This window comes from Aptenodytes patagonicus, chromosome 9, assembly GCF_965638725.1.
Source record: "Aptenodytes patagonicus chromosome 9, bAptPat1.pri.cur, whole genome shotgun sequence".
NCBI lineage: Eukaryota > Metazoa > Chordata > Aves > Sphenisciformes > Spheniscidae > Aptenodytes > Aptenodytes patagonicus.
In genome coordinates this window covers 1,533,701-1,676,893 of record NC_134957.1, presented here as the reverse complement: position 1 = coordinate 1,676,893, position 143,193 = coordinate 1,533,701, and the positions used below count along the sequence as shown (strand labels likewise).

The window sequence follows — 143,193 nt, the reverse complement described above, 5'->3', positions numbered from 1 at the left end:
AATGCAAGAGTCATGCTGCAGGCAGGGGGGATATCTGCTGCCAGATCCCCCATGGAGTCATTCTGCCTCTAGAGCCAAAGCAGCATCAGGCCCCCGAGCATGCTCCATTTGGCATACAGGCTGCTGGAGTTTTGTCTGATACCTGATTTGGAAGGCAGTTTGCAAAGACATGGAGGGCTGCTCCTACCTGGCACAGTGCTCGCGTGGCGATGCTGGCATCAGGAGAATGGGTGCTGCTGCAGCGCAGTAAATCCTGCAAGGGATCCTGTAAATCCTGGGATAAGGCAACATGGCAACACTCTGTGAGTCCTTCGGATGCCTTATGTTAATAACCACATTTTTATCAACTGCTGTCATTAATGTTAGGAAAATTATTGTAAATGCATAGTTGAAATCCTAGCAAACACTCTTGCAGCCATCTGAGACTCTAGATCTCCCAAAAAATGTTGCAGAACTTAACAGATGCCCATCCATGGTATGCTTTCAGGCAATTGTCAGTGGTAAATCCACCGTCTTTCCTCAGCACAGGGCGTATGAGAGAAGGCCTTAGCACTGGTGTCCTACAGTAGGACAGAGTCATGTAAATGGATTAACTCCTGTGAGTTCAAGGCAATTCCCTGTAACCAAAGGACATCTGTACATTGTTGTAATTGAGACCGGGGTGCACAAAAAGACCAAGTAACCTCTGTCGTGTGGAAAATCACATTCATCATGGTTTTTATCTCTCTCTGTCAAATGCTTCTCTGCAAGATGTTGTTTTTCTATTGCTTCTCAGGTGGCGCAGCCATTGCTGCTTTTAGATGTAAAACCTTGCAGCATAAGTGTGATGGATGAAAGATCATGGAGCAATGCTCCAACCGTGCCGTTCAGCAGGGTAAGCCACACACCCATCTCTGCCTGTGCTGGCCTGGATCTGGCAGCTGCTGCAGGCAGGGACCCTGCTTCACCCACACTGCTCCCTCTGGCCGTTGGGGCCACCACCTCCAATACCGTCCTGCTCTTTCAGTGCAGGCTGTGCATGCCCCACATGGTGCTTGGAAACACAAGATGGGATCCTCCTGCCTTGCAGATTTTAACCCCTCATTTGGTTTTACAACAGCAAAATGAGCAGCTAATTCTACAAAGCCCATAAAGAAAGACTTGCCCTTTCTGGGACCGAGTATGCATCCCCAGGCAGGTAAGCTCCATGCATGCAGCCCAAAGAAATATGTCAAGGAACAGAAGAAAACACTTTAAGAGATAATATCTGTGTATAAAAAGCCCAATGAGTAACTACTAGTATGAACCTTGAAACAAAGGAGCCAGACTCTTCCCAGAGGAGCTGCGGCTGGATTGGGGGGGGGGGGAGGGCAGCTCAGCAGTGCCGACTGCCTCCTCCCCAGGGCACGAGGTCTCAGAAAGCCTCTTCTGGGGGCTCAGAAACACTGGCTGGCAGCTGAGCTCATGCAGTTTGCAGTGCTATTCAGCAATAAGCGTGAGGTGCCCTGCCAGCTTGCAGTAAAAGCAAATATTGACATTTTGGTGAGGAGGGAAGAGAAACTTGTAAATAGCATCTGGGATAAAACTTTATTTAAGCAGACAGAACCTTTACGCTCACAAGCAATGCGAAATCCAGCAAAGACCAAATGTCAGACCGTAGCCTTTAAAGAACAAGACCAATGACCACAGTAAAGGACACATTACAATAAGTAAAGCTGAAATCGTCAGCAGCCCTTAAAGCACTTGGAGGAAAACAGAGGCTGCTTCTGCAGAGCCCCCATGCCAGCATCCCCCCTGTCATGACGCGAGGTGCAGTACGTGGAGCAGAAGCCAATTTCCAGCTCATGCTACTGAGGATGACCCTGAACCAAAGGCAGATGATTTCTCCTTTTCCAGTGCACAGCAATGTTGGCAATGTGCTGCTTCGCGGCACAGAGCAGCTGCACCAGGGGGATTTTCCATTGAGCTGTTCCAAGGCAGAAGAGCAGTGTTTGCCCAGGGGCAAAACTATGGAGCTCACATGCCAGCACCCCAATGCTGAACACAGCGATGTTCCCCCTGGCACTGGTGAAGCAAGACAGGCACCCACCGACCCAAGAGAGATCTGGACTGGAAGGAGCTTCTCTGTGCGAAAAAGGCACCGCAGAGCATACTCTAAATGAAAAGGGGCAAAGCTGAGCAGGGCTGCGTAACAGTGCTGAGGCTTGTGGCATTCTTCGCGCCCAGGCGGTGCAGGTCCCGGCTGGATGCGCTGGCAGGGCAGGGAAACATGCTCTGCGCTTTGCCAGCCATTCGCTTGTGCCTCTAGCTAGCACTAAAAATAGTTCACTTTCATCAACCTCAAGTTCATCACCAAAAGAGAGCAAACAGATTTAATTCGTTTGAACAGAGCTTCGCCTAGTCTTCAAGAGGAAAATTCAAGCCTGGCGTATTGCATTTATTATTTATACAGGATGGAAACCTTCGGGGTGCAGTGGCAGGGCCAGGTGGGGACTTCTGATGGCAACTGTGACAGTCTGTCCTTATTCCTGCTAACGAGGGTCGGGCCAGATCCAGTCCTGTCTGTGGCAGCAGTTCTGCTGAACCCGGGGATTACACCAATGCTCAGATTACTTCCCATTAGTCAAGGACTGAATAAAGCAAGCTCAGTGGGGCTTAAAGCCCATGCAAAACCCCAGCACAGCACACCAAGCTCTGCACACTCACATGCAGAAATGACTTGTTCACCTCTGCATAGGTGACGGCTGTGCAAGAGACTTTCACAGGGGTGGCTATCACAGAGCCGTGGTCTCAGGGACGCAGCAGAAAGCGTAGCTCAGTCTGTGTTTTGAAGCGTTTAACTCAGACGAGTGCTGGGAAGAGCAGCTTGTTAGGAAACACAATGTTTGTACTTTTGGTGGATGCATCTGGCCCACAGCATACTGAAATTTAGACTCCAGTGTCATCTCAGCCACTTGCATTTGATTTACTCCTCAGCCAGGAATGATATCTGTATTTCTGCCCATTCATTAGATCTAAAGAATAACCATATTGCTTCAACCGAGGACTCATCCTATTTTTTATTCTGATGTACACTGACACAAAACCAGTCAGGAATGTGAAACTATGGCAATATTTGCTTCAAGCCCACTAATCTGAAGTACTCTGGGACCAAACTGTGCCTGGATGCCCACCCCAGGGCTCTCCGGTGCAGCAGTGCTGCGCTGTGCTGTGCTGAGCACAGGCACTCCTCTTACAGCACCACGGTCCTAATCAAAGGGAACATCGGGGCCATGGCTCAGGGACTGACTGCTGCTCTGATGCAGATAACACCACAGTCCTGGCTCACAAGGAGACTATTGTAGGAAAATGCTAATGTGACTTTTGCTGCTTATTTGCTGTGGGCCAACACCAGTAATAAGAAACCACAAATTATACCTGGCTGTAGAAAAGACAAAGGCAACTGTGCAGTGACTTCAGAACTCAAGGAACATGACCCACAGACTTTCTGTAACGTAACAGTGTACAGATGTACCAGTACCCTCTTCCAAATGTCCTTCCAAATGTCCTAGAGAGCTGACACCAGTCCGTCCCCACTGCCGCCATACCCTGGGCTGCACCGTCCATCAGAAAAGCTCAAGCCCCAGTTTGCACCTTCAGCCTGAGCAGCCTCCTGGGAGCCGAGAGCTGTCTCAGGACATGATGCTCGGGCAGCTCTTTGTTCAGCAAAGCTCAGTAGTGATGGGGAGAGCCCTGGGGAGAGGCCAGCAGCTTGATATATTATTGTGCCCCGGATCAGGTCACTATGCACGTATCATGCCTTTGTAAAATGGAAAAGTAAAGAAGAAAGAAGAGTAAACTGGGAAATGCCAAAATATTTCAGCACTGTGCTGGGACTGCCTGCCCTGCCATGATGCCCAGGGAAGCATCATGTAAGGACTCAACTCCCAACCTCTCCTAGGGTGCCTCAGCCATCGGCCACTCTAAAAGTATATCCTTGCTCCATAGATATGGCTGGCTGTTTGCTCAGTGTGTCACATACCTGCTCATGCTCGTGGAGAGGCAGTTCAGGGCCTCCTGCCTGCATCCTCCTGATGGGAGACAGCCCCTGGCTGGGGTCAGGACCACCCTTCTCTTGACACGATGGTGGCTCAGCCGGAGGGAGGATGGAAAAGGTTTTGACTTGATACCACAGAATGGCAGGCATCAGACCTTGAAGAGCTGGCTCAAACTGAAATATTTCATTTCTTAGTGAGAAAGAAGTGTTTCAGCACAGTCAAAATGTTCCAGTGGAAAACACTGAGTTAGTAGATACCACATTATCTTCTAAGAAAGTTCAACTAGAAAATTTGGAGCTGAAACCTGCTGGTAATGCGCAGACACAGTGGCTTTCCAAGGCTTTTTCAGAGCAAAGTTGCACCATCTTCTCACATGCACGTAGATTTGTTTTGTGCTCTCTCGGTTACACCTTTTAAGATCAAGCAAAAAAATCAACACTATGGGGGAAAAAAAAAAAAAAAATCCTGTCTGCCCGGTAGTTGGAAGCTGCTGCTCTGGAGGGGAGTGACTCATCTTTATCTACAGAGCAACAGCTTGCTCCAGTGCTCGCCGTGGGGATTACAGATGCCCCGGTGATGCTGAGGGTGAATTAAACTGCCCTTCAGGGGTGGCTGGTGTGTGCCAGGAGTGGGTCAGCCCTGGGCACTGGAGCCTTCCTCCCAGTTTGGCCCCGGTGGCAATCCTCACACCACTGGCTGCAAGGCTCCAGAGAGGCTCTCAGGCACCACCACCAGCCCTTACACCATTTTTTCCCACCCACAGCAAGGAGCAGACCTGACCTTAGACCACAGCCATGTCAGGGGTCTGCGGTGCCCACCCCACAGGGCTTGGGGCGGGGAAAACCCAGGGCCAAGCTGCTTTCCCCAAGCCCCAAAAAACCCAGCAGCCAAGAGCAGCAGGCGGCATTGCTGCAGGGAAGACCTTGCATGCTGCTGCCTGAAACCTCCCATTCCCAGGGGTAACACTGGTGCTGATAAAAGACAATTTCCCACACATTCTGCAGTTTACACAGTGATTAGCTGCTATGCTAATTCCCGGGGGGGTAGCTGAATTATAATTGGATATATGACGTAGCAAGGGTGTAACTTAACTCCTCAGAAGCCTTTTCTGAAGCAGATGGGTATCTTGATTATGCTGTCTGCATTTCTAGTCAAATGTTTGTTGAACAAGGCATATTTGTTATCTTGATCCAATGCACTCCCCTCCTGCACCCGGGTGCTGAGGCAGCAGGTCTGAGCTGATGGGAGAAACCACCTAGGTGCAGGTGGCTTCAGGAGCGGCGCGTCTGCCCCGGCACGACAGCCCCAGGCATGCTCCTTGCGGACACGGGGCAGTACACAGGGACGTGCACGGGCCCAGCTCCACTCCTTGCTTCTCGGTCACAAGCATTGGGGTTTGACATATTGACAGATTTTTTTTAATGTGTTCTTCTAAAAACCTTATATAATAGCTGGGTTTTTTTTAAACTGACATTTTTCTGATTACCTTATCAAGTAACTGAAATTTTTTTGAAACCATGTACAATTTCAATTGCCCTCTGCATATGTTCTGAAAGAAAAAAATATAGGGAAGAGAGAAGGGGAAAAAGCTGAGGTTCACTCTCCTGGCTGGCAGCTGTGGAGCTGTTTGGCTGACACACACCAACAGTGAGTGATGTTGGGGCCACAACTGGTGGGCAGACACGATGTGAAGGAGGGCTGGGAATATCCCTGTAACTCTCCTGGCCTGAACTGGCTTCCTTCAGGCACAAGAAGACCTGGAAGGGCACCCCAGACAGCTCATCCCCATCCAGAGGAGACACCTCTCAAAACAAAACCCAGGGAAGGCAGTGTTGTGGCTCTGCTCAAAGCACGGCTCCGCCTGCCCAGACCGTTTAGGGCAGCATCTCCCTGCAATCGGGGAGAGATTAATGTTGAATGGAGCACTGAACTGCGGTGTCGAACTCGAGCAGCAGTTTCAAAGTGCCAGGTTACATGATAAAAGCTTTAATCATTGAAGAAAACAGGGAGGGATAAAAACAGCACTGAATGCACGTAACACACTGTGGCACATCTGGTTACATGAGTCACTTCTAAGCACAGAAATTTTTTTGAAGGAGTGGGGCCCTCTGATGTTACGTTTGTGAAACTTTAGCAGACAGGCTTAATAGCAGGGGAAACAACTAGAAAATCATCTGAATACAAGTAGGCACAAGGAACTATATATATGCTACAGATATATATCTATTTTGGCAGCAGAGATTTAAGGGAATATCATCCACATCTGATTTCCAAAGAATCACTAAGTACTTATTTTTGTCAGCCAGTTTCTCCTTAGGGAAACTTCAAGGGAAAAACATCCCAGGGGCAGCAAAGTAGTATCTCAGCAAACTCCTGAAAAGACAAGCTGTGATTTTAAAGGTAGAGGAAGCATTTAAAAAGGCACAATAAGTACCTGCCAAGTGCTCAGATGTGGCTGGATTTGCACGGGTCTGTTTTCCCTTTGCTCCCTTGGGAATGTCTCCCCAGTGAGTGGCTTCACACCGACCAGGAGGCTCGGACATGTCCAACCCAGAGCGGCCACACACAACAAGAGCTGCGATGAACAGCAGAGCTGGGGTGTTATCTGACCAGTGCTGGCAATAGCTACCCCTGATTTTCCCAGCATTTAGAGGCTCTTAAACGATTTATTGTTGCTGGCCTCTTGGAGGTGTCAGCATGTCTAGTGCTGAATGTGAGACTGGTCTCCCCAAAGACGTGGACTCCTTTTGCTTTGAATTAAGCTTAAATAAACAGAATAAAAGAGCATCTACCTGAGACATTGCAGGGGAGCAATCCAGCAGAGAAAACAAAAGCAAGGTGGTAATGTTAGTGACAGCTTTTGAGCAGAAAGGCCCTGGAGATTGTGTCTTTGTCCTAATTTTACACTATTGGTTTCATACCTTTCCTTGTATCCTGAGGAATGTTATTACAAGATATAAATAGCTGTGACTGAGAACAGAGCGATAGCTTTGTCTCTTCTACAGCAGAGACAATAACTACGGAGCATTAAGCAAGCAAAACTGCCTTGAAATAATAAGCAAAACTGATGAGATTCATTCATGCTTGTAAACACAATTACATTCTGTGATGGTATGTGTATGTTCAAATGAATCTCAATCCAAGGCTGATAGGAGGATGAAAAGGGACTGCTCCTCCCTGCAGCTCCCTGTGAGCCCCAGGCAGACTCCCAAAGCAGTCAGAACCCAGCCCCAGCGATGCCCCATCCTCCTTGAAGAGGGGCAGCTGCTTTGAACAGAGAGTTGGGAGGATGTGAGAGTCACACAAAGCACTTCAAATTGATGCAAAAAACCAGTATGGATGCAGCTCAGTGCTGCTGGACGGCTGCAGCGAGGGAGCACGTTAATGCCTGTGGCCATTGGCACAACCATGCCTGACACAAGCGGGACAGAGGTAGCAGCAGCATGTTTCAGTGAGGCCAAGGTGTATTTCAGAGCAGAAGCTCAAGGCTGGCACACTGCACCCATGTTTCTGCCTGCGTTCACCTCCTGTAGCCTTCTCCCTGCTTCTGTTGGCCACGTCTGTTCCATTTGTTGGACTATGCACTTTATCTCCATTTTCTTTAAAAAAATGCAAGGAATTCCTATTTCCATTACCCCAAAAGCTGCAGCTATGGCATAGAAAGTAAAAAGCTTTTGTAGAAATAATTTTAAGTGTCCTTTTACAGTTCAAGGCTACTACAGAAGTAGCAGCAGCAAGAGTGATGCCTGGTGGAGGCCTTAGTGTAGTCTGTAAAGTTTCTCGATGGTTAACCAGCAGCAGCAGGTAACCAGATCTCAGTGGAAACCATCTCTGCTCGCCTTTTCTCAGACCCACATCTCCCTCCGAAGGAGTTCACTGGTAGAGGCAGTGGTCTGCACTGCACTGGGCATCACCTCTGCGTGCGTATAATCAACCTGCATTTTCTCTCCACGTGTTACCTTGCCTGCCATTTCAACATCTCTTTTCTGACCTTCAGTGCTTTTTGTTGTAGATCCCATTGCTCAATAGCCTCCAGAAGCTGTCACAGGACAGCAGTTGACCTCTATCAGCTGCATTTGTGTATCTCTTTCTAAAGATTTCCTTTTCCCAGCTAGTCATGTTTTCTCCCCTATCATGAGGTCTCTTTTCATTTCTTACTTTACAGCTTTTCCAGCAAGATACAGTATTGCAGAAAGCAGCATTTTGCAGTTCTCCAGCACTCAAGTGCAGGTAGTAACAACTCTTCTGTGGGGATGCTTTTCTTGGCTGAATTTTAGTGTCAGTTGTTACTCCTGTGGCTTGCAAATGCTCACAAGGGCCAAAGGCAACGTGCAGGATGCTGACACGTGTCCCCAGGACAGCACAGCTCAGACTTCTGGGGTCCCCTAAGGTCCAAAATGGCTCCTGTGGGTAGGGGGAGCCTGGATTCACTCGTCCTCGGCTCCCACCAAACAGAGCAGGCGCTGGGAGCCCTTCGGGATGATTAACACAAATGCTTCAGTTTGCTCTACAGTGTCCAGTGCCTTTGCATTTTTGCTTTGTGCATTTATTACCCTCCATATTAATTGCTGCAATTAAATGCTGCTCTACCGTTATTAAAGATTTATAAAATTCAGCCTGTTTTATGTTGGGGCTCTCGGGGAGGAGCTGGGGCTTTCCCGGCTGCACCCCGTTTCTCTTCACGGCATTCCCACCCCGACCTTGGAGATGCTCTGTGCTGCGGCCCCTCCACGGAGCTGGGGTGAGCTGGGACCTCGTCCAAACCTCGTCCTGCTATTGCTGCTCACAGTGACCCCCCTGAGCACCCGAGAGGTGTGGGAGTGAGCTCAGGCCAGCCTCCAGACGCTGCCTCAGGAGGGTGAGCAATTTCTACCCCAATGCCACTGGCTGGAAGTGGCAGAAAGGCTTAAATCCCTCCTCACCACCTCAAGGAGCGGAGCCAGCCATGAGGCAGCTGGCGCTGCCGTGGTACAAGGCTCCTCGGTGGCCTTTCATTTCTTAGGAGTATTATTTTTTGCTTTTACACAAATAATATTTATATTCTACATCACAGGCATTTCAAGGGATTGGCGTGTGGACCCTTGTTTGTTCATCTCTTCCATGCACGTTAAATGACTCATAAAATATACAAAATGAATTATGAAATAACTTTGTGGAGGTTGCTGGATAGGATCCCTGGAGCTAAGCTGGGAAAATGGTTCCTCTTCCAACGGTGAAGCGGGACATACTAAGGAAGTTTTGCTCTTTAATGTAAAGTTGCTTCTTATACCGTTACGACTTTCTTTAAAGCAAGTCCCCCCCGAAGAAACAGGAAAAACAGAAAAATGGCTAGAAAATGCTTAGCAGTGGCACTCCTGGAGCTGCGGTGGTTTGAGAATGGAAGTGGGACAAGCTTCGTGAAGACACAGTTTCTTTTGCGACATTGATAGAGCTGGAAAAACCAACACACTTTTGCACATACAACCCACACTTCAGGTCTGAAATAGCAGGCACAGTCTTCAAATGCAAGTGGAGAAGAAGTGCCCTGGGATTAACTGATGGTGTGGGGCAGTTAAACTGTCTGGAAAAAAAAAAGGTCAGTCCCCACGGAGCAGCAGTGATGCGTTGCACAGGACGCGACACGGGCAGCTGTGCTGCACTGCGATGTTGCACCTGTGCTTGCAATTTCATGTGGACAAGTAACATAAACAAGGGCTGGCTGGGGGGGGACATTCCTGCTCTGCAGATGGTTTCAAAGCTTTGGGAAAAAACCTCAACCTTTTCCATAGGGAAAACGTGACAGTTCCTTCCAGGCGCTGCCTCTGCAGCGAGCAGAGCTGCCAGAGCCCTTCCTCCTCCTTCTTGCCTGCCCCGGCAAGCAGCTGGGAGTGCAGGAGAGAGGCCCTCTTCTCTCGCTGTGGCTCATGGGGATGGGGACGGAGCGGAGTCAGACGTGGTGCAGAGACTGCAATACTTCCCTTATGGGAAGCAGCTTCTGCAAAACCCAAATGTCTCCTGTTGCTCCTGGCAAGAAGCAGGTTCACATCAGCTGGGAAGCATGATGTGAACCTCTCCTCTCAAATGCTAGAGAAATCTCTTCTGGCAAGAGGATGCTCTCCTTTTGAAAAAAAAAAAGCTGGAGACTATTTTTAGCATTTTGATTTCAGAGGTCGATATATTCAAATATTTATTGGATCTCCAGTCTTGCAAGGGTGTGTCCATTTATAGCTGCTCCGTGTTTCTGATTGTGGTTTTTCTTGTTCTTTTGTTGAGTTCCAGCTAAAACAGCAGCTTTTACAATCCTCCTCTGCACATTTTCCATGTTCATGCTACACGTAGAATAACTGAGAACAATAGCACTCACGGTGAGAACTAAATCGTGCCTAGAAAAGAAGCAGAGCAGGTGCAGTTGCTGTAGCAATTGCCGCTCAGGAGGGGCCAGAGCCTCCGCTGACCACCACGGTCACCACCGCCGGCACCTCTCACGCATCAGCAAGGTGTCAGGGATGCTCCGGGGATCGGGCATCCCAGCTGCTCTTGTTTCTGGGGTGCTGCGTGCCCAAAAACTCCAGGCATCGGGATGAGTGTATTGAATACCTTTTTGTTTCTGACACCTATTTTGTATTTTGCAGCACCAGGATGGGGTCATGCTGCAAAACTCAGGCAGGATGAATTAAGTGGGCCAACATATGTTAAAATTAAATAAATTTGCAGCTGCCATTGAATCATATTCAAAGAGCAATTGATTTGGGGAGCTACAATGTGCACAGTGACTCATATTTTTTTAGGTGGTCTGTGCTATTTATTTATTATGCTTTTTAGCATATATAATATTTATATTTTTGTTTGATTTCTGCAGGAGATTTCTGCAACCTCAGTGTGTATATGCATCTGTCTGTGGTCCACGCTTCCCGGCTACCTCAGCAGGAAGCCCAGAGGCTGCCTCCCATCTGCGGCACTGAGAAGGGAGCGGAGGGCTGTGGCTCCGTGAAAAAGCTTTTCTGCCAACACTTTGCAGCGGGACTGATGATACACGTCCCATGTTGCTGGCCAGACCCCTTCCCCTGGAGCGATGCTGATTGCTGTCCTGCTTTCACTAAGCAGGGGCTCCACACCGGTGGAGGCTTTTAGCTGGGAAGGGATGGGGTAGAGATGATTTCTTAGACTTCTTTAGCTAGAAAAAAAACCAGGCATGTTTTTGGCCCTTCTCTTCTGAAACAAAAGCAGTGAGCTGAAGTGCTTAAAACCTCCCACCTGGAGGTTGCTGTTCATTTAGACAACCTCCTCAGAGAGGTGTCTTTCTTTTAGATTCAGGTTACGCTGTCACAATCCCTCTTTATACTTAGGGATTATCTGTAAAACCTTGTCCTTACAGCACTCCTCATTAAAATATAGTTTACACAGAAAATACGTGTGGTCCAGCACTGTCAGCATCAGGCAGTGGTTTGAGCTGGTGTCACTGGGACGTGGTCCACGTCTCTGTGACCTGCCTGGGAAGTTGTACTAGGCTGCTGGCAGGGGCTCGCAGAGCCATGGGTGAAGAAGGAGACAATATATATAGAGAGAGATGATCAATTATTTCAGAGGTATGGTGGAACATCAACTTTACAGTGAAACACTGAAGTTTGATTTTAATGTCTTTCCACTTAGCTGCAGGCTACAATTCAATTAAAATTCAGATGCAGTGTATTAAAGCGCGATTCCTCACCGCCCCTCAGGAGCTGCATAATAAAAAGCAGACAGCATCCAGGACACCTGCCTGCATTTCTGAGCATCAGCAGCACCATGGGCAAGTATGAAGGATGCAGTGAGGCAGGAGCAGTAATTTCTCTTTTCAGGCTTCCTTGCCAATAATGTGGTGGGACCAGTGAAAGTTTCTGCTGTCAGAAATGTGTATTTTTAATGGTAAGTCTGTTGATGAAAAAAAGATTGCTGGAAGTACGTCAATGTCTTTTTTTCTCCTGAAAAGCCCAGGGACCCCCTGGGTGCACATCTGCCCACGCGAGGAAAACCGGCTGGCGTGCCCAGGGCGTGTGGATAGAAAGGAACAGCAAGAGCCCCTGCACTGGATAAGCGGCTAGCGTGCCAAGGAGGGGAGGGGAGGCAGAGGTTTGGTGTTAAATGGATGTGATACAATACACCCAGGCATGACAGCATGGTCAGCGTCCTTGGGAGGGCACCTGTGACATCAAGGGATCATGCTTGGCTGTGAAATGGCAAAGGACCATCAGCTGCATCCTTAAGCATGGACTAGACAGGGCTGCCTGCAAGGCACAGCCCGTGGACTGTGCACGTTGCAACCTCTGCTCCTGAAGGGAAATGTAAAAACAATTTTCTTTTCCCCTCTCTGCCCAGCCACCTGGATTAGAGCTTCCCTAAGGATCCCTCCCTGGTGCTGAAGGGATTGCTAGAGAGCAGACATCCTGGATGTCTGAAAGAAAACGCAGTATCTGCCTTATAAAGCCCCCAGAATTTCCAGCTGTGCAGGCTCCAATTGTCGCATAAAAAACACTGTCATGGAGCCCAGACAACAAAATGTTGGAGAAAAGACAATCAGGGCTCGCTTCTGCACCTTTGGTTTTAATGGCACAAAGAGGAGCACTAGCTGTGCTTGCTCACCAGGCACTTGCAACTATCTCCAGGAGCCTTTCAAGGATATTTTGAAAATGCTTGCTGTGTAGTTTAATGGAAATTATTTTCAATGATGTGTTCAACCAAATGAAGCGCGGCTTCACTGAACCAGATATCCTACATACTTATTTTACTTTTGATGCTGCATTTCACTGTTTTGTGTATGGGTTTGCCTCTGTACCCCATGGACAGATGTTCTGTGAGATCCCCGTCCCATTATTCAGGAGCGATGTTTACAGCCATCACAACCCTGCAGCTGGGGCCAGCAGTAAATGAGGAGTTTTGAAAGCAATTGGCCGGGTTCACCTCCAGTATTTATTGTGCTGCCGAGCACCTATAATTTCCCTGCCAATACTGATGACCTGTAATTTACAACCCCCACTTTATGCTAATCCATTTTGTCTCATTGAAGGGAGGATTGCACGCTGCTGAGAACTTCTGCAAAAACACAGAGAATCAAATTTTAAAATTAAAATAATATCTCCCCCCTGCCAACACAACAAGCAGGGTTTTACAGGTGCTGGGGCACAGCGAGGAGGGCTGGTATTGATCAAGATTTCTATCAGCATTGACCCTCTTTGCTGTGCCCCCTCTTTCTCATACATAAAAGTCAGGATGACCTATCAACGGATACAGAGATCATATACACCGGAGCTTTTGATCATGCAACCTCTACGTGGCAATGCACTGTATGGGAGATCAACTAGAGCTAGTGAAACCATGATACTACAGCCTGATTGCTGTTGTTTATGACCAAACGTGCCTCACTAAATGAACGCCATATTAGAAAGCTCATGGAGAGTAAATCTTGGTGGTCAGAACAGACATCCCTGGGCAGACCTTGCATAGCAATCAGTCTGTTCAGGAGCTGGGCTGTGAACCTTGCGAGGAGCTCAGCTTGTTTCTCTTCTGATGTGTGTTCTGTTGTTATTTTTGTTTGTGAGTTTTACCTTCTTTATGCCATTTACTCAGGCTCAGTGGGGGTCTCTCAAATTCGCCTCAGTCCTCTCTGGTCTCACAGATTTTGGTCTTAACAATTCAGTATACAAGTAACTGAAACATTCCCCTATTGCTAAAGTATTGGACTGAACGGCTTCTTTGTTCTCCCTCCACAGTCAATATCCTTGTGCTAGACAGAAAGATAAGGGCATGGACTTGTAGTGCAGTCACAACTCAAAACTGAGGATTTATACCCATACAGCTTCTGCAGTAAAATACCCTGTAATGAGGTAGCTGATTTCATTAGATTCTGCTGATACTGTGCACGCTGCAGTATCTCAGAGGTGCAAGCACATTTCACGATGATGTGTTTATCTCTGAAGAAATAACTTAGCAAATAAACCCTTCACTGTTGCTCCTGCAGTGCAGCTTAGACTTAGTAGATGTGCCTAAATCTGCCTCAGGGCAGGAGAGCACGTGTGCTCCCTTGCTTTCAGGAATATCATGATGAAGCACTACATTTTATCCTGTGGCAACTTGAAACTTGTTTTTGAAGCATTGCTTTTGGAAATGTCCACTGGATAGTCCCGTGCTGTTCCCCTGACCAGGTTTAGGAGTAGCTCAGAGAGCACTAAGATGCTTTACTACTGGGTCAGCTCAGCTGATGAATGGAGTGCTTCCACATCACTGACAGTTACTAAATTTGCTCCACTTGGAACCATTGAGCTGTTCTTGCTTGGGGACAGATTTGTTAATGTATTTTCTGACAGCAATCAATAATTTATTTTATATTCATTGTGATCTTTAATTGGGAGTGAAACTAAGGATGGATTGCTTGGATATAAGAACTATTGATTGCTGCAGAAAGCCCACTTAGCAGCTTGCATTCTGGAGAATAAGAGTATACAGTTGCTTGCACTGCTTTGTGGTGTTAGGGAAGCTAAGAGATAGCTCTTCTGCCAGGACATAGCTAGGTTGTGTCATAACCAACTTCGGTCAGATCTTAAGACTTTCACTTGGGCAGCGCTCCAGAAATCCATGAGTGTTTGCAAAAGACAAGCAAAATCTGGCTTTTAATAATTTTCTCACGATACTAAAAATCATATATGACAGAAGTTTGATCTTGTTTTGATATCGCAGTGATAAATGGTAATTTATTAAGACATACAGGGGTTGTTAGAGTTCTGAATTTTCTACCCTTAGTGCTAATTATAAAGAAACAGAGGTGCACTGCTTTCTTCTACATGGAAAGAAATGCCCAGATACCAAGCTAGCATATGGATTATGCCATGTGCCTTGAGCAAAAGAGCAGTGCAATGCTGTACCGCACTGCTGCATTGCCTCATCAAAAGCCACTGCTCTCCTTACTGCTCCAGGGAGAATTATATACATAAGCCCTCCATCTGGCACAGGCCACTTTTCCTGCATCCTGGTTGAACTGTGTTGGCTGGAGCAGTTTCCTCTGCTGGCACTTGTTCCTTGTCCATCCCCACCTGTGGGAACGGGAAGGAAGATGAAAGTGATCTTCTTCATCCTGCTGCACTCCTGGCAAGATGAGGAGTGCTGAGTTCCCCGTTTCCTTTGTGATAAGAAAGACCTGTATCACCTGTTTTAGGAGTTAAAAGCAAGGTGATTTTACTGAAGTTTGAGAAAAATAAAAAAAGATTTTTTTTTAAATTTCTGTCATGTTCTTAAAGCTGACCTGCAGTCATACGAGAGGAGTTAGTACCATTTGCCAGCGGGGAACAAAAGCACGTAAGTGTGCAACGATAAACTGTCTAGCCTGGAGAATATACAGTCTACAGAGTTGGAAGTAGTTATCTGCGGTGACTAGTAATCCTGTGCAAAAAGTGTTGTTCCAGTTATTGCCCAAACTAGAAGACAGCGAGGACTTGCAGAAGACATTGATTAACCCAGCATTTCTGTTAGCTGTTGGAACTTGTAAATGAGAACGTAATTATTTCATGAATCATAAAGCATCCCCATGCTAGCACATCAAAGCTCAATGCTGGCACATTCTGCTGTATAGACATTTAAAAAAAAAAAGAGATTGTTGGGAATGATATTAAAAGCCCTATTTTAGTGCATTTTGGAAATGTGTAGAGTTGAAGCTAAGTATTGTATTTTGCTTTTTTCCTCCAACATTTGTTGGAAGCATTTCCTTACTTGCACTACTTCACTTATTGCCTAACAGTGGAAAAGAATTGCATTTGGCTGTTTTTTTCCAATATAGTAAAAGCTAGAAGAAAAGCCAAACCTTGGAAAAGAGACGATGAAGATACAAAGCTGGCTTAAAAAACCCAGATAACTGAGACTTTGGACTTTCTGAAAATCTATGACTCAAATTCCCACCCCTCTCCTGACTGTTTCAAAACATGTATAAGAAACGAAGAAAAAGAGCAATGTCGAGAAATAGTATAACTAAAATATTAAGTTGCCCTGCTCCTCTTTATAAATACGTATCTCAAAGAGAGAAAGCAAGGCACGACTTTACAAGAAAATTCCTGTATGACTTACAAATGAAGCTTGTTGTGGAAGAACACCTGAATTGCCAAAGAAATGGCTTGGCTGAGTCCTGCACTGAGTTCTCGGGCACAACCTGCAGCCTTCCCCAGCTCCCCAAATGGCTCTCTGCCGCCACTAAGGAAAAGTACTCACTGGTCGTTTGACAGTGAGATTTTATTATAATATTTTATAGCATAAAGAAATCTATTTTAAAAATAGCTATTCCTCCAAATCTAAAATTCTGCTTCATTGAGATTATCTGGAGGATAAACATGATAAACTCCAAAATGTGTTTGGAGGAAATGACAAGTTCCACTGCTATTTATTTTCTTTGAGTGAAATCCTTTGAGGCAAGGGAAGACTTGGGGCTGGGACTGGCAGACTGCAGTTGGTAAAGGTTGTTATTTGTCAGTGCTTATGTGCCCAAGGAAGGATTCCAAAACAATTTAGTCAACTGAAGGTGAGGAAGTCCTTGTTACAAATGTAAATGTTGCAATCATACAAAAATTTGCAAGACAAAGTGGGTAAAACATTTTGTGTGTCCACCATGACAACTTATACTCTGGGCAATGGACCTCTGGCTATGAAAGGGAGTGATGGACTGTCTGATCCTCACTTCAACCATTTATACAAAGCTGACATGATACAGCAGGTAAGATCTACTGGTATTTCTTAAAAGGAATAACTCGATCAGCAATCTCATCATGTATGAGTTTAAAAAATAGGATTAAAATGTCAGTGTTACTTTTCTTTTAGTCCTTCATGTTCTCAAAGTATAGAGGTTATTGTAGCACTGGACAATGTAAGGATGTAAGTGGCATATTTAGGTCAGATACTGTCTTTGTAGCTGCTATGTTAAATTTTGCAACCACTCCAAATTCCTGAGGCACTTAAACCTCTGCTTGTACGGACTGTACTCCCTGCAGTAGCCTTCTCTGATTTCCCCATCTTTCCTTCCACTCCTTTCACATTTAATTTATCTTCCCAAGCTCCAAAGGTTTGTATCAATTGTACACTGAATGTTTTTTGCGTTTTTTCCCCACACATGATGAATTTTAATGCTCAGTGGCCAAAATAATTCCCCTTTCCTACGTATTTTAATATTTTGACTGCGTCTCTCGAGTGAGATGCTCCATTTACATTGGAAATGTTTCTCTGAGAGTAGCAGTGATGTTTATGCTGATTTCTTCCCTGTTCTGCTGTGTGTTTGCCTGGAAGAGAAGGGCAGGCTGTCAAAACAGCCTGTGATTCTTTGCTGCCCCAATAATTGTCATTTCCATGGTGGGAAACTGTATGGAGGACAAAGAGAGACGAGACATTTAAAGTGCTATCAACAAAAACTAGTCATTAGGTTGGTGTTTTACCCTTGTTTCTACATTTGTGGAAATGACTGGATGGTTGAAAATCAAGACTTGCACACGCAGGGTCTATCTGTATTATAATTGTAGTTCAGAATGCTAATGTGTGCCAGCACATGCCAGGCAGTTTTTTCCTCTTCCAAGCACAGGGAAAAATTCTGGTATCTGGTAGGTTTGTAATGTAAAAGCACTGACTCTGCAAGGAGAGACATTTCAAGTATCTTTTTCACCAAGCTTTGATAGACTTTTAGTGTCATTTTCTTTTGAGAGCTGCCTGCAGCTGTCTCGCATGGCTTGGTGAGGTTCAGCTGGCTCTCATCCTTGCAGCGCTGGGATGGTGACGAAGATAATACCTATTTCTCTGCCCTCAAGCATGAGGCTGGAAGCTGGCATTTCCATTTTCCACTGTGGGCAGCAAGGGTATCTGGTGCTTGCAGCTCTGGGCAGGGAGAGAGGCTGTGAGGCTGTCTTTCCTTGTAGGAAATATCTGGGAAATGGGAGAGGCTTTCCTTGCTGGTGTTCCTGGAAAGTGGCTGGTGCCTCCTGGGTGCTGCTGGAAGCGGAGATGGAGTAGGACAACGTGGTAGAGCACTGCTGGGAGAGTGAACCTCCCTCTAGGGATTTTTATTTCAGTAACCTCCTTGGGGAAATTTCCAGTTCACACCGTGGGAAAACAGCAAGAATAGGGCATAGGTACGCTCCGCTCTTAAAATATTTTTTTATGAGGCTCCACCAGCCTCGGCAAACATGATTTATTGCTGCTCAAATCCCTTTCTCCCTCTTGGAGGTTGGAATAATACTCATGGAGCCGCTCCAGATGGTTGGCTGCCGAGCAGCTTCCGTCTGCACATCCCGGCCTTCGGGACGGGATGCCAGCCTGCGGGAACAGCCGTGAACCAGCTGCCTGCACTCATCAGATGTTACTTTTTACTCCAGGTTAATAAAATGACTTGGAAAAACCAGCTCTGTAGGATTTGTTGTGCATTAGCGGGGACCAGGGTAGTCAGGGAACTTTGGAAATGCACCGTGTATGGCTGGAATCAAGCTGTCTATAGCTGTGGGTGAGGGGGAAAGTCGAGGGCTTTAAAAATACTTAAAATGAATGATTTTTTTATCACAAAATATTTTCAGTGTTTACTGCTTGACAAATATGCACCTCACCTCTCATTTTAGAATGATTTTAATTTTGTGAGGCTGTTACTGTGGCATGAATATGCAGATCTATCCGACAGAACATTTTCAGTATAGAGAAAGTATAAATTCTGAAAGTAACTGTTTTCTAAACTGCAGCATGCAAAAGGTAAGAGGAAATAAAAAGTGCTCATGCGGCGCATGAGTTCGCTTCAAGAGCTGGAAGCATCTCCGTCTACAGCATTGCACTTGGAGAAGGGGTCATGGATGGTACAGTTCACTTTGGTAGGTGGCGCAAGTCGAAACAGCTGGAGAAATGCTGCTGTAAATACACGTTTATGGGTACTCCCACTGCAACTCCTCACGTACTCAAATTAAGTTCACCAGTGAGTATCTGCAGAACTGCATATAGTGAATCTACCTCGTCACAAGCAATTGAAGCTTAATAGAGCTTAGTTCCTCTTCTACCCAAGTTCTGTGTTCGGCTTCATAATAGATTCTGTTATAATTTATGGCAAATGTTCAGAGTGAATTGCCTCTAGCTCAGGTGGTGGTGGGTATGCGTTATCTTTTCTTTTTATATAAAATCAAGTTGTACAATTTCTGAACAGGAAATACTGTTGCTTAATGGATATTGTTCTCTATATATAATCTGTAATATCAATGCAAAATGATTGCGAGGTGAATATAAACATGCTCTGTCTGAACTGGTAATTTTGTTCATTCTTTACACTGCTGTTAGATGCTGAGAACATATATTGCCACAGCAAATTTTGTTCAGTATAGTTATAAAATGTCAGATTTGTGGGCATAAATACTTAGAATGATGTTTTGAAAGGAACTATGCTGTAAGTAGACTTTAATAGGAAATGTTTGTGATTACAGTCTTGTGGTTAAGTTATCTATAAAGAACTTACCTTGTAAATTGCTTTATATTAGTAATTTTGTGTATTTCTCTTATGTCGTCTTTGTACTGTGAGATGCCCGTCAGAGTCTGCAGCAAATTTAAGATGGATTTCTTGCAGAGAAATACATAACAGACATCAAAGCTTTGTAGAAAAGTATGCTTAGAACAATTTTATTAACCACAAAATAACATTTGAACAGCCCTAGTACATGTATTTTCAGTAAGAAATCCTTAGTGACAAAGCCTAGGTCTGCTGAACAGAGCTTTCCAGCCTTCCCCTCCCCAGCTGGGCTGTCATCTCCTGGGGGCTGCCAGAGGCACGTCTATAGGTTTTGGTGCTGAGAGCCCTCAGGTGAAGCCTGGGAAAACTTGCCTGGTTTTCAAGGTGGAACCATTAGAGGAACACTGGAGCACTATTAGCACTTGATTCGTTTGCCAAGTCCTTAGCAAAAAAAGTGGGTATGTTCAACTGTGAAATGAGATGGAACCTGGGCTGTAAAAAAACCACTTTCTGCCATGTAAGTAAGCAAAGAGGGTCAGAAAGTTTCTGTGTGGTTAGAAGTGTGGGATCAATTTGAAACTTGGACAAGAGCCCATGTTAAATGCGCAATAGAGACATTATCTTGCCTTGGGAGTAAAAAGAGCTGCAAGAGCGTTATATCTAGAGGGGCATGTGTTTTATAGCTACAGTCTATTTAAATGGCAAATTTCACTTTCTTTCTAATGGAAATAAACACATAAAAAGGTAAAGAACTCACTATTACAACCTGCTTTTTGTAAACATTGTGAGTGAGCATGTTCCAAGACTCGAGTTATTCTGTTTGGGAACATTTGTGAAATATCCAGCGTTTCGCTATGTCCATGTCTCTTCTCAGCGGAGATGCGTTCCTCCCAAAGCTTTGCAAAGATAAGTTGAGATCGGTGCTGGCTCATGCAAGAGATCATTTTCAAGGACAGAAGTAGGAAAAATATACACAAAAAATGCTTTCTTCTGCAAATGAGGTACTGAATCTCTTGTCAGCTTGAGTGTAGTGATGAGTTGGTTCTCTGTGCCTGAATTTGCTTCAGTTGCTGTTAATGATGTGAAGAGAACAGGACTGAACCCGAAACTGCCCATAGCACAATCTGTTAGAGTTACTTAACCAGGATCTCTTTCGCTCTGAGATAGATGATGCACTGGCTTTGATAAGCCAATTTTTAAAACTTCTAGCTAAAAGACAGCTTTAAAAGCAAGCAGTGTTGGAGATACACAACTCTCAGATGGTGGGGTATGGTCTCAAAGGTTGTTTAACCTTTCCTTTAGGGTTAAAGCTGGCATCTTTCAAGCCAAGGGCATTTACCGAGCTGAAGTTACAGAGCTGCTATGAGGAGATGGTTGCAGTCTTGGCTGCAAGGCTACCTATGGTTTCATAATTAGTTTTGCATCAAGTTCTGCCCTGAATTGCATTGCTGAAATTCCTATAACTTCATTAGGGTTGACTGGGTTTAACTAAGGCATTATTTGCCCTAAGATTACCTACAGTCAAAAATTTGCTGAATGTCGGGGGTTCAGTAATTAAAGGTGTGTTTACAGGAAACAATACAGGCAGAACAACAGTTCCCAAATCAGAGCTGCAGCCACACGAAAGAGAGAAGGCGACTGTGAAGAAACTTCAGGGTTACCATCCAGCAGTGTTACAGGAGCAGGTGAAGCAATTCTGAGCTTTCCAGTAGGAAATGCTCTGGTCAGGAGAGCAACTTGGCATTGGCCTTTCACTTGGTGATGATGCTGGTCCCAGATTAATCCCCCGGAGAGTACTAGGAGATGTTTCTGTACATCTACCACTTGCATTCGCTAAGTCACCAGGGACTGTTGCTGCCTCTTGCTGTCCTTCCTGCTCTTCCAGCAGCTCTCCTGACGCACCGTGCTCCCGGAGACAGCCCCCGCCGGCAGTGGGGAGCCCCCCGTGGAGACAGCCGCTGTGCACCCCAGCCCCTCCATCCCCCCATCCCTCTGTCTGTCCACCCACCCACCCACCTACCTCGCCCCCCTCACCGCCCCGCGGGCACAGAGACCACGCCCCTTTCCTCTGGCCCCGCCCCTCACCGCCCCCGCCCCCGCCCCCAGGCACGCCCCCTCATCTAGCCCCGCTTGCCGCGCGCTGCCCCCCGCCGCTGCGCCTGGGCGCATGCGCACAGGCCCGGCGTCCCGCCATGTTGGCGCGGGCGGTGACGCGCGGTGCCGGGAGGCGGGGCCGGCCGGGCGGGCGCGGGGCCGCGCTCGGGACTTTAGGAACGGTCGGGAGCGGGGCCCGCGGCCGGGGCCGGGCGGGCAGCCGTAGCCCGCAGGTGAGAGGGGTGCGCGGGGGCGCTCTCCGGTTCCGTCCCCCTCGGGGTCCCGGTGGGGCCGGGGGCCCTGTCTCCCGCGGAGCCTGTGCGGCCGGGGGGTCGCGGGCCGGCCGGGGGCGGGAGCGGGGCTCCCTCTCTGCCGGGGAGGGCTGCCCTGAGGACGGGGGGAAGGGAGCGCCGTTTGCAACGGGGGGTGCCCTGCGTGCGGGAGGGGACGGGGGTGCCCCGGTTGCGCTTGGGGGGCTGGTAACCTCTGTGCCGGGGGAGGGCCAGCGTGTTGCGATGAGGGGAGACCCGGCTTGTGAGGGAGGAAAGGAGGGGGTGCCCTCCTTGCAGTCGGGAGTGCCCTGCGAGGGGGAAGAAGGAGGGGCGCACTGCGTGCGAGGGGGAGAGCAAAAGCGTGCCGTGCCTCCGGGGGGCCGCAGGGTGGTTGGGGAGGAGGAGGTTAGCGAGGGCGGGCACAGGGGTCTTGCGGGACGGGGGTCCTGGGTGGGAACGGCAGGAAACAAAGCGGGACTGACCCGGCGGGGGGTCATAGCCGGCGGTTTGCTTCGGGACCAGGCTGGCGTGCTTTGTGCCTCTCTGAAAAAGTGTCTTCAGCTCCCCTTTTCCGGGCACTGTTTTGCGGTCATTGTAATCGTTTTCTTCCTTCCCTCGACCCTTTCTGCTCATCAGCGTTTATTGTTCCCGGGTCTTTAAATAGGCTGGTTGAGGTCTGGGTGCAGAAAGGAGTTTTGGGGATTAGTTCTGAGATGCAGTCATTAGAAATGGGGATGTAACTGTAGGTTGTAATTAACTTGCCGGTTTCTGTTTCTCCCTCTTCGCATAAAATTTAGGCCAAGCTCTGTTTTTACTAGGCACTGTTCAGGACTTTTCGCCTTCCTATGAAAAGTGCGGTATTAACTTGAGAGCCCTTGGAGTCTTGGCTTGGGTCCTTTGTATAATTCAGGAGATGCAAGGTGCACATCTTTTTTAGTTTTATACAGCAAAGGGCTCTTTAGCTTGGATGTTCTGAGTGTTAATGAAACTGATGCTGACTTGGACCTGCTGTGAAGTCTGCATCAGAAATATCTCCCTTACCCGTTTAAATATGGCTCATACATTTGAATAGAATGCCACAGAGGAGTCTTCCTTATTCTTTCCCCAGTGAGCTACACACAGAGATAATGCTAATGAAAAACCTTCAGGGCACTCTCCCCACTTCTCTGATTTCATGGTAAAGCCTGTTCTGCAATCCCATTTAATACTAGAATACGCTGCAGAGTGGTGATAGTAAAAAAAAAAAAAAAAAAGAAAAAGTTTGGGTAGTAACTAGGATTAAATGCTATCCTGAATGCGCTTCTTGCGATCTCTTTGATTCTGTGATTTTCAAAATTGTGCTGCTAAACATTTTCCTTCACTTCTGAAGTTCAAAAAATTGTAGTGAGCTGCCAGCACAAATTAGCATGCTGCATTACTTCAAAGAATCAAGACTGTTTCTAGTGAGCCTTGGCTTGACACCAGGTGTCAAAAATGAATTAAAGTGACTTTGCCCCAGCCAGCATTTTTTTTTTTATTTTAAAGAGTTTCTTCTGCTCTTCTGTAAAAGATTCACTAAACTGAAAGTCATCTGAGGCCATAGTTCAGCTGTACCTAATCTGTAGCAGTAATGGTGGCTTGGGGAATTCCGTGACTTGCGGTGTCACTGGCACAGCTTTTGGTGATGCCAGGCGTGAAGCAGATCAGCAAAGTTACCCAGCTAGAAAAAAAGGGTCATGCACAGACTCCCTGATCCAGTTTGCAGTGCGGTCCCAGAAATGATAGGACAGGATGTCTGTGGGGAGATGGTGAGCTCTGGGATCATCTCAAACAGGCTGTGAGGGTTTGGCTCGCTCCAAGCAGGGCTGAGCGGGCTGAAGCAGAGAGGGAGTATGTTCAGCTGATGTCGCTACAGAGGCAGTGTGTGAGAGTGTGATGATGAATCCATCATTAAGCTCTAAGGGGGCTCAGAGGGGAAGTGAAATGTAGCTGCTGCAGAAAGGGCTCTTGTGCTGGCATGTGAACTGGCTAGAAGCACTGTGGGATTGAGCGTACAAAGTAAAGCCTTGCTTTTTCCCCCTGAATTCTGGTAACCTTAAATGTGTTTATTTCTTTGTTTTGCAACAAGCTGAGAAAAATGTTGGGAATTTCTTAAAAAATAAAAATCAACAAACTATCCGGTGTTGAGTGTATCTCAGTGTAATAGGATACTTGTGTGTGTTTCTTTGACAGTGGCGATCGAGCCCAGGATGTCTGGATCCAAAGGCATAACCTCTGCTGTCTGAATTAAAAGTTCCGATGAAGTTACCTCAAGGGCTATATGTTCTTAGTGTGGTCCAGCTATTAGAAAGGGGTAGTTAGTTCACACTACAAAGAAACATGTTGGTAGAGACTCCAAATGAATTTGCAATGTGTTCTGGTAGCACTACTATATCACCTCCACAAACACCACAAGCAAAGCTGTCAAAAATGCTCTGCTTCTTCACAGCTATTATATTGCTGAAGTAGTGTGATGCTTAGTATATGGCTTTTTTTTTTTCTTTACTCTTTTAGTTTATGTACCTGTGCTGGCAAAACTTTCTGAGAAACTGCACTTTGGCAAAAATTGAACAATTATGAAGCATTTGTTTTAAGAGCTAGCAGCCATAGAGAGAGAGTATTTGGTGTTTGGCTGTTTCACTGTATCAATAGTACAAAACTTTTCTAATGACTCTTAATAGCTTATGAAAGTTAACTTCGGTGGCCTTGGGCTAGGTTCACAGGGATAGATGCCTTTATCGCAGATCTGACAGTGTATATGGGTGTCAGTGTGAGTGGGAGGTACAAGCTTAAATAGATGGGGCAACATATGTTCTGCTTTCCTTTCAGGGTTCTCTACTTTCAGCTTTTTTAAATTCTCACAGCTGTATTGCATTGTCAGAATACTGGATGGAAACATTTTAATGGTTTTCTTTTTAACTATTTATGATGCAACAGGTTTCTTAAAATTGGGAGGTTAGAGCTTTATGGATAAATTAAAAACACTAGTGTGAAAGAAACTTTTCTTAGTATATTTGCTATCCCTAAGCAAAGTGTCTTTGAAAAACTAGGAAGTAATTAAGCAATGTTAGATAGTAGTCTTTGGAAGAAAAGGCATGCTTTCAGTGGGCATTCAGGGTAATTGATAAATTTGCCGGTTTCATCTGAATTATTTTCATAAAACTTTGTCTCTAAGGGTTTTACACAGTAGTAAGTGTTTTGGGGTGAAAGTGTGCATATGCCATATAGTGCAGATAGCCTGTATCCTGTGTCAGAAGGATCGGACAAGGGAACTAAGCTGTAAGTGCATTGAGATGGGAGATACAGAGAATTGCAATGTGTGACTTGGTATTGGTGACAGGAGTGTTTCACAAGTGGATTTCTTGAAGATATCTTTTGGATTATGAGGTAGGAAGGGATCTGTTTGAACCCAAGAGGAGCTTGCAACCTGGGAAAAAATTTATGCCCGAGTCCTTCATTTGGCCTGTGTGTTTCAGAAGATGTAACAGTAAGAAAATTCAAAAGACTTTCTATGTTCAGTGTCCTATAATGAATTTGATGTCTTCTATGCCTATTCTGAGAAGCTGTTTTTAAGTGAATCAGGTGTACTAATTTTTTTGAAGAACGCACCAACTACTGATTTGTGTTGTCAGTTTGTGCTTTAAACTTGCTGTGGGAAATATGTCATTTTGTTTCCTTTTGTGGAAACAGTGTTTTGTTGTAAATACTAATGACACTGGTCATGTGATTTCTTGGGGCTTTTGTTTTAACAACTTCTTTGTCATTGATGTAGCTGCTTGGTGGTGTGTTCTATAGTTGTGAAATGTGTGAGATTTGTTTGGCAATGCCAATGCACTCTCTGTTTTTAAGGCTCTTCTGCTTGGGTTCTTTAATATGAAATATTTAAAATATGAGAAAGCTTATGCACAGGTGAAAGTAGAAATGGCAATAGATTGTGAACAGAATTTTTGCTTTCAGAGAAGTTCTCGGAGCTTTTGCCCCAACTTGTAGTTGCTTAAATTTTGGGAAAAACTTAAAACCTTTTTCCATTTCCATATTAAAGAGCATCAGTCTTACCAGGTGCCCATGCCTACTTGAACTATCAGGCTATGTGTTCTGCCGTTCCTTTCCAAGGGACCCTGCTCTGGAGGGGTGCCCAGAGAGTGGTGCACATGGAAGGCAGGGCAAAACTGCTGGTGTCTTTTTGTGCAGGTGTGGATGGGACCAGAAGCAGAACTGGTTGTCATTAGTCAAAGCAGCGGGACTATTTACCCATGATGTCAGACACCTTCCTTTGGCTCCTTCTGCCTACTGGCATACGTACTTGTTTGTCCTGCCTCTTGGAAGTTTCTTTGTTTGCCTGAAGGTGGGAGGTATAAGCTGCTTTAGGATGGAGGTCCTGTCTAAGCTGTTCCACCTTGCTAGAAGAAAAACAGTTGGCACAAAGCATGTGGGAATGTGTTGCACAGGTCTCATGGTTAAAACCAGGGATGGGATGATTTGAATGCCTGTCCTAGCTCCGAGGACTTAAAAGTAAATGTTTTAACAGATATTGCAGTGCTGAGCATCTCAATGTGTTAGTCCCGTTATGAATGTAAATTTCCATCTTTGCAGGGAATTGAGGGAAGAACTTTATTCCTTTATTCTTGGTGACAAAAATAAACTGAGAGGGCCAATTTTGTCCATCTGTATCATTCAGAAATTGCAGACCAGGATTTAGCAACATGACAAATGAAAACCATGGTACGTTGTAAACGAGCTTGATTACACCTCCATCTGGTCAAGTGCAAACTGTTGTTATGAGGAAGGTGAGGTTCCATGTCATGAAAAAAATAAAGCAGGATTTTTGAGGTGTATGAGTGATAATGATTAGATATTAGAGAGAATCCTGTAGGTCGAAGAAAGCAAGGATGAACACCTGAACTTCAACCCAGTTCATTTTTCCTGATTGTTTTTTGGGATCTCTATGTGAGTGGTCTGTTCAAGTTTCAAGTTGAACGTGTTCCACGTGCATTTCATCTAGCATCGTGGGAACTTTGATTCTTTTGAATAACTGACCTTATCTGATAATGCCAATGTGAAATATCCAGCAGTATGTTAAGATGATGATCTGAAATATCCAGCAGGTTTTCACTGTACTGGCACAAAACTCAGCTCTGTGAAGCTCTGTTTCAGTTATACATTGTTGTAGTATATTTTCTAAATACTTAAATAATTCTGTAAGAAATAAATGTGAAACATTTCTTTAAAATTTAAAACTTCTTCATAAACCTGTTATGGATTGAAAATTAACCAGAAGATTCACACTTGGAGGGCAAAATCCGATGCTAGAGGCTTTGGAGGCAGTTTGGTGCTGAAGGTACCTCATCTGATGCATCTCTGGGTGGTCCTGCCTTGTGCTGCTGATCTCTGCAGCTCCCTTGGCAGAGCTAACACTTGTGCGACTGCAGGGTGATTTCTTTCATGCTGCTTATCTCATGGGAAACTAACCCAGTCAGTAATGTTTTTATCAGTTTGCTAACTCACCCCGTGGCTACACCTTGCTATTGCTCTCACAGGTAGAAGCAGGAATGATGCGGCTGGAGGTGAGTGGAGGGAAAGCAGGACTGCTTCTCCCAGCAGATGCTGGGGATGGAGCATCAAACTCAATGCAGCAGGACTGGGGCAGTGCTCCCACTTCAAACGAGTCATGTTTCCAGATGCCTTTAAAGAGATGTTCCTGAGACTTCTGTTCTTCAGCCAGCTTTCCACCTGTGTAGGAGCTGAATGATCCACATAAATTCATGCTTTCAGTAAAATCTTTATGTGAAGGCATGAATTCTACACTACAATAAGGTAGGGGGAAAGCTTCTTCCTCTGGAGGAATCAAAACACTGGCCTGTGTCCTGCTCGCAGATGTTATCTGGCTCTTGGAGGAAGCCAAGAGGTAAGAATGGGTTGCTTTTCTGCCTTGTCAACTTTTGGCTTCTCAGTGCCTGACTCTCAAGTAGTCTCGGTGTTACGAAACAGGCAAGGTTCTGGGCAAGTTTATGGCTGCCCACAGATTTTGAATAGAACAGGGGAAGTGAGTAGCACATCCGTTATTTAAAGAAAGCCGTGAGTGGCACTAGAATCCTACAGACGTTGGCATGTATTCTGTATATACATATTTTTTTAGAAGCTGATTATCCACCACAGTGCCAGAGTTGTAGAAGACTTGTATTAATAGTTTATCCCCGCCACCTCCCCTCCCTGATCATCTTTCTGCTCACTGCTAGTGAGTAACTTTTTAAGTAGTAGCAACTAGAATTTACAAAATACATATGTGGTTGTATTGCTGTCACTTATTAACAACTATATTTTATTGTCTGTTTATGTTGGAAGTTTTTAACAGGAACAGAATGTAACCAGTTTTGTTCTCTTTAATGTTGAATTTGTAATTTAGCAGTGGTGATGTTATATCTAGAAATTTAAGCTGGGCTCTTGTGTTTGCTGTTCTAAGCTTGTTTTTATACAGTGTAATTAAAGTATTTCCATCGGGGTATATGCCCTATGAGATATATTTTATATAAACTAAAGACTTTGCAAACTTACACATTCAGACTGGAAATTATGAATTAAACACTTGAGCTACAAAAGAATCAAAGGATAAATCCCATAATTCAGCAATATTGAATCTGAATTTACTAGATTGCTCAAGTTGCCTTACATTGCTCCCTCAGTGGCTATGCAAATCAGATCAGTCTCTTGTGGCTGCTCACATTTGTCACGGAGGAGTAACGGTAAATGTGTAAGCATTCACTGTCTCTGTTCTTCATTCGACTTGGGCAATATAAAACAATGACATCTTTAATGGTAGAAGGGCTAGTGTGGGGAGTTTTGTAATCCAGGTGAGACTTGGTACCGTATTTTCCCCCTGAGTCTGAAAATGTTGTCCTTAATGTCCAAACAGGGAGTTTTGTTATTTAAAAGAGAGCAGTAATGAGATGATCATGTTATCAGCTATCTTGGAGTTGGTGGAAGTGTCATTAACTCTTAGTTAAATCTTAGTGATGTTGGTGGTATCGCTTGCTGCGAGAGGGGCCTGGCCCATATCTCTGCAAGTAGGCTAATCTTTTTCAGGAGTGGTTTAGTTAGCTTATCTTAACGTAAGGTTGAATACATGGAGAAGTTTGCTGTGACGCTCTAAATGGACCATACTACAACTACCTTAGCATCTCCTTTTAGCAAGAAGATAGAGACCCTGACATTTTGTTTTCCTACCACAATTCCTTAATTTTAACTTTTTTTTCTTAATGCTCTTGCTGATCTGTATACCTGATGGCATTTAAGAGCCGCAGTGATGGACCAAGACCTTAGTATGACAGTGCTTCACATGCACGGAACAAAAAGGCAGTTTCTGTTCCTAAATCTTGTTATGCTACTGTAGTCTTTCTTCCACCTGTTATTTTTCTGGGGTTTATGTGTGGCGGTGGGTGGGGTGGGTACAACGGAATAAAAAAATGGTTAACATTCTTGTCAACATCTTAGTAAGCATGTAGTCTAACTTTAGCCTGTGGTCATAGCATTTTTCTCTTTCAATACTTGTAGCCTTAAGGCAACTTGATGGATTTTACCAGCATCTCTTGCCTTCCTTCAAGGACAGAGGCTTGCATGCTGTGTTACTATTGGTGCTCATGTGGCTGTCCCTGCTTCTGGAGCTCTGAGTTATGTCTTCTCTGAGAGCTAGGTGAAATTACTGCCCTGGAAAGGGCTGAGCAGACATAAGCAAGGCTTGCCCTTCTCTTAAAATTCATTCCTTGGGTGATGACGAGTGTGCCAACAGCCCTAGTTTCTTTTGGGATGCAAGCAGGGGTTTCTTGTCTCGTTTCACTGTTGGCCATCGTTCTCGGTTTGTAGAAGCAGAAAATGTTTCAATAAGGGGGCTGTAAACCTTACCTCTGGCAGCACAGACAATTAGAATGATAGAATCATAGAATAGTTTGGGCTGGAAGGGACCTCTGAAGGTCATCTAGTCCAACCCCCCTGCCGTGGGCAGGGACATCTTCCACTAGATCAGGTTGCTCAGAGCCCCGTCCAACCTGACCTGGAATGTTTCCAGGGATGGGGCATCCACCACCTCTCTGGGCAACCTGGGCCAGTGTTTCACCACCCTCAGCGGAAAAAATTTCTTCCTCATATCTAGTCTAAATCTACCCCCCTTTAGTTTAAAGCCATTCCCCCTTGTCCTGTTGCAACAGGCCCTGCTAAAAAGTTTGCCACCATCTTTCTTATAAGCTCCCTTTAAGTACTGACAGGCTGCAATAAGGTCTCCCCGAAGCCTTCTCTTCTCTAGGCTGAACAACCCCAACTCCCTCAGCCTTTCTTCACAGGAGAGGTGTTCCACCCCCCTGATCATTTCCATGGCCCTCTTCTGGACCCACTCCAACAGGTCCGTGTCTTTCTTATGCTGAGGGCTCCAGAGCTGGACACAGTACTCCAGGTGGGGTCTCCCCAGAGCGGAGTAGAGGGGCAGAATCACCTCCCTCGACCTGCTGGCCACGCTGCTTTGGATGCAGCCCAGGATACGATTGGCCTTCTGGGCTGCGAGCACACATTGCTGGCTCATGTCCAGCTTTTCATCCACCAGTACCCCCAAGTCCTTCTGGGCAGGGCTGCTCTCAATCCCTTCATCCCCCAGCCTGTCTTGATACCAGGGGTTGCCCCGACCCAGGTGCAGGACCTTGCACTTGGCCTTGTTGAACCTCAGGAGGTTCACACAGGCCCACTTCTCGAGCTTGTCCAGGTCCCTCTGGATGGCATCCCGTCCCTCTGGCGTGTCGACCGCACCACTCAGCTTGGTGTCATCTGCAAACTTGCTGAGGGTGCACTCGATCCCACTGCCTATGTCACTGATGAAGATATTAAACAGTACCGGTCCCAATACGGACCCCTGCGGGACGCCACTCGTCACCAATCTCCATCTGGACATTGAGCCATTGACCACTACCCTCTGGATGCGACCATCTAACCAGTTCCTCATCCACCAGACAGTCCACCCATCAAATCCATAGCTCTCCAGTTTAGAGAGAAGGATGTTGTGAGGGACCGTGTCAAAGGCCTTACAGAGATCCAGACAGACAACATCTGTAGCCCTTCCTTGTCCACTGATGTAGTCACTCCATCATAGAAGGCCATTAGGTTGGTCAGGCAGGACTTGCCCTTGGTGAAGCCATGCTGGCTGTCTCGAATCACCTCCCTGTCCTCCATGTGCCTTAGCATAGCTTCCAGGAGGATCTGTTCCATGATCTTCCCAGGCACAGAGGTGAGACTGACTGGCCTGTGGTTCCCCGGGTCTTCCTTTTTTCCCTTTTTAAAAATGGGGGTTATGTTTCCCCTTTTCCAGTCAGTGGGAACTTCACTGGACTGCCACGACTTCTCAAATATGATGGATAATGGCTTAGCAACTTCATCCGCCAGTTCCCTCAGGACCTGCAGGTGGATCTCATCGGGTCCCATGGACTTGGGCGCCTTCAGGTGCCTTAGAAGGTCTCGAACCTGATCTCCCACAGTGGGCGGCTCTTCATTCTCCCAGTACCCGCCTTTGCCTTCTGTGGCTTGGGTGGTGAGGCTCAAGCACTTGCCAGTGAAGACCAAGGCAAAAAAGTCATTGAGTACCTTCACCTTCTCCATGTCCTGGGTAACCAGGTCTCCCATTTCGTTCTGGAGAGGGCCCACATTTTCCCTTGTCTTCCTTTTATGCCTGACGTACCTATAGAAGCTTTTCTTGTTGCCCTTGATGTCCCTGGCCAGATTTAATTCTGTCAGGGCTTTAGCTTTCCTAACCCGATTCCTGGCTGCTCGGACAATTTCTCTGTATTCCTCCCAGGCTACCTGTCCTTGCTCCCACTGTCTGTAGGCTTCCTTTTTGTGTTTTAGTTTGTCCAGGAGCTCCTTGTTCATCCACGCAGGCCTCCTGGCGTTTTTGCCGGACTTCCTCTTTGTTGGGATGCATCGCTCCTGAGCTTGGAGGAGGTGATCCTTGAATATTACCCAGCTTTCTTGGGCCCCTCTTCCCTCCGGGGCTTTGTCCCATGGCAGTCTGCCAAGCAGATCCCTGAAGAGGCCAAAGTCCCCTCTCCTGAAGTCCAGGGTAGTGAGCTTGCTGTACGTCCTCCTCGGTGCCCTAAGGATCTTGAACTCCACCATTTCATGGTTGCTGCAGCCCAGGCTGCCCTTCAGCTTCACATTCCCCACCAGCCCCTCCTTGTTGGTGAGAACAAGGTCCAGCATACCACCTCTCCTTGTTGGCTCCTCTACCACTTGGAGGAGGAAGTTATCATCAACGCATTCCAGGAACCTCCTGGATTGCTTATGCCCTGACATGTTGTCCTTCCAGCAGATGTTGGGGTGGCTGAAGTCCCCCATGAGGACCAGGGGGTCCATTGTGAGCATGAGGCTGCTCCTGTCTGTCTATAGAGGGCCTCATAATTATGTGACCTCTTCTGCAGAATGCCAACCAAAATAAGCTGGAATGGTTTAAACAGCCTAAATAATCACTCTTCGTATCGGTTGATCCTGAGTAAATAGGTTAGAAAGTACTTCAAGAGCAGCTCACTTGGTAGCCTTCTGGCAGAGAGCAGGGACAAGCAGCTGAGGGTGCTGACCTCTTCCAAGGCACAGTTGTATCTAGCTGAGGAGATCCAAACCCAGGGCAGAGGTTCACAAGCTAAAAGGCTGCTCGACAGGCAGAAATGTGGCTTCTCTGCTGCAAATAACCCTGTGATTACGGGTGAAGTAAGAAAATCCCAGTTTATCATCCTCATAGGGAATGAGTGTATTTTCTGGTTAGGCTGTAGCGATCTGCTGGTGTGAAGTGGAAGAAGTAGTAGTTAAATTTAGACATGGTTTATGGGGATGCAGGAGGTGGCATTAGTGCTAGCGCTCAACTGATAGTGCTGCCAGGCTGGCGGGTGCTGTGGGATGTGGTGTGGGGTTGCTGCGCAACAGTGTCCTGTCTTCCCCATGTGCGTACGGAAAAGTCCACACTATGGTTATAACCAGCTCCCATTACTAGTTCAGATTGTTTATTCATTAGTAAAATTAATGGTAGGAGGGAGTTGGGCCCGAAAATGCGAATGTGCAAGAGAAGAGGTTGCATGGCAACACTTCACCGTCCCGAACATGGAGTCAAGAATAAATAATGGTGGAAAAAGAAATGGGAGGAGGAAAAAATGAGTGGGTTGGAGGAAAAAACGCTATCTTTGTATTGACTTTATTGTTTCAGTGCCATCCCAGATGTGTCTAACAAGTCTGACATTGTTCAAGATTTTCATTACTGGGAGCCTTTCACAAGGCCCTCCACTGTAATGCTTGTGTGTGTCACTGGGGTAGCCTGACACGGCTTTGCAGAGACGCAGGTTATGCAAAATGCTGTGATAGGGGATGGTGGGAAGCCTGGATCTTAATCCCAGTTTTAGAGGGCTGATTGCCACCAGAAACTACTTTCTAACTTCTTGTCTTTCTGGCTTTCTTCACCAAAATGACCTGTGTAAGAGGCTTCCTGATGAATTGTGTGTGTTGTTCCTGACACATTAATATTTTAATTCTGGAACATGGGTCTTTCTGATGGCTGCCATGCATAGATGTGCATATATAAAAAGCAAAATAATTTGATGCATTTCAAGGAGGAGTATCAAAAGGAAGAAAGCTTCATGAAAAAGACTGCAATTGCCTCTCTAATCTTCAGGTAACTCCTTTGTTTCGGTTAAGAAGTTTGAATGTCCCGTAGTGCTTCTCATCTGTTACTATTGGTTAACTTGCGGTTTCCTATGTGTTTTTGTTGTTAGTACTGTTTTATGTTTTAACTGGATGAATAGCTTCAGGTTGGCAAGGGCTTGTAATTGAAAAAATATTGTTCGTTCATTGAATTACAAAAGTGACCCTCACTTACTGGTGCTAACTGAACGTGAGAATATGAGTTGCCAACTGTAATGTTTCAATTTTTTTCTTTTCTGAGAGGAAATGCAGAGGAAGTGAAAGCCAGCAGCGTTGTTGCCAGTGTTTCCTCACTCTGCTTTATGTTAGAATGAATAAAAAAAAAAAAAAGATTGCCATTGCAAATGACAATACTGCCAATTGCTCTTTGCATTTTGGGGTAACTGGCTGCTTTTTTCCTTGTCAATTGGACGTGCTATCATTTCAGCATTAAAAAGAAAAGCAGTGTCTCCTCCCAAATCCTGCTCTCCAGTTGTTCATTCTGGCCAGTAAGATGACTTCCAAATGGCGGTGAAACCTTTCGCTGTAACTTTGTGCTATTTCAGCTCCGTTGTGACTGGTGCTCTTTCTGCAAACCCAGCCAGATAGTTTCTTGCTGTGATAGCAAATGTGGGGTGAATTTATGAAAAGCATGCTTGGCTTAGTATCATGATGCAGGGTATTACTTCTGTTAGGACTTCTATACCTCCTGTGATTTGTATGCATTTAGTGATTTACATAAAATGGTCGCTCTACTTCTGAGATACACAGAGAGACTGTCTGACTAGCTTGAAAGCAAAAATTAGCTCTGACTTTTTTTTTCTTCTGCACTATTGTTGAAATTGATTTTTATTTGAAGCCGTGGTCTTGCAGAATTGTGTATGAAATACTCTGTATACATGGAAAAGAGCAGGATGCCACAGATTTGTAGTGAGTTATGTGAACTTTCCCTCCAGGCAAGAAGTGGGGCTATCCAATTTTCCACTCACAGTGGAGATAGAGCTCAAAGAGCTGCATAAGCCAATAGTTAACTCTGCTGGAGATGCTGTACCCTGCAGTTCTTTAAAATAACATCTACAGTGAATAACAGTGTGCAAACGTGTGTGACTTCTTTTTTTTCTCTCTCTTCCTGAACTTTGTTCTAGATGTCAAAATTAACCTGGACTACTTGGGAATGGCGAAACATAGCCCTGGGATCCTGCCATGAACAGTAAGAAAATTGAGATGCTTTGTGTATGCAAATAACTATTTTTTTTAATGGCTAAACCCCAGTGAAAATGTTCCTGTTCAATTAACATAACTAGGCAACAGATTGTGTAGTTCAATGTGGATGTGCTCCCAGGTTTTCATGCAGCAAAGAGGCAGTACAGTAAGTCAGAGGGGAGGCTCAGTAGGGGAACGCTCTTGGGGAAACAATACTCGAGATGTCTCTGCAGCCAGGGTGACACTGGAGGTGGGAAGGCTACTATGGGTGGTGTGTTATGAAATTATTGAGGTGATAGCTGAAGGATGCTTTCCTGTAAAGTGTAATTATATTGTGAGACTCCATTGTTATCTAGTGTATAATTATATCGAGAGGCCATTGTCACGGGATATCTTGAATGCAAATTAGTTTGAAATGTCGTTAGACAAATTAGTGGAAGAAAAAAGTGAATTCTGGAGTGGTAAAGACTGCATTCTGGGTGCAGTTTGTGGGAGGAAATCCCTAGGACACTGGCTGAGGGAAGCTGTCAGTGCAGCGTCGTTTTACTCTCACTGCTCCTGAATCGACTGCTGTTAGAAAGGTAGCTTGGCTAAACAGGTCTTCGGCCTGACCTTTCATATCTGACTTCTGTGTGGTGCTTTCCTTATACGAAACTTAGCGTTTAGTAGATGTTGATTAAATGGTTCAAGAAGGCAGGCACCTTTAAAGATATTCTCGAGTGTTGATCAAAATATTCAGATATTTTTGTGTTGTTGGTAGCCTGAAACTTTCTAGCTTGAAGGATATATAAATAAATACTCATATATGAACGTGCTCTGTGTTCTTTATATAGCCTTTTCCAGATGTTGCAGTAGGCATCCTTAAATTGATGCATTGAAAATTATTCTGATGAATTTTCCCAGTACAAAATAGATGACTTATGAGAAACTATGTGGGTGAGTAGCATGCTTGTAAAGTGTAAATTTTCAGCAGATGCTGTTGATGCTATTTGTCAGCCTTTACTGGGACAGAAGTTAGAAGGCTTTTGTATTGTTAAATGTCGTGATTTGGATATAGTCAATTGGAAATGAACAGCTCTTGGAAATTCTTGTATCTAAACTCTTCACAGCACTTTAAATGCCTAACATGCAAATATTCAAATGAAAAATATTTCATTTTCTTTTGTAGAACTTTCTGACCATGTCATGTTTAATTCTTCCATGGGAGCAGTCTTTTACCCAGGGCTTTCAAAAGCCAGTTGATATACCTGAAATGTTAGGCATGTTAATATCTTGAAAATCTCAGAACTCTTCTTTGTTGAAAATACTGTAATTGTTAAATTGTTGTGGATCAAATTATGTAGCCTTAGGTCATTTATTAGAACAATTGATAAAGACACAGGAAGCTGTTCAGGTCTTTATACAAAGTAGTGTGTACAACACAAGGAGACACTGTTAAGACTGATTGCTTTCAGCTTTTCGAGAAGTTTGTTCAGCTTAGCTGAAAAAGACAAATGCATATATTTGTAGATTATTAAATGGCTTTGAAATCTTACCAGAATGCGGCTAAAGCTTCAGTTTACTTTTTCTGATCATGGATAGACTGAGCTAACAATTTTAAGCTGTGCTGCTCAGAGGTAAAACATTCGTTCATTTCAAACTGTCCTATTTAGCAAGCTTCACTGTTTGAAAGGTAAGCCAGGGAACTTCACTGTTCACAGGTTTGCTCTGACCAAAACCTTGTGATTTCTTGTGGAGTTGAGAACAAATGTACGTAATGTCAGAGAATAATCACACATGTACAGTGTAGTTAAGAGGAATTTTAAGGATGGAAATGATTCTTGGTACAAGTTGAGACATCTAGAATGATCTTGGGTTTTTTGTTCCCTGCCAGTCAGTTCTCTAGAAGTTGTGTGGCTTCTCCTCTGGCTCTTCTTTTGAGGTGGCAATTGGGGCCAAAAGAGCTGGACTGTTGTTGTACTGGTGTTCAAGGTCCTTGCCTTTGGGAGGTTCTTAATGTCCATTTCTGGGACAAGTAGCATTAGAAATCCAAATCTCATCTTTGCTATTAATCCTGTAGTGTTCGAAAATGTCCATGTGCTACTAAGTAATAAGCTAAATTACTAACATGTGAAACGCATCTTATTCAACTCTCATGTCATTTGTTTGGCTTATAATAAGCCAGTGAGTGCCGTGTGCTATGTTGTGCTCTGGATAGCCTTATGACCTAGTGTTTCCTGAATTATCAGTTCAGTGGTTGTGTCTTTTTAAGGGATGCTCAGAATAGCTGTTAGGAAATAAAGGAAAACTAATGCCTTTAAGTTGATCTGCAGTCTGGTGTTCCCTTAGCTTCCACCTTCACCTGTTAACAGCACTCCAGAATTAGTAAGCTTGCTGACGGTGTTTGAAATCATGCTGACTAACTTGGTTCAGAAGCATTTTTCCCAGGCCTTTATTTGCATATGTAGATTCCCCCCCCCCCCCCCCCCCAAGGATGTGGTTTAGTTGAAACCTGCAGGTAAAGGATGTGGCTGATGAAAGTAACAGCAGGTGGGAAGGCTCATAGTTTAGTGGAAAGTGATTCCAAGGTGGCTTGTCACGTGGATACTTGAATGGTAGCTTAAGGAAATACCATGGATTTGGTTTCTCAGTGAAGCAGGTGGCTCTGATACTCTGGTGTGTGATATAGGAGAGGGGCACCAAAAGGTTTTACAGCAAAAAATTGGAAAGTGGGCTTGAATGTTCTGAACTTTTTTGCTTTTATTGTCAGATAATGTATGCTGGCTATCCAAAAGTCACTTTTGAAGACTGGAAGATTTCGGTCTACAGAAGTGTGCATTATTTTACTAGGAAGTTTCACAGGATTTCACCTCCTGTTGTTATCACTTGTTTTCAGTCTGGTGTGAACTGGCCTTTTTATTAACCCTTCCAGAGCAGTATTTAGTTGATGCCTCTAAATCTGTGGCATACACTCCCCAGAATGGAGTTCCTGACAAACGGAAGCAATCCATGTAGGCTAAGAGTCATAACTCTGTACTTTCATGGCTCTTGAGAGAGAATGATTAAAAACCTTCCTCCAGTCATAAATATGGAGGCAGAAGCCCATGTTGCCTTTAATAGAGGAGTGGCATGGAAGATGCTTGCTTTATAGTCTGGACACCCACAAACAGGAATATGGGCATTGTCATCGGTAGGGACTGCTCCAGATTGTGGGTGTAGTGGCAGCAGTAGGACAGCAGCATTTTAGGCAGCTGCCACTGCCAGACCATCTGGGTGCTGTGCACAGCTCTGAACGATGCTTGGAGCTGCAGCTGTGGATGAAGAGATGGTGCAGATGTTTGGGCCAAGGGCAGAAGAGACAGAGCAGTGCTGCTGTCCAGGCAACAAAAGCCGGTGTGAACTCAGGAGAGTTACTAATCCATCAGGTCTGCATGGCTCTGTCAGGGAGCTGGCTTGTCTCACTTGTGCTGTCTGGGGTTTTGGAAAAACACTGGTCCCTGCTGCCTGATTGCCCCCTCCCTGTGCTGGCACCTTAAACTCCTTGTCACTGTGGTGTGTCATCTGCAGCCTCCTCCTTGTCCCCCTCTCCTTTGGTCCCAGGCTAGGATTGCTGTGTGCAGAGATGGTCTCATTAGGGCTCAACCTAATTGGAGAAAAGCCCATTCCCTGGGGTTTGATTATTCTATGCTGTAATTGCTAAGCTCCTGATTTTGAGAGCATAATATAGGGGCATCCAATATGGCATGACATTTTCCTGCTGCCTATGGTGCCATTTTAAACTGCAGGTGTTTTACTTGGATGCAATTTATAAGCAGCGTATTAATGGTTCAATCTTCTTCAGAGAACTATTTTCTCTTGCTATATGAGTGAAATACTATACTAATGAGAAGCTTGTTTTTTATACGTAAAATATTACTGCAGACTTCTAAGCTTGTGTGAACATGCTGAAGCTTGGTTTATTTTCAATTTATTCGACCTATTTTAGGAACACAACATATTTTTAAAGTACATTAACAAAGTACATTATGTAATGAGCATGGTAGCATTCCTTTTGGTGGGTAAAACTCCTTCACTTAATACAGTTACTAAATTTCCATTAGGATAAGATCTGTTCTGCTACCTGGAGTTGTATTTCAACAGTTTATTGGCTTCCTTTATGACACTGAGTTTTTTCAAAATGCAGTACCTGGTCGACTGAAGCAAATTGGTAGCTTCAGTTGTATCTTCTGTAGTCTAAGATACGGGGTTTCTTTTGTGCATGGACTTGATTTTTATTGAAAATGTTTAAATACTTCTAGTTTGTAGGTGGAAAATAGTAATGATTCTATTTGTTAATTATTGATTATCAGGTGATACTTGATATATGTTAATGCTGCTCTCAGGTAATGCAACTCTGATGCCTGTTATAAAAACTGGGAGGCTATGCTAATGTCCAGAAACGTGTACAAAGTTCACGCTGAAAATGCCTACATCAGGCTATTCTACATCCTACTTTTAAGAAAAAAAATGCCTTTTCAGGCATATACTTCTCTGTATTTAGAGAAAGCTTCTCTTATTATTACTTCTTATTTAGAGATTAAAGCAGTTCTTTTAAGGCTATAGTTCAATGTCAGATTTAATCAGCTGCTGCTAAAAGGGACAATGTTGCTTTCTTCTGCTCTTTGCACGGTTGTTCAGTGGGTGCTGGGGTTGTGTGGCTGCCACCAGGTGAGTGGGATCACCTTGCTTGTCTGATGGGAGGCAGTGTTCGCTGTGCTGGGCGCTGCTTGCCCTCCGACAGCCGTTTTCTGATGAATTGTGCAGCTGGTTGGTTTGTTACGTTCAGCACAAGATAGGCAAGTGGTAGTTAGGTCAGACTAAGTGTAATGTGGAACTGTGTCCTTCATTAATGTTCCCAGGCTAGAATTTAGCCTCTTGCTCCCTGTGAATTTAGTCAACAGTCTGTTTTTCAGCAGTGTTGTGGTTTAACCTCAGCCGGCAACTGAGCACTGCACAGCTGCTTGCTCACTCTCTGTCGTCCCCCGTCCCCTGGTGGGATGGGGGAGAGAAGCGGAAGAGTGAAAGTGAGAAAACTCGTGGGTTGAGATAAAGACAGTTTAATAATTGAAATAAAATAGTAATAATAATAATGATGATAAAAGAATATACAAAGCAAGCGATGCACAATGCAATTGCTCACCACCCGCCGACCGATGCCCAGCCAGTCCCCCAGCAGCGGCCCTCCCGGCCAGCTTTCCCCCAGTTTCTGTGCTGAGCATGACGGCACATGGTGTGGAATGTCCCTCTGGCCAGTTTGGGGCAGCTGTCCTGGCTGTGCCCCCTCCCGGCTTCTTGTGCCCCTCCAGCCTTCTCAGTCGGTAGAGCATGGGGAGCTGAAAAGTCCTTGACTAGTGTAAGCACTGCTGAGCCACAACTAAAACATCTGTGTGTTATCAACATTGTTCTCCTCCTAAATCCAAAACACAGCACTGTACCAGCTACTGGGAAGAAGATTAACTCTATCCCAGCCGAGACCAGGACAAACAGTTCTGTTTTGTTACGGTTTCAGTTTTCATTGGCAGTACTGTGCTAGAGAAAGGACTGTGTTAACGTTGTAGGTCAGGCTAAATCACAGTATCTTCCAGCTTTGTGATTTCTGAGAATCATTTGAAAAAAGCTTGCCTTCTGCAGAAACGACGTGTTTGCTGAGGTCTGTCCTCTGATGAGTGTATTTTTCATATTCACTGTATGCCACTGAGGATGTGTGGGCTTGTTCATTTAATGGCTTCCTAGACTGTGCCCCTTTGACATGTCTTGTGTCACTAATTTGCTGTTGTTTCTGAAGAGCTGACTGTAATGGATACAAGTAACCTACATAAGCCATAAGCACTGTCTATCAACTCTGAAAAATCTAGAGCATTCTGATAGAAGACAAAATATAGGCATAAAAATAAAACAGTTTCACAGGGTGTCCGCTATGTGAGTGGTGTGCACTGGCATATGACCAACACATGTAGTGTTTTTATTTATTTTATGGAGTTGGAATTAGAAGTAGTTTAACTTCTCTGTGAAATGCTAATCAATTTTACATGGATCTTAGCTACACCCCTTTTAAATTGTCTTCCTAAATTCATGCTGAAGGCCGTTAAAACAAATATAATGGGTTATCTAGGAAATGAATCATTATTCATAAATATATATACTTGCTTTTGCATATCTGAAAGAATGACAGCAAAATATAACAGCAGCCACAAGAGCGAACACCACAAACCAAAGAGATCTGAGGAACTTGCACAGCAGTGAGAAATTCAGCCCCCAGCTCCTGGCAGCGGGAGGCAACTTAGTGCTGGTGATCAGATTTGTCCTTTCTGTGGACATAGTGAGTAGCTGTAAAGTTGTAAGCGGAGGTGTGAATTTCTCCTATTTGTCTATTGGGCACGTAGAATCAACGGTGAGGGTGGAAAAATTGATAGCAGCTCTAGCGTTAAAGTTGAAAGTTAACTAAAACTTTTCTGAGTGTGAAAAATTTTATTTTTAACACGGAATTTGAACTATCTGAATTTCTATGGTAATGAGACTTCGTAAATATTCCTCATGCACTTGCTGAATTTTGTACTTTATTGGAAGAAAATCCATCAGTTGCCAGTTTTAGAACTTATGTGCATCAGCTTGCCCATCCTGCACTATGCGTTTTTATAATCTTTAGTTTTCTCCTATGTACAGGAAAAAAACAACCTTGTAGCATTTCTCATGATTTTCTACTGCAAGCCAGCCACCCAGCTCCAGAGAGGTAGTTTCTTTTGTCCCATCAGCAGTGATTTTAGAAAAAAATGCCCCAAATTTAAGAAAAGAAAAATTCAGCTTTCACCTTGCAGTATAATTGGCTCAGCTTGCTTTCACAAGCAGAGTAATGTGAGCGGATAACATAAGCTGTTCTGCTAAAATCTCATCCCAGAGAAACCTTCAGGTGAAGGGAGGAGATACACAGATAGAAGGGATTTCATTTTTGAAGTCACTCTAATAGCTTTTTATTTGAAATTAAGCAAGAGGGTTAAAGTTATTAGAAGTAGTACTGACTGCATGTAAATAGTTTTGTCAGTCTAATGTGTTAAGCAGTCTCTTGGAGAAGGTGAAACTGATCTTTTCAGGAATTCAGGTCTAGTTTTGTCGGGTACAGCACAAATTTACTGTGCGCTACTAACACTTATTTCTCCAAAAACTTCAAGTCAACTTAGCTGCAAGTTTGTTAGTGACCTGTTTAGGGAAATTATGTAAAGTGGAAGGATTAAAAAAAACTACTTTTATTTGTAGTTAATAATTGAAAGGTCAGGTTTTCTTCCCAATCTTTAAGCAAGCTGGAGTGAGCAGTATAGTTGATAGGTACAGATAAGCAACCCTATGAAAGACCACATCAAAGGAACATGGTTTTGACCTCGCCGAGCAGGTCAAAGGAAGGAAGATGCTTAACTATATACACAAACCCATCTGTAGTGTATGCTTGCCCAAGAGGAGGCCAACTTCATTTATTTCTTAGAATGAATTTAATCCCAACCTTAGTTTTGCGAAGTTGAGGGCCACCTGTCTTTTGATCCCTTCATACTGTTGTGTAATGTATTTGCCTCAGCAGAGAAGCCTGTTCAGTGCCCACAGGATGGAAAAACAAGGAGTGAGACCGCAGTATCCATCCCAATTACATTAACCACACTGCACATCACATAGGACTTTGCAAATAACTTTCTGAATGTGATGGTAGGAAAGCAGTTCAGATGTACATGGTACTTTTTTAACGTTAGTTTTATGATGGAGGATAGATAAAACATATCCTATTTACTCAGCAGACTTTTTTAATAGAGGAAAACCTGAAGTTTATTTGAAACAAGAGGATGTCCTGAGGTTCAGCAACACCAGGAGTTAAGAACCGCCTTATTCTACCAGCTGCTCTGGCATCAGTGGGAGGGAGTGGGCAAGTTAGATGCTGTTAAGCCATTCTGTTTGATGCTGTCTCTGTTATGGCACATTTAAAGTATTGCAAAGTACACACTGAATTTATAATTCATGCTTACAAATATCATGTGAGATTTCCTTCCACTAAACGTCTAAATCTGCTTTAACAAAATAAAATTTTAGACAGGCTCCTAAATTAGCATTGCTTGTGACCTGCTTTCTGAAGTCAGAATTTTATTTGTGGTGGTACAGAGTAATCGGAGGGGAGAGGATGATTTGCAGAAGTTTCTGTTTTCTGTTATATATAAACTGACCTGTTTTTTCAAATCTGTTACGTAGATTTACTGTTTTATGACCATATCTAAAAATACTAATTTACTTTTGTATGTTAAAAGTATTAATTCAGAAATAGTAATTTCTGCTTTGGGCTGTGAATTAATAGTAAATTGCTTTAAAGAAATACCTAATTCATACAGCTACTAATTTTTTATCATTCACTTATGTTTATCAATGTAAAATATGTAAAAGACTGAAAATCAGAAGTGTGTCTCTTTTCAGGGGTATTGCATAGTTTATATTTTGCAATGCTTGCTGCTAAATGATATCTGCAAATTGAAATGTTAAAACTTTTTCGCTGTTGCTTCAAGTGGAAGTACGAGTTCACAAATTTGAGTATAGTCTGTAGTCTTTCATTTTGGTTAATGGCTGTAAGATATAGTTGATCAAAAACTCCTTGTTCAATTTTTTGTCTCAACTATATTAGATCTTAAAAATGGAACTCATTAAAAATTTGGCCTCTTCTGTACAAATTAATGTGATTACATCTTGCACAAAAATAATTTGAGCTGTTTCTCTCCCTTTCCCACCCAATAAAAGGTGGCTTTAATGAGCCACAGCTTCCATTTTAGTAAATTGTTCATGGGATGGGCAGGCTCAGGAACAACTGGGTTAAAACAAGAGATTATTTGAAAAATCTAGGGCATGTGCTCTCTTTGTTCACTTGATTAGTTTTCATAATTCATCCTTGTTTCCACAGCAAAAAGCAGTGTAATACATGCAAACAAGAAGCAGTTTTCTTTGTTTTGTGCTCCTTTATCTCCATAATTTTACTGGGGAAAGTTAGTGAAATGGGGGAAAAGTCATATTGTGTGTGAATGTTTAGAACAAATCTTGGTTTGTTTTGTGAAAATTCATGGGAACTGAGAGGCAGATGCTATTTCGGGATGTCTGTCTGTGATTCTGCTTCAATTCTTTTCTGTTTGACTACAGGTGCATGAAGAACAGAGGAGGTATTTCCACTTATCAGAGATGATGTGGAGAGACACTTTGTGAGTAACGGACGTGTGTTTTCTAAAAAGCCCAAAATGCTAATGTAGGATTCCCCCCCCCCCCCCCCCCCAGCTTAGAATAACTGTGTCATTTGCCTAACCGTTTCATTTGGTTCTGGAAAGCTGTGAATATAGAGCCCTTCATGGAAACCATAGGCAAAGCTGATCGTTGAAATAAAGAGCTGGAAGGCAGAGCAATAGAATATATATGGTTTCATAAATGATTAACCATGATGCCTGGCTTTTCTACAGTGATCAGTCTACGAAAGGCTTTTACTGTTGACTGCTGAATGTGTTCTAGACATCAGTAAAAACCCCTCAGATTTGGTGTATGGGTAACCTTTAGTAGGGTTAACTTGGTACTTACAGGAGCCCTTCTGTCAAGCTTACATGTGCTACCTATTCTACGTGACAGGTTATTAGCACTTTATTGTCCTTGTCTGATCTTGATTGGAAGTCTGATATATTTGCTGTAAAGAAGATGGAAATAGTAGTCAATAGAAGCTTTCCTGAAAGTTTTCAGTTCCTGTCTGCTGGAACACAACAATATTCTGGGAGCATGCAGTTAAACTGCGGTCCCAAAATATTACAGGAAAGGAAGAACCCTATGTCAGAATATAACTGTACCTAAATAAGTACTTAAAGGATTTACTGTTGTGGAAACAAGGTCATTTTTTATGAGCACAATTAGGTGATGCAATGTCTTATTTGTCAGATGGACTCCATAAATATGCTATGTTTCTAGTGCTGTAGACTCATCAGCTAGCTCTTTCCTTTGGGGTGATTAGTCCCAGTGTTTCCTTTTTTTTGCCAAATTTCCAGTAACAGTTGAGAATTAAAGCAGCGTGTTATTTTAGCATTTTTCATGATAGTCTTTGTGCTTATTTTTTTTGTTTGTTTGTTTTAAGTATAATATGAGTAATGTGGTCTTGAGTGCTTTCTTTTAAACCCTAAGTTTTGATACTCTGGAGCTACTGCTTTGTTCTAAAGATAATTATCTAGGAGAATGGTGCCTTTGTGGACAACTCCAGTGCTTGTCTTGGCACTGAAGAGCTCAAGTTAGAAGAACTGCTGTTACCTCAGGCACCTCGATTTCTAAATTTTTTTGCATTTGTAGTATTAATGCTACACCATGAAAATTTTGTTCTTTTTTTAAATTGAAAAATATCCTTTTACTATAATAGACTAGTAATTGCTTAAACTCCCAGGTAGGAACCAGTTTAGATTCTTACATGGGATTTGCCTGTTTTGTTACCTAGACCTAAGAAAAAGGTTTTTAAATGGTTTTTAGTCTTCAATCATCCTGGAGCCCTTTGCATATTTTCATAGAAATGGTTTTGTGATTCGTAGTTTAGTAACTACTTTACAAAAATTGTCATTAGTGCTTAATTTCCTCATTCTGGGATGAGGTTCAGCATCTGCAAATAGTGGCTGGTAGTCTGTCTTGCTTTCAGTCAAGAGAAAATCTGCTTCAAGATAATATTGGCTTGTAGTCATCTTTCCCTTGGCTTCTTCCAGACTCTGCTTGCCAGTTCAGGAAGGCTGCGGGAGGATTTCTTTGTAACAGTGTCCTGGCCAGGTGCTGGATTCTTTATGAAGCAGCAGGAGAAATCCTTGTGCTGATCCAGCTGACTTACCCAGGAAATGGTGTTGATTTAATTTACTCTGTGACCTTGAGATCACTTTCTTGTGGCCAAAGTCCATGAAGGTTTTGTCGCAGTTGGTTGAGTAGTAGCAATAATATGGAATAGTATTTAATAATAATATAACTTTTAGGAATAATATTTAATATTTTAAATAAAAATATTACATTTTGTGATGCCTTTTGTGGACAACCAGAGTAGCGGAGTATTTGATTCCTTAGTCATGGCACACGTTCTCCTTGTTTTCAGATTCTGGTCAGGGCTCAAGCAGAGTCCCTGGATTAGATCTCGTGGGCAGAGCTTCCTTCTGCAGCTCATTGAACTGCTCTGGTCTGCCCCTGAGATAGTCATCTTCTGGCAGTCCCACCTATGACCCAGTAAGTCAGGTAGGACTTGCTCAGGGGTCTACTACTTCCTTAGGCTGTTTCCTTTGTGGATAACACTGTTCTTAAGTGTCCCTGTTTAAACTCTCCAAACTCAACAACAGAGATTTCTGCTGTTAACAATGAGGTGAGGGGATGTCACCACAGACTTGGTTTGGTTCAGATTCTTTCGTTTCAACTTTCTAGGCTGCTTCCTTAGGGCAAAGGAGCTTTTTCATTACTAAAAATCTTTACCCTTTAAAAAAAAAAAAGTTCTTTAAACTCTTGCTGTAGCTTTCTAGAAGGTATAAGGGTGAATGAAGGAAGTAGAAGTTGTGTGGCCATCTGATCTGTACAGGCTTGCATAAGTTTGATGTGCTTTAGACAGGTACAGTGTGTTACACAAGTACAGTTGTATTTACTTGCCAGCTGGGTATCACTCTACAGAGCTTGGAAAAATGTGCAGTTGAGAAATATCTTATTCAAAAAATAATGCAGTTATCTTTGTTATTATCAGCTTAATAAAATTGGAATTTGATTGTTCTCTTTTTTTACAAGAAATATAGTTTAGGTATCAATGTTCCAAGTATCAGTCTACATACCTTAAAATATGTTCACAGTGATGCCACAGTTACTGAGAATACATACATTTTTCTTTGAGTGTATTTACAGATGTTGACTATATTTTAGTGTGGTAATTTTCAGAAAAGGCTCTGTGAAAAACACATAACAGTTATTTTGTGGGACTAGCATTTAATTTGTGCAGATGGTTGCTGTTAAGGACGTTTTACTTGCATAGCAGTCAGCTTTTCACGGTCTTCAGCATATGGCTGGATCAGGTTGTGCTCTGATACTTAAGAGAGCGGATAAGGCTTCCAGCCAATGACACCCACTGTGAACAGTGTTTCTGGATTTGCCTACATTAAGACTCCTCTGTGTGAGCATTAGTAGCTGCAATAACAGGTAATATCTATCTGGCTAGTTTTGTTAATTCTTATGGGATATTGCAAGGGTGAATATGGGTAAGATATAATGGAATAGCTTGTGAATTGAATAGAGTTTAGTCCTTGTTGCAGGGTGGAGGTGCAGGAACTGGTTTCTTTTCCGAGTTCTACATGATCATAACCTTGGCTTTAACCTCTGTGCTGTAATATCTCTTTCTGTGAGTGGTATTTATACAGTTACATAAAGTTTGTGGGATGTATAATGGAAATTGCTGTTTCCCTGTTACAGTTTTTATCATGGTTTATTACTGTGCAGTTTTGAATGTACAGAATTTCTGGTTAAAAGTGGAAAAATGTTTCACCTTTGCTCAAGCAGCAAGCTTTAAAGGGTTTAAAATATATACTGCAACTTAGTCCGTTAAGTTAAAATGTGGCTTTGTTAATAAAATGAGAATGTACAATACAAGCCTTTTCACCTGGTAGTATTGACTCCTACATTCATAAACTTAAAAAATATTAATTCATAAGTATATTGGAAAATATTTAACTTAAAATTGTACAAATAAAGTACTTCAACCAAAAGAGAGATGCACGCCCATTCCCTATGCTGGTTTTTTTTCCTGACAGGCTGAATGAGGGTGCCTTGTTCTACTTGACATCTGCCCATGTCTGAGTAAGTCTAATTTGTACCATAGTAATAGGTACTTGAGCTGTGCCCTCGGTAATCAGTAGATTAGGGGTGTATGTGAGAAGTTGGACACCGAAGGGACATGCTGTATCTAAGCTATTCAGTTTCCTCGTGAATGGACTAGTATGTTCCGTTGGCCTTCCCTGATCTTAGTAACCACATAAAGCTTTATGCTCTTTTTAACTGACAGACAGCAGCTGTTTTCTTACCAGGATTTTTTTCACTGCGTGTGAGGAGAAAGTGGGATCCAAATGTCATGAGTCCTGTTGTCTTACTGGAGATAATACAGGTTTTTTTTACTTGTATTTGCTGGATTGCTTCTGTGTGCTTTTTTAAATGCAATGCTCATCTAATCAAACTTTTGTCGGTGGAATCAGTATCACTGACGTGGATTTATTAAGTGTAGGTGGTGATGAATGAGCTTTAATATGCTGAAATTGTAGCCATAGGTGACTTATATTGGAGAAAGGGTTTATGAGGGATGAAAAATGCAGGTGAAATGCAAGTCCTTTACAGAACACTGAAGATATGGTAAATCTGTAAGGACTTAAACATTTTAAGAACACTTTTACATCAAATTGGTTGGATATTTTTGGGCCAACTAATAAGCTTGATAAAATTTTGATTCATCTTGCCATAATTATGTGAGAGTTTACATTTGATTCATTGTGCAAATCGTGGCATGAAACAGTTGATCAGCTAACTTAAAATTCAAAAGAATATGTCATTTAAAACAATGCTTTGACACACTCATCTCAGTCTTGCAAAAATTCAGCTTTCTGCTACTTTACTTATAGTGCAGTGGGTTGAGACTGTCCTTGCATGGTGCCCTGACCTGGTGTCACATACAGCTGCTTGTGGAAATGGGTGAGTTTCAGGTCTCTGCCCCATTCTTGGGAAAGATGTGATGCCATGTAGCAAGGTAGTTTTTTCATCCTTGGAAATCTTCAGGTAAAAGCTAACTTTGGCAGTAAAGTAAGGGCATTGAAGAAGGGAAGGTGGCAAGGGAGAACCCTTCTGCCACCTGTAATGCATGTTAGGTGTGTAGGGCTCACCAGCCTGGTTCTTAACAGCTTACTGTCCAAAACCTGAAATACAGCCTGAAATGGTGGATGTGGAAAGAGGTGCCCCTTACACTACAGTCTGGAGAGATGTGCCTGTGGGGTCTACTGGATGTGAAGTATGGGTGGGGAAGAGCTGTCTCTGCTTTTGATGAGGCTGTCAGCCACAAAGCCGTAGCAGAGAGGCTGAGGAGTTACTCTAGACACAGGGGTATAGGTTGGAAGGCAGTGTCATCTTCAAGGTCATTGGTGTGGAAAGAGTAGCTGATTTGCTTCAGATAAACTATAGAAATAACATACAAAGAGAGGAGGGACTTCTGACGATGACTTGTGGCTCACACAAACTAGTGGATTGGACTTTGAGTAAAAGTGTGCTCTGAGCTTTTTTAAGTCCAGCTTTTATCCCGCATGTCACTTAACGAGTGTATAAGCAGACAGGTTTGTTTTTAAACTTTAGTTACATAAATCTTTATATAAAATGCCACTCTGCGTTTGCCTTGAAATTGAACAATGACTCTGGTATTGTCAGACTTGTCACTCTTAGAGTTCAAATTAGGAAGCCCGTAACTGCCAAAACACGGATTGACTTGAGAGCCAAGATCCGTTAGGTCACAGATGCCAGTGTACTTAGGCAATGAACTTATCCTGTTTTAGCTTGGGAGCACAGAAGCGTGATTGTGCTCCTGCAAATGCTATGCAGAGGTTGAAATTGCTGAATGGTTTTGAGATTATAGCTTTGATTGAATTAAGACTGTATAAAGGTTTTTCTTTCCCCGTGTAACAGCTCTAGAGGCTTATTTTGCTGCCTGTACAATGTCTTATTAAAGGTTGCTGTAGCTATGCAGTGAAACAGTTTGGATTCTGATTTGTTGCAGGTATCCTGGACTGTTTTGGGACATGTTTTAGGATGATGAGGGCAAGGCAGTAGATCTTCTGGAGCTTTATACCTTGCAGATTGGTAATATTTCCATTGCCAGCTTGCATCCAGGGTGTTAGAGTGTATTTTCACAAGCCAGATGTTTATATTGCTTTAATAGTACTCTGTTGTGTGCTGTACAAGCTAGTTTTGCAGTAGAATGGTTTACATAAAACAAGAATTACTTGCACTGATTTTAAATATGGTTTTGTATTATGGAGTTCAGTGTAGTGGATCCGGTTCTATTAAAGTCTCACTTCCTTTTTAGTATATGCGGCTTACCTGAAATTACAGTGCTTGTAAATGGCATTTCAGGAAGTTTGAACTGATCCAGTATATGCCTACTGCTGAATCTTAATGAACTCCTGTGTGCAGTATGCAGTGTGGTTTTTTAGTAACAGAAGCTTCCTTAAATTTTAGACTTTGGGCAGTTTCACACAACTTTTGTTTCTAACAATGATCTCTTGCTTTTGCTTCAAGGAGCCAAAACTGAATAGATTTGGAAACAGTATGTTGGTTTATTTTTTTAAAAAAACGTAGTAAGGAACATTGTCGTAGTGTCTTTTCAATTAAAGAGAAAAATCAATGTGTAATCTTTTTTAAAATGTTTGTCCGATGCCCTCTTTAACACTTGCTCCTAAGCAACCCTGACTCAACAGATGTTGCATTTGGGTGTTTGCAGCTGGATCAGAAAAGCCTCTGATGTAAAGGCCTGAGTCTCCGCTGTTACCGTGCTAGCAGAGTTCTTGGCAATTAGCTTGCTTCTCTTGCCATGTTTAGTTTCGGTGGCTTTTGAGCAGAGATAATCAGCTTTTTGTACTGGGCTTGCAAGAGGCAAAGTGCTACCTTAACAATTGCTGCTTACTTGCACTTGTAATGTTTATCTGTGCTATGTCAACCTTGAGTTCCTGGTTCTTGCTGCAAAGGCTTACGGATAGTCTACCTTACTGGATGCAGTCTCGTGTTTTAAATTAAAAAATAAAAATTTAAAAATTGAAGAAATTTATGAACTTTCCTATAAAGCAGATTTCTCATTTTTTACTTCATCTAGATGAATGACTGATTCTGCAACAAGTTTGGATCTCTTATTCTTTTCAATTTAATGATCCTATGCTTTTACTCAATTTTGTGTGTATGTGAAAATGCTTTGAAAAGTACAGCTCAGTATCTAGTTTGCAGAAACTCTCCTTAAGTGATTTATTGAGTTTGAATACTCACGTGACAAGCAATGCTGGTATACAAAGGTAAAACAAAACATCTTTCATCCAAAGTGCTTATAACTTGGGAGTGCAAAAAGAGAGCAGGTGCGGATGGGGATCTATAGAAAATCAAACCAAGTGACTAAGAAGAAGTAGGTGCAATGTATCAGCACTGACCATTGTCAAGTGCCATGTGTCATTGCTGACTTGGTGGTTGTTTTGAAGGAGAACTTACCACTTCTTTTTTTTAAGGCACCTTTGTGCGTAAGGGGTCACATGAGAAAACAGAGGTGCTTGTTAGATGGTTTGCCAAAGGTTGATCTAATTAAGGGGAACAGACATTGCAAAAACAACAAAGCTGAGCCCTGAAGGGCATTAGAAAGCATCTTTTCATACTCAATGTGGTGAGAGAAGCAGGAGTAATGGGTGGATGCTCTGTAGTAAATTAACATGGCTGAAGGATAAGGCAGGAAGACATTTCAGAAGTTTCAAAGGTTTAAGAAATGTGGAGCTTTTCTGAAACCAGAATAATGTCATTTTGTGAAAGATGGATTTTACCCAAGTAGATAACGAGGGAGCAAAGGTTGCATCTTGAAGATGTTGGAGAAATAGTTCTGGAAAAAAAAAATGTATATTTGACAGTAACTCTTTATACAGGCAGCATACACTTGTGAAAGATGGCTTTTTTCACAGTTTATCCTAATTGATTTGATGACATAAATTGATAAGTCATTCATCAATGTAACTGCATTTGTTTAAGGCTCTTGCTAGCCTGAATGTGTAAGTTCTTTAGAGAAACAGCACCCTTTGTGTATCCTGTATCTTCAATCTCTTGCCAAGGGAAAAGATCCTGCAAACAAACTGCTCTTTCTTTACTCCCCCCAGCAAACAAATTACCAGTCAGGCAAAATGGCATATCTCTAACGATGCTGTACTGCAGGCAAGATGAAAAGCATAAATGTAGATCTGTCCAAAGACTCGAAGTAGTATGTGGGTAGAAAAGAAGAAATGAAAAGATTATTTTGATATAAATATTGTCACAATCACCCAAGGCTTCATAATATTAAAATGTCTGAAGACCTAGTTCAACTTTTGAATTTCATTTTCATTCTTGATGCTTTGTTGGCAAAGAGAACAACTAGTAAAGTTCAGTGATTTTTATTTTTTTAATACAGAATATTTTCATTGTCTGGAATGCCTTGTGGTGACAAAAGTGACTTAATGTTGATTTTCATTGGAAAGTAATTCAGTTCGTAACACACTTTCAAGAAAGACTTTTAATGAAGAAAAAAGGAAAAAAGTAAGTGCATCCTTGTGAAGAGAGTACCTCCATCTTCTCTACAACTACATTTTAGGTATTGGAAACCTCTGATTAGATCCCTCTCAACCTTTTCTTCTCAAAGCTGAACAAAGATGAGTGAGTAAATAATAAGCGAACAATTCAATTTTCTCATTTCATTTACTGTTTGTGCTTCAAATTAGGCCCAAGTCTGCTATCATTTCTGTTCAGACTTTTAACAGCTGAGGAGCAGCAAAGCTTTGGTGCACCGAAGCTTTGGTCCTTGCATTGAAAGGGAATGCTATAGTTATGTTTCCTCCTAGATGTTCTTGTGTTCGTAAAGCCCACATGAATACAGGACAAGTTAATTAGAATTAGCATCCTAGATTAGATCCTGTCTTTGCAAGCAAAAAGAAGACTAATTGAAGTTTATGGTAGTCAAGGGAGTAGCAGAAATACAGGCAACACAGCTGAGCAGTACTGATAGTAAATGCATGCAGAAGGAGTGTGTGTGCGCTAGGTTTGGGGAATATTGGGATAAAGGCTTTTCATTGAGATTGGCACTGCTTATATTGTTATATTTTTTTTCCTTTTTTATCATCAGAAGAATTTATTCTTGAGTCAGTTTTCTTTCTTCTGCTATTGATAGCCTTGACGTATTTCTGTAAAAACCTCAAAAGGTATTATGGAGATGGACAGCACGCAGATACTGTTGTGCCTGAATAGATTTTAGAATGTGGCTCATCTGCTTTGTGGCCTTCTGTGACTCATTTTTATTTCTTCAAACAAAAACCCTAATTTTCTTATAAAAAAACAAAAGATGGACTCCACAGATCTTTGGCAGCTATTTGCTGCAACTTCATGTGTTCTACCATGTTAAGCATACTTCAGTGTGGCTACTGTCACCTAAAATTACATACTACATTTTATCTCCTTTGGTCAACAGGGGTGTTACTAACCTGGGTGGTATGTATGGATCATTCTGTGCTCAGAGGGGAGGTGTCAGCAGTGCTTCATGACAGGTATGTTGCAAGTGCCTGAATTCCTGCAGAAGTGTCAGTGGGTTTTTTTTCAGGATGGCAGCTTTGGAAGGCTTTTTTCCCCATCTGGAAAATTGAGGAATTCTGGAAGAGCTAATTAGCAAATGACTTTAAGAAATGAAAGGACCTAGTTAGTGAGTTGTAAGCTAATTTGTTCCTCAAATAATGGACTACCTGACTTTCAAACAAAGCAGAAAAAACCCCCAGCTTTAGTCTTAATGGTTCTGTAATCCAAGATTTCTGTGGGGTTTTCTGATTTAGTTGATCCAGCTGCCCTTGCATCTGCTTTTAGGTATCCAAAGACCAATTTTAGAACAAGGAGGCAATAACAGTTACTTATAAAATCTTTCAGTGTGCTAAAAACATTCCTGATATGGCTGGAAAGGGATTTCTATCTTAATGTACCGAAATCGGCCATTCTGTCTATCTTGATTACACGCTACCTGCTATTTAATCTTTTTGTGCTTATTCTTTTTTTAGAAAGAAAACCCATAGATTCAGGGCAAGAGTAGAGATGATCACCTTGTCCCAGAAGAAATTCCAGCAACCTTATTTCAGTGTCTTCCTTTCTTGAAATAAAGCTCTTAATAAAGGAACAATTATGTTTTAACTAACTGAACCTGATTTCAGGAAGCTATAAAATTGTTTACATTTTTCTTATGCTGTGCTTTGCACACCTGTTATGGTAGTTTTGTCTGATCCAATTAATTTGTTGGAGTGACTGGTTTCATTCTTTCAAATAAACTAGAAAAATCAGTAAGTTTCTAGTGCAGTATCTTTTTGTAGAAAATCTTTTAAGATGTACGCTATATCTTTGTTAGTTTTCATGCTTTTTGTAGTTGAATTAGGAACTTCATGCTTAAATGAAAAAGAAAACATAAGCTTAGATGCCTTAAGTTTCTAATGAAATAGCTGCTGGTACAAAAATTTCTGGCAGTCCTTTGTAAAGGAGCTTCATCGTGCCAAGAATGTTAGTTTTGATTTAATTTTTTTTTCCCTCCTCAGGACGTGACAGGGATCTCTTGAGTGCTTTTCTGCACTGCTATATGAAATATAGCAGCATGAATAAGAGTGTTTCAGTAGGGAAACAGTGTTGGTAGGATTTGTTTTCCCTTGTAGGCGGTTGAAAATATTGCTGCATCAAATGGCATCATTCATGGCTAGCAATTTTCTGTTAATGCCATTTAAGACTTCCACATTCTTCATTTTGATTGTTAATGACATTTAAACCTTTCATTTAACTAGATTAATATATTTAAAGAACTGTTTTGAGCATTCTTCTTAAGAATAAATGCTCAATTATTTCTGTTCCAAAGGTTGTATTGACATTAAGCAACCTTATTTTTTAGCAAGTTTAGACTAAAGAAATCTAATAGAGCTGTTTCTGTGGTTTCTCATCTTGCATACTTTGATCTCAGTCTAAAGAGATAATTCATGGGACAAGAGTTTAAATTATTGAAGTTATGTTTTGGCAGTAGCGAAATCATTCTTGAAGAATGATCAAACTCATCAGTATGCTGCTCTCTGCTTCTGGGGGGGGTTTTACTACATGTTTGATCTTGGATTAGAAGCAACAGATTTTCTGCCTTTTTTTTTTTCTTTCCCCCAAAACAGGCACACAAGTGCCTTTTGTCCGCTGGATGCGTTTATGGCGACTTGAGCATATTCAGTCTCAAGTTTCACTCTTCAGACTTCTATATGAGTGAAATTCTTGTATACTGCTGTCACTCAGTGAATGCATACAGCCTTTTAGCAGTGTTTTGGTCAGTCACATTTCTGCTTAGCATGAAGAATGGCTGCTTAATGAATAATGCTGTGAAACTTGAAGAAAAAAAGTTATAAAAGCTTTCCTTAGAGCAGAGTTATGATATATGTGTTCTCTCCATCTTCAAAAGCTTCCAGTCTCTAGTAATCCCAAACAGTACCTCTTTACTCCATCCCTCTAGTTATTCTGTTGTACTTGATTTTATTTAGCAGTCATGCCTCTCTCTGTCCATAGCAGTGATGTTACCTGTGTTTTCTCTCCTTCTCATTAGGTCCATGCATTACATCCTTCATTCTTAGGCATGTGCGCTCGAATATTTTAGAACAAGTATGTTTTCATTTGAAATGGGAATGTTGGCATTTTCATATAAAGCCTTTTGAATATATTCATGTAAGGGCTAAAGTTAGAAAATAAAGAACTGGAAAAAATCCAGTGGATTTTTTTTAAGGAGATGACAAGTTTCTTATTTATTGGACACTTGTGTTGGTCACATCTGGTCTCAGTATGGTGTGTCTGACGGTGTTTGTGCTTGTTTAGGAGGAAATGATTTCTTAACCTCAGTGTAAGAATTAACCTCTTCAGTCAAAAGTTTGTTTCTCCAATAAATGCTTTTAGCTTTCCAAATTACTCTTTTTTAACCAACCACTCCAAATGACTTAAGGATTAATAAAGTAAAAACTCACAGCTTTAGTGTTGACTTGCACGTAAATAAAATCTCTGGAGGTTTTGCCAATATTGACTAGGTAAAAGTAATGTTTTCTTTGTGATGATGGAGTATTTGATAAAAAAGCAAAAGTTGCTCTTGTATGACTAGAAATTTATGTGCAGGCTTGATGAATGGCAGGATTAACTTAAAAGTTTTTTGCATGAAGAAAGGAATGGCGGTTCAAAGTAGTAACACCCTCTTGCATATTTAAAAGCTGGTTTTTAGTTTTGGTTCAGGTATGTTTCTGGGTTAGTTGCAATTAAACTCCTTCTATACATGGCTTCTGGATCCTAACATCTGTCCAAATGTAGTTTTAGTATATTGTTTGTAATACAGTGCCTTTGACACATGAAATGTTGGCAACTTGATCTTGATGTGGGCAGCAAATAGGTGTGGATCTAAAATAGTTTATTTTCTCTCTGAAGTAAGCAAGGCTGCTGCTTTTAATGGGATGGGTAAGCTTGCAAACCAGGCTAGCTGCTTGGAAAATCTGGCTGGTTTGTGCTGTGTTCAATACTGCATGAGCAGTTTTTGCCGAAAAGATACAACTCTGGAAAGTTTTCCAACTGGTGACATGTTGTTAGCAGTGTAATGTAGTCTCATGCTGGTTGACATGTTCCTTTTTGTTTCCATATCCCTGTCTTCTGTCTCTTGGGTGGATGTGTATTGGTTGGTTGTAACTGTTCTCTTGATGGCAAGTGGCGGGTGTAGTGTTATGAGTTATTGTTTTCCTGCTCGGTTTGGTGTTTATCTGAATGCATCAAGTTAAAAAGAGAGACTTTATCCAAAGTGACTTTATGCTTATGGTAAGGTGCTTTATAGTCCTAAATCTAAAATAATCTACTCAAATAGTGTGTATAGAGTTCTCCCTTTTGAGGGAGTATGGGATTTGTTTTTCTGCACATGATTTATCCATTGTGACCCTATATTTAAACTGGGCATATCACTTTGGGTACGGATTGGCATAGTTCTTAAATTGATAATGCACAGAACATTCAAAAACTTGAACTCCTTTTTAAAAAGTGAATCATTTTAATATGCAGCTTAATCTGCCTTAGCTAGCAGCTGATCATCTAAATAAACACTTTTGAAATAAAAGTTGTCATCTTGAAAAGCAACAACGCTATCTTTAAATTCCTTACTCCCAGAAAATACTTTTGGTGCTAACATTCAGCTATAATCAATGTCCTCACAAATATAGAAGAATTACATTGTTCTTTATTTATAAAGGGAAGGGGAAGAAAACATAAAACTTTTCTGTGGGTGCATCTGATTGGTTTTATTTCATTTTGCTGATAAGAAAAGAAGTCACCTCATTTTGAAAAGGGAAGTATACCTTTCTTTGTGGGTGCTAAATAGTTTGTTGGTACTTCCTATATTTAAAACCAAACAAACAAAAAAAACCAACCCCAAAACAACTGAAGGATGTGTATATTGGTACCTTACTTGAAGGGAAAAACCCCCCACACCTGAACACCAAAAAAACTTGCATTATAAAACCCAACCAATCCAAAAAACCCCCACTTGTATATTCCATTTCTTTAATGCTAGAAGTGTTCTGCATGTGTATGTTCATGCGTGCAGCTCGGCAATACATTTCTGATGATTCCATTGTCTTTGGACATCTGGGATGTGTCTGTGATTCAGGTTTGAGTTCACTCGGATGCAAAATCGGGCATATCTTAGCAAATAATTGCACAGTGGTGGAGACTATACTGGAAAAACAAGATACCCAGTCTTGCTTGGGTGTTCACTGTATGGGGAGATCAGTAGGTTTTGCATCTGAAACTGATTTGTTTTAATGAGCTGCACTTCAAGCTTGCTAATGCTGTTAAGGATATCTTGTAAAAATGAGAAGTGCTAGGTTATATTTGCATTAGTGTCCTGCCCTGGACAGTGAAAGTTGAAGTAACTATGAAGTTTTCACATGATCTTCAGAGGTATTATAGAAGTATCCTGCAGGACCAGTGAAGGCTGTTGAGGGAAACAACTCAGTTTTTCACAGTGTGTTCTTCTACAGCCTGGTGAGTACCAGTCCCATAAATAGATGCATACTGAAATCTGAAATCCAGATATCGGTATGATTCCTGCAGGTAATAGTAAATTTAACAACTGAAGATAACAGTGCGCTGTTAAAATGTAGAAGTATGTCTGTCATAGAAAACCTTCAGCTATAACTACTACTATTCTGCCTCATTACAATATTGTGTGTATATTTATGCCTGACCTTCCTATGACACTTCTGAAACCTGAGCATCTTGATAATCTCCTTCCATCTTCCTAAGCTACGTTATCACATCCAGCTCCATCACATTGGATTCCAAATGTTTTCAGCATGCAACTGCCCTGTTCCAAATTCCAGACTTCCAGTTTCATTCTTCTGCTCCAGCTCACCTGTTACAGGCTAGCTGAATCAAAGCTGACAACCAGGTAGGTGGAGGTGTATCAGCCAAGGATCTGGAAGGAAACTTAATTTGAAGTGAATGTGTTAAATCTTCAGATGCTCTCAATTTACTTCTGTTGTCCCAAGAGCATAGAGGTCATGTATCAACAAGTCAGCAAGTTCCTCAGTACCTGAGCTGGACAAGGATAGCAAAACTGTGTTTTGGAGTTGCTTAAATGTGGATCGACGTGACTTGAGTGAGTCAGCAATGTGGGAGTAAAGCAGAACATGAGAACTGAAGCAGAGGAGTTTGCAGGCTTTGTAAAGCTGTTCTCTCCTGGCTAGAGCAGCATCTTTGGCTATTGTCTGGGTTCCTCTTTGCTCTCACAGTGAGATTTTCTCCTCTCTTGTTCTGTCTCCCCAGTAATTAGAGCACCAATGTGACTGTTCAGTTCTGTTTTCAGATAATTAGAGCTGGCCCATATAGTAAAATACATAGTAGTCTGTCTTGGGTTTTGCTCAGGGGCTTTGCTAGAACATCACTGGTCTGTCATTGTAAACCGGACATCCTTTTCATTGCTGCTGTTTAGTGGGGTGTGACAAAGATGTTGGCTGATGAGAAGTAATTACGTGATGCATGCTGGCTTGATCCGAAGTTAGACTAGCCATCTGCCTGCTATGCATGGTTTAGGAGTAATGAGGAGTGTTGTTTAAGAACAGGAATGGCCTTGTTCTCTGGACAGTTAACGTACTGGGTTATAAGACCATTTACAATGCAGAACTTGGGAGAAAAGGGAGGGAGAAGGAGGGTAAATGAACTGAATCACATTACTGAAATATGCTGTTAAAAAGAATTTATTATGTGCATTCAACAACTGAAAGCTAAGGCTCAGTAATTGTACTTAATTTTACTTTTAACAATGGAATATGTGCCCTTTGGATTCTGTATGCTTTCATCAGATTACAGCAATGAAGTAAAAGCTTAGTCACACTGTGCCTTGTGCATTGTTCTGGGGTGTTGATAAAAGATAATCTTAAATAGGCTGCTTATCTGCAAATACTAGAATTTAGTTATTTTACATTGAGGTGCTTGATACAACTAAGAATCCTGAAAAATGTCTTAACTCTTTATTGAATGTAATTATTTAACATCCCTGGTAGTCTTCAAAGAGGTCTTTTTAATAAATCAGTATTTTGTGCTTAAATTGAGTATTGCCATTGTTCCCCTCCCTACCCCCCCACCTCCCCCCCAAATCCCAGAAGATGCATTTCAGGACCCAGCAAAATTTTGTCATGGTTTTTTAAAAAAAAAAAAAAAAAAAAAAAAAATTCTCCCCAGCAGCTGCTTTTTGTGCAGCAAGGTATTGGTAGTTTGCTTATGTTTCTACTTCAGTTAAAGAATCAAACAGAAAAAGGTATGTTTGTGCATGTTGTTGCTTGATTCAGGATATGAGCCAGAACATAAGTTTGCAGAAATTTGATGAGAAGCACTAAAGAAAGAACACTCTTCTGTAATAGCGTTTATGTAAAACTCCTGTGGTCCAGTACTTGCTGTAACTGTTGGTTTCCCTGCGTAGGTTTATTTTTCACTGGACAGTTTTTATTTCAGTGTTTACAGAGACTCTTGTGGCAAATGTTCATCTTATCTCAAGCTACCAACTGAATTTTGCTTCAACTTCAGTACTGACCCTATTGAATAAATATCTGGTTTATTGCCCTGCCTTCCTCCCTTCCTAATCTGACTGCTGTATCCTGTGCTTTTGGATTTGGAGTAGCGTATGGCTGGCTCAGCAGAGATTTCCCAGGTGCCCCCAGAATTAATCTTGTCGTCTTTTCATGTTTCCAGTATATGCTATTCAAAAGTCTCAAAAGCTTCAGCTTTCAAGGATTTTAGTGTCATGAAAGTACTGAGTTCATTTGAGATTGCTTTTGCATTGCTAGACACCAACATTGCTTTCAGTTTAAGGTTTGCTAAGCTGCAAAAATCTATTCAGTGGCAGTTATAGATGTCTGTAAATACATGGGCAGGCAGGAACAGTTCAGGCATGACTGATGTCAGTGCTTGACTTTTTTTTTTTTTTATTTGATTATTGTAACACTTCATTATGTGGGATGATAGCATTGCATTTTCCCAGCAATGCTTTGTGCAATATGCAGCAAGACTTTGTTCAGGTGGCTGCAGTCACATTATGCCTGGTCTGAGTTACTATCATGATTCTTCTGAGGTATTATTGTGCAACTGTGGTGTTACATTAGTTATTTCTGAGGCTCTTGGAAAATCTTTCAGGCAAATAAAGTGGTGTTGCAGCATGACTTCTGGTGCTGTTTGTGATGAAAGTAATGTTTTGTACTTCTCATGAAGTGTGTATACCCTTCTGCATATTATTATTCTGCCTTGTGTGGGCAAAATGATAATTACAGCATCTCCAGAAACCAAAATGCTGAATTTAAGAATGAATACAAAAACCTTAATTGTAAGAACACGTTAGAGCAAAGCTTTGCTTAACATAAGAGTTGCTTTGTTTAGAGATCAGAAAATGATTATACAATGAGACATACTGCAAAGAGCTGAATATATATATAGCTGAAAGAATATGCAGAGGCTTGTGGGAAGGTGTCATGAGCAAGTGGGGACGCTTATAGATGTCCTTGTATTTCAGCTGTCTTGTGTTGGTTCTGCTACTTGTGCATAAGTACCTGAGCATGGTCTTGGGTTTGTCTGATACCTACACCAAACTTCCTAATTACATTTTAAATTCATGTAATTAAACTTGTGTAGTTCAAAGTTACAGTGGAAAATTATGGCCAGCAATACCTAATTTGTAGGTCAAAGTTTGACTAAGGTTGGAGAATCGGTAGATACGTATGTCTTGTAAGAAACAGTGGAGCATCAGACTTGACACACTTGGAGTCAGTTATCCACATACTCCTTTTTAATGTTATTTCATACCTAATTCCATACCTTCTTTCTTTACTGAAGATGCACTGGTTTTTCTGCCTGAGAAATTGTCTGCGGAACTTTGATGTCTAGAAACAGTTTTATATTGAAGGCTTAGCTTGAAGCAATCAAAAATTTCTTGAAATGGAGTCATAGCTTAAATTCATCCTTCCTTATGTGCTTAACTGTACAGATTACGTTGCATAGATCCAGGTATAATACAGAAGGAAGAGTGTTTATGGTTGTTCTTACGTATCCATACATTTGTCCTACTATAATATTAACGATGCTTTGGTAGTGGGAGGTAAGGTGAAGAAGTTTGATTGCTGGCCTTGTATGTGACTTTACCATGCCTCTCAGTACAAACCACTTTTTTTTATTATTTTTCACACTTGCTTCTGTGAATCTGTAGTAATAAGAAATGGTTACTGAAAAGCTGATCGTGTGATAGCTGAAGCATATTACGTGAAGAAGTTTCCTCGTTTTTTTTTTTTACCAGACATCTGCTAGTTTCATTTGAAGCTTTCTCTCTGTGTTGGAGAGCTGGTGAATAATGACTCCCTGTTCACCTTTACCGTGCTTTTTGTGACACTATAGACTCTTAATGTATTCTTGCCTATCTGCCTTCCATGCTGTCAAGTCCAATCTACAAATTGTTCCTTGTACAGAAGCCATTTCACAAGTTTGCTCATCCTTTTCACTCTCTGCCCTTTCCAGTTCCATTGCTATAGCTGGTGAGATGGGGCAAAGAGCAGAATGGCTCATATTTCAAACCAGGTGACATGGGGGAATGATGTGTTTGTCAGCAGATAGTACAGGCTTAGGAACTTTTAAGGCTGGGCACAAGCTAGTCCAAGCTAATGATAATGTACAAATCAACCGAAGCTTAAAAAAAAAAAAAAAGCCATATTTTGCATCGGTGTCCTATGTGAGGTGCGTTTTCTGGTTATGCTGGTTTTTTCCCATTTAAAATGGAAATTTATGAAAATGAGTATTTGTCTGGTAGAGCAGTTCTATTGAACACCAGAAGGTGGCATAACTGATTTTCCTAAAAGTGTTCTGATTGCAAGAAATACACAGGATACTACGAAGCTTATTTTAAAGCTGTTGGTCAAATTTTGATCTAAGGAAAGCTGGATCAGTTTAGCCCTTAAATATTTAAGGGAGCTACTTAAAGGTATACTCATTCTGCTCTTTTTCAAAATGTGAAAACTTTGGTGGGATTCATGCTGGCTTTTATATCTAAAGTTTTTGAAGTTGGAAGTAGTTTAACTGAAGTGCAGGATGGAAAGAAGGGGTTGTCCATCATGTGCAGTGGAATTCTTTCCTGAGCTGTTTTACAGAATCCTGGTTTCCCATGAACACATTGTTTAGATATTTTGCTTTACCAATTTGCAAAATGAGACCAATTCCTGCCTGTTTTAAGCTCTTCAGGTTAGCTGCTGCTATGCAAGAAGAAATTATTATATGGTAACTTATAAATTATAGGTTTATGCTGTAGCAACTCTAACCACATGCAGATTTATAGGTGTACCAATGTTAAGTGTTTAGAAGCTGTAGTGGAAAGTGTGTGCAAAAAAGACCCAAACAAACAAGGGAGTTCCCTCACGTTGTCTTTTGGGAAGAAGTCTTTGGACTACACCTACCTTTGTCACATGGGAGGAGTTGATTCCTGATTGCCTCTGGCTTATAGGCAAAAAAAAAAAAAAAAAGAAAAAATTTAAAGTGTGGGGGTTTAGTACAAGACTCCCGTTGTCCCCTGTGGCCATTCAGCTGTTCCAGCTTCGGTACTAATTCCACCTGTTCTCTTGGCATTTAGTTGGAATGCAGACTTAAAACTCCTTTTCTAGTGTAGAGAAATTGTACTTTTTTTTACACTGACTAGGGGAAATACTAATATTAGCGATAAATTTGAAACTGAACTTTTTGTTGCGTAAGCCTTTCACATGCCTTTGCATGTGAAGGCAAGCTGAACTTCAAGTTGCTATTTCATAAAAATTTGTACTTAACATGCTTCAGACTAGCTGATGGCAAATAATTAAATTGATTGAATCTATGTAAGTGTCATTTTTGGGGACTCCTTAACGGAATCCAGCCAGCAGCAGTGCAGTGACCACGGGCGCATGGTGCAGCAGCTTCAAGTCTGCTCCTAGAAGATGCACTCCTGCTCTTTGTTGGCTCCCAGGTTACACACAGCAATTTTTGACAACCTGGACTTGAAGCATCAGCATCTTTCATGAAACCTTTTCAATCTACTTCTCTGTCAGTCTCCCCCGAGGGACTCTGGCCTTCAGATAAAGATGTCAGACTGCCCACATTGGAAATTTTGTGGATTGTGGATTAGCAGACTGGATCCATCAGAGGTGACAATGCAGTGGGAATTCCTGTGCTCAGAAAAAGTTAATCTTTTTGTCTTTTAAAGAAATTGAGTCATTACAGAAACACACAATAAAAGCAGTGATCAATGTGCTTTATTCTTGCCTTTCCATGCTTGCTCTTTTCAGTAGGGACTGCTTTGTGTAGGTATGCAGGACCACAAAAACCTCGCTCCAGTGGATAAAGACAATAAGGTTTAAGGAATGCAACATGACTAACAGATTCCATGTAAATAATGGAAGAATGAAGGAAAAAGCCTACAAACTTTTATTTTAAGAATATTTTCAAAATACTGTAATCAACACATGACTAATGTAATTTGCAGTGGTGCAGGAAATACTGGAGTTATTAGTGGCTGGTGCTCAATCCTAGCCTCCTTTTAATTACTAAATTGTTTAATATATTTGCATCATATGAGTCAGATGTGTAAATGTGTTCAGGCATACTTTACTAAAATAAATTGCATAGCCAACAGACCATAACAGCTGTGGAGAAGTTGTTTAGAAATAAATTCTTTGTAGTTCACAGTTTGACCTAATAAAAATAACTGTTGCTTCAGTCCAATTATTTTCAGCAGGGTCAGTCTGACTGCTGTGACTGTGCATTCAGATTTCTGTGGTGATTTATTAAATATAATCACCTGGGGAAGATGAGCACAGTTCTCTGAATAAATCGGTGTTAGTTCTAAAGCATTTCTTCTTAGTATGTTGTCAGCAGAGTACATGGGCTTAGATCAAAAGTTGGAAACCTTCATTAACTCACTTTAGTTTTACCTCCTACTAAGTGTTTTAAGACCTTATTTTACCAAATGCCTTTTATGTAAGAGTAGTTTGCCCAAGCGAAGTTGAATTTTTATTTTTTCCCCCCCTATTATAACCTGTAGCTTGTTACTAAATTAACAGTGCATCTTGACCCTTGGAAGTGATTTCTTGCTAGAAATCTTACCTCAATTATAGAGCAAAGCCCTCTTCAAGAATACACACAAGAAAATGCAGGGCATCCATAACTGGCGTAAAATAAAAAATACTTTCATGGCCAGAAACACACATGTAGGAGTAGATTTGAGATATTTCTGAGACTCTGTGTAGTTACAAAATGTACCTGAAACTGACTTTAATATTTTAATAAATTAACCCTTCTAAATATTGGAAGTGTGAATACTACAGGGATTAGGTTTGTTCGTTTCTTGTGTGTCCCCCCTTTCCTATGAGTTTCTGCGAAGCTGACTTAAGATTTACCTAAGTTATGGTTTTTAAATTGTTTTGTATCTGATTGTGACTTGATAGGAAATGGTGTGGATTTTTTAAACTGTTTACTGTTGCTGAATAATTTCAGAAACTAAATACTTAGGCTATTAAGATACTTTTCTCGTTAATGAATGATACTTGCAAGGACCAGGGTTGTGGGTTTTTGAAGAATGTATGTAATGGAGAAACTTATTACTCAACATGATTACCTCTCAGTCAGCCAGCTGCTACTGCCTCTTTGGTTTGTTGAAGAACATACATCTTGGTAGTCTGAAAATCATGTGAGAACTCGAATCTTTCTTAACTGAGGTGTCTGGGAGGGAGGGGGAAGTGGCTGTGTGAGATGCAGGGTAATATATATTTGTCAAATATACATTAAAAAATGGTTTGTGTATATATATACATATAGTGCATATATATATAGTGTGTGTGTATATACACATGCTATATATACAAACACATACATATATATAGTATGCCTATGTACATTTATGTATAAAAATAATTTTCACTGAAATGATGCTTCCTAAAATGTTACTGCAGCAATTTCCTCATTTATACAGGAAAAAAATGCTGAGTGGGTGGATGGCAAACTGCAGTACTTCTTGTTAAACATGCGGTACATGCCCTGACTGCTTAACTTAATATTTAAAGATTTGGGGATTTTTTTTTTTCGGTTTTAGAAATAGCCCTACACATATTGCTATAGAGACAGGAACCTGCACTGCTTACAGCATTTTGACAGCAGGAGGGGTTGGCTACAAACCTAGTTTATCTCACTCCTTTGTGCTTTACAATTTATGATTATTCCTTGTTCCTTGAGCAGTCAGCTCAATTAAAAAGAATTAAATATATTTGATACTAACTATTTTGTAAGCATCTTCGTTCCATTTATGAGGCTGTGTGCATCTTGATGTCTACAGTGCAATTGCTTCCAAAAGATGCTGTAACTTATATCTGGTGTCTGATGGCTTTTTCCCCCCAGTTATTAAAAAAAAAATTTTTTTGAAACAACATAGTGGATAGTAAGTCAAAGTACATGTGTAATTCTCAGAACTGTCTTCAGCTATGTTAAAGCTTATTTCTTAATTTACTTAAAAATTTAATTGAAATACTTTTTCTTTGTAAGATAGATTTCTGAAGTTTCTAGAAAAGTTGTAGTTTCAATAAAAGTATTGCCAAGTGCATATTGCCAATTTTTTTTTCTGTACTTCAGTATTTGGGGAATGTTACAGTGTCGCTGTGAGGGGATTGCAGGCATAACTGCAGTGGTTTCCTTCAGATTCCACTTTAGGCAGAGATTTGCTTTCCCTTCATATGAATTTTGGGATGAATATTTTCACGATATATGGTCAAAGAAATTGTATTAATTAACTGACCTGTATATAGGGCAGTACTGTCAACACCATCTTTTAATTATTCTCTTCCAGTAATTGGAACAGATGCAGTTTAATAGATTGAAAAGCCAGAGGTAGAGGCTTAAGAAGCATCCATGTGAAGGGGAAAGAGCTGATATAAGGAAGACAATTAAACTATCACACTGTCAATTTTTTAGGGATCCTGAAGAGAAATGTTATGCATCCTTATTTGCTCTTACTCAGTTTCTAGGCTTGTGCCTTTAGAGCCATATTTAAAATGCTGAAATGAATATTGCATTTGAGCTCCATGGCTTTCATATGAATATTTTACTGGATTTTGGGGGTTGTGTTTTTATTTTCTTTTATATCAAAATGGTCTTGCGTAGTAGTATGCATCAGCTCAGTAGCCTGGTAGTTGTAAGATATGCAAAAGACCAGAGCAATTCCTTCTGATGTGAAACTGAGTTTCTGCCTTCAGTTTGGAGCGAGCTTTCTTAGCGCTAATATCATATAATAGAGGTTTCATCATATAACAACATATATCCATTTTAAAATGGAAACATGGCTTTGAAGCAATGAATTTTTAAAACATAAGTGTTGGGAAAAAATCTCAAAAGTCTGAAGATGTTTACTGGTCTTAACACCACCATTTTAACCTATTTTTGTGTGTTGGCATCTTTCTTATATGAACAAACACTCTTATCAGTAGAAAAATAGTCTAATGTTAGAAAACATAATATTTGTGACACATATTTAGACCATTCGGTTTACATTTCTAGGTGAAAATGGGAGATGTAAATAACACAGTCACTAACATTGAACATTTTTCTTTCTGTAAGTATAAAATAAGCCTGGGGTTCTGGAAGTGCTGAAGACTTTTCAGGTCATGCTAGAAAGGGTTTGCAAGACTTGAGAAAGTTTCCATATAGCATAACCCTATTTCCACCTAATGCTTTTGGTTCCTCCGATACTTAGTAGATGAATAAAAGGAGGGAGGTAAGCAGGTTGTTAGAGCGGAACAGCAAATCTTTTAACCGCAGCAAATCACTTGACTGAGCAAATATTTTTCAGTTTTGTTTTTAACAGTTTAAGGGCTGAAAAAAGAAGTTAAACTCAATCTGTGCAAACTGATGAAAATCCAGCGGCATGTTTAGAAGTTAACTTCTACTCTGCTTAGTTTTCCTACAAAAATTCATGTGGCATTTCAAGGTTAAGAATAAATATTTTCAGAGTAGTATAGTTTTATGTTGCCACTGGGCTCTGATACATCTTTCTGCCTGTGACTTTTTCTTCTTTGAACAACCATGAGGGGAAGTCTTATGGGAAATGCAGAGGTGGTTTAAAAGTTTTGTTGGAAGTATACATGCCCCAGAAATGTAAGCATACTGGGCTGTAAGAGGAGAACTTGTATTTTATAATGCAGGTAAAAGGCAGCAAAGGCATACAGTACTGACAGTCGGTATGTACGAAACAACGTGGTAGCAGCTTGGTGTGCAAGTTGTACAAAGGAAAGAAGAGGATATCACAAGAAAAAGGAAGAGAATCACAAGGGGAAAGTGGTTTTAGCTGCATTCCTACCCTGAAGATCAGGGAAAGCTTGCCGAGGAAAAGTGCTGTGATCAGCATGCTTGCAGGGGGTGGTTCTGTGTGTGGCTTGTTTGTGTGCTTGCAGAGTACGGTGTTGCATGCCTGCTCCCCTCATTTGGGGCCAAATCCTGCTTGTTGGTCAATAGTGAAGAAGGATTTGGAGTGGGGGGTGGAGGAAGAGGGATAAGAAATGCCTTGCTCCATTAAGCACTCTTCTATTTACCTTCTTTTTGTGGGATCAGAACTGTGCTGCTGTACAGCCTCAGTCAATAGCTTCTGGCCTTGCTAACAGCTCAGGTCTGTAAAATGGCGGCTTGGGATCTTGCCTTTGGTCTTTTTATTTTCTTTTTTTCTTCTTATGCCACCTGTTCAGTTACTTTGTGGAGGAATTTTCTGCAGAAGTGCTTGATACCATGTTGGTTATTTTGCTGTCAGTCTGCTCAGTGCAGCTTCAGAAATACAAGCGTGGAAATGATTGTTTAAAACTCAAAGACTTCCTCTTTCTCATCTTTTGTATGCAGAATAAAAGATATGTAAGAGGCTCAGATAATAAGTAGAATATAACTTTAAGCAAGTTATAAATGGTAGATGCTTTTAGTCTCGAACATGAACTTGCTTGTGAGCAAAACACAGAAAACAAGCCCCTTGAACGGTCCCAAGAAGCTGTTTCATCTGTGCAGTTATCATGGGTCTTCAGCATTTAAAAGAGTTTTAAACTTAAAGAAAAGCAGATCTCCAGTTTGGTGCTCCCATTTGGTGAGTTTTCATAGCACTTGTCTAGGAATAACTGTTTCCTTGGCAAGCAGGATTCTGCACAGAGCTGTAATGCTACTTTTGGTCTTCAGTACCAGTTAATTTGTGGATGAGTGGCAAAGTAATGTAATGTGAGAACAGAAAATGTAGTATATTCAGTGGGCACAATGCACTCTAGGAGATCAGGTGGTTATTCCCATATTTTTAAACGTGTAACTAAACTGTTATTTTGAAGTCTTAATTAAAATAACAGAATAATATACTATGATTTTTCTGTTGTCTTAGGAATGGTTTATGTAAAGAGTAGAATACATTTAGGTAATCTTTTCCCTGGGAGTACACGACTGATTGTGACTGTCAGGAAGAAAATGGTATTTAATTTATTTTTTTTCTCCTTATGTGCAGATAGGTGATTCATTTCTCATGTGGTTCGTCTTTTGCAAGTGAAAAGCATTTGCCTATTTTTAGAGTACCTGGCACTGCTACTTCCTTCAAGTCCATATTTTGTACACTGACTGTTTGATCAAGTAGTGTGTGGTGGACATTAGAAGGAGATGAAGTTGGGCAGTGCTTGGGATTCATACACTTGAAAAAAAAAAATGTTAAGTTTACTGCTACTGGGTTTTCTGTAAAGGTTTTAATTAGGTTGCTTGGAAATTAAATGAAAAATATATGGGAATAGAAGCACCCAAAGCAGAGTAGGTATTTGAGCACTAATGCTGCCCTCTGTGCTGAATGATCTTGTTGGGGTCAGAAGTGGGAAGTAACTCTGCTTTTTGGATGTTCATTGGTTGACTTAAATACCAGTCAATGCTTGGGAATGACTGTGTGGCTCGAGTTGGCTTTTATTTTACTGGTCAAAGGGGTATTTCAAGAGTTACTTTTGAAAGAGTGGCCCACTGATTGTCCTTAGCCTCATTCTTTTATATTAGTAATGCTGCTGTTATAAATAAAATATGTAATCAGCTCCTTGGAGTTGGCAGAGCAAGGAGATAGAGACTTAAAAAGCGGTTACCAGTTGGTTGCACTGGCTGTGCACTCAATGTGAGGAAGGGAGTAACAGCATTTGCTTATTGTATTTTAAGACAGTTTCTGTATGATGGCAAATGCAAAAGCAAAATTGAGTGTATGAATTCAAAATAGTGGGTTTTTTTTTTCTGTGTGATTATAATAGCTGCTATCTAACATCTCTTTCAACTTAACTTTTAGGCCCTCAGTGCAGAGAAGGCATGATCTAGTAGTCTGGTGTTATGTATATGTATGAGACTGCACGCAATATTTACAATGCGTGCAGACAAGCATGGCTGTTGGCATGTAAATGCATGAATTCTTTTACTGAGAGTAAGACTTCTTTATGCTAAAACTGCATACTTGCTGTCTGCAGGGCTAGTGTTTCTTAATATTTATAGCATATAAACACTGTTGTCCTACACAGCTAATGTCTGTTCAGCATTCAAGTAGCAGTTTATGTGAAATTTGTTGCCTGTGTTAATGCTGCTCATGTGTAATTTAGAACTTCTTCAAAGAAGTGGGAGAGGGCTCCTCAATTGTTTGTCAAATAGGTGCATCTGGTTTTGAATTAGTCCTTGGCTCTGATCATCCTGGGTTATTTTAGTTCCTTGCCTGTGGTTAGGATAACAGCTTCAAATGTCGAAAACCATTTTGGGCAAACATTTTCAATAATAATGATCAGAAGCAGCACTTATTCCCTGGTGATTTCATCCCAAAAACTTAACAGTGTAGGTTTCACCATTACAAAAAACCTATCAGTGTTATTAAATGTTATTGAAATGTTTAAATTTATAGAAATTCTGCTCCTGGTTCTATTCTTTATTGCTGAGTAGCGTGATGGGGTGTTGGCTTTTTTGTGATAGGATTAAGCTGTCCTGATGAACAAAAAAATTGTTATGCTGTACAAAGACTATTCTGAAATCTGTAGAATAAACATCTCAAACAGTGTTGTTCTAGTCTACTGTGGTAATACAAGAAAAAAAATTTAAAAATCACTTTTAATGTAAGGGAGTCAATATAGTTGAAGCTTTACCTTATTTTCACTAGTAACCTGCTCTGCTTATGCACAATATGCTATTAAATTCTCCATTCCCTTTTTAATAGCTTGCCTTGTAAACTCTCCACTGTCATCAGCCCCGGGAGGTCACCAAGCAGAGCAGAGAGTTGCGGAGTGGTCCCTGATGGACACCTGCATGACCGTCTGCTTCGTCAGTTCTTCAGGCAATTTGTGAGCGGCGGGGGGGGGGGCGTTCAGAATTAGATTGTTGATAGCGTCCCTACAAGGACTGCTATTAACAGCGTGCTACTCTCTGCTTCTCTACTGCAGAAGACAGTGATATTTGTGTTCCCATAGCATGTTGTAAAATGCATGAGATTTTGCTCATCCTCCTTGGAAATGACAATAGGAAAATGAGAGCATCCTGGACCAGAAGCTATTAGAAGAGCATGCAGAAACCTGCAGTGATTTGTGCTTTATTTTGTCTTCTAGCTATGGATTAGAAGGACTGATTTTTTGCAATGGGCTTTTTCCATAATGGCATTCTTGTATTGTTTGGTCAGAGCTTGCACAGGAGGAAAACAGGCTGCTGAATTTAGTCACTGATCTCTATTAGCCGTGGCCTAAGGCTATGCTGAGATTTATATCCCATTTGAATTGTTGCAGCTCAAAAGAAGAATGTTCAGAGGATGACAAGTGTATTCTGAGTAGGTATGTTGTTTCATTTTCATATGAAACCCATTTTTTTTCTGCTTCCATTGGTCAGAAATGAGGTTAATAGGAAGAGAATATAGTACAGTGCTGCAGTGTCCCTGTTAAGGTAGAACAATAGCATCAGAAACAGTTCTTTAAAAATTAGCTGCTTTTATTAAATAGAGCTGCATTGTGCTGGTGTGCACAGCGCAGTCTTTTTTTTTTTTTTAAACATATACTGCAGTCAGCGCTTCCCTAACGAGGTGGCACTATTGTTGAGTTAGAAGGATAGAATCATCATATTGCTTTAGGGGACAGCAAGATTTAAAAGGAGATGCCTTGCAGCCCTGTTTTACAGATTGGAAGCATCGGTTTAAGGGCATTGGCAGAATCATTTCCTTGTTCTTAGCAGCAGCCACTGCTGTGTCAGTAGTGTGTGGAATGGAAGTCCTAGTTGGTAGTCTGTTATGGAAACGCTGTTTACTGTTATTGTAGTACCGTGGTGACAACATGCCATTGAAATGGAAAACGAGCTCTCCTGCTATCTGGAAATTCCCAGTTCCTGTGCTTAAAACATCCAGGTCATCGCCACTTTCTCCAGCATACATGTAAGTGAGAGAAATGAGGATAATAAGGTGGGATTGCTTTTGTGAGACTACCCTGTGGCAAAATACCCTGTTATATATTAAATGACATTGGCACTCAGAATTTTACCTTGTTTTCCATGTAGACCCCCCCAGATTTTATCCTGGATGTTTCATGATGGATGTTGTGTCAAGTCTTTCCCTCTTCGTTGAAACGTAGAGAAATTGTGCAGATTAAGCCATATTCATAATAATATCATATATGTTAATTTGAAAAGTTTGTGTTGCTGTTAATTTGTAGCGCTGATCTTGAATTGACAAGTTAAGCTTTGAGGCAGGCTTTCTTTGTAGTGTATATGCTAACATTTCTTCCTCCTGACTATTACACTTGGAATTTAAACATGGAATCACCTGCTGTATTGTACTGCACTTTTGTTCGTGTAAGTTCTTGTATAAAAGAAATCATCCTGCTTTGGTCTTGTTTTATTCTTGAAAGTCTTAGCCTTAATACAAATTGAATGTCTTTTTAGGAAGTTACAATAAAAGCTTAAAACATAAATATAAATCATTCGTATCTGAATACTTACATAGTTATGCAGTTTGTCCATGTAAAGTAGCTTCACATAAAAGAGTATTTTAATACACATGGAAACAATATGCCTTTGTCTTGCTAAATCTTGATGGAGCTTTTGTTCACCTTTTGCTGTGAGTTCTGTGTTAGCGTATACAGGTGGCTTTTTTCCTTCTGTGAGATAAAACTCTAAGCATAGGGGTACCGAATTTCTTCTGCCTTTATTTAAGGAAGCAGCTCTTTTGAAAATGAGGAAGAGTTGCTTTAAAATGCACAAGTAGCAGTGTAGATGACTTCCCTATCTGGAAATTACTATAAAGACTATTACTTTCCAATAGTATTCCAGCCTAATATTTACAGTATTAGTACCTTTAAGCTTGTATTGTCTTTTTGCTGATAGGCTTTTGCTCCAGCTGCTGTAGGGACATGCTGTAAGAAATAGGTATTTACAGGTCCTCTAAATGTTGTCTTTTTTGATTGTTGAGAATTGCATTGATAAGCAGTGGAGCTGAAGCAATACAATGCCATATGCGTGGTCACTATTGTTCTCGGTCAGAAAGGCTGGGGTTTAAGGAGCTAACCTGGCTGTATAGAACCTGTGCTGTGCACGCTCCAATTTTAAGATTAATTTTCATGGAAGTACTTCAGCCTTTTCACTCACTGAATGCATCAAATATGTTTAAGGCTACCAGAAATAAGCTGTTTCCAATAAATTGCTACTTATTATGACTTTTTAAAAAATATGACTAAAAACAAAGAAAGTATAATCATAAAGAGTTGTGAGGCTTTTGAGCCTATTTCAGGGAAACACTATCTTTAGTGTTGTATGTTATGTTTTTGTTTTTTAAACTATAGTACTTATTAAATGCAAGAAAAATCAGAAATAGCCTAGTCTGATCTATCTGCTGCTGAAACTGAATATTTCTTTTGTGTTTCGCTTTTAAATTGCTAATCTAGCCCTGTGTATGCTCCAGCTTTTATGATGGGGATCATGTAGCTAATTATCTCAGTGTGTTGAAAGTATGTGAACAGGTTTAGTGATCGTGCTTAACTATATGATGCTGAGCTTATCTGGAGCAGGAGAAATATGTGATCAGCAGCCTTAATCATCTTTTTATAATGAGTCAATGTATCCCAATGTTTATGAAGACATTTCTTCACTGGCACACAGCCCTGACATTAGCAGGACTGTTAAATCTAGCATTAAAATTATTCATATACTTTACTATAAAGAATGAGAAACATTATAAAATGGCACCTATTTGATTAGGCAGTATGTATCAACTGATAAAAAAACCCTTGTCACTTAGGTTGACCAGTAAAACAGGTGATGGAATTCATTATCTTCACTGCAGAGATTACAGTAAATTTGCTACTATTTTATGCGATCTGATGTTTTTCACATTCATATTTATAAGTTTTCTTTCATAAGTAGTACTCTGCACACTGGCAAAAGGCTTATGTTTTGAATAAAAGATTCGGGAATAAGTGGCGTGTGAAACAGGACATGTATTAATGTAAAATAAATGACCGTAAAACTCGAATTCACAGATGAACACTTCTATACTTTGTATTTTGGATCTAGAGTATACAAAGGTATAATTGAGCTTTTAATCCCTTTAATACTTGACATCTTAATCTTATAAAATAGGTTTGTAGTGTAATTTGGAATGTAAAGTAGGGAGGTCTTAAAGGTGATTTTTTTTTTTTTGTGCTTAAAATGAAATTCCAGTTTTTCAGGTTTTTTTAGCAAAGTTGACCTTAATTTTAAAAGCTTCATCCTGCTTATGATTTACAAGTAACTTATCTAGAGGTTAAACTGACTGTCAGGACATAGATTTTTATTAGTGTTTTATTTGGTCTGTGTACCCGATAGCTGAACTCTGCCTTAGTTTCCCTGTATCGAAATGCTGAGACTGGCGGTTACGATCACATTTGGCTTCTTGGATGAAGCAGGCATCTATGTACAAAGTAGCACTGTAAAAGGGTTAACTGTCCTGCAAGCTGTGCAGCTGGGGCGGTTTAGCTGCAGTCTCTGCTTGAAAAGTTTGTGGTAGTTCCCGAGGTGGGGAATGAGTCTGAGGAGCTTGTCCCAGAGAGTCCTCTGCTGTGGGAAACTTGTGGCCGGGTAGTACATGAAATAAAGGACCTGCTGAAATTGAGCTGATGACTTTGTAGGCAAGGATGTGACTTCTGTTACTGGGAAGTCTGCTGGTTTTGCTGGGTCTGGTACTGCTTTCCTGGCAACGGGAAAGGTGCAGCAGTGAATTGCTGACTCTTGGCTGGTGCTTCTGTTTCCCACCAGTTATTATTAGGGATATTTTCAGGATATCCTGAATGCAAGAGGTAAATTTTCATGTTACATGCAAGATGAAGGGTCCCTCTGAAGGGAAATGCAAACATCCCCTGGCTTCTGGTGGAACTGGTCCAGAGTAGCTTGAGCTTTCCCCCAAGTTGGAGAGCTCCAGCGACATTGCATAGGGAAAATTAGATAGTATTAGAATTGGAGCACTGGCATGTGACCAATATATGTAGGTGTAATGCAGCCTGGCTTAGTGCACGATTTAGGAATGTGCAGATATGTGTGCATGTGCATGCCTTTGTCATGGTGCTTTACACTTTCTTTCATGACACAGCGTTGGGGTTTAGAATATAGATTCCTTTTGTCAAAATGAGTGTGAAAGCTGTTACAGCAAGTTTATGCTCTGCTAGTGAAATCACATTCATGTTTGCGGTTGTGTTGACTATGAGGGGACAGACCTATGTGACTTAATATATTATGTGGACAGGTGAGCAGTTTCAGCAAGTGAATCAGAGGAAAGGACAAAGTGAATAATACCGAGTTGGAAAAGTGGTATTCCTTGGCATTGTAGCTATGTATTGATGGCCACGTTAAAAACAAACAAAAAACAGTGACCGACATAAGCAGAGGTTTAAGAATTGAAGCACTTCTTCAGAGAGGGTGAGGAACAGTTCGAAATTTGGTTATATATAACAGCTTTGAGGTGTAAAGGAATGTGTCCCAATTATTGTTCATGGGCCACATCATCTCATACATTAAGAACTAAGAGAATTCTTTCTTATTCACAGTAGCAATGTCACTTACATTGTTTTCCAAAGTTGTGCACATCTTCCATTAACACAAATGGAAGAAATGTTTGTGGAAACTCTGGAGATTAAAGTACTATGATGGACATCTACAAAGAATTGAATAATGCAAAAATACTATTTTCAAAAATACTATGACACAGGATTATTCTATGTCATGTGAGAATGATTGTTAGCTGTTTTTTGAAAAGTTAAATAGTCAGTTAAGTGTTTTTAGTCTCCAACATGCATGTTTAGAAATAAGTAAAATAAAGATGCAGAATAATCCATTTGTAAACTTAGTGCCTTCTGTCCTTTTACATGGACTAGTGTGTTGATATTTTAAATGGAAACTATCCTTTGCATGTGTTCATAAATAACTGACTAATGTTAGGAGAAATAAACAAATGCGATATTCCAAATATATTGCTATCAAAGGGTTTGTAGCAGTCTGTCTATCCTGAGTCATGTGGTTGTGAGATTTGTCCGATAGGAAATGCTTTGCAGTAATGGAAATCAGTTACTGTGCAGAAAAGTAGAATAAATTCTTAATACTCTGGAGTAATCAGTGTTAGTTTTAGCTGCTTATATAGGTTATATAGGTTAATGCTTTTGTGTCTTCTTTCAAATCTCTGATTTGCTCTACAATGAGCTCTTTGAATTTATTCTATATAATGATATATACTTAAATGGGAAAAGGTGTGTATGCATAATTCATCAGACCATCTGTATCAGACAGTTCTCTTTTGTGAGACCACCCTATGTGTCTCTACTGTCTTCATTGATCATTTTTAGTAAATAAACCCTTTTGTTGGGCTCTTGAGCATTTGACAGACTACATGGTATTCACACCAAAACAGACTCGTCTGTCTTCGGCAATGTTTCCATTTTAAGCAATTACTTCCTAGATATTTCAAATTTCAGCAAGTTGAAATTCAATGTGCAGGTCACCCCAAATATTTTTTAAACTAATCTGATAATGCATGCAAACAGATGAATTGGGTGGGTGGGGAACAGAAGGGGCTTATATCTTATAAATGGAAGACTGCTTTTAATCCCAGCAATTTTGTATGTAGAGGTCTTATTTGTATCTGTTGATCTTACTTTTGCTTTTTAAATAATAGGTATTCAGTAGATTATTGTAAGTTCGAAACGTGAAATTTCATTGGAGAAATAAAATGGCAAAAACAAGGAAAAAAACCCAAACCTGGTTGTGATGAAGTTTCCTAGTACTAGTGATTTTTCTGGGCAGACCTTTATAGGTGATGCTGTGGCTTACAGGTCCTCAAAATCACATTCTCCTTATACAGTGTGATGTTGCAATATTGATGTTATGTTGTGACATGCTAAAGCATCTTTATTGAATTATCTTGAATATGTTACTCGGCATATTCTGCCAGAATGTCAGTTCTGCCAGTTCGTCATTGTTGCCATTATTTCCTTGTTGTTGTGGAAAAAATCCTGTTGTGCAACCACTTTCTACTCACTGGCTTGTGTAGTGTTACACAGTATTGTTGAAGTTTGGATGGGGATGCCTATGGATTTTCATAAAGTACTTGGTGAATATTGGGATTTTAAAATAATAGTCACTTGTTCTAAATGGTAATAGTGGGAATTGGAGTGTAATAATGTGTGGCTATAACACTAAAGTGGAAGTGCACATCCATATTATTGCTGTAGTATTTTGTCCAGCAGTGACTGAGATTCTTGCAAAAATGAGATGTGTTTTTTTTTCCATGGGATCGACAAGTCACCCACACCTGTTATCTGACATGCTTAGATTTAAACTCTTTATAATGTAAGGCAAAAATATTTTACAATTTGAAGTAATTAAAAAACCCCTACATTCTCCCCAGGAGATTGTAACAAAGGAATGCTAAAACAACTGTGAGAAGTGAAAAAGCAAGAGGAATGGTAGAACAGACCTAGGCAGCAGAAAGACTGGGGGTTAATTACCAAACCCTAATGTCAGAATCTTGTTTACTTTTTTTGCTGGCTTTTAAGCTATCAAAATTTTTCTGTATATTATGTAGGAGAAAAAAGCCAACACTCTGGAAAGGAGTAGTTCCCAAATATGTTACAGGAATACAGTGGGATGTATATTCTGTGACTAAATCTTGAATGTGCAGGTGCCACCTTAGACGTATAGGTTTTTTTCTTTAAGGAACCATTCTGCAAACTTAATTTCTGTATGTATGAATACTAAATTTAAAGACATCAGGTAGAACTGTAGTCCGCTGGTGCATGCAAATGTTTTTAAGTGTTTTGTAATGCACAGGAAGTATTAAGCTGCCTAGCTAAAACCATGACTTGCCTTTTGAACACTTAAGACTAAATATAAAGGGCAGAGAATAGGATATGCAGTGTCAGTCCAGCCTAAACTGTGAAACCTGTGAGTGAGTACTGTATTTTACCTTTTTGAATGTCAAGGAAATAAAGTAGTTCTGCTTCTGTAGAAAAAGCTACAAAGCATGTGTATTTGCTTTGCTTTTTCTGTTTTTAATAGTAGGAATCAATAGACTAACACCAACTTTGGCAAAAGTCATCAGAAAACCGTTTCTAATTTAGCATCATTAAACAATCTGAGTCTGCAAATTTAAGCTACAAATGGCTCAATGAATGTAAACCCTTTGTCAAATAGATAAATGTGGATGTGATACTGAGGCTCCCAGAGAGACTAAATACTGTTAGGAACAAAAGCTTTATAGCAATGACTGAGCCAAATATTGCTTTGTTTCTGTGGAAAACAAATTTGAATTAACCAGCAGGCTGTAATTATGCTGCAAACAGCTTGAGACCTCTGATAGTTGTTTAAGAAGGAATTTTGAGGAGAATATTTTCTGTGTGCGTATCCTTGGGAAATCATACTGAAATGGTTGATGATGTTGCTCAGTCCTCTTCTGCTGGCTTTGTGGGACCTAATTTTGCGCTGGCTTTGATCACAGCGTGGCCTTACTTTGAAGTGATACAAAAAGGCTCAAGTGATGTTGGGAGTATCCTCGTTTCTGCATTGTCCTCCTTTCCACCCAGATCCATTGGTGTGTGGAACACCAATCGTGTCTTCAATCATCTGAGTGTTTCTAATAGCTTTCTTCGTTTTTGTTTACATTGTGGGCTTGTGTGCTTGGGCAGAAACTTTTTGTCAAGATGGTGATTGTGTGTTGATGTCCAAAGAGACTTGACTGTATTTAAAAAAAAAAAAGTTAAAGGCTTGACTTTTATGCACTAGTCTCCAACACTTTGCTTCTAGAATAGCTTAAGTAGGTTACCTTGAGCCTGACGCTGGTTGAACAAGGTTCGGTGTCCCTGTCCTTCAAGTCAGTTTGTGGTGGTGGTGTTCCCCTTGTGGCCTTGCTACCCTTGGTGATTGTGCTTGCAGAGCTGCTCAGGCTATGCAGTACTCAGGACAGGCTTCAGTACTTAATTTCCACTTCAGACACCTTCTTAAGGTGATCATTTCAATGAGCATCTCATGCTGTAACTGTGTCCAAACAGCAGTTAAAGTTGGAGACCTACCTGCCTCTGCTTGCTGTCCATGAGCATGTGTCCAGAAATTATCTTTGCCCTTCTCTGCTAATTTTGGGGGTTTGGAAGCCCTATATCCTCCTCTCCTGCTGCCCTTGGCCAGAGCCTTGTGAAAGTAAAATGCCACTTCTCACTGGTTTTCTCTGCTTAATAGAGCCTGGTTTCTGTTCTCCTTTTACAGAACACCCTTAGTTAAGAGGAAAGGTGGAAAATGGATATAGGAACATCTATTTGTTTTTAAATTTAAGAAACAGTAAGTTTTATTTTATGCCTTTCTGCTGGAGTGGAGATTCAGAAGAGCTCAGTGTCAAGTTACTAAACAAATGTTTAAATGTTCTGCTGTTATTGCTGTTCTTCTAATCTATGAACAAGGTCAGGTGTAAAAAGTGAGATATACAAATATAAACATCAGAGCATTGCCCAAGGTGAGCATTATTCTGCACTACCTGCTGTAGCTACTTTTGAAAATCGCACCCACAGTAGTTTAAATGCAGTGTTAATTCACCTGAGGTAAAGGCTTGCAGACTTTGGGTTGTGGTGGCCCCTTTCAAGTAAACAGCATTAAAACAGCATTTTTAAGAAATGCAGTAACCTGATAAATGCAAAGTGTTTCGAGTTACATTACCAGCCTCTAGTTCATCTATTAAAAATACAGCCTTTAAACTGCTCAGTAAAAACAGTGACATCTGAAGCTGATGGCATGGGACTAGTGGTCATAATAAGGAAGGAAAAAAAAAAAAAAGCCATGATTCGTACTCCTAATGGTTTGTGTGTACCAGAGGTTGTTTCAGTCCTGCCTTCCAGCACTGTTCTTGTGTTCATCCTACTCTCAGATCTTTAGCAGCAGCCTGTGTCAGTACCTGTATGCCCCCAAAGCAAGAACTGAAGTTTGCTGAACATGTTGGTTGGTCTTTAAGAGAGGAGCTAACTTGTTCTGTCAACCTATTGGAACAAAAATGACCTTTTGTCTTTGTTTTCTCTTTTAGCTGGAGTCACGTATCTATTTTAAGATGTAAACTTACATTTCCTATAGAAACTTTTTCTGTATTTTTGTAATAAGAAACCATTAACAAATTACAAAACCGGCTAGTTTTACTGGGTTACTGATACCATGAAGGAATTAAGTTAGAAACTCCTGTTAAAAAAATAGTAATAAAAAGATGAGATGTTATTTTAGGGAAGGACAAGTGTAAAAGTAACTTCTTTGCCAGAATAAAGGATTTCCTGAAATTGTATGGGTAGAAGATCCGGAATGGAAGAAATGTGAAATACCGTGATTGTGTAATTTGTTAATCTACATTATATTAATATTTTAATTTCTTAATAGAAGTGTTATGAGATTTTCTTTTATACAATGCTGCCATATCAGTTATGCTTATTGAGCTCCTAGGTGGCCATGTAATTTGGGGAATTCCTAAATTCATTAGTCACGAAGTTCATAATGGGAAGACAGATAGTCAATACTTAAATTATTTTTTGGCAAACTAAGCATACTAAAATACTTTTTGGCAGATTATGCATACAAAGTAAAGAATTATTCTATATCTAATAGTAAATGAAAGTTTCATTGTATTTCACTGGCCCTTTCATTAACAGGTTCATTAGCAAAATACATGTATAGGATAGCCCTGTAATATACCAGATCTTTTGTTAGATCATAAGATAGTAAAGATTTGTCTTGTAATAAGAATATCTTAATATGAAATTGAAATCTGGTTCTTCATTTGCTGATAAATACCAGAGCACTGGCACATGCCAGGAGTGATTGCTGAAGATGCCGTTTACCAGTGACCAGAACACTTGCAGTCATGGTTCACTGGACAGTGATTTGACAGAGAAAATAAGGTTATAATCCTTTCAGAAATAAGCTATTGAGCTTCACCAAACTAGGAATTCACTGTCTGGCCAGTATGGCTTTGGCAAGCTTTTGCTGAGTTATGTAAAGACTGTGGGTTTTAAATACATCAGAGAACATGCACTCTAAAATATCTGTAGCTGTAGGCCGATCTCCTTAATTTGTTTTCAAAGACTGTGTACTATGCTCTGACAATTTCAAACAGATCAATGGTTTACTGATGTAAATTAACAAATCCCCAATAATATTCATAGTTGCCTTGTTTCTGTTGCATCAGAATGAGTTTAATTTCTGAAGAAAACATGATGACAGAATATTGTTTAATTTCATTCCTGCCACTGAGTGCTGTACAAAATGGCAATCCCATATTTGAATATTTTAGTTGATGGTAGAACTTGTCTTAGTTTCCACAGATCCCTGCTTTCATGAGTCACCTGGATGCCTCTGAACTGTTTTAGCAGGTTAATATTTGCTAAATGCTTTAGAAAGCAGTTTGCCTTTGTGAATCATGTAACTCCAGCCAGTTCAAAAATATTTGTCAGTATTTGCTGAGAAGTTCCAGTACTTAAAGCATGTTTTGAAGGAAGGTACAAATTGCAGTTATGCTAGAGGTGTGGACTGCTGTGTTTGTCAGCAAGCCTTCAGGTAAGGATTGAGTGAGTAAGGTTCAGATTCTGGCTCCAACTACGGGGTCTCGTATCCTGTCCCTGGTCACAGGGTTAGTGGCTCTTCTGCTGTATACATAGTTCTGTTTCAACCTTTAAAGTCCGTTCAGAGTTAACATAATTCACTGCGTTTAATCTAGAGAGACTGCATGCAGAATTGGGAGCAGTAATGGACCGAAGTCCTGTAAATGCTTTGGTCAGTCTGTGCGTTTTCAAATTGCATATTTAGTATTCTTCTGAAATACTAAGCTCCCTAATGTTTGTGCCAGTCTAGATATTTACTCATGCCACTTCTTTATATGCAGGTGCTAGCAATTAAACCTAGAAACTCATGAAGACCCATTGAGATGATTTTTCACCTTCCAGTCATCTTTTCATTAACAGAAGTCAAGTGTTCTTGTTGTTACCCCACTATATTTTGTCCTGTGTTGTGATAAGATTTATGGAATTATATACCTGACTAGTACTTAAAAGCCACTGAATTTGTATCTTTCAAATCAATGAAATATTAAATAATACTACTGAATTGTTCCATTTCAACTTTATTTTCTCCACTAGGGTGGTGCTTAGCTATGGTTTTCCTTTGTCTGCGCTATGGAAAAAAAAAACAAAACCCACAAGCAAACCCAAAAAGTCAGTGTAGCTTCTTCACATTAGCTTGGCAAGACTCTTGAACTATTGTAGGTTTTTTTTTTCCATAGCCCAACATCTGGCTTATGGTCGTCTTTCTAGTTCTAAAGTAATTGCTAATTGCACAGATTGTCAAAGAGGGTATTCAGGTACCTTTTAGTAGGTGAACAAGATTAAAAAAAATAGTATCTTTAGAGAGAAAAATAAATGAAAGCTAATCTAGTGGGCAATCATCTACAGAAAGAAAAGTTACTTTTACATCTTTAATGGTAAAAAGCAAAGCTGTTTTCCGTCAAAATTGACAGGAAGTTAGGAAATTAAGATATATAATTAATATCCATATAATGCACACTCCATGCTTCATCGCTACAAAAATACCAGTTGGAAGTACTTGGGGGATTAACTTGGAGTCATGAGAAAAGCACGTTTGGTTACAGTAGCTAGGAAAAAACTATCCTGTGCTTGAAAGGATCAACATAAGGTTAAGAAAGAAAATTCTGAGTGACAGCTTATGCTGTGATTAGCAATTAAGTAACCTCCGGTGCCTTTCTCTGAACTGCGAGCCACTGCTTCCCAGACGTTGCAGAAAGAGTCAGGCAGCTCCTCTGCCTTGCTATTGCAATGTTAATATTCATATCACATTAAACTCCATGATTCCCTTGTTCTTAATACTATAATGTTCAACCCCCTCCAGACCAAGTGTATGCATTGAAAGTGGTGTTAATATCCACATTTAGAGCAACTTGTTGTGAATTATCACTACATGTTATTGTAGTTTTAGCTGTCTCCTCCAACTTTTTTTTTTAACCCTGGTTAAAAATGCTACTACTGCACTTCTTGTTTAATGATTTCTATTGATCAGAACAATAAAATTAATTAGAAAAAAAATGAATTAGCTTTCTTCTTTGGTAGTATGCTTAATTGTGATATACTGTACTTATAATAAAGTAAAAAATCAATATGTTTACATTCATTAGTATCTAATTATTTATAGTGCTTAGCAGACCTATGTTAATGAATGTAAATAATGCCTTTGGTAATTGTCCAAACAAGACAGATGTACTTACTGTGTTTTTGTTGGGAATTCAGTTGGATATAAAGCACGTTACCTGTCTGTTCTGGGTGTGAATGGCAGTTATTTCTGCATACTCACTTTACAGCCCCCCAAACAGAAGTTATATTCTGAATAGTTTAAAATTTCTTTGCAGGGCAGTTTGAAATTACTCTCGTTGTATATGATACAGTGCTTGGGTTTTGCTGTTTCTTTGTGTAATGGTATCAACACAGTGTGTAAGAGCTGCTGCATTTTCACTTTGTCTTACAAAGACAGGTTTCTCTTGTTGTGTGAAGATAAATGTTGAAACTGGTACAAAGCCAAGGACAAACTCATAATTTCTGGTCATTCCGGGAGCGCGCTCTTACCCTCTGTGCATGTCACAAGGCTGGGATTCAGGGGATCAGTGCGCTGTTGCCAGGTCTTATTGCTGACTTGCATTGTAACTTCTGCCAAAACCAGCTCCTGAATGTCACTTTCTGCATGATGGGAGAGGTGCTCTGCCTTCCTACACTGTTAAGCTGTAGGTAAAAAAGGTGGTGTATTTTAAAAACAGAAGAAAACCACAATTTTTAAAATGTCATAGTTGTTTAGATATGAAGCAAAAACCAGTATAGGAGTAATATAATTTGGTTATCTTTAAGTTTATTCTCATGGAGTCATATGCAGCCAAGTTAATGTTTGAGGCTAGAACTGTAACATTTATATTCTGGTGGATTTTTATAGTGTGGAAGTTTGCAATTTTTAATGTCTAATTTGCATACACAAGTTCCTGTACGTACGTAACAGCAAATATGGAAAAGAAATAGTGAAAATCTCCTCTGCAGAAGAGCATCAAGTTGTGAGCTGCTGAGCTTATATGTGTGATACAGGTATTAGAGAACTACCTATTATGTACTGAAAATCATAGGATCGTTTAGGTTGGAAAAGACCCTTAAGATCATCGAGTCCAACCATTAACCTAGCACTGCCAAGTCCACCACTAAACCATGTCCCTAAGCACCACATCTACATGTCTTTTAAATACCTCCAGGGATGGGGACTCAACCACTTCCCTGGGCAGCCTGTTCCAATGCTTGACAACCTTTTCCATGAAGAAATTTTTCCTCACGTCCAATCTAAACCTCCCCTGGCACAACTTGAGGCCATTTCCTCTTGTCCTATCGCTTGTTACTTGGGAGAAGAGACTGACACCCACCTCACTACAACCTCCTGTCAGGTAGTTGTAGAGAGCGATGAGGTCTCCCCTCAGCCTCCTTTTCTCCAGGCTAAACAACCCCAGTTCCCTCAGCCGCTCCTCAGAAGACTTGTTCTCCAGACCCCTCACCAGCCTCGTTGCCCTTCTCTGGACACGCTCCAGCACCTCAATGTCCTTCTTGTAGTGAGGGGCCCAAAACTGAACACAGTATTCGAGGTGCGGCCTCACCAGGGCCGAGTACAGGGGCACGATCGCTTCCCTGCTCCTGCTGGCCACACTATTTCTGATACAGGCCAGGATGCCATTGGCCTTCTTGGCCGCCTGGGCACACTGCCGGCTCATGTTCAGCCGGCTGTCGACCAACACCCCCAGGTCCTTTTCTGCCAGGCAGCTTTCCAGCCACTCTTCCCCAAGCCTGTAGCGCTGCATGGGGTTGTTGTGGCCGAAGTGCAGGACCCGGCACTTGGCCTTGTTGAACCTCATACAGTTGCCCTCGGCCCATCAATCCATCCTGTCCAGGTCCCTCTGCAGAGCCTTCCTACCCTCGAGCAGATCAGCACTCCCGCCCAACTTGGTGTCATCTGCAAACTTACTGAGGGTGCACTCAATCCCCTCATCCAGATCATTGATAAAGATACTAAAGAGAACTGGCCCTGATACTGAGCCCTGGGGAACACCACTTGTGACCAGCCGCCAACTGGATGTAACTCCATTCACCACAACTCTCTGGGCCCGGCTGTCTAGCCAGTTTTCTTACCCAGCGAAGAGTACACCTATCTAAGCCATGAGCAGCCAGTTTCTCCAGAAGAATGCTGTGGGAAACGGTGTCAAAGGCTTTACTAAAGTCCAGGTAGACCACATCCACAGCCTTTCCCTCATCCACTAAGCAGGTCACCTTGTTATAGAAGGAGATAAGGTTAGTCAGGCAGGATCTGCCTTTCATAAATCCATGCTGACTGGGCCTTATCACCTGGTTGTCCTGTATGTGCCATGTGATGGCACTCAAGATTGATCTGCTCTATAACCTTCCCTGGCACTGAGGTCAGACTGACAGACCTGTAGTTCCCCGGATCTTCCTTCTGGCCCTTCTTGTAGATGGATGTCACATTTGCTAACCTCTAGTCAACTGGGACCTCCCCAGTTAGCCAGGACTGCTGATAAAGGATGGAAAGTGGCTTGGTGAGCACTTCCGCCAGCTCCCTCAGTACCCTTGGGTGGATCCCATCTGGCCCCGTAGACTTCTGTGTGTCGAAGTGGTGTAGCAGGTCGCTAAGCATTTCCCCTTGGGTTATGGGGGCTTCATTCTGCTCCTCGTCCCTGTCTTCCAGCTCAGGGGGCTGGGTACCTGGAGAACATGTAGGGGAAATAACTGCTTATAGCCACACCTGGCATGTCGAATCCATACTTTTAAGTATTGCAAGTATTTTGAAATATATTGTATTCTCTCTCTTGGCTGTGCTGTTGTAACAAGGCATCGCATGCTATAGAGGACCTCTTAGGACAAAGCTTGGGAAGTTGTACGTGATGTGGCCTGTTCAGAAAAATGCTTCCATTATCGCTGCCATTCCTGGAATAAATGAATCATGGTCAAGGTCTTTGCCTTCATTTGTAAAACTTATGAAGTATGCTGGCTGCCGGGAAATAAAGTAGCATGGTGTATGTGGCAAACATGGTAAAAAGTCTACTCCAAATGGCCAAGGAAGTTGGTTTACTTGTACGTTTCTTTTCCTAATGATTTTACCAGATGTGTACATCTTCTGTTTTCTTTTGAGTTTAGAAAAAGTCTTTTAAAAGCCCCTTCATATAATGGCTATCTGATCTGACATTTCAGGAAGATCTTTCAAGAGCAAATACAGTCAGATTCATGCTAGTTGAATCTGCGGTTCCTTCCCACCCACGCTTACAAGTCTCCCCGCATTATTTTAGATTTCTTCTTAGAAAGACATGTACAGATTTAGAGACTGGGTGTCCTTTGAAATTATGTTAGACTCTTTCCTTGATGTGATTGTATTAAAACTAAAACAAACCAACACCATCACCCCCAAAACACCCTAGAACAAAGTGAACGAAAATATTTTGGGTCACGAGCTAACAACTGCTTTGCTGCTGTGTTACATTGTTGTATGCATTTGTTGGATGCCAAAGATAGTTTGGAGAGCACTTTTCTAAGGTACACCCTGTAAAACTTTATTTAAATTACACTCGGGATTTGTTTTATAAAATAGAGATAATTCTGTTTCAAAAATGACACAATTCTTGCATGCTGCAGTACATCCACAATTATTGATTTTTTCAGATGTCTAATTATTGGGTTGCTAAATTAGAAGTCAAAGCTATTTAGATGTACCCTTGTTCCTACAATCTGTTGTTACGTCTGTGTGCATAAAATCTCACTGTTTCAAACCCATGTACGCTGCTGAATGGTGAATTTGTTTTGACTATGTTTTCATAGCTGACCTTATGTACTCATGGGTTTGAACAAGGCACATCAGTGCTATCAGGGTAATGTGTGAGTTTCAGAAACTGCTCTATGTAGTCCATGTACCCAAAGAAGGTAGGGGTAAATATTTTTAAAAAAAAGAAACAAAACTTTTTTTGGGGAAAAAATTTTATGAAAATTATTTTTCATCCACAAATTCCAAATTTGTCCTTACATAGTGATCGCAGTCAAAATTGGAGCGGGGGAGGAGGATTTAAGCATATTCTTGTCACTTATTTAAAGTAATTTCTGAAATTAGTTTGGAGGCCAATGTTGTAATCTGCACGTTTAAAATTTGGAAAACTTTTTGTATCTGAGATTTGCAGCAATTATGTCAAACTGCTATGAATCTTTTTTGAAACATGGAGTCTTTATTAATAATGAAGATGCCCTCATTTGTGGATTAACAGTTTATGTTTGTTAATTAATGTTGTGTATATATGCATTATACCGCTATGCATGCTAATAGGTAGTACATTAGATCATGGAAATTACAGGAACTAGTTATTGTTAATATTTCTGGAGATGAAATTTATTTACATTTTATAATAATCACAGGTTAGGGTAGTTAGAATCTCATATGCATATCTCTTTATGTAAACCTAATTTACATCTCAAGATTAAAATGGAAGGCTAATAATAGTGCAGTAATTCTTTAACAGTTCTACCTAAAATTAGCCCTTCCTATCTAGATTTGGACAGTAATTGCTTGGAATCAAAAACATAAGTATTGACTTCACACTAACAAATCTTAAATTAAAATTATGAAATGGTTGCCTGCAGTAGCAATATTCTGGATCTCATGTCCTAAAGGAGTTCTTCTAGTTGTGTGTTTCTAAAGGTAGCTTAAAGTTACAGCTTGAAACTCCACTATGTATATTTACTATTTTATGTTCGTAGTTGAGCAAGATAATGCAAGTCATAAGAATGAAATTATTGAACTTTAAAATTACACTTAAGAGCTTCAATCTTTTAGCTTTCCTTGGCAATCTGGTAAGATACTTGATTTTGAAAACTGGATGAAACCCCTGCAAGCATCCTGCAATACTGGAAGCACACATAGAAATAAAATAGTGTGCAAGTGTCTTAATCAGGGAGGTGGGGGTGGAAGGAAATGGAAAAATTTATTAGCGGAAAATTAAGTTTTTGAAGTTACACTGTTTCAGAGACTGTTAACGCTTCACTTTCTTAGATTAGCTGAAGGGAGCTACTAAAGAGTGATTCCGTCACCTGCTGATTTTTGACCTATAGCCTCTATGCTGTTACATTTCATCCCAGAAGACTGTGGTTTTAATACACAAGAGCACTGAATGAAAATGAGTTTGGTCTTAAGGTTTCTTTGTTCTAATCTTCTTAGATCTCTGGTGGAAGAGGAGGATCCTCATATGAAAGTATCTCTTGGTAGCAGCGATATGGGCATCTCTGCCCATCTACAGTCTTCTAAGACAGGGACCACAAGATTTTTCACCAGCAATACTCACAGTTCTGTGGTGTTACAGGTAATTAAATGTTTTTGTGTCAATATTGATCTGTACTGAGAATTTTGGCTGCTCTAAACAATGCCTCCACTCAATAGACTTTATCAGACTAGTAATTCCTAAAAAGCCTCAAAAAAAATGCATGTTAGTGTGCTGTGGCTGACAATGCCCCCAAGCAGGCATGGCTTGTAACTTCTTTTCCTGCGAGTTAAAGGTTCGACTTTTAGCAACAGCTTGGAAAAAAACCTTGGCCTTTTCTTTGGGTTGTATTCCTGTCCACTCTCAACTTCTAAGAGGTAGTATCGTTTAAACTATGAAGTGACAGCTGTATCAAAGCAGCTCACTTGAATATAATCATGTAATTATGTTAGGCAAACACTTGTACCGCTTCCTGTGTGAAAGCTGCCTTAGGGATGTGAGTGATGCTCCTTCTTCATGTCCCTAAGATGGCAGAGCTCTGCCAGGTTTGGTGTAACACCCTGTGCTGGGTCTGACTGTATGGCACTACCATATGTTAGAACAGATAAAAATGTTATCCTCTCTGAAGCTTTAAGAATTTAAAAGTAAAGTCATTTTATCTTCTCGTTTCTGCTGGAGCTTTTATATGCCATACAGAGTCAAGCTTACAGCTTGCATAGCTCTTGCTACCTTCCAGTGCAGTCTTTCTCAGGAATGCAGACGACTTCTGTATGGCATGACTCCTTGGAGAACCACCACTTATTTTTTCAATTTGCTGCTGTGGTGGGTTGACCCTGGCTGGATGCCAGGTGCCCACCAAAGCCGCTCTATCACCCCCCCTCCTAAGCTGGACAGGGGAGAGAAAATAATAACAAAAGGCTCGTGGACAGTGAGATCACTCGGATTACCGCTACGAGCGAAACAGACTCGACTTGGGGAAATTAGTTTAATTTATTACCAATCAAAATGAGGGTAGGATAATGTGAAATAAAAGCTAAATCTTAAAACACCTTCCGTCCACCCCTCCCTTCTTCCCAGGCTCAACTTTACTCCCAAATTCTCTACCTCCTCACTCCCAGTGGTGCAGGGTGATGGGGAACGGGGGTTGCGGTCAGTTCATCACATGTTGTCTCTGCTGCTCCTTCCTCCTCAGGGGGAGGACTCCTCACACTCTTCCCCTGCTTCAGCGTGGGGCCCCTCCCACGGGAGACAGTTCTCCACGAACTTCTCCTATGTGAGTCCTTCCCACAGGCTGTGGTTCTTCACGAACTGCTCCAGTGTGGGTCCCTTCCACAGGGTGCAGTCCTTCAGGAACAGACTGCTCCAGTGTGGGTCCCCCACAGCTCCTGCCAGGAGCCTGCTCCAGCAGGGGCTCTCCACGGGGTCGCAGCCTCCTTCGGGTGCATCCACCTGCTCTGGCGTGGGGTCCTCCACGGGCTGCAGGTGGATATCTGCTCCACCGTTAACCTCCACGGGCTGCAGGGGGACAGCCTGCCTCACCGTGGTCTTCACCATGGGCTGCAGGGGAATCTCTGCTCCGGTGCCTGGAGCGCCTCCTCCCCCTCCTTCTTCACTGACCTTGGTGTCTGCAGAGTTGTTTCCCTCACATATTCTCAATTTTCTCTTCCGCTGCAGTTGAACAGTTCTGTTGGTTTTTTTTTTGTCCCCCCCCCATCCCGTCCCCGTCCCCCCCCTTCTTAAATACGTTCTCCCAGAGGCGCTACCACCGTCGCTGACGGGCTCGGCCTTGGCCAGCAGTGGGTCTGTCTTGGAGCCGGCTGGCATTGTCTCTATCGGACATAGGGGAAGCTCCTAGCAGCTTCTCACAGAAGCCCCCCCCCCACCAAAACCTTGCCATGCAAACCCAATACAGCTGCCTAAATGGATTGCCTAAGTTTTAGGACAACAAAATTGACTTTTTTTTTTTTTTTTTTAAATTCAGAGAAGCTAGTGATTCTTTTGTTTTAGTTTCTAAGGCTTGGGCGTCTGCGCATAGCTCTCCCTCGTTTGAACACTAGGTAAAGTGTTCAGAGCTTATTTCCTCTTCAATTTTTTTCTTCAAAATTTGAGCAAATGGAGAACTGGTAGTTGTAAAGCCTTGTTTGTAGAAACTACATGCAGGTCATCTGAGTCATTGAAATACATTAGTTTTATATAATCCTGTGTTTGGCTTCTGATTTATTGGAGCTAATACTCATTCTTTTGTTTGCACTCTGTTCTTTTCTGTGCGACAAATTTGAATGTTCATTTCTACTTACCTTTGCAGTTTTAAAAATAAAGCCTTGCTTTAAGATATCTTAAATTTTAAACCATGCGGGCTGATGCCAAGACTTCTCTAAGTGTTACATCTATAAAGACAATAATTATTTTCTTGTTAGTACTAGAAAAACATCAGACATGCCTGGTTGAAGGAAGTTGTTTTATGTTTGAGCTTCTGTTCTGCAGTGTGTGAAGGAGGCGAGTATTTGGGTGGAGGAGGTGAAGGAGGCGAGTATCCCCAACCGGGCATATCTTCAGAGGAAAATCTTACTCTAGGTTGCTGTTGTAGTTGACCTTCTTTTTTATTACGTTTAGCCATTATAAGTAATTCAGAAAAGATCAGATATATAATGTGAGCTTGTTTTGGAGTTTTTGCCATGTAAACTTCGGTAATAAATTTGATAATCATAGAACCAGGTGACAGCTTTCCTTTCAGGCCCCAATATTTTGCAGCCTTTTAGGTTGCAAAGCACTGAAACTGATGTGGAACAGAAAATATAGAATGCATATGTGTCCAGAAAAGGTAGGTCCAAAAAAGATTATCAGTCCCTACCTGAAACAGTTGCTGGAATGCAAGCTTACAAAACAAACTCCTTCTTGAAAATAACTTAATTAGCAGGATAAAGCTACTTTCTAAGGTCCAGTGTGCTTTGCATTCTTCAGCCATTTCTGGACAGTAACAATTATTCTGCTTGTTTTCCAATGAATAATTATCATTGAATATATTAGAGATAATGGTTGTAAGATGACAAATTATTTCTTAATGACTTTTTGGAACTACAGATATATACATATATATGTGTGTGTATATATATATATAGATATGTATATAGATACATAAAGTAAGTAAGTATTTACATAAGGGAAACGAAAGAAATTCCTACTCTCCTCCCAGATCAAATGGATGCTTCGCATTCTGCTCTTTTTGCAGGGTTTTGACCAACTGCGAGTGGAGGGTTTGCTTTGTGATGTGACGCTTGTTCCAGGAGATGGTGACGAAGTGTTTCCTGTTCACAGAGCAATGATGGCTTCTGCAAGTGATTACTTCAAGGCTATGTTCACAGGTGGTGTTTTTGTTAAAATAATGCATACTGCTATCTCCAAATTGCCATTTTTGGACACTCAGACACATGTTCAGTGTTGTGTGTGAATCAGCCCAGGACTGCAAACAACTATGTAGTTGTACACTCTCTACTGTCGCATATGGGTTTTTAAATTAAACTTTTAAATTATTTTAATTTTGTATAAGTGTATGAAATTATTTCAACCCAATCAAAATTATCATATAAACTTACCTACATGTCTTTTTCAGGAGGAATGAAGGAACAGGATTTAATGTGCATTAAGCTTCATGGTGTGAACAAAATAGGCCTAAAGAAGATCATTGATTTCATTTATACTGCAAAACTTTCCCTTAACATGGACAACCTTCAGGACACTTTGGAAGCTGCCAGTTTTTTGCAGATTTTACCTGTTTTGGACTTCTGTAAAGTGTTTCTTATCTCTGGGGTAAGACTTACTACTTGTTTCACATTTAAAATGATTAAGGCCTTGGTTTGTTGGTTTGGTTTTTTTTTTTAGTAAGAACAATGACTATGTAATAGTCAAAAGTTAAATCTAAAAGTTGCCATTATTCGTAATTTGGATTCACAGAGAACGTTTGCTTTGTAATTTTCTTGAAAGTCTTTTTTCTTCTGAGTATTATGTACAGTGTGAGTTTGATATAAATGTTATACCACATAAAAATTCTTCTAATTCCTAAGCGTATTGCAGTGATGATAATCATAGTTCCCAGATTCCTTACTGGATTTCTTAGTTCATGCCCTCACACTCTATATCCTTCCATAAGAAAGCTACTTGGTGAGTTAAACTGAAAAAAATAATAGAAGAGTAGGCTGCTGTTGCTGCCTGTAAACATACTTTCTTGAAACCTTTTTGTTTTGAGGAATGAAGCCCACAGTTGTAGTGATCATCACAGAGACCATTACATCTTCTTTGTGAACCAGTGAACTTGGTCGCAGTGCTTTAGAATAATGTATTCTCTAAAGGGATTACTAGTAGGGATGTTACAGAAATGTTGGTTTTATGAGAAAAGTAGCTACAAGGTTTTTATGTCGATTGCCATATTTTGCTAGAGCTAAAAATGGGCTTGAATGCCTACTGGGAAATATTTTTTCCAAATCACCAAAATAAGTGCTTTTGTAAGCAGGGGACAGCCCCCAAAGTAGCAACCCTCTCCTCTTCTACTAATAATGGTTAGTTAAAAGAATAATATGTACGCAGTTTGTAGCACGGTTGCTTTTGTGCAATTGGAACAAATAAAAAGTTTGCCCTACAAAGCAGTACACTATAGTTCCAATGCAATGCAGTCTATTTATGATTTAGAGTTGCCCTGTTGATTTTTATTTATTATAGACATTAAAATCTCTGGTCCTGAACTCCCTCTGGGGGAGGGGGAACTTTGATAACAACCTTTTTTCCTCCTCCTTCCCTTCCTCTTTCAGAGTTGGTGTCCTGTTTTGTTTTGAGGCTGTGCTTTGGAGAAGAATGTCATGCTTCTTTCAAGTTGAATGTCAGACAGTTTTGCAGTTTTCTCTGTATTAAAAACAAACTTCTGTTTTTGCAAAAGCAAGAGAGCTGTTAAGGATTCAGCTTGTCAAGTGCTAACTGGCTTCTCCTGTTGTAAGCTTTTTCCTGGGTTCTGTCTTCATGGGTGGGAAAAGGCATGTAAGGAAAGAGATGTGACATGAAAACACTCCATTTATCTGGCTCCAACCTCTTGTTAAAAGCATTGGGTTTATACTCCTCTGTTTAATCTTGTTGTTTATTAAGCATAACTCCCATACATAGATTGGGTTGTTTTTCAGAGGTTTTATTTTCTGAACATCCTTTACTTCTTAAATCTCAGATATCAGAGGTTTCAGGGTCTCACTGCACGGCTGCACTCATTCTAGCATTACAGTCAACTTACTGCATGCATTTTATATGCTTCAGTTACATTCACTTTATTTCTGTAGTTAAAATAGTGCAGTCTCAGAATATGGGTGCAGTTATCTGTTTTCTAACTTAAACACAATATATAAGCAATGCCAATATATGATGCTTCAATACCTTTCCTAGTTCTTGTCCTGCTGTCTTGCATTAATATAACTCTTTGTCCTGCCAACAATAAGGAGCACCTACTTTGTGGGGCTGCAGAATGAAAGAGCTGCAAGAGCTGTGCTGTCAAAGCAGTTCTGCCTAGAGAGACACTTCACCATTATTTCTAATGTTTCCTGGAGGTTTTCTGATGTTAATGTTAATTGCTTATATACCTTACTAGAAATCTCACTTTACCTGTAACAGGGAAGGTGGTGTGTTCTACATGAATTATAATATTATTTGGAATTCAGTTTTCTGATAGTCTGTAATGAGAAATAAAGAAGCAGGTATTCCCATTGTTCCTCAGAGTACAGGCTCAGAAATGTGACCTCCCTAATGAAGAAACGTACCGGCATTTGTGCAAAGAAGAGGACTCCAAGCTGCTAATAATAGCAATCTGTTTCATAAGGAAAGTGTTAGAGGCATTTAGGCTCTATAATGCTACTGTTTTGCTTTTAATTTTGGCATATTTTGTAATTGGTCAGTTCTCTGAGAAGGTTGTGATAATGTTTCATTAATCTTAATATTCTTAAATCCTACACCACCTATTTTATGCTGCTCAGGGTTTTTTTTACCTTCCAAAATGATGCAGTCTGCCTCTCCAGGGTTGACGTTGCTATAAATGCCAACTTGGAATAAGGTCTTGGTGTTCTTTTGAATCAGGGATTTGGAGCGGCCTCCCTTTGATGGGAGGTGAGCTCCAGGGACACCCTGTTGCCCTCTCCCCTTTCTGGGTAGGGCAGCTGCTTGATTATTTTGCTTTCTTAGGGAAAGAGCTTCTTTCATCTTAAATCGTGTTATTTGGAAGAATTTTTTTTGTTGTTTGAAATGCTTGTTTTTGGAAGGTTCCTTTGCTTATGACGTTGACTCAGTCACTGTTTTGGTTCACGTAAGAAACGTCTTGTTTGATAGCACATTTTGAAAGGGGTGAGGTTCAGAATCAGGAAGACTTTATTCATCCTCTTAATTTATTGATTCTCTTTTCTTAAATATTTTCCTTTATATTGATGTCTAAGGGGACATAATCTCATTCATTGCATAACTGTAGAGAAAGTACAAAACTAAGTTTGTGCTGTTAGCCTCGTTATGTTCTCAGAATCCTTGTATAAAGAATTTTTGAATGAACATTCTTTGGAATTTGAACAGGAACAAGGGTTGGTGAGCAAACTTGGTGGATTTTGCTTTTTTAATTACCATATCTTAGCTTTGCAGAGATTATACTAGTTTCGCTCCATTCTTGAAGTAGCGTTTCTGTAATTTAAATGAGTTCTCTGAGCAAGTCTTGAGCTTATTTCTATTGAAATTAGCTGAGAGCAGCATTTGAGAGCTGATGTAACCATTCCCAGACAAATACTTAATTGTCTTTAAATTGTCTAGGGAGTCCATTATTAAAGAGATTATAGAAGTCAGTTTATGTAAAGCATAATGTAACTGTGTTACTTCATAAGAGGGTATTGGAAATATTTACAAAGAAAGACATAAGCTTAAGGCAACAGCTTAATTGGTGTAAAAAATAGTAAGACCTTCGAAGTATGGTGTACATTGTAGCTGACTTGTAAGTGTTCTTCTGCTTGTTCTGCACTTACACCCCTCCTGTCAAGTAGCCCATTGCTCTGATAATCTTTGCTCTGCAGCCGAACAGACTCCCAGAGAAACACTGGAATACTTGCTGAGATGTTTTCAGTCTTATTTTAGTATTGGTTTTAAATATTTATAGCTATACAATAGACAAGGACTACTCCCAGGTTCACATCTAAATGAGCCATAATGTAATTAAAATTAATAAAAATGCCATGGAAATGTTTTCAGAGTAGTGAGTGCTAGAGAACACCCAATAATGTTTTTGCAAAAGTAGCAGCAGTGTACAAAATGGAGAAAGATGAGAAACCTATCCAAGTAAATTACAGCACTCAGGGGAAAATCACAGTGTAATGGGGAAGGGGATGTTATATTGTAATTAAAAAAAAAAAAATTCCAAAACACTGAAAATTAATGTCATGGCTGTACCTTTCATATAGCCGCAGAAGAAAATTTTATTCCTTCTATAATTCTGTGCTTTACATTTTTGTAACAACTAGCAAGTTGTCAAATATTGATGTCTCAATATTTGGAAGTCTGTCTTGTCACAAGAACTTGGTTAACTGAGGACGGAGCAAGATGGTCTCAGTTTTGTGGGAGTGTGGGATCTAACGCTGGGGCCAGCTCTGCCAGCCATCAGAAATCCACCTTCTCTAACGTGGGGGTACGATTGACCAGCTTGGAAAACAGAATCAAACTTCTCTGCTGTTATTTCTGAACTTCTGTATATGGGAACCCACAGAAAAACTAAGGATTTCGGGGGAATGTAAGCTCTTTTAAACTTAGACCCTTTGAAACACCATGTTAAGTACTTCAGTGTCTAACAGTCATTGAAACAAAAAGTTAGACACCTAAATATTTTGTGGTGCTGGGCTTGAGGACTTGATTTTCTGTGCATGTTATTTTTCCTGAGTTGTTCTCCAGGGTTCTTGTACTTGCAATCATTTTGCTCTGTGTCCAGTTTTGTAGTATTTTACAGTCAGTTAAGTTTTTTACCAGAGCTTGGGTGGTTGCTTCAAAATTTCAAAGAATTAAATGAGCGGCTTTCTCGAGAAAGTACTTTGGCTTTTGCATTTGGTTTTACAGGCTGTAATAACATCGTGCTGTGCTTGACCTTTATTTTTTGAAAAGCTTTTTAGTATTTTCTGGAACTTTTACTTCTGCTTTGTAATGAGCAATTACCATGAGTAATGTGAATGAGCAGCTCTGCGCAGTAGTCAAAGCCCAAGTAAAATAGTGTTTATCTAAAATTCTTGACTTCTTATGAAGTTGCTTAGCTGTTTGTCCAGTTGTGGCTTTTAGCTGGTTCTGCATGAGTATCTTTACTAGTTACAGGATTCACTGTACAATCAGTCTTATATTTTTGTCTGATATTTCCATTCCTCCCATTCACTTCAGTGGAATTTCCAGAAGTAGCAGTTCCTTCTGTTGATGAGCTCCTGATTGACTGACTTCCACAGAGAACGGTTTCCACACCTCTCATAAGTACCATAGCATGTCATAAGCTGTTTTTTTGAAAATCAACACTTGAGTAACTTAAGTACTTGAATGTTTAAATAGCATTATTGTACTTTAATGCCATCTAATTTTGAATATTTAATTAGAAGTAACTATTGCATTTCATTCTGTTGAAGGATTATTTTTTGGCTTGGGACTTAAGAATCTCTAAAGTATATATTTTTATGACTGTGAAATCTTTGCAATATAATTTAGCCTGGTACATTGATTGTTATCTTAGACCACAGTAAAATCGGTAATAGTACTTTTGGCAAGGAAAGTAACCTTTAAGAAAATATTTAATGTGGTACCCTGATTTGAGGTGAGTGGTGGAATTTGTTAGTGAGTCAAACAAAGTGCACAATTTCATAAGCATAATGGGGAGTACTTGCAATCATAGTATGAAATAAAACCCTGAGTGCCGTACAATTCTAGTGGACTAATTAAGGCAGTATAAGGTAAATTTTCCGAGAATTAGGGCGTGACTGGAAACTGTTGATGTCATGTTCATCAGCCATTAACAGTGTGTAATGTGTCAATAAATTTCTCAAACATAAGTATTCCAGGAATATATTCAATTGCATAGATTTAGTGTCACATAGTTACGATAATACATCAACTGGATGCATGCTGGGCACTTGATTAACTGGCATGCATTCTGCAATAGGTCTAAATACTTCATTGCAACATGAACACCATGTACCAATGGTACGTAATCTGCACCTTTTTTGCTTTGATCTTTTGACTTCAAGCATGCCTTTTCTGTATGCAATAATATATTTCTGTCTGCTTACCTTGATATGGAGAAATTGCTGTATCTCTGTAGGTTGATGCCAGTAAATGTATTCCAAAGTAGTTTTTAAATACAATAACTGTATCGCAAGAGTTAAGATTTGTGGCATACTGTAAGTCAGCTGTTTGTTAAGGGGTGATTTTTCCATTGCTTTATTTTTATTATACAGCTTGAGAGGAATTTTAGAAGTAAGAATGTCCTGTTTCATTTACTTAATTTAAGGTATGCTGTTACTTCCATTACTTCCATTATGCAATTAACTTATGTAAATTAAAAATCCTAAAAGGAAATGTACAGAAATTAGTTTGATATTGACTCTCAAAAACAGTCAAAAGAAGAAAAAATGTTTCTTAAGCATCAGAGAATGTTTTATAGGTTGTTGCTAGCTGATGTGATTATATTTTGATATAAACAATGTGGTCTGTTTTGTAATACAAAAATAATTTCCATGTATATATTGCACGGATATTTTTATAATAGAACTCCTGACAGTCTGCCACATGTTCATCTTGTACATAGGATCTGATTAGAGGATTAGTGTTTCTGGAGATGAAGAATAGGATTTGGAACCTTTGACTGTATGAAGGCATTTCAGGATGTGTGAATGAAGACTTTTGATGACTGCAGATCTTAACTCTAGGGCAAGTTAGATCAGTTTCTAGGGAATTAAAAAAATCTTCTATTCCCATACTCATTAGACTTTTGAATTGTCTAGTATTAAAGGGCGGCGATCAGATTGAGTTATACAGTATTAAAATCTTGTAATCTGTCATGACCAGAAGGTCATTTGAAGGTTTTTGAATTCTTAGGCTGCAATCAGGTCATAGACCTCAATCTTTATAATCTTTTTAAAAATAACTGACTAACCTAGTGGCCTTCTATGATGGAGTGACTACGTCAGTGGACACAGGAAGGGCTACAGATGTCGTCTGTCTGGACCTCTGTAAGGCCTTTGACACGGTCCCTCACAACATCCTTCTCTCTAAACTGGAGAGGTATGGATTTGGTGGGTGGACTGTCTGGTGGATGAGGAATTGGTTGGATGGTCATCGCATCCAGAGGGTAGTGGTCAACGGCTCAATGTCCAGATGGAGATTGGTGACGAGTGGCGTCCCGCAGGGGTCCGTATTGGGACCGGTACGGTTTAATATCTTCATCAATGCCATAGACAGTGGGATCGAGTGCACCCTCAGCAAGTTTGCAGATGACACCAAGCTGAGCAGTGCGGTCGACACGCCAGAGGGACGGGATGCCATCCAGAGGGACCTGGACAAGCTCGAGAAGTGGGCCTGTGTGAACCTCCTGAGGTTCAACAAGGCCAAGTGCAAGGTCCTGCACCTGGGTCGGGGCAACCCCTGGTATCAAGACAGGCTGGGGGATGAAGGGATGGAGAGCAGCCCTGCCCAGAAGGACTTGGGGGTACTGGTGGATGAAAAGCTGGATGTGAGCCAGCAATGTGCACTCGCAGCCCAGAAGGCCAACCGTATCCTGGGCTGCATCCAAAGCAGCGTGGCCAGCAGGTCGAGGGAGGGGATTCTGCCCCTCTGCTCTGCTCTGGTGAGACCCCACCTGCAGTACTGCGTCCAGCTCTGGAGCCCTCAGCATAAGAAAGACACAGACCTGTTGGAGCGGGTCCAGAAAAGGGCCCCGAAAATGATCAGGGGGGTGGAACACCTCTCCTGTGAAGAAAGGCTGAGGGAGTTGGGGTTGTTCAGCCTAGAGAAGAGAAGGCTTCGGGGAGACCTTATTGCAGCCTGTCAGTACTTAAAGGGGGCTTATAAGAAAGATGGCGGCAAACTTTTTAGCAGGGCTTGTTGCAATAGGACAAGGGGGAATGGCTTTAAACTAAAGGGGGGTAGATTTAGACTAGATCTAAGGAAGAAATTTTTTCCGCTGAGGGTGGTGAAACACTGGCCCAGGTTGCCCAGAGAGGTGGTGGTTGCCCCATCTCAGGAAGCATTCCAGGTCAGGTTGGACGGGGCTCTGAGCAACCTGATCTAGTGGAAGATGTCCCTGCCCACGGCAGGGGGGTTGGACTAGATGACTTTTAGAGGTCCCTTCCAATCCAAACTATTCTATGCTTCTATAAATCCTCCAAGATTCATTATTTTTAAAAAGAATTATATTCAAAAAAATCACTACCTTTTTCTTATTTTTGACAATGGCATGTATTTAATTTTGAACATATTCCGTAAGAGCACCACCTTGATTTACTAAAGATGCAGTTTTGTTCATTTCTAAGCGAGGTATTCATGGGATTGAACACTGTACGTAAGTTGTCTGAAATATGTAGTATTGGCGAGGTAGCTGTGCCGTTCTCTTTGGCTGCATTACGACAATACAATTTTAATAATGTTAGAAAATGTCTAATGGTGAGACCTACTTTTGCATTATTCTCTGTAACCTTGGGCTGATCACCTCTCCCTTAACTGTATTTTCCACATTTCTTTCTTACAAAGATGTTTGCAGAGCTTTTCAAAGATGAAGTGCTGTATAATTGCTATGTATCATCATTGTATAATGTATTTGACATAATTAATATATGCCATCTGCTTGTTACTTGTCTCATTTCCTTCTTCAAAATAAGGAATACATTGGGTCTCCCCTTGCAGTCATGAATATATACATCGCATTGAATATTTATTTGCTCATGTGTAAATCACCTTGAGCATTGCGAAATGATGAAATAGTGCTGATTCTATAGTATTAATTAAATTCTACATTATCATTTAGACACCAAATTAAGAAAGTGTTTTGATTCCTCTTTCTGTTTACTTAATAGGTTTCGTTGGAAAACTGTGTTGAGGTTGGGCGAATTGCCAACACATACAATCTCACAGAAGTGGATAAATATGTTAATAATTTCATCCTGAAGAACTTCCCTGCATTATTAAGTACTGGTGAATTTGTGAAACTCCCCTTTGAACGTCTTGCCTTTGTGCTTTCAAGTAATAGCCTTAAGCACTGCACTGAACTTGAACTCTTCAAGGCTGCTTGTCGCTGGCTACGGTATGAGGAGCCTCGGATGGAGTACGCTGCAAAGCTAATGAAGAACATCAGGTTTCCACTGATGACGCCCCAGGATCTTATTAACTATGTTCAAACAGTGGACTTCATGAGAACTGACAATACCTGTGTAAACTTGCTTTTGGAAGCCAGCAATTACCAAATGATGCCATACATGCAACCAGTTATGCAGTCAGAGAGAACTGCCATTCGATCAGACAGTACTCACTTGGTGACGTTGGGGGGAGTGCTGAGGCAGCAGCTGGTTGTCAGCAAGGAGTTACGGATGTATGATGAAAAGGCCCATGAATGGAAATCCTTAGCTCCCATGGATGCACCAAGGTACCAGCACGGCATCGCCGTGATCGGAAACTTTCTTTATGTAGTTGGGGGCCAGAGCAATTACGACACAAAAGGAAAGACGGCGGTTGACACGGTCTTTAGGTTTGATCCTCGCTACAACAAGTGGATGCAAGTCGCATCTTTAAATGAGAAGCGCACCTTCTTCCACCTAAGTGCCCTCAAAGGACATTTGTATGCAGTTGGTGGTCGAAATGCGGCGGGTGAGCTAGGTGAGTGCTTCTCCTGAAGCATGGCTTCTTGCCTTGCACTTTAGGCCTTGAAATACTGTGCTGCCCTATAAATGGGTGGAGAGGAAACAAGCTGAAGTTGTTAGTGTGCAGCTTCTTTCTGGAAATACTGCAAATGCATAGAGAAATTTGTTTGGATACTATTAGCAGTTAATTTTAGAAAGGCTTCCACAAAAAAATTTCCAAATACATGCATCTTGTGTATTGATGCATAATATCCAATGTCTTCACCTTTATCAACAAACATGAAGTGTGTCTGTCTACCTGTATAAGCGTGTGTGCGTGTGTATATATATAAATGCAACTATACACACAAAAAAATCATTACTTAGGCTGAGAAACTAAACCCGCTCATTTCACTCTTAAGGGATACGTGACTTTCTAACTGAAACTTACTGTTGAATGACGGTTGCATTTTAAAAAATGCAAATTTTCTGGAATATTCACTTTGAAATGCTAGGTTGGGTTTTTTTGGTTTTTTTTTTAAAGGTGGGCTAATGACTGAGTGATTTGCTTCACTCACAGATCAGTGAGATTCAGATCTCCTGACATTCTGGACTTTTTAATTACTAAAAATGTATTTTGCCTGTGATCAGTGATCTTATGACTACACAGTTAACTTATTTGTATGAATCACCCTGTCCTGCTGCTTCCTCCCCCCCCCCTTACAAATGATGATTCATTTTAGTTGACCAAAAAAAGAAAAAAAGAAAAAAAATTATTTCTGGGAAATAAGATGGTTGGAAACAAAGAATAAATACAAGATAACTTTTAATTTAAGAACAGTCTGTAGAGGATGGCCCCTATTAATCCACTGCATTTTCCAAAGCCATAGTAGTTTGCATTTGCAGTCAAGTCTGGGAGCGTACACTCAATTGTAAATTTGTCTGTGCTTTAAAAGTGAAATGTTATGGTGATTATGCTTGGAATTTTAGCCTAATACTATATCGAAACCAGATGTAACATTTCATTATTTTGTTTGCTGCTTTTAGCCCAATACTTAACCGTGTCTTGTCAAGTCTTTGTGGCAGTATCTCTTGCTCCTAAAATTTGCTTTTTAGAAATGCACTGATATCTTTTAAGTCCAGTGAGAAACATGTTTCACTGAAACAATACAAAACCTAATTTGTGCTGTGATGTTGGGTTTTTTTTTTTTTTTTTAATTAATATATCTCAGTCATTCACATATACACTTATTGCAGACTTTCTTAGGAAACATACAGTACATTGCTTCCACTACACATAACTGGGCTGGTTTTGCTAGAAGTTTAAAATCCATTCTAATGTTTGATGAAATGAGACATTTAAAAATGCCTCCTGTTTCCAAAAAACATGGGAAACTGTTTTGCAATAACTTGTTTTCCCTAGACAACCATTTTCTGATGCAGATCCAGAGGTTTTCAGAGTTTTTCTTACATGTCAGTTTACCTACCTGAAAATACATTCTAAAAGCAAGCTTAATACCCTGTAAAAGACCAAATGTACAAACTAACGTGTATTGATCTTTATCTTGAGCATCAGAAAACCTGACCTTCATTGAGCTATTTTCTCATGGTATGAATTAATAGCAGATTATCAGGTTGCTGTCCTTGTGTACTGTACCATCTAAACAGAGTAGGGTTATAAGAATGTCAGTGAAAAAGTTGCAAGTCTAACAAAATCAATATGAAATAATACTGTCACTAAGCCAGTGCAGTCTGTGTGTATAGCAGGCTTTAAGCTCAGTGTTTTTCTTAAATTAGATCAAGCAGTATCATTCTGCTGACCTCAGCTCTTCTGCAGCTTTAATTAAAATACAAAATCTATCACCTGTCTAAAATTCTTCTTTAAAGATATCATTAAAATGCTGCAATGATTTCCACACAGACCTGAAAAATGTCGTTGGATCATTCTGCGGGAAGAGCACTCTATAAATGCTAAATATTGTAGCTGTCTGATGCTTTGATTTGGGGCTTCAGTTTCTTTTCTTGTTAATTGTGAGGCAAGTCACTTTTCATTTTCATGTTTCTTTCATAAATCTTGGCAGCTGAAAGATGAAATCCAGCTTAAACTTCCCATTCTCTTCAGATGAGAAAAACTCTCAAGCTTTTCATAGAAGAGAAGGTCAAATGTGTGTTGGACAGGTATTAAAGAAGTTGCCCTTGGGTTCAAACTAATTTCGATTTGTTGTTAGAGAGGAAAAATTCCCAAAACCTGAATTCAGCTTTCCGGAAGATCAGCTCTTATGGAAAAGGGCCAAAGGATTAAAGTTACTAAAATGAATTTCTGTATTATTTTTTCTCCTGACATTCACTGGATTAAAAATTATACTTTTTTGAGGCTTTCTATCAAGCCTTCCCAAAACAGTTTTCAAATGTTTAAACTTCTGAGAACTTTGTAAATAACACTTTCTACCTCAGTAGTATGTGCTTTAGCAGTAATAAACAGCTACTGTTTTAACAGTGCATGCCACTGAGAAAAGTTTGGTTCATTGGTAAGGACAGGTGAATTCCCATGTATGTGGCACATACATTGGAATATGGTAAATGTATCTTTGAAACATACTGAATTACGAAATTATAATTCAGATTTTTCAACCCTGTGACAACTTTGGTGCATGCTCTGCACAGTCCTCTCCTAGAAGGATTGTGCATAATTCTGGTTGGTTCTTTTTAAATGTCAAAGGAGGCACCTGCCAAAGATATTTCCAGAAGGCAGGGAGAACAGCCCTCTGGCACGAGGGGGACCGGCACGAGGGGGAGACCAGCCTGGAGAAGGCAGATGTGCAAAAGGCAAGACTTTTTGGAAAAGGAGACAAAGGGAAAACCAGGTGTGGTTCACAGAGATATTCATGAAGCAGAGCTCATCAGCAATTTCCAGCTGTGCTGTTGTGCAGAGCACTGGATACTGTTTTCTCTTCTCAGACAAGTAGATCTTTGTAGCTCTTTTTTGAAAGAGTTCAGTTGTGGTGCTTGATGATGATGGCAGAAGCTGTGCCTTTAAGTATGAGAAAACTTGTGCAGTTAGGTGCTTTACAGATACGTTAGGCTCTGCTGTTGATAGGCTTGAGTGGAGTTTGAGATTTTTATGTATGGGCTTCTCCTAAGCACTTTAGGGGGATGTTGGGTTGTGACTAAACCACAGATTCATTGATACCTTCATCATCATGCTGCTATAAAGACAGAAAGAGAAGACTTCTGGTCCAGGGCAGGACAGTTACGTGTTCTTTTGACCCCTGCCCAACAAGTGGAAAGGCATTTATTTTCCAGGTGCCCTCTATGATGCTCAACCCTCAATTCAAACAAGTCCTTGTTTATGTAAAAACTTCTCTTGTGAATCTATATAATATATAAATTTTAAATGTTGTTGGTTAAGAAGAAAAATCTGCATCATTACCCAGTTGGGCTGTTTGCTGTCTGTGTAGTACTGTGAGTATCAAACCAAAGTGTGAACTGGAGGACCTCTGCGTAGGAGCTTATTTTGAAGTGGCTCCTTGCTATGCTGGGGACAAAATTACTGAGGGCTCTGTTTAATTTAAGCAAGTCAGCTTTGAGTTCTACAGAAGCAAGCTGTGTTATAGCAGTAATATAACAAAATGAAGATCCTGGGTTTTGGGACATCACACACAGTTGCTAAGTGCTGCTGTAATAAACCTCAAGACACATTAGAAGCTACTGACAGAGAAGTGGTAAATATCTGTATACTCCTCAAATAGCATCACAGATGGCACTATAAAATGAATGCAAACTGAACATCCCTTGGGACTACCAAAGCTTTGTGTCTTTTTGAGATTGCTTAATTCTATTAAAATGAGGCCTGTCTTCCCTGGATTATGGTAATGAACAGATCAGAAGTTCCACTGTTAAACATAAATAAAGCCTGATTTGAATCATTCATGCTGTTGGGAGCATGAATCCATCAGTCTCATGCTATACAGAATATACACTTAGGTTCAGTAAAGTAGCCGTTCTTTTGAGTGTTTTGTGAACGATGCTCTGCCTGGAGATAATGTATAGAACATCCGGATGCCTCTTTTAAATTAATGGGCATCTTTAATAGCTGAGAATTTGTATATTTTTTTTCCTTTTCAATGCAGAGGGAGATCTTGTTAAGAGAGAGAAGTGGAATGACCTTGCAAGGAAACAGGGAAACAACCACACAGAACAACCAAACAGAACAGTAGTTTTTTTTCAGCTGGGAAATAATTAGCTTTGTTTTAGAGCATGGTGGATTTGAGTTGGAATGATTTGTCTGAAATACTGTCAAACAGTACTTTAGTTCTACTGGTGATGTTCAAGAGAATTTTGAAGCCACATCAGAAAGTGAAGGATCTTGGACTCAACGGCATCCTTTCTCAGATAACTAATGTCTTTACAACATGGTGATAGCGATGGCAATAACATATACCAATTTATGCATGTTTTATCTTCTCTTGCTAAAGTGATCTTTTGGCTGTGATTTCTCTCTTAAAGGTAATCCATAGTGCAGAGTGAGATAAACAGTTGTCCAGCGTTGAATGTCATGTTAATCTGGTTGCTGCTGGCTTTGCAATTGCTTTGCACATACTCTGCTCTTCCTGTCCTTACAGTGTATTAGAAATCTAAGTTCTTCACCTCAGCACAGAGTGGAAGCGCTATGGGAAAGAGGATGCCTTTTGTTTTTGTGAAGGCGAGTAGAATGATGATTTTGGTGCAGCATAGCAGTGAGCAGCAGGTCAGAAGGGTCTGCTGTCAGGGTAGAACTGGGACAGCTATAATTACTTGCACGTCAAATCTGTTCTTCTGTGTTCTTGAAATTTCTGCACATCTTTGTTTTCTTCTGATTGCTAAATAGAGCGGAGTGGAAAGGAGCTTTCGTTTTTAGAAAAGAATATTGGAATGCATGAATACATTTGTACAAGAAAGAGCATGGGTTTATTTGGGGATTGGGCAAATACTGCATGTGGTGTCAAGATGGCAGTACACAGAAATACAACTCACAGATTTAATTTTAGGTGTAATTTGTGGAATCAATTCTTTGTGCCTATACCTTTATTTGGGCAAGAGGCTGTCTCCAGCATTCACTGGCTTTATGGCTCTGTAAGTTCTTGATGGATATACAAAGTCTGCAGGATATCAAATGGGAAAAATACCAAAATTTTTAAGAATAGATATTTGACTTTATTAAAAAAATAAAAAAATAAAAAAAATAATCAAGCATGACTTTAAAAATTTTCCTTGTAGAAGAATGCTTGAATGCCTTTTCATACCTTTCCTTATGCAGACTTTTAACTACTTTGTTCTATAGTACTATAGAAGTACTATATTGTACTTTTATTTACCTGTACACATGCGAAAGGCAGCTCGAGGCTCATTTCAAATGGCAGAGGTAGGAAATGTGGTAACAAGAAGGCTAGATTGTAGGAAAGTGTTTAGTGAAGGACTGATCTGATCTCTTGGAGTAAACTTGGGAACTTGCCCATATTGGGCAGGTTTTTTAAATCACAAATTTGGCATGTCAACAGTAGTGTATAGAGACACTTGACTTCAGTTCCTTTGCATCAGTTTTTTATTTTTTATCCATCTTGCAAAGCCCTGAGATGGCTGGCATAACTGGGAGTCCATGTGCAAGGCACTCTTACAAAACCAGAAGCATTTCAGGCTTCATTACTATTTTTAAACATTTTCAAGAATATTAAATTAATCATTTCATACCTGCGAATCAATGTATATAATTTGTTTTGAAAGAAACAGGAATTTAGTGTGTTTTGCCTTATATCATGAACTTAATGTTCTGGACCAGCACTTTTCTGTATTTCTTAAATTTAAATTTAAGCTCCTGGGTGGGGAAAAGCTGAAGAAAATCCAGTGTGCTGTTAACGATTTAGCAATTCTTATGTGCAATATAGAAATTTTTTTTTTTTTTTTTTCCATTTTTTATTTTTAACCTTAGATGATGCTGAACTGGTTGTCACACAGTATTGCTGACTCTGGAACGGGAAGCTTCTATTTTGAGTATGTCTACTTGAGATACTAATTGCATGGAATTACAAAATATCATCCTGTTTTGCAACAATAAGGAGGTTGTGCGTTTTACAGCAGCTAAAAGATAATTCAGAAGGTCACTGTAATGTGCTCTTTGCTAAATTTTTCTGAGACTAGGGATTTTTTGGTGGTAGTCTGAGACCATAGCTATACCTTACTCTTCCAAAGTGCTCCGAAGGATATTTTTAAAAGACAGATTTGGGGTTAGGGTGAGGTACCTTATAGTCACTGTATGAGTGTTACTGATTGATGTACTTTACTGGCCTGGCCAGTACTGCTAATTCTGCAGGCTTATACTAACACTAGCTAGTTTCTGCCTTTAAAATGGCAAGTTTCTCTGCTTCTAAATTTTTTTTGTTTCTTTCAGTTGATATGTAATCCTGGACTGTAAGTCACCATCACTGATTCCACAGAGTTGGCTCAGATTTTCTACCCTTGATTGAATAAAAAGCTTGTTCTAGAGCAAGTAAAATGCCACTTTCAAAGACAGATTCATTTTTGTACGCATAGTTCATAAACATCTCTCTTCAGAGATTAAGCGTTGTATAACAAGCATTAGAATCTGATTCTTAATTTTAATTATTTAAAATGAGATTTAATTTGTCTTTAAGATAACACAATTATTGATAATTGCTTTGTGCATCGTATGGTCACTATATTACAAGGTTTTTCAGGATCTCTTGCCCCTCTGGTCATATTGTACTATTCAAGCTGCCAATCTCTACAGCTTGCTCAGATCCATTATTAAATGTTTTCTATTTCTATTCTCTGTGCTTATTGCATAGCCCTTTTTCTGCAACCCCACATCTCTTCCATCTCACTTCGAAGAGAGGATTGCTTTTCAGAAATGCTTTCTGCAAGGACACCTGGGCTCTGGGTTTCTTTTTAACTTAGTACTAACCTCTGCAGTTTCTGATTTGATAAATCCTTTGATCATTTTAACATTCCAGTTCACAGAGGAAACTGCACAAATGGGAGCTGTGTATCGACACAGGCACTGCTTCTCTCCGTTCAAGATTCGATGGTGTTTCATCTTGTATTTTTGTAAAGCTTGGCTTTTGTAAACTGTTTGAATTAATGACTTGCATATGCTGTGCTGTATGTTGCTGTGCAAGTACTTAATAAAACATTGCAAGACAATAGAAAATGAGTCAACATTTGCTGCCCCTTTTTGAGGGCATAGGACCATTTCAATGCGAAATGCCAAGAAGGAAATCTAGCCTGATTTTCTGCATGGGTGGGATGTTGCTGAAGACGTGGGTCTGTTCTGGTTGCCAGATGTATTGATCCTGTTTGAGATAGCCTTTAAGTTTATTCCCTGTCTCTCTACAGCAGACACTGAAGGGAGTTGTACAAGAGGAAAGGGTAGAAAAGCTGAATTCACCCAGCTTCGTTACCATTTCTCTGATGTCCCACAGCTGTACCTCTGGCAGGGTTCATGAGCTGGGGCAGGTTGCGTGTCAAGCAGGAATGGGAATGAGACAAGTGGAAGGCAAGAATGCAAGAGGGTGTTTTCTTCCTTTTTGTTCCTCTGGGACGAAGCTTGAGGTTTTTCTGTATTGTCTCTCGACATAATGCTCAATAATTCCCTTGACACTTTCTCAGCTGAACAATGTTTCTTATTGATACTTTCTCTGTTTATGAATATATTACTGCCACTGTGACTGTACTCAAAACCAAACTGCCATGCTAGCTTCAACTTTTTTATATTCTCATTTGTTTTAAACAGCCACTGTGGAATGTTACAATCCCAGAATGAATGAATGGAGCTATGTCGCAAAAATGAACGAACCCCACTATGGTCATGCTGGAACCGTGTATGGGGGACTAATGTACATTTCAGGTAAATAATTCCTATGATCATATCATCTCTATGAAACAATTACTTACCTAACTTTTCCTATTTCAGTGGGAGACAATAAAAATTAGTCTCTGGTTGCAGTAGGTTTGCCGTGGTATAAGCAGTGATGCAATTTCATATGAAGCCAGTCAAATAGCATATATACTGCAGAGTCTGAGAAAATTATTTTAGGTAATATTATGCATTTACATAGTAAATGACAGCTCTGAATTCCAAAGCAGTTACTCACTTTAACTGTCAGAATACATTTTTCGGTGGCAACACCACATATATACATTTATATAGCAATAACCATTAAACACATCCTTGTTGATACATTTTTGGAAAGCATTGAAAATCTTAATACTTTAAAGAAGAACATCTGCCTTCGTTGAGCTAATGGAAGGGGCTAAGTTTTCATGTTAATCACAATATACAAATGATGTCTGTACTTTCACTGGTCTTTCATTTGTAATATGCTCAGTCCTATCTGTCATGGAGGTTATAGTTTCATTCCTTTTTTTTTCCAAATTGGGAGCAATACGTTTTCTGAAAATCTGGTATCTGCTCAATTTTTAAAGAAGATTCAATCTGTCTGTCAGTGATCTCTACAGTATGTTTTCCTACTGCGATTTTAAGGGATGTCCTCTAAGAACTAAGCTGAAATTCAGGGCAGGAGGTGGGACAAGGTTGCTTAGCTGTAAAGAACTGGTGGGGAGATGTACTGGAGCAGATTGATCCTTGGGGTATTTTGAATCAGGGGGCCTTGTGCCAGTAGACTAGGAGGGATTTGTTTTAATTTACCGTAAGGTGCAGCTTCTTATTTTCTATGAGCAAGTCCGTTAAGCTAGCTTCTAATCATTGTGCTGCTATTTGTACTTTTTTGCCCATTTTGCTTGTTTTACTGCAGGTGGCACATGTATATGCTCCCTGCTGTGTTTTTCCATGTAAATGCTGCGTATTTCCCACAGATTTTTCCTTTCCTCCCGTCCTCTCAGATATCCCTGTGAGTCTAGACACTTTCGGGGTTGAAAATGTGAAGATTGGTTCCTTTGTCATTAAAGCCTCTTCTCTCTGACAGGCTCCCAGGCACTGCCGCTACTATGGCTGTCATTAAGTGTCAGGGCTGGACAGTCCTTCTGTTTTTTCTGTATTTAATTCTTACTGTCCAACTGAAGAATTAAGTACTTTCTTGCATAACTCCTGTAGACACCATGCCACCTCTGTCTGCTAATAATCCAAGCGTGATAATTCAATGTGGAATGGTTAGCCCAGCAGGAGGTTGTTCAATAGCAGTGTGTTCTCTGCATATTTTTTTAGCACCTCAAATATAGTTGCATTATGGTCTTAAACCATAGCTAATAAGCCTACAGTGTCTGAAATTGGTGTGACTGCTTTCTGACCTGCCTAGTGACCTTGCAGAAAGGTGGGACATTTCATTCACTGATGGGAAATTGTCCTGTGATTTCCCCAAAGCCTCTCCAACTGCTTTTGCAGGGAACCATGGAGAAGGTAAATATGGAGAGAACCATAGGCATCTATTAACAGAAGAGTATTTGAAATCTGTGTCCTCTCTCTCTTCAGTTCAAGTTGATGAAAAAAGTTTTCTGAAGAAAATTCTGCTATGTGATAGGACCACTTAAAACACAATAGTATAGTATCAAAATTTGAAAGGGAAATGGATTTCTGTTTTCTTGATAGTGAGAAACAAAACTAGCAAACTGAACAAATGTAAGCAAAGAAATAATTTTGCCAAAGTGAAGCATAGGTAACAATTTTTTTTTCTTTTAAGCTGCCAGTATTATCTTATGTAATGAAGTACTCTATGAGACGTGGCTTCTTTCCATAGTTGGATTTAAAGGAACGAGGTACATTAAAAATGTAATTTGAAATGGAGCACATATATGATAACAATCTAAGCTAATGTGAAAACGTTTTAGGGAAGGCTGAATTTGTTCACGAAAATGTATGTTTCTGCTATTTATTGTTTATTAGGGTGAGCACTGCTCTAACATATGTATTGTTTTCTCTAGGGGGAATTACCCATGATACTTTCCAAAAGGAACTTATGTGTTTTGACCCTGACACAGACAAATGGACTCAGAAAGCTCCGATGACGACAGTCAGAGGTCTGCATTGCATGTGTACTGTAGGAGACAAGCTATATGTTATTGGCGGAAATCACTTTAGAGGAACGAGTGATTATGATGATGTTCTAAGCTGTGAATATTACTCACCAACTCTAGACCAGTGGACTCCAATTGCTGCCATGTTACGTGGGCAAAGTGATGTTGGGGTTGCTGTCTTTGAAAATAAAATCTATGTTGTTGGAGGATATTCTTGGAATAATCGGTGTATGGTGGAAATAGTTCAGAAATATGATCCAGAAAAAGATGAGTGGCATAAAGTATTTGACCTTCCAGAATCACTTGGTGGCATTCGAGCCTGCACTCTTACTGTTTTCCCACCAGAGGACAATACAGGGTCACCATCTAGAGAATCTCCTCTTTCAGCACCTTAGAAACATCCCTTGACTTATGATGTTGTAGTAACACCTTTGCACTGCATCATGGAGTCTATTATTTTTCTTCAGTAGTTTCTGTTAGGCTTAGCCTACAGCATTTCGTACAATGGGAAAAAAAAAAAAAAAGACTTTGACATTATTTGTGCTGTTTGTTTGGCCTAGAATGTTTGTCAAGTGGTTAACAAAAAAAGATGTACTCACCCGAGCCAAATGTTTAACAAATGAGAAGATATTGTCTATAAAATGTATGAACTAGGTACGTTATTAATGTTGTGTATTGGGTGTGAGGTACCTTATAGCTTACATTTGGAAGCCCAATGAGTCAAGTTTGAAGACTTTGTATTGAACACGTTCTTTCACCAAATGTCATAGTTGAAATCCTTTTTCCTTTCATTTTTGACTGCCGATTACAAAGGGAGGTAGACCACATCAGTGTGAACTATGACAGAAGGTTGCCAAGGGGCCTGAGCTACCTCCCTCTTTTCACAGAGTATTTTTGACATATCTGTTTACCCACCTGGCTTTGTGGGTGCTTTCAGAGCATATGAAGTTTCTTAGGCAGAGGGGAGAAATAAAATAATTTTAAAATATTAGCACTATACAGGAAACAGACCTTGTAGAGGCTGGGAGTTTTTTATAACATATATCGAGTGTTTTTCCTGAGTCGGTTGAGTGATGCTTCAAACAAAAGATTTAAAATGTTTGGGGTTTTTAATTTGGGTTTTTTCAGGAATTGGCTTCCGCTTGCATGGGAGCACACACTATTAACAAATGGGAATTCAGTGCAGTTGTATATTCTGTTGTATGCCTGTACTGAATATAGGTAGATAAGGGCTAGAAACATTAACGTAAGCCACTGAATTTGACCAAATTGTTCCATCAGATCAAATTTAATCTACCTTTTCTCCTTTGCTGTTGAGATAACTTGCATAATGTGTCCACTGTATAGTCTCAGTTAATAAGGTTATTTAGCACAAAGTGCAGCTTCAGCGAGAGAGCTGCTTTTGCTCAGTGAACTTGGACTACCACATTTTACCTTCTTTTTGTTCAATAAAACTTTTAACTGCAGTTATTCAGTCTAAGCTACCTCATTAATGTATTTGGTTTTCTTCCTCTGCCTCACTGTCTCCAGGATACGCATTACGTATATCTGTGTGGGTAGATTAATTTGCTGGGAAACCAATGCAGAAGTGATCATGAATGGGTATTTTTGACCTACTTTTAAGAAACTATTTTGGCCTGATGCGTTCATTTTATTGTTAAGGACTGACAAAAGAACAAACTGTCTTAATTTTTTTTCATTGGAGAACTACTGCTTATGTGCGCAGCCATGCAAATTTACAGAAATCTTTTATCTGCTCCAAAATACAGTGCACTGCTGACAAATTGCAGCTCTGAGTGCTTATAGAAGGCTAATACCATCGTGCTTGTTCTGAACTTCCCATCGTATGTTACAAATGGTTTTGCTAATGAACACAGTCAGAGGGGCATCATCTGGGGAGAAGTGTTTAAATCAGCTTATTTTATTGTGCTACCTATTACCGATAACCATGTAAAGCTTAATAGACTTTTCTTGGGAGTATGCTATTTGTATTTTGTCCCTGCTTGATGCATCAAGCAGCAGTATTACTATGGTGTCAATTTTGGAAGTACTGATATTTATTCTTTATGCAGTTTACTAGTAATGATCACTACCAAAATGTGTGTGTAAGCTTTAGGTTTTATAATTGTTTTGATTAAAATCAAAAGCAATTCTTCCTCTTTAAAAAAATAATCATCTTAATTCGGCGTAGCTGTGCAAGGTTGTTACAGGTGTTAATAGTGGCACCAGTGGATACTCTTGGAAAGTAGCCAGCCAAGATGAATTGACTTATCACCTTAAGAATACTCTTCTAATGCTGTGCAAAGCACCAGATAGGAAAACATTGCTCTGTTGATTGCTCTGTTGTTTAAGTATGTGTCAGTCACTTAAGCGTCACATGCTAGTAATTTTTTTTCCAGCTCAGAGACCAGATTTTGAGCCTGCTTGAGTTTAAAACCCCTGAAATCCATATTCCATTTATTTCTATTCTATTAATTAAACTAAAAAGTGGTTGAAGTAGTTGCAATTCCTTTTGGATAATGTAAATATATCCTACTGTCTGTATGCTGGGGATGAGGAGATGCACTGTTTAAAAGTGGGTATCTTCACTGGTATTCTCCATTTGGAAGAAGCTTAGGGTGTGTTCTAACCATTATGAGACGGTTAGAAGTCAGGATGTCAAAGTTTTGCGTCTGAGCCTTGAGAATAGCCCAGGAGCTGGTATATCGCCACAATGTAGAGATTTATTTTTTTTAGTGACTCATTATCTATTCTACTTAAAGTGGAAGAATTCTTTTTGAACGTCATTTTGTCATCAGTGTTGGACATAGCATAGTGGATTAAATGTAGTGCTTCAATCAAATTAATCTTTGAGGTTTTTTCTTATATCTCCCTCTGGATTAAAGTGTTTATAATGACATTAGTTAACATCTACTCACCAGGATTGAAAAGCAAACATCAAAGATTTGCCAAAAACTGCAAACTGTTTTCTTCTGTAATGCAGTGTAAAATGACTTGATGCTCATTACATCTTTCTTAACCATAGCATAGCAAAGCCTTTCCATCTCTGAATCCACAGCTGTAGGTGTACATATAGATATAGCAGTTATTCAATCTCCATTTTCAGTAAGGCTGCTTTTATGAAGAGTAAGCCTGTCATAGTATCTAGAGCCAGCAGTGTCCAGGTGATAAGCAGCCGCCTCTTTTTTCATAAATCTTGAATGCTTTCATTTTTGCAGGTATAGTACCTAAACTGGAAAAGCATCTGGATAAAAAGCAATTAGTAGATACTTGACCTGAATGTGAATAAGACTACATTAGTGTGCTAGCAGGGAGAGCCGCTGGAGCTGTCTGCCCTCTCCTGATGATGGCAGACCCACACTGCAATCTCAGAATTCATTTGGACTATGCTTTTTTTGGTGCCCAATTAGCAGCAAATGCCAAAAGTGCTCACTTCCATATACAGCTCGTCAAAAGGCCCGGCTGATATCCCTGCAAAGAAACACAGCACTCTGAATGACTCGAGACATCTGGGATGCCATTTCCCTTGTGCTGTGTTTTGAAATAGGACAAGAACGATGGGGAAGAAAACCTGGGAAAACCCAGATGATTTGAAATTTCTTTGCCCTGTTCACATGAAAGAGCTGATCATCTGCAGTCCAGTTTGTCGTGGTTCTCCTTCCCTTAGAAAGTTGTATAAAGTCTAAGAGTCTGGCCCAGGGAAAGCAATTCATGGCAGGACCCAGCCTATCCTGGGGCATTTGCAGTCTTGGCGTTCTTGGCATAATGGAGTTGTCGCAAAGGGGTGAGAACTGGAGCAGCAGAAGGCAGCTATCCGATGGCCTGACCTGTGGCTCTAGAGTACCCTTGTGCTGAAGAATGACTGTGAGTCTTAACCTGTTCCCAGGACAAAAATGATATACCAATGCTATTTTTAAATTGCCCATTCTGTTTCTGAGGGGGGGAATCTTCAAGGAGTAGCGTTTTAGTAACAGTCAGAAGCTCAAACCAATAGCCTGATTCTTTAGAGGTATAATGGAAATCTTGGATTAGGGCAGTTTGCATACAGATAAATAAAATTCTCCCCAAAGGCTTACAGTCTTAATCTGATGGGCTGATAAAAAAATAATTTGATGCCACAGCAATAAGTGCAATACAAACGTCTGGAGAAGTTTATAGTCAAAGATTTGGGGATTATCTGATCTGGAAAGATCAGATAACTTTTTTCCAAAGTTCACTCTACCTACTAGAATTGTTGTTACTTCTTAATTTACCCTCCAGCTGGTAATTGCCTCATCTTTGCATTGGTGCCTGACTCTGCTGGTTGCTAGTTTTATAATTCTTCCTTTTTGTAGCTGACATCTTGGTTACTTCCTCTGCTCCTAATCAGAATCGATAAAGCTGAAGCTTTTTCTAGTGGCATGGTCCTCACGTCAAGGGAGAAAATAGCCCACTGCTGGTATGTAACATACTTTTGATAAAGGTAATCATAATTCAGCTTGTGCATACTTGGAAATATATAAGCAATTTTAACCTAGTAAAAGGTATGTGTGTGTTGAAGGAGTAACGCGTGTCCCATTTCCTCCTGGCTTGCACCTTACGTGGTATTTTAGGCTGTGCGTAGTGACAGGTTACCCAGAGATCTGGAGGGTGAGTTAAGCTCTCATGTAGCACTTTATGCTTTCCATACTCTGTGAAAGTGTTCTTTACTTGCACAGCATATGTAGCTTCTCAGATTTTTTTTTTCTTTTGTATTTCAGTTAAAATGTGAATAATTGTTCTTTGTGTACAGATGTGGTCAGGAAAAAAGTCTTAAAATGCAGAGTTATGTATACCTTGCTTAATGATAAAGTTTTTGGTCCCATGAATATTGCAGGACCCATTCAGCTTGAAAAGGTGATCACAGTTTTGAGAACAAGCTAGGGAATTAGGATGACTTTACTGACTGGCACTGGTTTGCATGTTCTTGTTGCCAGTCTTTTACACATCATTAAGTGAACTTCTTTTTTCAGTCCGTAGGCTCTATCTTTTGATGTCCAGCTCTGTTGGACCTGCTGATTACCTCTTCTGGGGAAAATGTGGTGGGATTTGTTCCAGGATGTATCTTACTCAGTAAAACAACATGGCTAGTTTTTGTCAGGAATTCCAGCGTCAGTGATACACAGGAGTCCTCCAGGGTTATTGAATGACCAGGTGATTTGTAGAAGATGCAGCCCAGATAACCTGGGAGTGGTGCTACAGCAGGAGCCCTGCATGGTTGACATTCCAGAAGGGATGATCAGGAATGGGGATTGCCTCCTCCTCTGTGTATTATTTTGGCTCTTGAATGCTGTTTTTTTCCCTGTCTTTGGGAGTGTTTATTGCTGCTGTTTGGGTTTTTCCCACTTTTTATTCATGAAATGAGTAATGCCTCTCTGAATTTGTACTGGGAGTGAAAGGTTCGGCTGGTTCTTTCTGAGCTGTTAGACTATCCACATATTCATTAAAAAGTTTTCTATTCGGGTCTCTGTTTCCTAAGCGTTTAGAAGAATTCAGTTTGCAATGTGAGAAGATCTCAGATGAAAATCTGTTTGGGACTGGAAACAGTTAGTAAATTTGCAGAGTGAAATTATAATTCTAGGCAGAAAAAGGGCATTTTTTTAGAGTTTGTTGGCACAGTTCAGAGGTTCATTTTGACATTGAGCTCCCACAGACTGTCTGGAGTGATTTTTTTTTTTTTTTTTTTTTTAAATAATTTATAGTTGGCTTAGGTGATCCAGAGCTCAGTTGTTCATACCTGCTTGGACTCTTGGCTGGCCTGTCGTTGTGTGGGCATTAGGTGTTCCCTCGTAGACCACAGCATTCTGCACTGGCTCGGGTCTGTTATCTCTTGGCAAGTGTAAAAGCACCTCTGCTGTCTTCCATACTGCCTGTTGATTGAGTTCCAAAATAAATCTGAGCTTTGATTCTTATACCTACAGTACATTGTGGCTCTGGCCTGCTAAAGACCGTGTGGAGCTGTGGAATGAGGACCAGGGCTTTGACATCTAATTTCCCGCCAGCCCCTTGCTGCCTTGCAAGCAAATATTCCCAAACCCAGCTAAAATGAGTGTGCAGGAGGCAAATCTCTTAAGGCTGACCTAAAATTTTAGTTACCCTGCCATCTAAAGACCACCAGAATCTCCTCATCCTCTTTTCAAGGAGGATTGTGTACCAGAGCTGCTTAGTCCTCTGGAAGGGGGTAAATACTGTAACTCTTTGGGATGCAATACTTCTTTCTTGGCCATTGCTTCTGCCCTTTCTTTCTTCTGTGCCCATATGGAAATTGCGGGAGGGGGAGGGTCAGGGTTTGGTCAGGCTTTCCAGACCTCAGTAGAGAGCAAGCTCTCATCTGTCTGCACAACACTGTGGGGAAAAGAACTGTAGGAACACTCCAGATTTTAAACATTAACTCACGGGACGGTATCAATTAATGAAGGAAAAAAATTAAAATTGGTCCATTGTAACATGTGTCCCCCATATGCAGTATTGTTCCAAAATACTTGGCCTCTGTTGCATTAACAACTTTGCCTTTACCTCCCTTGTTCAACATCATTGTAAAAAAAAAATTGCTTGGTTTCTTTTCCATTTGTTTTTCATTGCTTGTAACCTTTTCTTAGAAGTGTGGAAATAATTTTCCTTAACATGTTTTATGCACTGAAATAAACACACCACTGATCACCTGAGTCCCCTCCCCATGTTTCTTACGCAGTGCCTGCCAGTGTACCTTTCCATATTTTTACCCAAACCGTTGACGGCTGTCAATAAATATTACAAAGTCATATAACTCCTGCTAATGGGCACAGGCTCCTGTGCTGCATCGTTAGGTATGCTAAAGAGGGGTCATCCCTTTTCTTAACAATGGAATAAATCTGAAAAAATATTTTGCTTTGCAGAGCAGACCTGCCCTGGATCAGGCATTTAAATGCAGATTATTTTGGCCTATGCTTGTTAACTTCAGTTTTGAATATTTTACTCTCAGACATATTTTTGCAAATAGTGCCTATGTAGCTTTTTTATAGAGTGTGTATTCCTTGCTAATAGGTGGGTAGAGCACCGGCTTGTGAGGTTTACTTAGCCTCTGTCTGCGAGGCTCCCTTTTCTGCCCACAAAGGCTCCCAGCTTCAAAGGAACAACCTTGTGTAACAAAGGAACCTGCACCAGGGACAGGAGAACTGGACTTGGATGGGAAATCAAAGCAGCTTCTTAATTGCAGTTAAGAAAGAAAAGTCAACGTCTCAATTTGAAAGCCCGTGTTTCTCGAAAGGAGAGGGAGAGTTGCTGTCCCTTAGGGATGTTTTGTCGAGTTCAGGGTATTAACAATGAAAGGTTTGTTGCTGTAAATAAAGACAATTAAGTAAATCCCCCAGTCTGTCCCCAAAACAGAGACAGATTGCTTCTGTTGATATGCAACACTATTAACATTTGACTTTGTGTATATGTGGGATGTCTCAAGTGCTCATATATAACAAATGCCTCACTTTTCGCTGTAATCACATGAATGATGCCCTAGTTCCCATGAGTCACGGTGTGTTCTTTACAGTCAATTCTGAATAATGTTTTAAAATTATGTAGAATATGAGAGGATATACTTTTGGGTTTTTTTAAAACTTTTTTTAAAGCCATTTTCTGTATCTAACTATTATAGCATTACTGCATTTACTTGAACCAGGCAAAGACAACATGAAAGGTGGTTCATCATTCAGGTTTTTTTGTATTGCTGCTGCTGCTTTTTGCTGTAGAGATTTAAGGAGGGGATGTTTCTTCTGTGGCAAGAAGAAACAAAGAAAAGGAAACATCTGATGCCAACCAGATTATAGTGTATGCTGTCAGCACCTCTGCAATTTGGGGCAATTTTATGATTTACAGTCCTGTCAAATTTATCTTGTTTAATAACCCAGGAGGTTTCCATTTGGCCTGCAGTGACACAGTGCTGGGAAAGGAAAAAAATAAACATCTTCGCGTTATTCCCTGAGCTGTGACTTTTGTCATATGCCGTGGAATAACAATGCACACTCATCTGCACTGAGGCAGCAAGCCTCAAATCCCATTTCCGTGCACCTACCCGGGGGACGGGTCCGCTCCCCGCAGTGAGAGCGGCCGCCCAAAGCCAAGGACCATCGTGTGGCTGCCTCTGCCCCAGCTGGGGCTTTAGCCCGTGGCGCTGGGAAGCTGAAGGTCAGTGGAGGGAGCGTGAATTTGTGAAGGGAGGGTGCTGGCTGTGCCTGTCTGAGCAGGGACGAGTAAGGCTTATACCGTGGCTCCTGTGCAGGCAGCGGAGCCCTGAAAATATCTTCATCTGACAGTGTGGAAGAAGGATTTTTTTTTTTTTTTTTAAATCCTTGATTGTTCATGGAAATAATTTGAATCTTGGCTCTCCAAAGCATAGGGCAAACTTGAGCTGCAATCATTGCGTGTAGAGGTCACTGTAAGAGGATGTCTACGCGAGACCACTCAGTTTTAGCACTCGTCAGCCACTGATTTTGGAGAGGGTTGGGGTTTTTTTCCCCCATTTTCTGCTTAGTCCTTAAATATTTATCACACGTTTTGTCTCTTATTCTAGGCAGGTTGGGGCATGCAGAGGCTAAGCAGTTAGGAACGTGACTGTGACCTCTTTGTGTCACCAAACATAGGTCCTGTACTTAGTGATGCTGATGAGAAAAAAGCCCTGTTTGCTCTCCTCCTCCTTACTTCCTCCCCAAAGAAAACCCATCCTATTTGTAAACATACATTTGCATTAAACCAGGCATTAGATCTGGGAGTTTTAAAAGATGTCACACATTCTGCATCTCAGTCTTCATTTTTGCTGTCTATTCCAAATTAAGATGAATTTTTTTTAGCCTTCCATTAACACCATGTGGCATGAGAAACCATGCCATTCAATAAACAGCTGCATCTCGCAGCTTAGGGTTACTCCAGAAAATGCACTTCTTAAGGAATCGCATTTCCTTTTCCTCTTCCATATTTACACACTTATAAATGTGGACTTTCTGGAATTTAGATAACTTGATAGAGATGACGTGTGTCATATGGTCGCTGGGACAAATTCCAACTTCATTAACAGTCCACTGGCTGAAGGGAAATAGCAGTTACTATTTTGAGCAGTATAAAATCAGCCTATCAATTAGCAAACAAGTTAAAAATTTCAGGGGCTTCTTTTTACAGAAGCCTCTGCTCTGACTCTTCTCCTCCCCATGCCCCACACAGAGCTGACTTTGCAGTATCAAGCCATTAAACCCTGTGTTCATCTTACTACTCAGCCATTGGAAATGGCTTAAAATAAAGCAGAGGAATGCTCGATGTGTAAGATGCAAACATGAAAGCTACTAGGCAAAAGACACCTGTATATTACTAAATCTTACTGGCACAATGTTCACTGAGAATGGGGGGAGGGACCTGCTGGAAGAAGCCCCGAATGTTGCTACTGGTGGGCAAAAGCAGTGCCCTGAGAGCAGGAGCATCATGAATCTCCAGCGGTACATGAGCACCCAACAGTGTGGCTCTTCAGCTTCACAGGAACAAGCGCTGCTGTTGGGAAGAGCAGGACAAGAGTCTTGGAGGGGCATCCTTGGCCCTGGCTGTCTGTGAGCTGAGTTCAGGGACTGGGTCTTGGTAGGAGGGTGTGATACATCTTTATTTTCCTGATTCTCCTGTTCACTAAAGGAAGACTTTTCTTTCCTGTTCCTTTTGTAAGCCACCTGGAAAGTCTGCGTTCCCTTATGCATGAAATGGGAGCAAATAATTTATCACGCTCTTCTGATGCTGGTTGTCATCTAAGGTTTGAAGTACTTGTTTTCTCTGGCTGTTTATTGATCTTATTTATTTTTTTTTTTTTTCTCAAAAGCCCTAACATCTTGTGATCTGCCTGAAGGTAGATGATGGGTCAGGTTCAGAGTTTTTTGATGTCAACAGCAAAGACTACACTGTCAAGTTGCTGTATTGACCGCACATGGAAGACATAGGAGAACCTCATGAGGAAGCACTGGTTGCTTTATGAAAACAGTTCTTGAATTGCTGCAAGTAACTGGGCTCACTGCAGGAGTAACTGATTGAAAGTCTGGTACAGATTAAATGTCTAATGTGGTACAGGCTGCTCCTCCTGGCTCTGAACCATCCCTGCTCAAGTGTGGGAGGTGGCTGCAACCTGGCTGGCTTGCCATGCTGAAATAGCACTGCCACATGCGGGGTGAGAGGGCTTCCCCGTCTTCCAGATGAGTAACTGCTTAAAAAAATGTGGTGGCGTCTCAGCCAGCTGTGTTCTGAGCCAAGTGATGCTCGTCCCTGTTGGTTAATGCCTCTGCCAAAATGCTGTGCATCGCTGCTGTGTGATGTGAACCATGAGCTCCTGAATGCACCTGTGCTGCTCTTGCAGAAGGTGGTATGCCCCTTGATCAATTGTCAGTGTCTACTCACTAACTGAAGACTTTGTCCATGTGATTTGACAATCTTCAGTAAAATTACTCAACCAGACTAGTAAGTAAGTCTGACCAGGCCTGTGACCTCGTCTGCAGATCCTGGATGGCACGTTCTCAGATGCATTACACTAAGGTATGAATATCGGATACCGTCGTGTGCCTTTCAAAACTGGAGAGTAATGTTTTGGAAGGGCCCAGTCAAAAGACTGCAAAGTGGCTTCTTCTCTGGCCGTATTGGTTTTTTTGAGAAGCCAAAGCATGCGATGTCAAGATCCCAGCAAGGGAGACCCCAGGTATCTGAATTTACTACCACTAGAGATACCCATTTGGGTTTATTAGGTGATTTCTTTGGTTTTCCTCTTCCTTCTGGTCCCTACCCCTTTGCTTGGAAAATACACAGACGACTTCACGTCTGACAACTCAGAATATTGGAGGGGAGTGTTTCCCCACAGGCACCTCTGCTCCTGCAGATCAGAGCAGTTTTGGCACTCTGCAGGGCCTGTCATGCAGGCTCGTTACCATAGCACTGTGGAGGTCATCAAGGAGAAGGTCACCAGTGCACAAGCTGAGCTGCAATAATTATTTTAGTAACGCTGCTAACGATAGTGGAACTGAGCTGAAAATGTTCTTGTCTGAAAGAGTCGAGCCACAGAAAGCCACCTACTTTTTCTCTATACAACAGAAACTGGGTCTGCTCCTAAATGCAGTCAGTTTTGGAAACTAACCTTGCCTGGAATTGCAGGGGTTAATGCCCATCTCTGCTTTCAGATGAAAACTTCAAGGTATGTTGAAGTGTGTGAAGTGGCTTGCAGTCCCATTGCGTGTCTTCTGCTGTGCTGCCTGCTCTGTATTTAGGCTGTCTTGTCTTGCTAATTTACATCACATCTGTCAGCTGTCTGTGGCTAGAAACAAATTGTAAACAAGCTGTCAAGGTGGAGTGGGATGAATTGTTTAAAAAAAAAAAAGGCAAAAAATCAAACCACCTTGAACGGCTAAATAAAAAACTTGAGTGGCTAAATAGCAGCTAAATCTTCTTTCTTCCATTTTTAGTGCTTGTTCCATCATAGATGATGGATGATGGTTTATACATCAACATTTGGTTGTAAAAACGTGCAGTACAGTGGCAAATATATGGCAGCTTCAACCCTTCTCCTTCTCATTGCCTCTAGGAAGTGCTTTACCACTTCTTAACAAGCTCCCACTTTTGCTTTCCATCATTAAGACGCTGGAAAGAGGTGCAGTAGTTTAGTGGCAGCTTGTTCTTAGAAACTGTACAGCCCCACCAGCCATTTTGCCAGCAACATTTGTCCTATTCAGACCTTTCAAATTGTCTGGTATTTTTTTGCTTCATTTACCAGGTTTGCATAATAGGAGGACTCTGGTAATATAATCGCAGACAATATAAGAGAAAATACATTCTGTAGGCAACACAAGAAAGCTTCACAGTTTACTTATTCAGTAAAAGTAACTTTGGTTACTTATTAGAGTATCTATCACCAATAATTGTGTGTTCACAGCTGAATGAAGTGATAAACAAGAAGGATGTAACAGGGGAACTGATTTCCCTTGGTTGAAAAAGATGCAATGTTAAATACTCAGATGCAATGTTAAATGTTCATTTAAGGTCCATTTTCCTTCCAGCTCCAGTGAATGATGAGGAACAGCGTGAGATGTTTGTGTGTGGGTCACAGATCAGATTTACGTGTCTTGATTAAAAGCTATTTCAAGTAATTTTAGGCTCAGAAAAAAGATCTGGAGCGTATTACTACAGGCACAGGGTGGTGCGAGTTTTGTTCGTGGCTGTCACCAAGCAGTGAGGGAGCTTTTTTTACCAAAACGATGTGATAAAATTACTGGTAAAATGAGTTTTATGAAAGCTACAGTGATTTTAAAGTAATTTTAGTAAAAAAAATACTGCTTATCTTTCAGCCTGTTTGATAGGTTCTTAGGGTTTTGCTGCTTAAGGGTGGTGGAGGCCAGGGAAGCACTCAGGCCCTGTGCATGCCCTTTTGCAAGGCTGCCTGGTACCCAAGAGCTTCAACACTCGGGGCACAGCTTCCTCCAGACAGGGGAGCATCTCGTCTGCAGCCGGGCTCGCTGCAGGCATGCTCAGCCTCATCTCTTGCAGCCTCTGTTTCCATTTGTAAGAGGGGCCGGATTCAGCGCTCACCTGCCCAGCGGTTTTGGGCTGCCTCCGTTGTTCCTGGCTGCTCCTCGCTCGGCTGTGCCATTTGAGTGGGTGATCTCCAAACTGGATGCCTTCTGGAGAATGTGAGAATTACTTTGGTCACTTCATTTTCTCAATATGGAAGCTAAATGAAGCAGAGAAGGCAAATGAGTTCTTGTATGCAAAGTGGTATTTGCTGTCTAACCAGATCCCCAGAGGGTCCCACTGCCAGGCAAAATCTGTAAGTCTGAGGGTTTTTTTTTTTATATATCCCACCCCCCCCAAGAGTTGCCATGTGTTTCAAAAAGTGTCGTTACATTTTTTTGCTGATGGGTAGTCTTTATGACAATAAAAATAAACCTGTGGGTGTGATTGTTTTTGTCTTCCTGATGCTATTTTGCAAGGTAACTAGTGCTTTCTCTTGCCTATAAGTCACCTAAACAAATAGCCTAGTTGCTGGTGAATGAGGGAACTGACCTTGAGGGGCAGGGAGGGAGAAAGACGTATGCAACAGTTGAGCCCAAACTAGCGTCTGGCAGTGGGGCCCCGTGACCAGCACGCTTCATGGGAGGTGCTTTGTACTGTCTTGAGAATTCCCAGTTGCTTCCTTTAACACTTCTGTAAAACGTATATTTTTTTTGCAAATTAGGCTTTTGTGTGAAAGGGCAACACAGGGCTCGTGCTTCTTCCCACAGGCTGGAGTATTTCTGCAGGGATGATGTGAAAGCAACACCCACTTTGGAGAAATTCAGCAAGCAACTGCCTGCAATTCGGAGGCCAAGTTCTTGTAATGAAGAGACGAAATGAAAGCTACGATTTAAGAAACCAAAATGAGCCTGGCGTAGATGTAGAGCATTTCAGTGAGGTGTTGTTTCCACCTGGCACATAACCCTGCTAGGTCGGTATGGCTTGTGTCGAGGACCTCCAAGTGGTGCCATAAAGGGAATGAAAGGATGTAGCTGTGGGTACGATGTATGGTCTGAGCACAATGAGGTGTACGGTCTAAGTTACACATGCACAAGATTATTGCTATCTTTTGCATGTTGTGGTTTGGGGTTTTTTTTCTGTTATATTCTCACAAGAAAATAACTGATTGCTTTGACTATTTTTACCACTCAGAAAAGCATAAAGCCAACGTTTAGTTTCTTTGATGTATTTTTCAAGTATGTAAGTCTGTGCTGTTGTATTAGGTAAGACTAACCATGATTTGCTAATGAGAATTCCCGTATTCCCAGAGACAAACCAAGAATATTTTTAGCAAGAGGACAGACTAACGAGACCACCACGAGGATACGTAGTCACATTAAATATTGCTATTTAATATACAGACATTTTGCAAAGGATTAGACATTGTGAATCCAATGCTCTTTCCAAGTAGGATAAATATCACTTCAAAATTATATTTAATTGTCCACTCTAGACTTGTATGTCATTTAGTGAGTCTAGCCATGCTATCAGTGACTTACGTCAGGGAAAGCCTGCTGTGACCTTACAACACACAAACCTCTAGACAGTCCTTCTCCATCCTTCCCTCAGGGCAGTCTGTTGTTCAGGAACAAAGACTTGGCATAAAAGAAAATAAACTTTAGCTATACCAATGGAGGGAGGGAAAAAAAAAAAGAAGCCTATTTCTATGTGTAGAAGAGCCCTTGAAACCAATGGTCTTGGGATACCTGGATGGGTCTGATGGCCTGGGGCCCCTTGAGCTCTGGATCCAGCCTACCTTAAAGAAGGTCCTGAAGTTGCCATTGTAGAAAGGAACCTGCTTTGAGGCTGGGAGGTCTCTGGGAAAGACCAGCAATGGGGATTAAAATACTTTCTTTAAAATAATTAAACCCAGAGGTTTAGCAGTAGCTGCAAAATGGGTTAATTCCCAATTGGAGTTGCCTCTTACTAAGCGTCTGATGGCGTGAGAGCCGACATGCAGAGCTCCTGCCGAACTGCACTAAATGAACTCCTGATGGCTTTTCTCCTCCAGCAGGATTAAAGCTGCCTTCCTCAAATTAAAGCTGCCTTTTTCATATACAAAGTGCAGCAGCAAAACTCACTGGCATGGTAAGCAAACTGATCAGATGACTCATTGCCCTGGTTCACGGAAATGATCCTTGAGGGCTGGTTGCAAATGCTAAATGATGACAAGTGCACCCACCTGAAGCAAAAGGACCACCGGAGCCCTGGAGCATGTTGCCCAGCATGCCAGAGAGGGAGAGCTCAGGATCACAGCTGGTCCCTGGGGAGAAAAAGCTTTGCCCTCCGAGGCCCCCATCCTGGGGGAAAGATGCTGCAATTAAAGCTGGCCCCTGGGGCAGGTAGGTTTCCCTGTTCTCATCACTCATCTCAGTGCATAACACCTATGAGTGAGCAAGAGAGTTACTGATGGCCAACACATCCCTGCCTCCGGCTCAGTAATTGGGCCCTGAGACAGCAGCACCTGCCCAGTAAACATTTGCAGCTGCAGCTGCCTGGCCTCTGTGCGGAGGGGCCCCAGCCTGCACCCACTTGCATGAGGACGTCTCCAGCAGTGGCACCATGTCGCTGAGCTTGCATGTTCAGTGAGGTCCCTGTGCACGGTGAGCCCTGTGTGAATATCCCCGACGACACCAGGGACTGTGAACCTCTGCATGAGCAGAAAACCCTTTTCCTTGTGTGCAGGGGAAGAGCCCAGGTTGGTACCCAGTTCTCTGCAGAGATTTTTAGCTGCTCAAGATGGGATACGTGTCTCTGTGGTCTTTGGGCCCTGCTGCTCACCTTCCCCTGTGCCCCTCCATGTTACAGCTGCCATCCCCTCCTGCTAGGGGAGAAGTTTCCCTTCTCTGGGCAGCAGCTTGCAGGAAACCTGGGGGCCATTTACCCTGTACTGAGGCTGTGCGGGCACTGCCTTGGCAGGCGCTGGCAACGGCTCCTTCCTGCACTGCAAAACCTGGATGTGGGGAAGGCACCTGTGCAAAACGGGGATGTTTCCAGCAGGATCGGTGCCCAGCCTGGCCTGGCAGGTTGTGCCCATATGGGAGAACGCATCTCTTTTTGAGGGTTTTGAGCTGAGCGACAAAATGCGTAAGCCATTTCGTGAGCTGCAGACCTAAAGGGTGGAGGGGAGAGCACCCAGCCCTGCCTGTGGGGAGGAAGAGCCCCGTGGCTGGGAGAGAGAAGGAAACGGAGCTCCACTGGCACGGCATGCTCAAGGCAGAAATCCACTGCAGTCGCCATCACGACGTGCACAAGCGAAGGGAGCAAAGTCACGGGGAGCACAAGTTTTAAATAATGTCAATATGTTCTCAGGGTGAAAGTTTGCTTTATGTAATTGCTGGTAAATACCAGCACTGTGATATTTCCTTGTGTCTGAACAGGCGCAGGCTGCTTCTCTGCAGCTGGTGACTTGGATGGAGCCTGGGGCTTCAGCAGGAAAAGTAATGAAAGGACATGCACTGCCCAAGTTGCTCTTTGGGAAGTTCATGGATACACACTGAAACAAGAAAACCCCAGCAAGCCTCCAGCTCAAGCAATGCCTGTGGGATCTCCAGGGGGAAAGTCCAGTGGTCAGTCATCCATCATCTTGTAGGGTTTTGCAAAGAAAATTTTTATTCCCCTCCTCCAGGTGAGAAGACTAGAGCTCACGAGAGGGACGGTGTGAGCAGGGTCACTGGCTGCCCGCAGTGGGGAGGGCTGACCCGGCTGTGTGGCTCAGCAAAGGTAGGGAAGATTGAGTCTGGCTTGGTGGGAAGGAAAATACAGAATATGTTAGAGGTCTAGAAAACTGAAGGAAAAATTAGTGCAGTAACAGGAGCAAGGGAGCATTCCACAAAAGGGGAAGATGTGCAGGAGAAAAGGTGCTTTTGTATCACTCCAAGGTCGCATCGGTCCCCAGCACATCCGGCACCGTACCCTCTCTGCTCTCAGATGCTCCCCCTCTGGCACAGTACCAGCTCCCAGATCATGCTTTGGAGGGTCTCGATGGCCTGGGATTTCTGATCCATGTGTTGGCGATGCTCGGGAGGACAACTGCTGCGCTCAGTGGGCACACAGTGGGTACACAGTGGGCAGGCTGCGTCTTCCTGGTGGTGGAACTGGGAGCAGAGCTGAGCCCTCTGGTTACCTCTGGTCTCTGCACTTGCCATCATTGTGAATCTCAAACCCCAGGTTGTAATGAGATTGTCATACAGAACAAAAAGTGGTATTAAAGAAAATTAATAAATGTCAAAATCCATGTAAAAAAAAAAAATAGTTCTCACTAGTGATATGCAGCATGACACCCCCAGACTTGTAATTTCCAATTTCATCTTCTCTGGCTGACCACAGATATGAATTCATTCAAATAGCAAGGAAGGAATTAAGTGTTAATTTAACAAAAAGGAAAGGCTACTAAAGAATTAGATTAGATTCTTAAATTAAATATAAACCTGTAAAAAGGCTTTCTGAGTGTTCCCAGCCTGTCTCCTTGATAATTCTCTGCAGTAATAAAACAAAATGGTATTAAGTGTCTGGTAAAGGGCTGAGGCACTACCCCCAAGCAGCAGAAGTGCGCTGATCCTTATAATGTCATTTTTTTGGAATAAACTTGAAAATTTCAGTTTGCCTCCTTGGTGTACCCAGAGCGGCTTGAGCTGGGAGCAGCTGAAACTGCTGGCAGGAGTAGGTGAGTTCAAGGCATGGCCTGGGCTGAACATCATCCTTCATCGTCGGCGAGGGCTATACTTAGAAGCAAGGTATTGAGGCTTGCATATCAAATTTTAAATAGGGTTTTAATAAGCCCTTTCTCTAATGGAGCATCCAATCGTGCTCCGTAATTAAAGATCACGGTCCAGCCAGCTCTGCCTGCAGAGGGGGAGGCAGACCCTGTGCACCACTGCTCGCTTCTCTCTTATCTTCCTGGCTTGGCAGAGGAGGCTTCAGAGACCTGTCACAGCGGAGATAAGGACAGAAGCAAATTAAGATTTAGGAATTTATTCTGGGACTTTTCTAGGCAAAAAGAGGTTTTTAATTGGTTTTCAATTCTGCGGCAGCCAAAGGTCTTTAATTAGGTTTTACATCATTCTCCAGTATCACTCTCCTTTTCTAGGCTTAGCCCACCATGATTTGGGCTTCTTTGAACAGATAAAAATTTACTGTTTGTCTTTGTTTCAAAAAATCAAGGTGCTGAATGATTTCATGTAGATGTTAAATAGCAAATTAATTGTTGAAACTTAAGCCTGCTAAAGACAGTGTTTTAGTCTAATGCTGCTGTATTTAGCTGCTATATTTAGCTTGTCTGATAAATGTAGCATTAAAGACCTGCTAACTTTATTTTTAATTATTTTTTGTTTTCCTTGCATTATTTAGCTGGTGAACTGGCTTTAAAGTTTTCAGCTGGAACTCTTTATTTTTTTTTTTACTCACTTTCCCAATTTTTAAAATCTTTAAAAAAGCCTTACAAATATCCTGCCTTGCAGAGCTCTGCTGCAGCATTGACAGTTTACAGAGTTAATTTTGGCAAACATAAAAAAAATAAAAGTATGCTTGTATAATCCTTAATCAATTGTTTTTTTAATGGAGGTCCTGCTCTGCAGAGCGATAGCTGGGACCAATGGGTGCTGGCTTCGCTCCAGGCAGGCGTGCAGACGAGCACCAAAGCCCCTTCCTTGCGCCGTGTGCCGGGAGCAGCACAGCCTCCAGGAGGTGAGCCCTGACCAACACCTTCCAAAGTCAGTAAAAATGGTCCTTCTGTCTTGAGCAGATTTAGGGCTGGACCAAAAATGCATCAATACTCTACTAAGAGTCCAAGTGGTGGATTATTACTCAAGTCCAGGCAATAGATTTGTTAAAAAACAACCAAACAAGTGAGGAACCACACTGTCATTCATCCCGTCTGGCTGAATATGAACTAACTCTTGGGACTAAATTACTTTCTGGGTATTTCCATTGATTTAACTGGAATTATGAAGAGTGAATGCTGCTCTGCTATACTGCATGTTGTGAGGAAAGAAACTTTATCAGTAGATAGGGAGATTTGTCTCTGTATACTGATTTAATCTATCCCAAAAAAAGTTTTAATGCCTAAAATCTGCAGTGGTATCGGAGGTTGATCTTTCCCCTGTGTTCACATCTGCATGTGGACGATGTGGTGACGTGTCTCAGCAGTACAGTGGTTTTCAATTGTGGTACAGGCAGAAAACGTGGGTGAATGCGTGGGCGATGACGAGCCTGGAGGAGCTGTTTGGGACAAATGCTGGCTGATCCCAGTGCATCATCAGGGAAGTAATCGTGCCCCTGTACTCGGCCCTGGTGAGGCCGCACCTCGAATACTGTGTTCAGTTTTGGGCCCCTCACTACAAGAAGGACATCGAGGTGCTGGAGCGTGTCCAGAGAAGGGCAACGAGGCTGGTGAGGGGTCTGGAGAACAAGTCTTATGAGGAGCAGCTGGGGGAACTGGGGTTGTTTAGCCTGGAGAAAAGGAGGCTGAGGGGAGACCTCATCGCTCTCTACAACTACCTGACAGGAGGTTGTAGCGAGGTGGGTGTCGGTCTCTTCTCCCAAGTAACAAGCGATAGGACGAGAGGAAATGGCCTCAAGTTGCGCCAGGGGAGGTTTAGATTGGACGTGAGGAAAAATTTCTTCACTGAGAGAGTGGTGAAACATTGGAACAGGCTGCCCAGGGAAGTGGTGGAGTCCCCATCCCTGGAGGTATTTAAAAGACGAGTAGATGAGGCACTTAGGGACATGGTTTAGTGGGCATGGTGGTGTTGGGTTGACGGTTGGACTCGATGATCTTCGAGGTCTTTTCTGACCTTAATGATTCTATGATTCTATGATCATGCCCTGCTTGGGGGACCATCGCTTGTCTTCAGCCAGAAGATGCAGCACCAACCCGGGGGTGAAACTGCGGCAGCTAGCACCTCTCCAGCACCATCCATGGACACTACTGATGCCGTTTTCCTCCCAGTGACTTGCAGTGCCATTTCGGTAACGCTTCTAGTCCCCGCAGCTTGCACAAAACCCTGGGTACCTTTGGACATGGGTCCCCTGTGCTGCACCCATGTCCCCTGTGTCTGTTCAGCTCCCAGCAGTGCAAAGCAGGAGGTTAATCCCAATTACAATACAGGCTTATGTTAATAAATAAATGATAGTATAAGGGCTTTATCCAGGGCAGGGGAAAAAACCAAACGTGGTCAAATCACATTCGTTCCACTATTTAAAATTATTATTATTCTGTCTGCATGGGAGAGATTGCTGGTTTTGCTAGTAATTCCCATGAAGAAAGGCCTTTTCACGTGCACCCAGGTGCTGCAGGCTCTGAAGGGAGACGCTGCTGCTGCTGGCTTATGGAATGGGACAGGCCTTGTGCTTTAACACTAATTGATCATTAGTTAGATAATAAGCCGCTGTTCCTTAGTCAACAGCCGTGGCTGTACAGTTTGTTCCACCCTCTCTCAAGGGTCTTGTTCTCCGTGCTCTCTGCTGGATTTTCTTTAAGGACAGCCCCAGTTCAGCGCAGCTGCCTGTGATGCTGAACACCTCTGGGCAGCTGGAAGAAGTTCCCCAAACTTCTCCCACTCTGTTTGACTCCTGTCGCTTGTTCCAAGGAGGAGCTCAGCTCCCCGGGGCTCTCGGGGAGGGTTTGGTGCTCCCCAACACCTTGTGAACGGCTTTGTCGCTGCCTACATGCTTTGCCTGTGTTTCAGCCCCTTGTTACCGCTTAGGGGCTGCAGGGAGGATCAGCATTAAAATGGTTAAAAATGTGTATTTGGCCAGGGAAAGGCTCTGGCAGACCCCCATCAGGCCATGTATGCCATATTGTACATATACTGTATTGTATGTACACCATGTTGTATGTACATTGTAGTGCAGCCTCGGGAAGGGCTGATCAGTGACCAAAGTGTCTGCAGTGCTGTTGGTCTTCCTTGGGACCGCTCCCTCTAAAACATGAAGGGATCAGTTTGGTGGGTAGATTTCCTTGGACAAAATTAGCAAATTGAGTGTGCTGAGAAGTCTGGGAGTTTTGCTTTCTATCCTAGGAAGCGTTTCTAGAGGAGCGGATGCTCAGCAAAATCTGTTGCTCAATGCTGACTCCACAGCTGATCCAAAATAGCAGTAATTTTTCCATAGATATTTACAAAAGCTTTTTTATGCTGTGGAAATACTTCTATTAATTTCTGTTTATGCACTCTCTTGTAATATTTTTTTTCTTTTTGGCCTTCTTTGAAAATCGTGGTATTTTCAGTTTAAAAATTCAATGGGAAAGAGTGAAAAATGCCACCTGTTTTTTTTCCTGTGAAAACTGCAGTTTCTGATGAACAGATGTCCTCTATCGGATGTGTGCTTCGATGAGAGGGGCTGGGCGGCTCTGCCTGCCCATGGAAAAGCCCAGGGCTGCCTCTGTGCCCAGCCCCAGCATGCCGCCGCTTGGGATCCTCCTCAGGTCCATCAGCCGCCTTGCAGCTGCAGAGGGATTGGGATGGTTTTGGATGCAAAAACATCGCCTCCCCTCAGCCAAGCACTGATCCTGTCCTGGGGAAATCCAGCAGCGAGCGGGGTGCCTGTCCACCCTCCCCTGCATTCCCCGTGCTGCATCTGGGTCTCAGTGAGCTCCTGACTGAGGTTTGGTCCTCCAACCTGGGGCTCATGTGGGTACGGAGATGCTACTGCTTTAATAATAAGCTGCTGTTTGTCTCAGCGGACACCGTCAGGTAAATGGAGTGTGAAAGCATAATGTCTCTGGCATAAATGGGAGAGCATTAAGATTAACGCAGTTTGTTGATGTAATTGGTAGCTCATTAGGGTGAGTGCTAAGCTTGCCTCACCACAATGCTGTGGTCCAGAAGCTGCCCCAGCTGAGCCTTCCTGGTGCTGGGGCAGGACTGGCAGCCTCAGCCCTGGGTGCCCGTCCTGGCAACTGGCTGTGCCACTGCTCCTGCTTGCCCCCGTGCCCTGATGGTCCTGGCTGAGCTGAGGAAATCCTGCAAACCTCCAAGGGTTTGGTGACCACGGGCAGGTCACCGCAAGGCCTCCTGGCTTGGTGCAGGAGTTGCTGTCACCCCTGTGTGGACTAAATCCTTTGCACCAGCTGAGCCTTTGCTCCCTATGGGGCAGAGGCCTTGCAGACATAGGCTTCAGCAGCTGACGTTATAAAACCCTTTTTTCCTCCACTGCTCGATGATTTAGACGTGAAGTTTTTCTGGGAGGCAAATGGGAGCATCTCATACTCCGTGTCCTGCACATCTCCTTGCACAGAGGAGCTCAAATGCCATCTGGGCCCCCAGGATCAGCGCAGCACAGACAGCAGAGACAAGCCAGCGATACACCGACCTGTGTGGGGCTGGTTAGCATGGCATCAGCGTGGGTAATAATGCTGTCACATGCACTGAAGACACTTCAGCAGCAATACTGATGGCTCTTCAAGAGGGATGATTCTGGTGGAGTGGTTTTCAATTTGTTCCTGGCCCATACGTCTCTCCTCTTCAGCATGGTGGTAGAAATTGCTTCATTATAAACTATTTCACAGCAGCAGACCTCGAAAGTTTCTGAATTAGGAGCAAATTGCACCATTGATTAAATTTTTTTTTTTTTTTTCCTCCCCCAGATCTTGATTCTTCAGGAGATGAAACACGTTTCTTACTGCTTCCGTTCCCAGGGGCCTGGGGCAGTAATTACCAGCCCAGTGCAGAGCAGAGGTGAGCCATGTCTCCTTGCAGCGCACTCTGCTCTTTAGCTGTATTAGTCCTTCTGATATCACCACCTTTTCTCTGACTCTCAGGCTGACCGCTTCAAGGTTTAAAAAAAAGGAAAAGAAAAGCCTGGTGTAGTACAGTGCAGTTTTACATAGGTTTGATGTTACGTCTTCCTCTGTAAGACAGCTATTGCCTTGAACGTGAGCCTGGCATGTTCCTCGAACATCACAGCTGCTTCGTGGACCAGGATCCTTAATGGGCACCATGAACAGGATTGTCATCACTGATAACGTCCTTGCTCTGAGAAGTCCCATTGCAGCACAGCCTGCTGGCAATCCCCACGGAGCTGGCTCCTGCTGTTAATTCCCAACCGCTCCACCTCTGAGCAGTAACTCACACAGGGAGATTTCACTGACTGCAGCACTCTGGATAGATGAGGACAAGCGTGTTTCCCTAGTCCAACAAGGTAGTTTTCTTATAAGGAATGACGTGCTATTGGTCTGGCATGATTTCCCATGGATGAGAACACATGGCATTTTATTCTGTTTTCCACTTGTTTTTATCCTGTTGTCTTATAGCTGATATTATTACATTCTGATAGAACAACAGAAATGCTGTCCCCCTAATTAGATTTATCACAAATGCCCAGCCTCCCAAGCATTGACAATTAGCAAGTGTTCTTCGGATGGAGATAATTGTCCAATATGGGAACATCGATAAAGCAATAGAGTGATTAACAAAACACCAAAAACGTATGGATAAATCTGAAGCTGTCTGATCTGGGTTTTCTCAAAGCAAGCAAGCAAATAATCAGGTTAGTCAGAGGACAGATTCATCACCACCATGAAACCAAATTGGTTTTTATAGGATCGCGTGATTGAAAAGATTCTTGCAGGCTGATCTGGCTGGAGGCCAGTGAGATATGATTGAAAGTATTTGGGAGACTGCAGCTTCCTTGCTGTAGCCTGCAATAATTACTTTGAGCAAGAAGGTTAGTCAATACCTGCGTACGTCTCTTGTTCATATTGCCTGTAATTCATCTAATCTCATATGTGCATCTTTTCAAAGCTATTTTTTTTGGTTCTCTGCACTGTGTTGGAGGAACAACAGAAAAAAATATGCCTTAATAGCAGTTTACATTGATTCTTGCACCAGAGAACTGCTGAGGTGCTGGTAGGCTGTGCTGTGCAAGCACTGCTGTTCGTGGAAGAACCGTTTGGGCTATTTGGGTGATGTGGTATTGGCCAGTGTTAGGAAAAGGAAGGATAACAAGGAGGCCTGGGTTAACACTTCTCCCTGGATAAAGCTAACGACTGTATCTAAGCATCATGAAATTTTACAGTCAGTCTTGCAATTTTGCCTTGTTATTAGCTACTTTGTGTGATGCTGTACCAGGTACCATTGGCCTCCGGAGAGTTGGGCTGAGAGCATCTCCCCTTAGACCGTGTTACTTTTCTGCACCTTTGTGTTTCAAACGTGTTTCTGGATCTAGCCACCTATCTCTGACTATTTCATATGTTTCAGTCCATAAGATTTCCTTGCTAACTTCCTGGCACAAACGAGAAGTCTAAAGATGCGCAGCTTACATGGTTTGTCTGATCCCAAGCTTTCCCACTCTGGAAAGCAGGGAGGTGATTGCTATGAGCTAATTCTTGCTGTTGTCTCTGCCTTGTTTTGTTCTTTGCCAAATGCTAGAAAGTGGGTTGCTATTGTCTTAGGCTTCTGTTTGGAAGTATCAGTTCCATAACTAATTATGTATGAAATCAGACTGGTTTTTTAAACACTTTGAAGTTTTTACAAGCATGACATAGAGTAAGAATAGTATGGAAATAGACCAATATTTCCCCTTACTTTGAGGTTACTAAACCCACATCTAATTACAAAGTGATTAAGACTGAGTCACCACAATTGTGTCTCTTCAGAACATAGTTTTCAAGCAGTATTAATACTCTTAAATATAAAACATTTCATAAATAGGAGTGCAGGAGCTGCGAGGTTAGACTCTCCGTGCAGTCTGAATTTTATGCTGAACTCCAAGTTGCCTTTCAGTGAGTGACAGCATTATATAAAACATCAAAGCCATTCTGTGTGCTGCATGGAAAAAAGACCTATCTGCTTAAAAAAGCAAAATCAATGATGGAAGACATTGCTTAGTTGTCTGTTTCTACAACTTTTCCTAGTCTTTTTTTAATAATAATTTATTTATAAGTTGTAGGATTAATGCCTGAGCTGCTTTAAAATGAGGGCCTGGGGGTACTCCAAGGTTAATAATCGTATTTTTATTTTCATAGTTATCAGTTATTAAAAGCTATTGCACCCGGTGATAACAGTTACCCAGAACAACAGATAATTGAATAAGTTTAATGGAGCCTTGATTTTAAAATACTTGCTTTGAATGACAATGTGCAAAGTTAAATAAGTGATGGATGAGCAAGATTAAATGGAACAGAACTCTAATCTGCCTTACATAATATAGGAGACATTAATATAATTCTAAAATACCTGTAGTTAAAGGCTATGAATGTCATAGTCAAGGAGAACAGCGATGCCACTAGAAAATATTATGTTCAGGGTCTGGGTGCAGTTTTACATAGAGCAGGCCACACTGAGCAAGCTGAATTTGAAAGTCAAATGCCTGAACACATCCGTAGGAAAGCACATGCTTGTTCTGACTGGACGGCAGCGGCAGCTCGTGGAGGTGTGGGTTAGTTTTGGGCTAACACCCAGGTCTTGTTGGGACCATCTGGGCTTTTGCTCTGCCTTCCAGTACACTGGGCATTCAGTATTACAGCAGTTGAGTCCCTTGTGATGGCCAGTTTTGGAAGATGGATGAGATTTCTGCAGAAATCCTCAAATTATCTTTTTAAAGCCTTTGAGGTGTGAAAAGAGCAGCTGGGACAGGGTGCTTCCCACTTCCAAATTAAGAAAAGGCTCTCAGTATCATTTTGGAAATGATGCAAGGTTGGTGAACCTGGCAGTGCTTCAAAACTATTTTAAAGAGACACATGAAGGTCACTTAGGGATTTGCAAATCTAACAAATGTTAGGTAAGGCTTCCTGCATGTGTTCAAGCCCAGTCAAGGGAAGAAACCTGCTGACCGCTGCTCTCCTCCAACAAAGCCGTCTGCAGTGCTGGCTGAAACAACGTGCTTGTCCTGTGTTATTAGTCTCACCTCAGGGAGGTACTTTCCTTCTTCTAGCTCTGCCAGGAGATACGGTAGAAAAACAAGCAATCTCTTCATGTCAGATTTATCCTTCCTAGTGTTGGACAGTTGGCCAGTGCTTAGTACATACAAATTAAAGCAATTTGCAGAGTAACATGGGGTTAGAAAGACATTCCTGTTATCTAACAGTCCAGAAGAAAATAGTATCAAAATAATAATATGGTTAATTAAAAAAGTCATAAGTCTGCCCTGATCTGATTATGCACCGTTAAAAAATACAAAGGCACTGAGAAATTGAGTGCAGTCACTTCCCGACATTTTTCAAGAGAAAACCCCAAACAAGCATGCAGTTAGGAGTAAGCCAGAAACACTGGGGATGGAGGGCTTTAAAAAAGGAATGATATTGCAAAGCAACATGCTCATTGTGACCTAAGCCCCGGGGAGAGGCCATGGCTTTATGCATTTGGCACTGTGTTTGTCCAGGACGTGGAGATGCTGCTTGCAGGAGCTCCGTGTCTTCGTTCCGACCGCACAGACTCTGCAGGAGCATCACAAGCTTGGTGTGATCCGGGGATACTGCTGGACAAACGCTTTCTAGAAGTTTTGTCTTTTTTAGCATTCCCATTTTGTATAAGATTAATTAAATAAGAAAATGAGAGATATCCTACATGTTCATCCTCCTGAGACAGCTTTTCTCCTAGGCAAAACAGGGACATCCATGCTCGTACACAGTTGGGGCTGTTTTTTTCAGACCACCTTGTTAAGGATTCAGTTCAGAGCCGTATTGTTTCTGCACTGAGTCATCCGGATCAAGAAAAGGACTGTTTTCAGCCACCAGACTAGGATGATAAACAAGTCTCATCAGACATTTTTCAGGGTCATGGGTTAATAAGACTGTAAATCTAAGGGTAATTTCTCTGAAAGCCACAATGAAGTCATAGTCTTCGGCACAAGATGTCAGCTTTATTGTTCCAACATTATTTATCTGGGAAAAGCAGTTATAGGTAATTTGTGAATTGTGCAAAAACATGAACTCATGCATAATAATCTTAATGGAGCTTGTTTACGTCTTCTTCTTGTGCATAATTAGCAAACATATGATCCAAGTTGTTCTCCTCATTTAGAGCCCTGTTTTGGCTGGTCGACATAGCGGAGTTGGTGTTGCCAAGAACTATACTGGGTAATGTTTTCTGATAGATTTAGTGTGTGATATCTGTGCGCAGCAGTAGAATCTGTAAATTTATGACAAAAAGATCAAGGCTATCATAAACAGTAATATCTGCTGGAAACGAAAGCTGCAATTCCAGCACTGGCATTTCCTCCGTGCCATGCACAAGTGAGTGTCATCAGCTGTGTCTCATATAAAAGCCTGACATTGAGTGACTGATTATATCGCAGCTTTGAAATCGTGCCTTCTAATTAGATATGCAGAGTGAATAATTTTAGTTCAATTAGGTGTTGCTGGCTGGACAACCAATAGCATAATGCACGTCTGCACTAAATATTATTATTAAACTCTTTCATGTCCTTGGTTACTGACACTTGGTTACTGGAAATTGGTCTTTTGGGCTGTTTTGTTTTTTGGTTTTTGGGGTTTTTTCCCTACTTTGGCATTATTTTACAGCATCCAGCTAAATTAAAAACAGCAGTAGATGTTATTTAACATCTTTCTACACACTTTATAGGAAAGCCAGCATTGTTATATCACTGTAGTTATGATACTACTTCTGAGGCTGATCAAATGTTTGTTGCCAATTAGGATTCAGTAAACTTTTACCTTTTTTTTCCTGCTTTCAAGCCAATTCTGACTCATGCAGATGTAATAAGTTTCTGAGAAATTGTTTATGTAGCCTGCTCCAACAGGAGACTTATTTGCAGATAGATCTCAACAAGCTACCTCTCCCCTATTCACTCTTCATCATGTTGCGAGGTATAATTTGCTTGCTAATTATGTTGTTTGCTCCCTTCTTGGATTTATGAAGCTCTTTTAACAGCAAAAATCAGTAGGATTGAATAACCCGGGTGGATAGGCTCTTCCAGAAAGCCCCAGTGAGTAACCTGCCCTCTCCACGGCCATCCCTGGTGTAGGTGCCCACCTCCTCCTCAGCCCCCTCCGTGCTCTCTCACCCCTCCTGCTGCCTCCGTGCCCCCCCGGGCAGGGGTCTCCTGCTCCTGCCTTCCCTTCCTTGCCTGCTTTGCTTAGGCAAGAGCCGGAGGCTAACCCACCTGAGCACCTGGCGCAGAGCCCCTGCCTCTCACCAGGGATTTCAGCTCCATTTTGGCTTGCTGCAGGTTGATTTTCTTGTGATTTCCCTAGCCCCTGACGTAAAGGGTAGGAGGGAGAAGGAGTTTTAGGTAACAGATATTTGCCTGTTGTTGAAAGTGCTGCTGGAAGGGGAAAATGTGGCAGCAAGAGACTACACAGACTAGATGAGGAGAGAGTGCAGCTGAAAGGAGGGAGAAGATCAAACTTCACAGCACCAGGGCCACCCTGATCAAATCCCCGTACTCAGTCAAGATGGCTGCAGCCACTCCCCTTTCCTGGAGCCAGCGAGCATCTTCCATGCTCAAGGCAGAGCTGAGCCAGGGAATTGGAAATGCTGGGTCGTAGCTGCTCCAGCTCCATCTCAGCCGCTTCCTGCAGCTCTGTTCCAGGTACTGCTTGGAGAAGGTATCCTAACCCCCTAGATGGGCTCTAGATATAGAGCCAAGATTTTGCCAGTGAGGTGCAGTTCAGTTAGGGATGCTCTGAAATTATTGCATTATTACTGCTCATGGGGGTGGAATTTTGCTGTTTTGATTCCTTATGCTGCGGTGCAGTGGCACAGACCTCGTCCTGGATCATCTCCTCTTGGCACATCTCTGGGACCTACAACCAACACGTGGTGCTGCTGCGGGGCTGTCCCACTGCAGGCACCCCCATGTCTATCCACCAGCTCCGCTTCCCCAGGTAGCGTTGTGGTCCCCAGTGATGACCATGGAGCCTGCAGGCATGTGTCCTGGAGCAGAACAAGTGATGAGGAGTAGACAGTGTGGGATTTTCATTCAGACGGACCTCTTGGCGGAGGATGAGGTTTCCCCTAGCATGGGCCTATCGATACTATTCCTTTGTACCAACACCCTGCTCCCTCCTAAAATTGCATGGGTCCAACCCTGTGCAGTATTTCAGGAGATGCTAGGCTGTTTCTTTGTGGCTGTTTATGGCTTCAAATGTTTTTCCTTTTATTGCATACTTCAGATACAATAAGAGAGAAATGAAGGGGCTATTAAAGGAAAATGCTCTTCCCTGGCATTTATGTACTCTGTGGGATGTTTCCAGAATTGCTCCTGAGTGAACGCTGCCTGTACCCCTGCACCATTTGGCCTGTTACCTTCCACGTGATACTCTCTTTGCTTGCCGGTAGCCCTTTTCCGGGGCTGGTTTCCCACCCCTCCAGCCTGCTGTGCAATGTGCTGGAGGCCTGCCGGCAGGTAGGACTTGGTTGCAAAAAGCAGAGATGCCGGATCCTGTGGCTGGGGGCAGTGCTGCAGCCAAAGTACAGCCAGTGCTTTGGGTACTTCTGCAGCTTTTTCGAGCCAGGCCAGCTGGTCTCAGCCCTTGCTGAAAAGCTTGGCAAGGTGCTACTCATTCCTTAGCTTTCCATGTTGCTGCTAAGGATTTGATGCTAAGGATGCAGGTCTGACCTTATCCTTATGGTTTATGAATACAGCTCCTTCTAAATGCGTGGATCATGAGCCAGCCCTGCAGCATGTCCTGCTAGTCCTGCATGAGTCTGGGAATCTGGGGGAGAAAAATAGTGGGAAAGCATGTAATTAAAATTGGTCTAACCCATATGCACATGGAGCATTTCTTGGAGCACAGGTTTTCTGCATGCACTCACCTTAGTGTTAGGGAAGTTCTGGGCTGAGCCTGGTCACTTGTCAGGGGGATGCAAAAGGCACAGTCCCAGCGTAAGTGCCCTTCACCTGCCAATCCTCATGAATCAGCTCCAAAGGCATTAAAGAAAAGCGACTGGGGACTTATTAGTAGGCAAAGTGACATCTTCCCCTGGCTTCGGTCCTGGAAACAACTGAGCAGTTTGGAGATTTCCAAAACAACTGCAATGGGATGTGGCCATCCTCTGCAGAGGCCATGGGCAAGGAGCATCAAACTGGAAAACGGGTACCCTCAGCATCAGCAAACAGACACCCCTCTTTTTCTTTTCAGCACTGATGTAGGAGGCAGTAAATTATGAGGCTGCTACTGATTTCTCAATTACAGCCTTGTGACTTCTGCCATCTGCTAGGGGTGAAGGTACCTTGAAGGCATCTTTGTTTTAAATCCTACTTCATAACCAGTAAAATATTAAAGGAGGGCAAGATAACCTTGTGAGACAAATTTGTTACTGGTTTTCTGATTGTTTTCTTTATAAGAAGTTTACAAGCTTGGTTGATTAAGGTAAAAGGATTATAGGAGAGACTCTCCCACCTTGCAAATCTTTCCTACTTTGAAAATAACATGAACAATTTATAATCATCAGCAGCATAATTTATAGTCAGCACTGGACTGGTGTAGAATAAGCTGGTTTTAATACAGCTAAATATAAGGTGAGGTACAAGGCAAAATAAATGTAGGCTGTGTTGGAAAGATAGAAGAAGAAACACTTTAAGAAAGAAACACTTTAGCAGAGTGTTTTAGAGGAGAATTTATGGTTTACAGTTGCCAGATGCTTTAGTGTTTGCAATGGCCCTGAGTTCCTAACTTGGGGGGCTGGCAGCTGGTGTCAGCTCGTTTAGAGCCAAAAAACTGAGCTGATCTCTGTTGTCCATGATGCAGAAGTGAGAGGTGGCCACGCAGCTCTCGGCACCATTGGTGCTCCCACGGCACCATCCTGCACCTCCTCTGGCCGTTACAGATGCAACAGCTTCATCCTTAGCTCTTTCTTTGCCTAAAGGTTGTTGTCACCATGTGTTGTTTTTCTTTTCAATCTAGCAAAGTCTTACAAAGCCTTATGCTGGGAGGAAAAGCTCTCTTTGTGCTAGTGCTCAGAACTGTCAATGGAGACTTAATTTGTCTTTTACAATTTGCAGCTCTCTGCTGTCTCGCTGCTCCAGGCGTGACCCCATCCCAGTGGCTGTCAATACTTTTGGTGGGTGGAACTGGCAGTGATCTTGCATAGGCAAGGAAAAATCTGTCTTTGAGCTTCTCATTAGGAGAGTGCTTTAATATCGCTACAGGTAAGCTCATAGGAGAGAAAGGACTTGCAAGGTATGAAAAAACCCACGTGTGTCTGGAGGCTGCAAGCACAGGGCTGAGCAGGCAGTTACGGGTGCTCAGAGCAGATCCCTCCGAGGGCGCTCACACACCCGATGGGATGCATTTCACTGGGAAACTGTCCTCCCAGAATTTACCTTTCTGTTTAACCATGTTTTGAGCTGGTCCTGGAATATGGTGGTGACAGCAAAACCTGATATTTTCTGTCTGACAACTGCAGAGCGGCGGCCCTGGGCTGCAGGGATGTATTTATCTCTCCAGCATTTTCTGCACAATCCTGCAATCTGCAGGTTTATTTTTGTGGAAAAAAAACTGTGTTCGTTTTTGGCATGTATCTCTGTTATTTATAGGAAAAGTAACAAAGGGAGAAGTTATTTCTTTTTTTTCTTTTTTTCTTTTCTAATTGCTCCACTCAGCTCTCCTAGCTTGTGTGCTGATAGCAGTCATTTTTATGCGAGTAAAGGGGATTAATGATTGTTTCTTTTCAGTTAGGTCTATCCATAACGTGTGTGAACACAAGCCCCTTGCTGATCTCCCTGCTGGTGTTCAGTAAGTCTCCCAGAATCAAGACATTTTTGTGTGTGGGTTTTTTTTTTTTTTAATTCTGAGGACTGACAGGACCAGTATCTCCCAAGGAATTGTCAATGCATTGTTAGAAACCACGCTAACAATAACATGATTTATCTCATAAGATACTCCAGAGAATCAGACAAAGCCTTCTAAGCACCAAAAAACATTACCAGAGTTTCTTTCACAGGGTTCCTTGTGTCTCTTTGGGATGCATTGCAGATGCCAATAGAGAAATCAGAGGGAATTCATGGATATTAAGAAATGATTGAATAGCAGGGCTGGCAGGGAATGCAGAAAGTCATTTTGTCCTGTGCTTGCTCGAACCACTTATGTGAAGATCTCTGCCTGCCCTGATCTCAGGGACCCCATCCCAGGAACCCCGATGGACCAATTTCTAGAGGTCACAACCATCCAGCCTTGTGGTCCTGTCAAATCCTCCTTTCCGCAGGAATTTCTGCTTTCATTCCTTCTCCTTCATCACCTTCAGCTCGTCTTAAAAGCCGCCAATGGTGGTTGTGCTGCTGCTTGGAGCGGTGTTTGTGGCTGCGACCGTGTCACTCACGCACTTCACGAGGCCGACGTGTGAAAAGTCACGGAGTGATCCCAAATTGCCCCATTCTCACGCTGTCCGCAGCTTCAGAAAAACAAGGAAACAGAGGCGCTAATCACTTTGGGCAACAGGCGTTCAGGCATGCCTCAGCAGCTTCATAATACAGACTGTTATATCACAGGATAAAATTAGACTCTGACCTTGAAACCCATCGTGGTAGAGCAGGAGCTGTAGCCTTGAAGCCACCCACATCCCATGTAATTCTCTGGAAATTATGCACTTTGAAAATGCCTGTCTTTCATTCTGACAAGCTTAAATCTTTTCTTATGGCACAAAGTGCTCCTGCCTTCTTTTCCAGACTTTGTCTCCCTTCTCTCTCCACTCTGCACCGCGCTTAGAACATTTTCTCCTAGAGCATCTTCACCAGAAAAGATCTTTTTTATTATGCATACAGCAGCGTGAAAGAGAGCGCCACACCGATCGTCAGCTCTTCTCAAGAGTTACTGCAGCCAATGTATTTATCTCCCAATCTCACATCCCCCTGGCAGTCCATTATTGGGAAAAAAAAACAACCAAGAAGAAAGCAGGACTGAAGC

General features: G+C 41.5%; 1 protein-coding gene across 12 annotated transcripts; it reads left to right on the top strand.

The window, feature by feature from the left end:
• Positions 1–21,717: 21,717 nt before the first annotated feature.
• On the top strand, positions 21,718–112,306 carry KLHL13 (kelch like family member 13). 12 transcript variants are annotated; one of them, XM_076346885.1, is made up of 8 exons: positions 21,718–21,794; positions 34,691–34,755; positions 87,930–88,071; positions 91,199–91,331; positions 91,580–91,776; positions 100,059–100,854; positions 108,604–108,717; positions 110,748–112,306. In XM_076346885.1, exons 2-8 carry the CDS (start codon positions 34,691–34,693, stop codon positions 111,233–111,235), a joined length of 1,935 nt encoding a protein of 644 aa, XP_076203000.1. In that variant the 5' UTR covers positions 21,718–21,794; the 3' UTR covers positions 111,236–112,306. The 12 variants fall into 12 exon arrangements, with proteins under 12 accessions (XP_076203000.1, XP_076203002.1, XP_076203004.1 ...); XM_076346887.1 differs by lacking the exon at positions 21,718–21,794 and adding an exon at positions 33,264–33,537; XM_076346889.1 differs by lacking the exon at positions 21,718–21,794 and adding an exon at positions 43,920–43,978 and having other exon boundaries at positions 34,692–34,755.
• The last annotated feature ends 30,887 nt before the right edge of the window (positions 112,307–143,193 follow it).

What these genes read in the sequence shown, in the direction of transcription:
- KLHL13 (XM_076346882.1), top strand. Translation starts at nt 71,435, where the DNA reads ATGCCATTGAAATGGAAAACGAGCTCTCCTGCTATCTGGAAATTCCCA. An exon ending in CCACTTTCTCCAGCATACAT is followed by an intron (nt 71,533 to 87,929) that starts GTAAGTGAGAGA and finishes TAATCTTCTTAG; the next exon opens with ATCTCTGGTGGAAGAGGAGG. An exon ending in GGGACTAATGTACATTTCAG is followed by an intron (nt 108,718 to 110,747) that starts GTAAATAATTCC and finishes TGTTTTCTCTAG; the next exon opens with GGGGAATTACCCATGATACT.